At 44.0% G+C, this 144,179-nt stretch overlaps 2 protein-coding genes across 3 annotated transcripts; one reads left to right on the forward strand and one right to left on the reverse strand.

Moving 5' to 3' along the window:
- Positions 1 to 9,859: 9,859 nt before the first annotated feature.
- Positions 9,860 to 80,633, forward strand: LOC135260949 (serine/threonine-protein kinase OSR1-like). The gene is made up of 18 exons (XM_064346710.1): positions 9,860 to 10,115; positions 24,871 to 24,983; positions 41,459 to 41,567; positions 44,999 to 45,140; positions 59,220 to 59,275; positions 64,791 to 64,900; positions 65,210 to 65,311; positions 65,934 to 66,067; positions 67,266 to 67,314; positions 68,718 to 68,783; positions 70,115 to 70,237; positions 73,079 to 73,114; positions 73,469 to 73,660; positions 74,789 to 74,853; positions 75,636 to 75,688; positions 75,786 to 75,854; positions 76,253 to 76,317; positions 76,664 to 80,633. The coding sequence occupies exons 1-18, from the start codon at positions 10,046 to 10,048 to the stop codon at positions 76,736 to 76,738; spliced, it is 1,629 nt and encodes a 542-aa protein (XP_064202780.1). The 5' UTR covers positions 9,860 to 10,045; the 3' UTR covers positions 76,739 to 80,633.
- Positions 80,634 to 86,126: 5,493 nt separating this feature from the next.
- Positions 86,127 to 107,293, reverse strand: xirp1 (xin actin binding repeat containing 1). Of its 2 annotated transcripts, XM_064346709.1 has the most exons (9): positions 107,195 to 107,293; positions 105,884 to 106,085; positions 105,649 to 105,703; positions 104,881 to 105,231; positions 104,107 to 104,191; positions 96,951 to 97,093; positions 96,326 to 96,382; positions 89,657 to 94,564; positions 89,055 to 89,193 (listed from the first exon to the last, which is right to left on the reverse strand). In XM_064346709.1, the coding sequence occupies exons 2-9, from the start codon at positions 106,027 to 106,029 to the stop codon at positions 89,185 to 89,187; spliced, it is 5,754 nt and encodes a 1,917-aa protein (XP_064202779.1). In that variant the 5' UTR covers positions 106,030 to 106,085; positions 107,195 to 107,293; the 3' UTR covers positions 89,055 to 89,184. The 2 variants fall into 2 exon arrangements, with proteins under 2 accessions (XP_064202778.1, XP_064202779.1); XM_064346708.1 differs by having other exon boundaries at positions 86,127 to 94,564.
- Positions 107,294 to 144,179: the final 36,886 nt, after the last annotated feature.

Here is a 144,179-nt window from a genome sequence, read left to right on the forward strand (position 1 = left end):
TTGTTTGTTGGACTGAATACTTACTCATAATGAGATCAGGTCTGTGAAATTGGTTACATTGTTTTGGCACAATATTAAGTTTGTGGATGCGATGTTGCTTTAAAGTGGAGACCTGCCACCATCCTCACATAACCTTTTCCATAAGACTTTAGAAATAGACTGAAGCCACGGTCTAAATGTAATCTATGCCTAAATGCAGTGCCATTTGTGCTTAACATTGAATTAAAATGAGTTTTTTCTAGAAAGGTCTTACTCAAAGCTCACAATACAATATGTGAAGTCAAGCTGTGTAACTTCAGCTTGTTGTGTGTACTAGCTTCATCTTAGCTGTATTAATAGTGATAAGGAGAAACCGCTTTTACCAGAGTGCTGCTTTTATTGGTTCATATAAACGCATTACTTTTATATTAACCTTTTTGCTGACTTAAATTTGCTGACACCCTAGCAACAGAAAACAATGATCTGTTATTTTGTGACGGGGACTATGACGTGTCCGGTAACTATGGCAACATCTCTGCACTGCTGACAGAGGAAATGACCCCAGAGAGAACAGGAAGTACAAAATGATCAAACACGTTCAGGATTATGAAGGAAGTATTCCACCAGGTTCAATGTGATCATTTACATTTACATCTTCATGCGATTATAACATTTAAAAAGAAATGGAATTGATCATGTCGTATAATGGATAAAGAACTGAGGTTGTAACCTTAAGGTTGCAGCTTCAATTCCCGGGTAGGACACTGCTGTTGAACCCTTGAGCAAGATATTTAACCTTAATTCCTTCAGTATATATCCAGCTGTATATCAATTGATATAAAAATGCTACATATACATTACAGACGGTACGGGCCTGAATGCTTGATCCCTACAGTGAGGGGGGGTCCGGTGGCTCTTATGCTGTGGGGGGCATTTTCGTGGCATGGTTTGGGTCCACTTATCCCCTTAGGGAAGGGCCACTGCAAATCAATACAAAGTTATTGAGTGATCACCTTTATCCTATGATGAAACATTTCTATCCTGATGTGAGTAGTCTCTTCCTGGATGGCACGAGGCATCTTGGATGACAAAAATATGTTGCAGTGAAAACACTGTCATTATTGAATGTCCCTTGTAGCGTAGATTTCAGCATTGTAGAATATGTGGCTCTTGAGATGAAGTGACTCATGTCCCCTACAGGGGACAATAATTCATTGCTGGATCTTAGGGGGATATTGTACTAAAGAGGCCTATTGCAGAAGTACACAGCTGCCAAAGGTGAATCTTTCCCTAGGTACATTATCATATAAAACACAAATAAAAGACTGCTTATCTGCGGAATGCCACAATATTTTACAGAATGGTCTGTACATATCACAACAACTACTTTGGTGAGTCAGATAACCAACCTGGAAAAACACTACAGTCATAACTGAAATGCAATTATCATTTATTTCACTGAAAGGGAACATGACACGCAGCTACCGGCTCACTCAATAAACGGCTAAATTGAAGCCATACTGTGATAGAGAGGAATCATTATATTTTTCTGGCAGATTTGCGTCATGATTCTGTAAAAGGGATTCTAAAACGAGGGACAATTGACACTCCATTTACTGATATTCTACAGGAATATTGCACTTGTAGGTCATTTATTTATATTTCTGTGATAGTAATTTGCATAAGAGTGATTTAAACAACTGCAGAGCACATATGTTTATTCTAAACAAAGATCATTTTCATTTGTGCTATAGTATAGCATTCTACTGGTCCACTCTCTGATTTTAAGATAACTGGGTTGTGAACACTGGGAAAAAGGTCTTCTTTAAAATAACCAATATATCAGGCCTTAGAATAACTGCACATACATTTGACACTCAAAATGTGGTTCTTCAAATGCAGTATTTGCAGTAACATCCCCTCACCCAACTGGCGTTTTGAAATTTATGCTAAATTGTTGAAAGCCAGATACTGAATCAATATCACTAACAATTAAAACTAAACTATATTCATCTTCTACCTTCTGTCTTATCTGAAATTCTAAGTCATAACCCAAATTAAACGCTCCTGGTTCAATGTAGACATAATATATAGTGTACATTGGTTGAATTTTCTTTTAGCCAGAATTAAAGTCTGGAGCCTCAAAAAGCTTTTAATGTGTAAATTCAGTCATTTTGGTATTTCCAAAATTAGTAATTCATTAGTTAATTCATTAATTCTATTTTTGTTATGGATAGCATGCTACCTACAGTAATTAGTTAATTGTGGTACTACTACTATTACGCTGGCTACTGCTGCAATAACAAATACAACAACAGTAATGACGTCATAATCATAATCACGATCAAATCTCCAATGGTGTAGAAGACATATTCTACTGCTCTTTCCATCCAGAGCTAGCCATGCATTGTACAGTTCAAACCATGTTATTTCTTATTTTGTTTCTGACCAGCGTGCTTCCATTTTGTAGCAAAAGCACATTATAACAGGGATCCTCCTCAGTGATACATTCATTAGCTACCAATCGCCCGAAAGACACTGTGCCTGAACTTTCAATTCCCACATGGGACGCTGCCATAGTACCCTTGAGCAATTTACTTCAACTGAACCACTTCAGTAAATATCCAGCTGTGTAAGAGGAGTACGCGTAAAGACTGTAAGCTGTGCAACTCGCCCTGGATACGAGTTTCTGCTTAATGCCAGAAAGGTGAAATTTAAAGAATGCAGTCACTTTGAAAAATAGACTGTTGCACAGTTACTTATCAGAGAGCAAAATCAAGCCATGCAAAAGTTTAAAAATTCTTCCTTTAGGTAACATAATACATAGAAAAATACAATGATATTACTGTCACACTGAAATATTGTGTCATCAGCCTTCAGGAGTCTTTAGATGCTTTTATTTCATTTTGAAATACTGCGATCAAAAATGAAACATAACATGTGACAGGAGGTAGGTTTCTCTGATTTTTATGGTGAAAATTCTTCTCCCAGTCCATGTTAAATTAATTTCAAACTCTAAATATGTAATTGTTTGATAAATGTAGGGTATGGTAACTGCTGATATTTTTTGGAGAACACTGAAAAAGCATTTGATTAGCTGTAATACCACTACCTCCCACTGTGTGGCAGCACATGACAAACAGTTCAACAGCTAAAGTTCTGCCTCAAAATGAATCCGGGACAAGATCTTAAGTGGCTATGAATTGGACATCCATTGTTCCACTTATCCTCAAGTTACCTGAATCATGTTAAATTAACTGCTACCACACCAACCTGGTAGGGGCTCATTGGACTCAACACAAAAACAGCTACCTCTGTAAAATGGTAAAACATATACATAAATACCATGAAATAAAAGACTATAATTTTGTCCCATATTCAACTTTTGATCTCAAATCAAAATGCCAATGTACAAAAATCCAAATGTATATAGCAAAAATAACAAATTTGACTCTACCGTTAACATTCTTTTGGAGGGCACTGGAATTTTAGCCTATTAAACATTTGTCAGGTAGCGTTGTTTCTTTAAATGTATAGTTCAAACAAGGTTTATTTGTTTCTTTTAATATTTAGATAACTCACTGGGTGTTAAGTGTGCAGTTTTAACTGACCTAAGAGTAGACAGATAATGACTAAATTTTCATTTTTGAATGGAGAGTGCATATAAGCTTATTTAAAGTTATTTCCCTTTCCTGTAGCCCCCACCCCTGCTTCTTCCTGGTGCATGCTTGAGCTGGTCTGCGACAGCACTTCTGATGGATGTTTCACTGGCCAACTAATCCCATCTCATGACAGCAGCTATAATAGTGTCAAACAAAATAAAACATGATTAGCTCTTTGGTTAGTTTCAGAGCAGTGAACACATGTACAACAGATACACAGTAGAATGAGCCAACCCTGCTGATCAGCATCTTAACTCATCTAGATGCATTTCGAATACGCACATTTGGTTGTGCACAAATGTTGACTGTTAGAGAAATCATTTAAGTCATCCGTTTCTATGTATTAACAGTAGCTTTAAAACAGGTCATTAACATAAAAATAATAATAATCATTTGCCACATGGTGGCAAAAGGTGAAATTACACAGGAGGAGAAAATCCATTATTTGGGTTGTTTCAATTTATTTGGATTTTGTTGGAAATCTATGAGAAATAAAACTAAGTACTGCTTTTTTATTTCATAATTTAAGGGGCGCTAGGGAGCAATTTTGGCCTCAAAATTATAGTTAAAGGATTGCTATGCAGAATTGTTACGGTGGAAATCTCATCAAATAACCATGCTAATTCATATCTATTTTGCACTGGCAAATTCTGTCTTTAATGGAATATATAAGCTATATTCGAATCTGCCAAATTACTGTCCCTCAGGGTCACTCATTTCAACCTACTAACGTTACCAATGGCTATCCAAGTAGATACATTAGTAGCTAGATGACCGACGTCGGTAACACGGGGTGAGTGGGCGGGGTTAAAGACGGAGGAGGAGACTTTTAAAATTGCAAACACAGGATCACAGCCAGGATTTTAAAAAAACCTGCACAGTATGCCTTTAAACGAAGGAAGCATGGAGCCAGCTAACGCTAAAGCAGTTCTAGCTCTAGAAATGAAATAAGTACAAATTATATATATTTATTGACATATTCCACAGTAAACACTTAAAAATACCATAAAAAGACCGCTGTGTCTGTGAAATATTTGGATGACGTAACGTCACTAACGTTGATATCACGGTTAAAATGTATGGAAGGCCATTATTGTCCTCGCCGACGTGATTTAGCAACAATCAGTCCGCACGCGATGTTACCTCTGCGCTGGGATCTTCCTGTTCTTAGTTTATGGAGTGGAATCCGGTACGGCCTTGCTGTAGCCCATCCGCTTTAATGTTCGACGCGTTGTACGTTCAGAGATGCTCTTCTGCACAGTACTATTGTAGACAGCAGTTATTTGAGCATGTGTGGCCTTTCTGTTCGCTTTAACGATTGTGTCGATTATCCTCTCACCTGTCTCAGTAACAAGGTGTTTTCGCCCACAGAATTTTCGCTCGCTGGATGTTTTTTGTTTTTCGCACCATTCCCTGTACACTCTAGAGACTGTAGTGCGTGAAAATCCCAGAAGGGCAGCTGTTTCTGAAACGCTGGCACCTCCACGTCTGGCACCAACAATCATACCACGGTCAAAGTCGCTTAGATCACACGTCTTGCCCATTGTAATGTTCGGGCGAACAACTTCTGCATTTAATGGCGTATCGCAGAACAACTTTATCCTCTTCTTCGTTTAATGTAATGCCAGGATTTACATAATGTTTAAGGTGCATACCACCACCTACTGTACCGGAGTGTGTAGTACATTTCGCTGCATAAATTTCTTTCCCCATAATATTTTTAAATGCTATTTTCTAACTGTGTATAAGAAAACAAAATAGTACCCTACTTCCGACCCTCCATCTGCAATATCCCTTCTAAATCTAACCTCTCTCAGTAATACGTAATCTTTACCTCTCTTCATACAAACGTTGCTCTATTTTGCCTAAGCTTAACCAAATGGCGATTTCTGGCCTTGCCCCTTCCCCACACCATTTCAGTACCAGCCTGAACCATTGACACAAGGCAAGATGGATCCATGAATTCAAGCTGTTTATGCCAAATTCTGAACCGACCATCTCCATGTTGCAGCATAAATCAAGATTTGTCAGACCAGTCAAAGTTCTTCCAGTCTTCATTCATCTAGGTTTGGTGATCACATGCCCAACTGTATCCTCATACCAGCCAACAAAATTGCATACTCTGGAGAAGGGGATGTACGAGTTATGTGCCTCGATAGGCCAATCCAGTCCTGACATAGCTCGACCATTGTTACGTCAAATTACAATGTCCTGTGCACAGGCCTATATTATATTGATTGTTCATGTTCAACTGTATGACTGAAAGGCATTGATCACACTGACAAAATTATCAACCGTCATATTAAAACACATAGTTTAAATATGTTTTTATATGTCACTATAGCAAAATGACAAGACCGCATCTGTCACATACAGTGAGGAGGTCAAAAATCATGGTCACACAGTTTAAAAGGAGCCAGGCTGAAACAGTGAGTGCAATTACTCTTTAGAGGACAACAATAAGGCCTGAGGTCCTGTGGTCACAAGGTTGAATGGGATTTATAACAAAACTCAACATAATTATAAGTGCAATGGATGCATTTCAAAACTATGTCTAAAGAAATCCTGACAAAAGTCAATGCACTGCTTTGTATTTTGTCTGATAAAATGTAATCTGTCTGATGTTAATGAAATAAATCTATGAAAACATAAACAAAGTCTCCTTGATGTAAGCATTATTATTGAGGGGGAAAAGTCTAGGTAGTTTAGGCATAGGTCCCACATTACTTGATGTCCCAGAATACCTGAATTCACCCAGGAACTGAGCCTAAAATAGGCATATGTAAAACTTTCCCCACTCTCCCACTTCAAAATGGTTTTTGCTTCCCTGCACACAACCGACAGACAGATCTGACAGAGCAAATATGTTTATTTCCAATGTTAACTGATTAGGATAGTGAAACCACTCTCCAAAACAAACCATGCACTGGTCAGATTTGCCAACAACCTTTCCTTTTCATAGTTTAAGTTTCCATATATAGGTCATCATTAATCGCATATAGTTTTATAATTCATTGGTGTCAACTAATCTCCAGGCTTATACCACTGCACTTGACCCTGCATAAGAGCCTACCTACACAGGAATTCTTGGTTAAAGTTCCATTAGAATGAATAAGTGAAATCATTATGTAAAATCTAACACACTGACATAAAGCAGCTATTTAATAAACACATTTATTTACATGTAATGTATAGCAAACGTCTTTCTTCATTTCAACAATTTGATTTTTAAAGGCATCGGATTCACTCTCACGTTCCGTTGCTTGTTTCAAGCATGCACGGTCATGTGAAGCGTCACTGATCACTGTGCTTTCCAATAATCTCTTAAAAGTAGCCGGAAGTTGCTTTTGAACTCAGTCATATCTGTTTTGCCAAATGTAGGCCATTTAATTATTACCTATAGTGCACTCAGGCAGGGATAACTTGGAACAAGACGACGAAGAACCGGAATCGTTACGTTCAACAATTTTAAACTGGCTCGACGGTTCCGCGCTTGGAACCGGTTCCCTGGAATCGATTCCCGATTCCCGCCCATCACTAGACACAAGTGGAACTTGCCTTCGCCTTCTGCTGCTGTAGCCCATCCGCTTTAATGTTCGACGCGTTGTACGTTCAGAGATGCTCTTCTGCACACCACTGTTGTAGACAGCTGTTAATTGAGCATGTGTGGCCTTTCTGTTAGCTTGAATGAGACCGTCCATTCTTCTCTGACCTCTCTCATTAACAAGGTGTTTTCGCCCACATAACTGCCGCTCACTAGATGTTTTCTGTTTATCGCACCATTCTCTGTAAACTCTAGACACTGTAGTGCGTGAAAATCCCAGGAGGGCAGCCGTTTCTGAAATGCTGGAACCATAACATCGGGCACCAACAATCGTACCACGGTCAAAGTCACTTAGATCACGCGTTTTGCCCATTTTAATGTTTGGTCGAACAACAACTTCTACTTTTCGTTCTTTGCATTTAATGGCGGATCGCTGAACAACAACTAAACCTCTTCTTCTTTGCATTTAAAGACGAATGACCAACGTTACATGTGGATGCCGCCACCTACTGTACCGGAATGTGTAGTTCATTTCAATGCATGTTTATTTCCCCTTAATTTTTAAAATCCTATTTTCTAACCTCGTGCCTCGAAGAAAACTGCAGTGCCGTATTTACAGTCCACATTTCACCCCCAAGATCCCTCCCAAATTCCATCTCCGGCCAACCTCTCTCACCTTGTTATATAACCTTTCCTCTCTTCATTATACTTACTGCAGTACAATAATACATGTTAAACGTGTTCTTTTACATTACATTTCTCATAGACATCAAAATTCAGTTTATCCATTACAATGATTTGTGTTTATGGAAGTGTGATGAAATTTGAGCCTTGACATAATTACATCATCTATCCTACTGTTCCATGTAAACTGATTTATTCTGGGAGATTTTGTACATCATCATACGCCTGTGTGTTTGACACAGAAAATATAGGCTCAAGTCAGGGAGCAGTCATGGCAAAGTTGTTGAAAATCACAGAAGCCTGAAAAAAGCAAAGAAATCAGAGTTTAAAAACCCTATTTATTAAATTACTTAATAGATCTCATGAGCAGCAAAGGGAAACATTTGAAATAACATGCAACAGGAACAAGTGATTTAAGTAAAAAAAAAAAAAAACTGACAGTAAACGGCTGCTAGGAACAAGTAGCCTTGGAACAAATAGCCTACAAGTAATATACATTTTTAGGCTGTGCATTTAATTACTTAATTGGCCCATCACAGAAAGAAAGAGCATGCTGTTTTGCCTTTAACACTGTTAGCATGCTCAAATTGCATAAAATGCTCAAAATGCATCAGAGAACTTTTTTGAGGGTTGGTCTGAAGATGATCTGTGCCAAGTTTGGTGAAGATTGGACAAACTATGTTGGTGTTGAAATGCCTACTTGAGGGAGAAGGACTTGGGCAATTCCATGAGGGATGTGGAGGTGATCGAAGAGCACTTCATCAGTATTGGTGAAGTTGACGTGTCTGTGAACGCTGAGGGGCTGATTGTTTTAATTAAGGTGTATTCAGCGAACGAACAGGGTGGGCCAGGTTTGGAAGCGCAGTACTATGCAGAGGGATTAGACAAGTTGTTCTTAGAGGATGGCAGTGGTCAAAAGATGTTTAGATGCACATGTGCTTACTGCAGCATCCCTAGTGGCCAAATGGCTCAAGATTTGTTGGATATCCTAAAGGGAACTGGGTACCGAGTATGTCAATCAAGTCTAGTGTCAGCACATCAAAGCGTTGCTGAAATATGACCTCACATCCTGTTTGGTGGATTTTCCACCGATTTTGACGGTAACAGATGAATGCTTTCGAAAATCAAAAACCCATCTGATAACTTTAGTGAAACTTGGTCCAAAGATCATCTATACCCAATCTCATCTTTGGGGTCTCCCAAAGTATCACCTGACACAATAATCACTTTTGTTAAGGGAAACACATCAACACTTATGAGGCAAAAAGTTGTTTTTGCTTATTGCAGCGTCCCCCAGTGGTGAAATGACCGATTTCAATTGGCTGTGAAGGATGAACACTTTCAAAAATCAAAAATCCATCTGATAACTTGATCTGAACACCATCTGTGCCAAATTTGGTGACGATTGGACAAAATTTGTGGCCTGTGAAAATTTTTTAAACTTTTTCAGAAAATCCAATATGGCGGAATATCCAATATGGTGGGAATTGACGTCTATGGGTGCATTGAACATTGAACTCGGCTTGATCCAAGGAACCCAACGGTACCTTTTTTTTTTTTTTAAATCGGGCATACGGCTCAAAACTTACATGCATAAACTTTGACCCGTTAGTGGCGCTAGAGCGCTCGAGGTGCAGACATGAATCGTGGAGAAAAGAATCATGGGACTGTCCCTAATCAGTGTGCCAAATTTTAAAACGTTTTACCTTACGGTTCTAGGGGCTGCCATAGACACCCTAGCCAGAAGAAAAAGATGATGATGCATAATAATAAGGTAGAAACACAATGCAGCTTCGCTCCTTGGCCCCCAATAATAATTATGTGGGAATATTCACCAATTATCATTAATGGCGTTCATTGGACAAACATATGTAGGGATACAAAATTATCAGGACAGCATGATAACCGACCTGGGAACACATCTGCCACACACAAAATGGCCGCTTTCCGCGTCTGTATGGCTGTGTCAGGGACGTGGTGGGCGGGGAGTGCCGTGCTAGTGGCAAAGTTTGGGAATGATAGTAGGAGCTGTGAAAGATTGCAACTGAGGGGAAGAGTAGCGTTTATGATCCGTGTGGAATAATAACCATATTTCATTTTCAGGAGGAAAATACGCCGCTCTTTCGAGATCCAGTACTGCCTGCATTGTGCACCTTGAAAAAAGCAAACTAAAGCCATGTCGGAGGACCTGAGCTCCCAACCTTGGTCCATCAACAAAGATGATTATGAGCTACAGGAGGTGATTGGTGAGTGTTTAGTTTGCCAACCGCCTAATGTTCCTAAGATAAGCGATAAATTAGATGTATAGCAAGCAGATCGATAACTGGTCGTACAGATTTTACCGGCTAACGTTTGTTAAAACTTTCTTGAATATAATAACGGGTGCGTTCCGTTCCTGTCGGATAGCTGTGGCAAGATAGCTAGCAGCTAGTTGACAATTACCTTTCATGTGGAGTCATCGCAGACTGTAGACTATGTAGTGTATAGGTAGCTAGCAGCTAACTTAGTCAGCTAAATATTCAGGAGAACTGGATGTTTCTGTCAGGTTTCGTTTGCTAGTTTGCTGTAAAACGTTAGCCGGCTAACATGTTAACTAGCTAGGGGCTAATGTTAGCTGGCGATCTACCAAGCGAAATTATTTCTGAGCTGAAATACGTTAGCTACTGGCTAGCTGAGTGGCTTCGGCAATGGAACTTGCAATAGAAGCGCTAGCTAGCTAGTTGTGTATATTTGGTCAGCATAGGTGTGTAAAGTAAACTTGCTACAGCATGTCTTTTTCATGAGAGCTCTTGCTGTCAGCATACTACGGAGTTCGTTAGCGTTAGGTAGCCTCAATGAGCTGACTGCATTTCTGTTGGGATCACGAAGTTGGCTGAAATACTGGTCCTGAAGACCAGTTGGCGAGCCAGATAGACTAGATCGCTTACGCCAATGTTACTGACAAGCAAGGCTGTCATATCTTTGCTAACTTAACGTCTGCTAGCTTACTAATCGCCACACGTAGTAACAGGCTAGGTAGCTTGCTAAAAGCTAGCGTGGTGTCCATATGCCTGTCAAAGTGGGTGGTGCTCTATTGCAATATGTAAAGGCTTTGGGCCCAATATAACGCTACTTTTACGTTGTCCATGCGTTAATTGTCGCTATGCAGATTTTTTTGTTCTGATGGAAAGATTAGAATGAGTTACCTATCAAAAAATCATGAAGTGCTTTATTGCGTAAAAGAAACCATATCGTTTCATTTGCAAAGTTTACCTTGGTATGTATTTTCCTGGCTAGAGCACGATAGCTAGCCAACATGCGCTAAGTTGTAGCTACCAGCTATCGCTGCATAGTTTGATTCATAGTTGGCCAAGTATCTTTCTTGGTTTCAGCTACCGTTTAATGTACATCATACTGAGACGGTCATTTATTTTATGCAGTCTGCTGATATGGATCAATTGAGCGTTACTGTCCTAATCGGTTGGACTCGGCTCACAGATGCCATCATACTGTCATCATTCTGTCATCATTCCTCAAGTTTTGAATTTTGTACCAAAGTAAAAAAAAAAACCTTGTTTTAAATATGAAAACTTTGCCAGTCAGAAAAAAGTTAAACTGAGTTACTTTAAAATCTAAGAACGAAATGCCAATGCTTTTTACTTTCTAACTAGAAACACAATATACCGTACACTGGCTTGAAACCTTATAAGAGCTTTTAATATTGTAATGTGTGTGGCCTGGACCCTCATATTATGTACATCATCACGTTTCGCTGTGAAGTGTTATGGAACAGTAGTGAAAGACTGACATATTCAGACAAGGGATCGTCTCAATTTTCCTCAGTGAATGAGTAGGGTGGACTAAATACTTTGTGAATGAGTCTTATCTTTTATTCATGAACTATGAATGAATCATATTTACATATGATTGAGAAATGTTCTCCCTGTTCTTTTGAAAAGAAAAGTAGTAGATCCCATCAGTCTGTGAACCCACCAACCCCCCTCCCCCCTGCCTTCTACAGATGCTGAGATTTCTGCAGGTCCCTCTGCTCCCACGCAGACATTAATCCCTTAGCTTGGAGGGCAGCTGCAGTGTCCTGTGATTTTGATCTGCTAGTTAAACCAATTTCCTATTTGGAAACCTAATCACTGGTTGCTTAAAGGTCCTCTCTCTCAACATGATGCAGTCCATGTTCAGTAACTGTTTCAGTGCCTTTTGTTCTTTTAACACATGGCTAACAATGAATAGATGCACTTGTTGTCATTTAATTTGAGTTTACATTGTTGCCTTGCGATCTGTGATCTGTCATCTGTCACAGATTCTTTTTCCTTGTTAATCTGTGTCATATTAAGCATATTCCTTAGTGATGGATTATATTTTCGAACACTTCTGTGTTGTCCTTTCTGCCATTTGCAGATCTAAAATTTCATTTTGGCTAACACCTACTATGTGTTATGTGAGTAGATGTTGGCATGTACCCCACGCTTGGTTCACAGATGCGTACTTGCAGTTCTGTTCGAATGGTTTCAGGCTCTCACATGAGTCCCCGTGCCTATTGCTTGCTGTGGTTGGTAAATCATTAGTCCAGTTTAGTATGTTCTGGTAGTTTTGCTCTGACCCTAGGCTGAACCAAATAAAAGATCCCACTCTACTCATCCATTCATAAGAGGTTTATGTGGAATACTGGCTGAGTGACAGGTTGCTGGAGAGTGGAGAGCCAATTAAAATGTAGGAAGGGGCATTCTTTTTTCTGCTTGATAAGTCCTTCTTAATGATTAGTTATCAGATAATAACAGGGCTGCCATATGATATTAAGATACATACTTTCCTGATCAAATGATTCCGTAGGGTTCCCACATGTCCTGGGAAACCTGTAATTTTTTGATTCAGATTTCCAGTCATGGAAAATTTGTAGAAAATAACAAAATTACCAAAATGTCCTGGAAAACAATTAGTTTTCCTGGAAAGTATTTTTTGTATAGTATTTTAGAGGCCAAAGCCTAAGGTGCCATTTGTGATCTCATTCTCCCCCACCCCGGTCTGTGATGACAACCTCCTTGTTCGTAATCGCAACCTCAACCCCCCCCCCCCCCACTGGTCCTGAATCGCAATTGTCACCCCCCCTTCCCCTGTTCCGCTGTTGCAATGTTCCACTCTGTATAGGTGTTGGTGGTCACATAAAAACAAAATGTCCTGGAAAATTATATCTTGAAAAAGAGTGGGCACCCAGTTATTATGAACATTTAAAACATAAAGCAGGCTATTTGTTCCTCTATTATGACAGCATTTGTAGCAATTCCACATTTTATTTCCACATTTTATTTCTACCTCTGAAGTGAAATTATTCTCATATTCATATAATGGCATGGAGCTACTGTGACAGAAACATAATGTGCCACATTGATACTTTTGGTCATGTTGTATAACCTGCATTTTGTCTCTTAATATCTAAGGACCTGAAAGCACTTGCACACATCTAATTGTAACATTGTGAGGAAATGGCATCAGCGTTAATGTTGGAATCCGGTCTGTTGATTTACTTCCGGGGAAGAAGCTTCATCTGCTGTCGCCGTTGCCTTCACCCTCTCAGAAAGGCTAACTCCGGACGGCCCTGTAAAAAGTGCTTATTTGCAGAATTAATCAGCGCAGACCTCTGTGGATAAAGCTACCTTCATACACAGCACAAGCCATGACCTTCTGGTGTTGCAAGTGACAGCAGCTGAATTGGGTCGACCTGGACAGTTCAGGCAGGGTCGTGATCTGCATTGTATTGAAGTAGCTCCACAAGTCAGATGTATGCTATGTTTTTTCATGAATAATAGGCTACATCCTTTTTTACTTTTACTTGAGTCAGGTTCTGGTGGAGTGACTCTACCTTGAGAGGGTGCATTGTTTCTGTGTTAGCCCATATTTCTGTAATTGTCTTCTGTCAGAGGTCTGCCATCTTTATTCTTTAGTGTGCTGAGAAACTTCTGGAATGACAAAGTCTTGAAAACAAGTGTGTTTTCCCTATGCAGTAGCTTGAAAGGCACCAAGATTGGTGGTTCCATGATGATATAGATGTAAATTGAGAGTATGATTGGGTTTTTAAGATGTGAAAGACCACTTACCTGGTGTGTGCTTGGCTTGTTGATTGAACTTGGATTGCTTTTCCAAATAATCAGTTGCCCCACCCTGGAGACATAACGTTTTGGCTGTGTTCATCCCCTGTCAGAAGAACATGTTTGAAGTAATGTATAATTCATTGTAACTTTATAATTATGAAGTGAACTGCGGATAGCCTTTATCTTCTCAGAAAACGGCAAGGTACCCTTATAGTCTTCCAAAGTCCAGCACCGTTTTGGTTCCTTGCAGTTAAATTGTGTTTACCTTTTGTATGAGCACTAAGGTGACTCACTATTCTATAAATACCCAGATACTTTTGTCTTGACTGAAGAAGGAGACATTGTGCTCTCAAGACATTTGAGTGCCACTGAGCATGTTCAGCGTAGTCGCAGCATGCCGACCGTTCCTGTTTCAAACTTTTGGGTCATTTGCTCAGGTTCTAATTTACCATCCACTTTTCAAATCAGAGATGATTCCAGGCCAGATTTCATGTTTTTATGAAAAAAAAAATACCAAGGGGTTCTTTTGAAGTTATTGTATTGTAGTTGAATGAAATAGGTACACACTTTGACTCTTGGCTTGGTTTTGTACTGCGTTTGCACACTGATTTTAATAAATGCCTCATCTCTTCTTAGAGGGAACGGCAGTGACGTGGGTTGGAGCGATCTGCTCCTGCATGACTTGTGTCACTCTATTGTGTCCCATACTATTAACGGCATGCCAAACATTTGCTGTTACAGAACACAAGAATGGTTGATAACACAAGGCTCACATGGCTGGCTGATGCCGGATGGGACCATTAGCAAGAAGGAAGAATGGACCACTACTCAGAACTGCCTAATTACCAGCTTTGTGCGCTTTAGGGGAGGGGAGGAACTGCTGTCCATAAAGGCTGAAATAAATATATGAAGGGTGACATGCGGGTTAGGAGATTTGAGAGGGAGTGGAGTGGATCGTGAGCTTCTATCATGAAAGGAAGGAAAGGTGCAGACAGATGAGTAGAAATAGCTGGGCCCTAGCTCCCCCGATTGAACAACGAGCCAGAGATTGAGTAATGATTTGCCTTCCCTTTGTGGAATGTGGGGAAGGTCGTCGCTGTATTCATTAAGATGCGCTCTTGATCTCTGCATTGTTGAAACTACATGGAATGATGTGACTGGATGGTTGTCTTGCCTTAACGTACTGAAAGCACGCTTTACCTGTTTTGTTATATTGCTCTGCTGAAAAGCACAGTCCTGTACCAAAAGCAGAGGAGCTGGAGTAGGATGCTGCTCCAACAGTGTGCACAGGCAAATTCGTATTTACATCATGACTTGGTTACATCTAACTTGGTTTCCCCTTGATGTTCTGAATACTGTGGTTTACCACTTAGATGACTTAAAGTGAGCACTGCTTCCAGGTTTTGTGTAGATATTGGCCAAAGTTAATTGTAGCATTAGTTAGACACAGAGGTGCATGTCAAGTTGACCGTTACTTCAGGCTGTTGTGGTAATGAAAGCAGCGATTGATGTTGGAAACTGCTGTATTCCAACATTATTCAAGCCACAACAGTAATGTATGGGAATGAAGAAATAAATCCTACCTAAAAGACATTGAGCAGAGGCCTACACAGTAAAAACTAGTACGAAAACCTTTGATGTGCAACAGAGCAACATTCGACACTGATTAATTTACCGTATTAGTTAATTTAGCATTGTATTGCTCTAAGCCAAAAGCTAATGGACTCAGGATACCTGGCTGACGGCATGGCAGATGGGTTACTCTTTGGCACTGGGCTGTTTGTCTCCAGACTGGTGTTAACAGGGCCTCACAAGGTACTGATGCTAGGTCCCAGGGGGAAAACAAGTTTATCATATACTACCTCCCTTTGTCACAATCTCTAGACTAGTCAGTTGTGATGGAGTGTCAAGTTAGGAGACTGACAGAATAATGGGCTAAATTCTTTCCTGATACATGGCAGATTAAGCCTTTATCAAAAGGAAATGAGAAAATAACAAATAAAACAAACATTTTGGGGGAAAATGCATTGATACTTTTAATTCACAGTTTTTAGTAATGCATTTAATGCTTCAGAATATTGTATGAGGGCTGATCCAGACAGGCTTGTGTGCAACAATGACAAACACCATTCCTGTTCTGGGCAGTTTTTCAGTGACACCCCATCCCCCCCCTCCTTTTTTGTCTGTCTGTCTCCACATCTCCCAGTTCAGTTTAATTTCACAAAGCTTTACTGCCGTGGCATGCAATTAGCTGGCTACATATGGCCAAAGCACAATAATTATAATGCAGACTATGAAATGAGTCTTTCACATAAAAAGCTAAAACAATACTGGCAGAGTAACTTAACCATGACATTTGGTTGTAAACACATAACACATAAAGCAGCGCTCTTCTCTCAGTCGTGTTTGCAGCTTCTTTATCTTCCTCTGCGTGATTCATCCCCTCTCTCTCACACACACACACGCACGCAGACGCGCACACACACACTGTCTGGCACTCTCTCCTGAGGCGTAGGGATATTTTGCTGTGGTGCTGCTGAGTCATACACACTGTGGCCTCCTCTCACTAGCTGCACGCAGATCAATGCACAGGTTCTTTCTTGATGCTCCTCCGTATTCTTCTCTATCATTTCATTCAGATTTCACTGAATGAAAACCAGCTGCCCGACCCCAGCAGCCTTTCAGAATGTGATTTAGTCCAGTTTGATAACGCGTCTTTGCTAATTAATGTGGTCCCAGAACTCTTCCCTCATTCATTAGGCTTCTGGTTACTCATTTGTTTGGTGTTACTCTATCCGTCTGCTCAATCAAAGGACATTATGCGAGACATATCACCATCAGAGTAGCACATTTATTAATCCAGCTACTTCAAATGCCTCCACATCAGGACCAAATTAGCCTATATGCAGTTGCTTTGGAGCCTTACCATTACCCCAATAAGCTGCTCCCCATGGCTGATCCAAATAGTTTTTACTTCTGTCTGTGTCCAGACATCGCTCTTATTTCATTTTTCTGTTTTTAATTCTTGTTTTTGGGGCAAACTCCAGCCATTGTTATAAAATGACAAACAATAATTTTTAATGTTTTCTGTTTGCAGTCTGTTTTATAATATGTGAAAAAACCACTTTTTCATGTTGGGTGATTTAGTATTGGTTTAAATATGGGAAAAAAAAAAGATTCAGTCTGCCCCCTCTACCCAATATTGAATCCCCTTTTAGCTGGTAATTCATTTATATATTTTTTTCTGAGCATTGTCCAACCCAAATGAGAAATACCCCCCCCCCCCCAAAAACCTCCCTGTTCAATACGCTTCACACTGGGGGGAAAAAAAGGAAATTGTCGTCCTGCGGCAAAAAGCAAAGCTGGCAGCTGCCTTTCCTGGAGACTGCGTTTGGTAACCTGAGCAAGTGTGACGCTTAGCAGAAACACTCCTGTGCTGTAAGGGTGCCATTTTCTCCGTGCCGAGTCCTTTGCGAAATGATTTTGGGTTGCGCTCGTGGTCGGGAGCCCGGAGTGGGGCTCTTCTTCCTACGGACCGGGACTGCGGAGGAGTGTTGTGCTCGTCGCTGATTAGGGCCCTGGAGAATTCCGCTCTGCAGGACGTGCTAAATGCCATTCCCGCCTCTACGGTCCCGGCGCTCGCTCAGTTTACACCCCTGACATTTCGCTCAGGTCGCCCCGGCCGCGTCTTTCATGGGGCCCCCCTCCTGGGGCATTAGCAACTGGCCTCCGCGTCCGCCTTCTGATGGGCTGTCGTGTGCAGACTTCACGCGGAGCGCCAGAGCGCCTTGCGCCATTGAGGGGGAAGAGCCGGCCTACGCGTTGGTTCGCCAGCGACCGGTGAGCCTCCCCCCTCCCCCTTCTCTTCTGAGCAGGATCCCGTCGTCTTGATCACATGGCGGAGTGAGCGACTGGGTCCTTCCCCTGTTGCCAATTTATCAAAAACGGCAACGTGCGAGACGTATAGTTATCGATCCCTTTCATTACCACACACAGCGCGGGTCGTCCTCGTTCAGTCCTCGTAGATTAAACGTTCCGTTGTTTCACTCTCTTCGGAGATGCAAACTTGGCAGCGGTTTTAGGAAAAACCTGTCGTTTTGCAAATGTGTTTTTCCTGTAATTACAGGGTTGGCGGGAGTTCATAGGCCAGAATTGCATTATTCTGTAGGAAAAAAGCAGCAGAGCTTAGTGGCGGGTTTTTTCATATTGTGCAATTTGTGGCACCCATACAGACAGCAGAGAATTCCATCATCTCAACTTTGTCACAACCTATGTGGGGGGGGGGGGGGTTTGGGCGGAGGGGGCTTCTTTTCTGAGTGCGCTCCTTTGAACATGATTGCTGAAGGAGTTTCTCAGGGGAAGACATTTGTTTTCACACGTCTCATTCCGCTGTCTCGCCAAATGAAGTTTGGGAGTTGAGGGAAGAGCATTTCCTTCTCCTGCTGCAGTAAACATGTCTGCGTCCTGGCTCTGCTCACAGAATTAAACTCATGGCTGTTTCTCTTCTTTCTCGACCTGAATCATTTTTAGGGAGCTTGAAGGGTGCTTCCATATTTATGTCCAGAGCAGTTTATGGGAGTTAGTGAAGAAACTGCCTGTTTTTGACTGCTGGTAGGGCTGCATTTTCTTCTGCAGTGTGTGTATGTGAGGAGGGGAGAGAGCTGTTGGGCAGTTTGGGGCAGAAAAGGTGTTTGTATCTGAACCTGGTGCCCTGGAATGTGTGTGGTAGCATACTACTATGGCTCTGGGGAGGTGACCTCATGCAGTAATAACTCTAGACAAATATTATTGACTTGTAAAAAGTTGGACCGGGTACAGTTTCAGAGTCTGGGCCGATTTATCTTCAGGCCTTACTACAAATATATCCTGAATCCAGCACTCTGGTTTCTCTGCCCGGCCCAGTTGAGCCTTCACTCATTTCTGGCTGAAATTTCAGCCTTCAAAGTCATGGTCACCTCCCCAGCGATTGGCCTGCTCGGCTCTGAGCTCTGAGGAGAGCTCGGAGTTCTAGCCTCGAGTCCCTGACAGCTCTTGAGAGGCTTCTCTTAGTTTGTTTTTAGTTTGGTGTGTGTGGGTTTGTGTCCGTCTCATGTTTGTTTTCATTAGAGTGCTACTGACTCCCAAGGAGAAGTGTGGTGTTTGTGTGTGGTGTTTGACTTGTTCTGGATAGGAATGTACAAAATGTTTTGAATGACTTGGAGCAGTTTCCCCAAGATTTAGCCTACCCGTCATGAAGTCATTATTAATAGAAGTACATCAGTACACTGCTGTACTGTAAGAAGCAACTTCCCAGGGTTTAAATAGCATGATTTTCAAATGTAGCATAACCATCAGTGTTTAGTCAGAAAATTATTTGTTATAATACAGTACAGAAATATAATACAGCATAGTAGGCATGTCTGATGGGCCTCTATTGCTTTTAAGTTAATAAAAATGAAGTTACCAGTTCAATGTTATTCATAGTACAATCCAGCCAGATATATGAAATGCTAGAAGAATCGTGTGTGCAGCACACATATCTTTAAAGCAGCATTTGCCCATGCATTGGCCTTCTGTGTATTGGCCTCCACAACCCCCTGAGATGTGTCCTATCCTGTGTCCTGGTGCTCACGAGGTGATTCAAAAGAGTAGCACCAGAAATAGCGGGATGGTCCCCGGCCCCGGGCCCTTTCCTGCTCACAGCAATGCAGGCCGTGCCGAAAACGGCCACCTCTCCACGCTCCTGCCTGAAGCTGCCAGCGCTCAGCTTCTGCCTTCCTGCTTCTGTTCAGATCTGGTCCTTCTGCTGAGCTGATTACGTGACTCCTCCAACAAGTACTTTATGGATTCCCCGGTGCATCATTGACTGTTGCGGTGTTGTCGGCATTCTGTCCCCGTAAGAGACTAATAAACTGCCAGTTAGATGATGATCTTGCTTGAGAGAATGTTGTCCTGCAATATCCGCTGGAATTATTTATCATAAACTTGAGCCAGTGTATTAGTTTTCTCCTCGTATAATATTAAGGTAACATTCTCATCAAGGGGCAAAACACGATGTACACATATTGGATTGAAGATTACAACTGGTGATGGCCCAGACTTGAACCAGTACAGCAGTATAACAGCCCAACAACAATAACTGCTCCTGTTTCTTCGAGCTAATTGTCTTTTTGTAATGACATTTTTGTTGTTTATTGATCATAATATTTACACAGCTGTTGGTAGCATTACACGATTCAAAGACAAAGCACTTGATTTTAATGAAAAGTCAAAAAGGAGATGCCGCGCTCTAGCTGGCGTGCTCAACGTGAGGAAATTAAAACAGAAATTGCTCCTCTGGTTTTTTAATATTATTAGCTTGTATGCCAACAATTTGTTTCGATCAGAATGCCCAAGCATTATTTATTGCTTATTTCATTCCGCTAATCCCGGTGTTTTCATCCTGCTTCTGTTACAAGTGTCGTAATAAAATTATGAATGACATGGCTTAGGCTACATTTATTACATTATTGTTGTGAGTTGGCATATTAAGGCAAAAGTGGTTCTTTTGATCAGAACTCAGGTGGATTCCTGTAAAAAGCCTAATTTAAATGGAATGCTGCGTTCCAAAGACGCAGCATTCCATGTGCTAGCGTGACCACTGAGTGCCACTGACGTAGTTCGTTCCTGATGCTTGGTTCTGTTACTGTAACTGCTATCAGATCAAGGTTATAATTCCTTTCCCCCTCCCTGGGTGAGTACCCCAAGGCTCTAATTTGGGGCTACTGTTGTTTTGTCTTTAGGACCAATGCTTGCGTATTGCACTGGTATCCAATGGCTTTGCTTTATCTGATTTGTGGAGCTGCTCCTGAGCTTTCCCCATCTTTGCCCCCCAGCCGGGTCTCAGGTTTACATTTGGAGTCCAGTGTTCTTGTTGGCCATCTTCCCACGAAGCCATTCCATCCATCTTAAATGAACATTTCCCAATGTCGCTGACCCCTGCTTATTTCTTCCACTTCACCCATGTGGGCTGACCAATGACCTCTGTACCTCTCTGTGGAGTCATCAATCTCATCCCTCTCCTGCTCTAGGCTCCGCCTTTTCGCCATTCTCACTGTAATTCCCTCTGTACGTGCTACAAGAACATTCCTCAGCCAGGTTTCCTTGGTTACCGTAGCACTGTCCTTATTGGCTATAGCTGATTGCTATGTAAATATGCCTGGCCCATAGAGAAGTCCTGCATTTGGTCTCCTCTATCCGTGTGAGTAAGGTAATGACTGCAGTGCTGAGACCTGTGCTCCGCAGACCCTGCTGTGTCCTGTCTTCCCAGAAGCCTCTAGGAGCTTCATCCGGTAATTGCTGCATGGCCTCAAACTGTCACATCACGTGGCCACTGTGAATATTCCTCCCTGTTTGGCTTAACGAGTTCACAAAAAAAAGACCTGAATTACCTCTTTTTCATCCTTCTGCATCATGTGACCTGAGAGTGACCCCCCATTGGGCTATTTCCCTTCAGGGTTGACTGATCGGTGACATTTCAGTGTCTCCTTTGCATTCTTTGCTATATAGCCTACATCCCAGCAGAGGAACTCTTAAACGTGAGTCTCTGATGCCCGCGGGGTTTCTTCTGGAGTGGACATGCAAAGAATTTATAAAAGGCTATGCAGGCGTGCCTTTTACGTGCACACCAAGCCTTCCTTTTGCCTCATTTTCAAAACCTTTATGTCTAGGAACGTTGATATTTATGTCCGGGTCCAGTTGGATGTAGGCTACATGTAGGCTACAAACCGCTTGGAATCGTTCAGAGCGTGGCTTCGGGTGTTTCTCGTCGTGCTGTGAAGGCATGCGGGTTGCGTTCTTAACGCTGAGCTCGGTTTACTGAACAAAGCAATGCTCACGGCTCGCGTTCGGTTCCCTGCTGAACTGGAGGCTTTATTAAGCAGGGATTAGTTTCAGCGCCACATCACCTGCCGGATCCGTCACAAATGAAAACGTTTGTGAAATCCGCGTTGTGCTGACTGGCAGGTTGACATTTTTACGCCCACGTGCTGCGGTCTCCTCTGTGTACTTAAACAGTGAATTGAATATTTTGCTTGGAGAACATGAATGGTTTAAAATAAATGTGGTTGTATAAAAAAAAACCAGTGAGCCAAAATGTAGTTTGGTGTTTTCTTTGCTGTTTTTAGAATGAAAGTCTATTGTGTGGAACTGATTTGGGGAAAGCAGTACATTCCTGTGTTTCCTGCATGTGTAGATTGCATTCTAGACTTTGATTGCTTACAGATTACGTTACTTGTTACCCTTGGAAGGTTGTTTGAAATCAGCTGCGTGTTTATCTTTGTGGTTTCTCCAATCAAAATGGAGCTTATAATTTATACTCTCAATTTGTATTACAAGTTTTTTAAATTTGTTTTAAATTTTTTTTTTTGGAAATAACTAGCCTATGTTCTTCAATTTGGAAGAACAATAAACCGAGAGTTTTGACCCAAACTGGAGCGGTGGAAAACATTAATAATTGAGAACTGTTGTCAGATTTAGCCTAGTTTTTCCTTTTTTACAGCCATTATTCCTTGCTGACTCAATGAGGACAATGAGGACCTTGTTTAAATCTGGAGGTTGATGCAAGCTTGCCGTAAACAAATTGGCTGTGTGGGCTCGGAACCACAATGTGCTTTTGGCAAAACCTCTTTCCATTAAACAAAGTGGGGTGTAAATAACTCCGTAGCGTAAGGATCCGGTTCCAGTCGTTGGGCACGGAGATGGGCGTGAACTCAGTGGCCGGCCTCCCGTCAGGGGAACGGTTCTGCAGCTCACAGTGCGGAAGGGCGTAACCACCAGAGACGTTCAGGCTGCGCTCCTCCAGTAGTTTTTTGAACTGGCCAATCGGCTGCATGAGGTGAGTGGAACAGAGGTTATCCCCATAAGAGTGGAGTTCCATGCAGGAGGGATTTTGAAGGTGACTCTGGGGCAGGGCTATTCTATTTGCCAAATAAGAGCCTAACATGGAAGCTGCAGGTGTGACTCCGCAAAGAATAGCCTATATGTATAAAAACACCTCAAATCAAAATGGCGTCTGTGCTGCGGAACAAAGACTTTTTCTGCCTTTGCTCAGAGGTAGTTGTCGAAAATGCCGGCGCTTTCAACATGGCAGGGCGAATTCCAGTTGGGATCGCATTCCTGTGGTCGGTATGGTTGGCAGCACCACTGAGAGGACGAGTCTTCTCGACGCTGACAGCGCCAACGCCTCTGGCTGCTAATCTTGGCTCTGGATCTGGTGAAACGGACTGAGAACCAACCCTTGATGCGAGATTAAAAAATAATAAAACATTTAAAACATTTAAACGTTTAAATTGAAACACCACATTATTTCAGGTGAAAAATTGTATGTGAGGTGTCTGCTCCCATTGTCAGAGATCGCAGTCATCACAGAAACAGAGGGGAGGGTTTGCTTTTGTGAGCAGAGTGGTCCCTACCCATCAGGCTCGCTCTCTGAGGGTTGGGGGGTCATAGTGGTGGGCGGGCGATGGGGTTTGGAGTCAGGCAGCTCGCCCCCTCCCTCCCCGCGCATGGCTGTGTGTCAGTGCTGATCACGTCCCTCTGCGGACGCGGTTCGCTGACTCAGGACTCCAGCTGTTCGTTCCCTCGATGGGAGCAGGCGCTCGTACCGCGGCGGCGGCCCAGCCCTAGTGCCGCACGGGGACCCCCTCGCCGGCAGTGCGCTGGCTGAAACAACAAAGCCGCTGTAAAACCGTCTCTCCGCTGGGACCAGCGGTGGTTCTCCTGCTGCTCGAGCTCGGCCGGCTGGAAGGACCACGTCCTGGGACGGGGGGCGGCCCCTCTCCCTGTGTGACCACCCACTGCGGCTCGGCCAGAATACAGACACACCCCCTGCCCCGCCCACCCCCACCCTCGCCCTCCTGTTTTTCTGTTCGTTAGTTACGTTCTGAAGGTATGTCCGAGCAAACATCAGTTGTGACAAATCGCTGTGCAGTTCTGTTTTTCATGTCACTGAAGATTTATGGATCCAAATTACTTTTCTACTCCTGTGGTGGCAAGAGGCTAAAAATACAATGATGGTCCAACTCAGTTGTGTTTGTGTTGATGGCGTCATCTCCTTGAAATGAAATGTGAAAATAATTCCCCTGCTCTTACGACTTTAGCCACGGTGACGTTTTGGGTTTAATGTGCTTCAGCACTAGAGCTATAATTGTTGTTTCCAATTTATTACTGATAGGCTAATACTCAATTTGTGGCTTCAACACACTTTCACTCAGATTTCAAGGGTTGGGCAGCAGTGGTTTTAGGAGGGAAATGTGTGCCTTTAAATAATACATTTGTTTAGCATTTTTCATGGTTCGCAAAGCACTTTACATTGTAAAGGAATGATTACACTCAAACACTTCCAGTGTGTGTCGCTCACTGGGTGATCTATGGCAGTCATTTTGCAGGAAAACACTTAGTACATAAGTGAGGCGGAGAGAGAGGAAGTGTGATGGATGTAATGAAACTCCTACCCTTTACCTGTCAGAGGGTCTTTGGTGACCACAATTAGGGCCTCTGTTTAACCCATCCTTCACTACACAAGGTGCTTGGTTTTCTGTTTTAGTCCAGATGGAAGTGTGCCCACTGGCTGACTGACACTACCACTATCAGCTTCTTGGGTTTGTCAGTTGGTCTCATATTGATGTAGTAACTTACTTTGTCCCCATGTTACTGGGTGTTGTGGCTAGATATAGCACATTCCACCTTACTGGTGTTTCCACAGATTCGGTGTGTTTCAGGTAGCGAGCGAGTAGAGCCACAATGGTAGTTTCAGGTGGGCAGTCTCAGCAAGTTCAATGTTCCTGTATCTCATGTCTATCTCTGCCTGGTTTTAGGCAGCAGAGCCTTAATGGTGGTGGCAGTTGGGTGGTCTTGGGAAGTGCACCTGTGTCTCATGTCTGTCCCCGTCTGGTTTCAGGGAGTGGAGCCACTGCGGTGGTCCAGGCGGCCTACTGTGTGCCCAGGAAGGAGAAGGTGGCAATCAAGCGCATCAACCTGGAGAAGTGCCAGACCAGCATGGACGAGCTTTTGGTAAAGTCTTTCTTTTAAACTGGGCAGATTTTAGTCAGTTTTCACCTTCAGAGGCTATCGGTGATAGAAAATAGATTTCAGGTTTATGATGTCTGTGTCAAATCTGTGCCTTTTATATAAGATGAATAAAGGTCTTGATGGCACCTGCTCTCTCTGTCCAGGTGCTTTGGGATAGTAGTTCAGAATGGTCTCCAGGGAACTGAGGATTAAAGAATCTGATTTATTCCTGTTATGTTGCTTCCCTGCTGTTGAATCCTTTCTTGTACATTCCTTCACATTAGCTCCCTTTTAGTGTTAATTGCTTAACGTACACCAGTACTGTAGGGCTATCAATGGAGATCTCTTCATTGATAAATTACCTTCATTATAATTGGATTGGACTGTTGTTTCAAGATCATGATAAATTAGCCACTGTTAGTCCTTTCATACTGTTGCCTGTGTGGGTTCAGACAGATATTAATTTGTGAGTTTTAAGTGTAATTACCAATGAAATTGAGCCTATAAAAATGAATCGAACCAGCAACAAACTTAATTGAGACTGCTGGCAGTTTTCTAGGGGCAGATATTAACTGTAATATGTTGAGTGAATGCCTTTGCCTAAAAAAAACAATGGATGTAATTGGCACAGTTATTTTAAGGTATTTATGTCATATTTTGTGTAGAAATCCAAAGGCCAACAATTGGTATTCCATGAAAAACTCAATCAAAACTAATGAGGTGAATCTCTGCAGAATGAAAAGCAGCAGACTGTGTGCAGTACATATAGATGTGAACCAGCGATGGATGTTAAGGTCCCCCACGGCCCAGCGTTAAGGTCTCCTGTGGCCCTGCGTTAAGGTCTCCTGTGGCCCTGCGTTAAGGTCTCCCGTGGCCCTGCGTTAAGGTCTCCTGTGGCCCTGCGTTAAGGTCTCCCGTGGCCCTGCGTTAAGGTCTCCCGTGGCCCTGCGTTAAGGTCTCCCGTGGCCCTGCGTTAAGTTCTCCCACAGCCTTGCATTAAGGTCTCCCACAGCCCTGCGTTCAGGTCTTCCACAGCCCTGCGTTCAGGTCTTCCACAGCCCTGCGTTAAGGTCTCCTGCAGCCCAGCGTTAAGGTCTCCCGCAGCCCTGCGTTAAGCGCTCTGGTGGCCCAGCTTTCAGGTCATCCGTGGCCCAGCGTTAAGGTCTCCCGCGGCCCTGCGTTCAGGTCTCCTGCAGCCCAGCGTTAAGGTCTCCCGCAGCCCTGCATTAAGCACTCTGGTGGCCCAGCTTTCTGGTCATCCGTGGCCCAGCGTTAAGGTCTCCCGTGGCCCTGCGTTCAGGTCTCCCGCAGCTCTGCGTTAAGGTCTCCCACAGCCCTGCGTTAAGCTCCCCTGCAGCTCTGCGTTCAGGTCTCCCACAGCCCTGCGTTAAGCTCCCCTGCAGCTCTGCGTTAAGGTCTCCCACAGCCCTGCGTTAAGCTCCCCTGCAGCTCTGCGTTAAGGTCTCCCGCCCTGCTTAAGCTCCCCTGCAGCTCTGCGTTCAGGTCTCCCACAGCCCTGCGTTAAGCTCCCCTGCAGCTCTGCGTTAAGGTCTCCCACAGCCCTGCGTTAAGCTCCCCTGCAGCTCTGCGTTAAGGTCTCCCGCGGACCTGCGTTCAGGTCTCCCACAGCTCTGCGTTAAGCTCCCCTGCAGCTCTGCGTTAAGCTCCCCTGCAGCTCTGCGTTAAGGTCTCCCACAGCCCTGCGTTAAGCTCCCCTGCAGCTCTGCGTTAAGCTCTCTCGCGGCCCTGCGGTTCCTCAGGCACTGCGGCCTCATTCCTAGAAATGAAAGGTCAACAGGCAGGAATCTTGGAAAGTCACAATCCGGGCCATGTGCCGCTGCGATCGGAGGCGCTTGTTTTCATAGGGGATAGAGTCACCCTCTTATCAGGAGCCATCCAGGAGCCTACAGGCCCACAACCCAGGCTTACATTCCCCTGAGCTCACCAGCCAATGAACTCCCTCATTCAGCCCCATCCGCCAACCTCCGCCTTTACTTTATAATCCTGTCTGACTAGCTTTCAGCCCTTGGGATTGGCCACCACCTGTACAGCGGCCAAACTTTACCTTCAAATTCCACACAGCCAAGTCGCTCAGTTGTGTTTTTACCAAATGTACTGAACGTACTGTATGATGGTGTACTGAGTCTGAGATTTCCTGAAGGGTGTTCTGCAGTCAGCATGAGTTCAGGCTGTTTACATTATTTAACTGGTCTGTGCCCCATGTGTAGCAATGTGTCCAGCAGTCTACAGTATCCCAGCTTTGGCTCTCCAGTAGAGGGCAGACAAAAAATGTTACATTTTCTATAAATATAGATGCAAGAAATTCTCCCTCAATATCATCATCCCTAAACCCCTCTGGAAGGACATGCCAGGAAAATGCCGTAAGGGTCCACATTGTTCAGTCCAACTGTGGACCTGTCAGAACAACTGCAGATTCCTGTTTGGTGAAACAAGCATTGCGTGGACCGCGGTTCAGCCTTTGCCAGCGAAGGCAGTCTAAAATAGACGTGAAGTGTCGCGTTTGCATGTCCGGACCGGAACCCTATAGCCATACCGGGTGGGTCCGTGGTTACGTGTCTCTAGGATCTCGGTCCTAATAAAGTAAAAATTGGTGCCACTAACAAGGCGAACCAAACTGGGCAGCTGTGTTGGAGTGTGGACGTACCATTGGGTACAGGACAGCAATGGTAGCGTAATCATTAGGGAACGTGACATACAACTTTGTAGGTTGTAGTTTGAATCCCAGGTTGGGGCATTGCCATTGTACCCTCGAGCACTTAACCCTGAATCCCGTCAGTAAATATCCAGCTGTACAAATGGATTATACGTAACAGGATATAGTTTAAGTGTGTGTGGATAAGAGTATCTGCTAAATGGCTGAGATATAAAATATGAACTGCAGTGGCAATAATGCAGAGAGCGCCGTACAGTATGAGCTGCACATGGACCTCAGAGCATGCGCTGCCGTTACGATTCTTTCTGTAATTTCACTGATCAACGGCACTCCATTTTGGTCATACTCCGCCACCCTATTTTTCACAGGACGGCAGAGAACGAAGAGTGCGCGAGTGGAAATATAAAAGCTGGAATAATGGGGAGTGTGTGTTGGGGGGGGGGGGGGGTACGGACCCTTGATTTGTAACGGGACGGCGGCGGTGAGAGTCCAGAGCGAGGACAGGGAAAGTGACCCCGCCGGCCGCCAGAGTGAATTGCGCGCCCGCGATCGGGCGTCTGGACGTTTCGCTCTCTGCCAGTCGTGTAACAAAACGTCCTGGATTCAGGATGCCGCCTCTATTCAGGCTCTTTCCCTGGGTGCGTAATGCAGAGCAGTGATATAACCACCTGCACAATCACACAGACGGCACTGAATAAAAAGTGCTGAAAAACTTTTACAGGCACAAGGACAAATGTCTTCTTGGCTAGGCCTCCTTCAGCCATGGTGTCTGGCGTGATGTTTTTGGGCTAGGGAGGTGGGGGGTGTACTTAATCACACAATGATTGAAGTATTAAACATGCACATACTTTTTTTATTTATTCAATATTAATCTAAGCATTAACTCCCAAAAAAAAAAAAAATACACTTTACAAATGTCCAGTGCTTTGTCTGTGAAGATAATGCTTCAGTGAGTTAGATCGGCTTTCACTCAGACTTTCTGGTGGGACAGTCAGCTGATGATTAGTGAGCTCATTGGTTGTTATTTGAATAATCAGTGTGCTGTCTCTGACGTGACGTGACGTGACGTGAGATGAGATGACAGGACCTGAACGCAGAATGAATTGTGACTATCTGAGCTGCATGAGCTACAGCCTGTCTGATGCAAGAAAACCACAATGCTTGATGCCGGTATTATAAAAAACTGTGTTTTACTATTTTTGCAATGGATATAAATATTTAGCTATGTTCTCTTGACAGAATGGTGTTCGCTATTTAAAAAAGGAAAAAGTAAAACCCTTTCTACTCTGTTTCCTTTATAAAAAAATGTAGGCTACTTTTCATCATGAACAAATCTGCATTTTTTTTTCTCATTTGCCTTTAGCTTCCAGTATCACTGAAACCCTCTACGTTCCAGCTTTTATATTTGTGTGTAATTGAATGTGTTGATCAGGTTTTAGGAATAGCAGTGCTCTGTGAGTGTGTATTTTATTATTAAAGCTGTTCTGGTCTCTCCAGAGGTAGCATGCAGTACGTGTGTCTCCAGCGCAGAGCTGTGTGTGTGTGTGTGTATGTTAACACTGTCTCTCCAGGGGTAGCATGCAGTACGTGTGTCTCCAGCGCAGAGCAGTATGTGTGTGTGTGTGTGTGTGTGTATGTTAACACTGTCTCTCCGGAGGTAGCATGCAGTACGTGTGTCTCCAGCACAGAGCTGTATGTGTGTGTGTATGTTAACACTGTCTCTCTGGAGGTAGCATGCAGTACGTGTGTCTCCAGCGCAGAGCAGTATGTGTGTGTGTATGTTAAGACTGTCTCTCTGGAGGTAGCATGCAGTATGTGTGTCCCCAGCACAGAGCAGTATGTGTGTGTATGTTAACACTGTCTCTCCAGAGGTAGCATGCAGTACGTGTGTCCCCAGCACAGAGCTGTATGTGTGTGTATGTTAAGACTGTCTCTCTGGAGGTAGCATGCAGTACGTGTGTCCCCAGCACAGAGCAGTATGTGTGTGTGTATGTTAACACTGTCTCTCTGGAGGTAGCATGCAGTACGTGTGTCTCCAGCGCAGAGCTGTGTGTGTGTATGTTAACACTGTCTCTCCGGAGGTAGCATGCAGTATGTGTGTCTCCAGCGCAGAGCTGTGTCTGTGTGTGTGTGTGTGTATGTTAACGCTGTCTCTCTGGAGGTAGCATGCAGTACGTGTGTCTCCAGCGCAGAGCTGTGTGTGTGTGTGTGTATGTTAACACTGTCTCTCCGGAGGTAGCATGCAGTACGTGTGTCTCCAGCGCAGAGCCGTGTGTGTGTGTGTGTGTGTGTGTGTGTGTATGTTAACACTGTCTCTCCAGAGGTAGCATGCAGTACGTGTGTCTCCAGCACAGAGCTGTGTGTGTGTGTGTATGTTAACACTGTCTCTCCGGAGGTAGCATGCAGTACGTGTGTCTCCAGCACAGAGCTGTGTGTGTGTGTGTGTGTGTATGTTAACACTGTCTCTCCAGGGGTAGCATGCAGTACGTGTGTCTCCAGCGCAGAGCTGTGTGTGTGTGTGTGTATGTTAACACTGTCTCTCCGGAGGTAGCATGCAGTACGTGTGTCTCCAGCACAGAGCTGTGTGTGTGTGTGTGTATGTTAACACTGTCTCTCCAGGGGTAGCATGCAGTACGTGTGTCTCCAGCGTAGAGCTGTGTGTGTGTGTGTGTATGTTAACACTGTCTCTCCTGAGGTAGCATGCAGTACGTGTGTCTCCAGCGCAGAGCTGTGTGTGTGTGTGTGTATGTTAACACTGTCTCTCCGGAGGTAGCATGCAGTACGTGTGTCTCCAGCGCAGAGCTGTGTGTGTGTGTGTGTATGTTAACACTGTCTCTCCGGAGGTAGCATGCAGTACGTGTGTCTCCAGCGCAGAGCTGTGTGTGTGTGTGTGTGTGTGTGTATGTTAACACTGTCTCTCCAGGGGTAGCATGCAGTACGTGTGTACCCAGCACAGTCCTGCGGCGTCAGCAATGGTTTATGGCTGATGCCTGAAGAAGAACACCCCTTGAACTCTGTGCACATGACATGTGACAGATGATCCTGCTGACCTCAGCGCGAGGAAATGGCCCCTTGTTTACCGATGATGCTAATGAATGCCTCCTTTAGGGAATGGGGAGATCTGGAGAGCCACGTCCTTTAGCGATCTTACTCTTCACCAACCAGGAAGTGAAGTCGACTTGCTGTTAATGGGCTCCTCGGCACAGACTGAAATAGGCCCTTGTCTCCATAATGTGTCGTGTGGGTGCAGATTGTGGTCAGCACTTGGTGTGACAGGCTATTGCGGTCATGGGATTGACGCTTCCCCCGGGGTATTGTGGGATGCCACTTTTGGTGGGGGTGGGGGGGGGGGGTGTCATCCGTTAGAACTGAGAGCCACTCTTAGCCCTCCATCCTTCAAGACTGATGGAGTGACTCATCTCGGCTAAGTGGACTGTGTTCCGGTGGGCCGCGTTGACCTTAGCCTGAGTGTGTGGAAATTGAAATTGTGTTTGTGTTGTTTTTTGTTTTTTTTTTAAATCTCTAATTATACATTATGCCTTAATCACACTGGGGAAAATGACCAGACTGATGAAATTATGAATATCACAAAATTAATGGAACTTTATTGTAATGGGAATTTAATGGAGTTGGAACCAGAGGAGAAGAGGCTAATGGTTATCGCTTTCACAATGATTTCTGTTATTGAGGTGGAATTTGAGTATAAAATATGTAGAACTATTGAATTCTAGTTTAGTTATACATTCTATTAAATTCTGGAAGTAATACTCAATGTAGAGGAACTAGCCTACTTTATGCAGAGGATGTGGTATTTAGAGTGTGTGAAGCGGGTGTGCAAGCTCTCTAATGATTTATAAAAGATGTAATAAATAGCCTAGTTATTATTTTCACCGTGATCTAGCCTTAATTTAGCTATATCAGAAACCTTGCTACCCATCCATGGTCATGGCACTGCCAAGAGCATAGCAGGTTACCACTATGTAGAACAACTGGCAAAACGACATTTCCTTAAGGACAACACAAGCGCTAGCCTTCCGCTGCTTGCGTTGGTGATTGCCTGCGCGGTAGACCAGCGCGGTTTTAGCTAATGTTTTCAGGGGCAGGATGAGTTAATGGGGGTAATGATTGATTTCACGACGGATGGGATGTTGGTTAGTGCGCTTGGGGCCTTCCCTGCAGCAGGGCTGGAGGGAGGACAGGGTTATGTAGTGTTTTCGGAGTGGCCAGCGGTGACTGATTTAATGCCCGTAATGGATCTGTAGTTATACTGTGTGTCACGCGTCCGTCGGTTATATGGATTAATGGCCAGACTTTCCACCACTCTGGTGATGGACCTTAATGGAGGCTTCGGCTTCGCCGTAAAGCAGCTGCCAATGTGCCCGACACCCTTCCAGGTTACTCAAAAACGAGGGGATGTTATGTACATTAAAACATTTTTTGTAATTCATTTAGCCTATTTTTTGTAAGTTGCTTGGTCACTTTGTTCACAAATCTGAACAAATGCCAGAAGCAGAGGTGCCAGCCTCCTTGCAGGCAGAGAGGTTGGGGAGGGAGATGGATTTGGCGTATGATTTGGGCGCATGATTTGGGAGGATGAAGAACTGGAGAATGATGTGCTCTGAACTCCCAGGGGGTTCTAGGCAGGACAGGGGAGCTCCTCTTGCGTGTGACAGCGCAGATCCAATAGTGCTGATCTAGGACACTGCGGACCTGAATGATTGAGAAAAAACTGTCTTAAGAGAATTAAGAGGCTAGCTGTGGTGATGAGCCCCTGGCCACTGGCCGGCCACTTTGCAGTCGTCATTACGTTCTGCCACGTTGGGTCCTGCTCGATCCCTTTGCTCCAGATGTCTGTAGGACTGGCCCTGAAAGCTCTTTCATGCTTCCCATCTGCAGACCGGCAGTGTGAGTACTGTACGGGGAAAGTGCCATTTTGGTCACAGGCGTAAAAAGGTCGACTTAGGACTGCCTTGTCTTGTGGTCTAAAGGTGAGCAGGTGAACCGTGAGGTGTATTGTAAGATCATGTGTCAAAAAGTTCTCCACATGAATACGAGTTCCACTGTTTTGAAACCTAAACAGGAAAGGGGATGTGCTTCCCTTTGCGTTTGTTCTGAACTCTGTTACCGTGATTTCTCCCAGTGGGTCTAGTGGTAATGACAGGCTTGCTCTGCTGTTTACCTCATAGCCCGAGTTTTCCATTTGATCTAGCCTCGAGCCTGAGCGTTGCTGTCATGGACCCTTCCCTCAGTTCCGGTGTCCAGTTTCTAAATGTCAGTGGCGGTAATGAGGCGCTGCCCAGCAGCAGGCCCCTTCTCCTGCTCTCTGGGTTTCTCCCGCCAGGCCCGCGGTAGCGGCTCCTGGCCCGAGGGTCCGTTCCGTGTTTGGCCCGAGATCCTTTAATCTCATTACCTACGGAGCAGCCCTAGGGTCAGCTGCTCATTTCCACAGTCACCTGAGATAGTGAAGCAGGCGGGGGGGAGAGAAAGGGGTTTCTTTTCCATTTCTGAATATCTAGGCCTGTTCTCTGGGAACTGTTCTGAAATCCACTTGTAGATGCTGGCTCCCACATTTGGCTTTCCCTGAGAGCTGGACCATATTTCATGCTGCTTTGAGTTTTTTTCTTCTTTTTTGGTGTCCACTGTTTCTGTGTGTTATCTTGATGCACTTAAAGCACAAAAACATTGAACAAAAAGTGACCGGACACATGTGGATTGTGTGTAACATTCTGGTTTCCATTGTTAATAGTGCTCTCACCCATAAGGCAGTTATGAAATTTGAGTGCATGCACAACTGACTGTGCCAACAGGAGCTGTTTGTGTTCAGTTGTCAAGCCAACCAGAGTGTGTACATATCCATATTTATTGTAATGCTCTGTGGAGGGTCTTTTGAAATCTTTTGCAGCTGTTAGTGCTGCTCTTAAACCCATAAGCAAAGATTGTTCTTTAAACTTCGACAGTTAAATTCTGTGATGTAAATGGTTTGCATGGTGTGCTAAATGCTGTTAAATGTGCAGGATAACTGTCTCGTCAGCAACAATTAAGTGCACAATAACTGTTTTCTGGCAATTCGTGTGTTCATTAAGCCACAAGATAATGATGTAGACTTAAAAAATAAATAAAATAAAAATTTACAGATATATAATAGACATTTTTTTGGGTGTATATTTTATCATTTCTATCGTTGACATGATTGTGTGAGGACTGACATGACCTGTGCATAATGTGTGCATACGCACCTCTGATTGGTAGCCCACTGAACAGTGCACCTTAGATTGGCAGCCCACTGAACAGTGCATCTTTGATTGGTGGCCCACAAAATGGTGCATCTCTGACTGTTTAAATGTACGATTACAAATGCTCTGGTAGTGGGCACCATCAGAACTTTACTTTCAGGATCAAAAATGAATAAAACTAATTTAAAATCTCAACTAACTAAAATAGACTTGATATTATAAGTAGGCAAAATAAAGTAATGAGCAGTGTGACATTAAATTCCATTATTAATTAGGCTATATATCATTTTACATTTTCTCTGTGATATGCTGTTCTTGAACAAGGGTGTTTTATATTTTGATTTGTTCTCGCCCAGACACTGAATATAAAAAAAAGCAAAACAGAGGTTCATCACTGCATAGAGGGGCCAAGAGTTAATATGCAGAGAGAGTTTAAACATGAAATGAATTTCCTTTTTTCTTTTATTCGTTTAATCTTTCATCTTAAGGTCCCTCAGCACGCAGCAACAGTAGCGCAGGCTGGCATCCAATTTCCTGCACTCGATCCCGACATTCCTGTCAAACGCGGAGCTTCATCAGCGCTTCTCTGATTCAGTAGCTGACGGCAGTGATTCAGTATTCACAGCAGGATTATCGTCAGGCGACGGGACTGCAGTAGTAAATTTCCCGTCCTGAGTATGCGGTCTGAAATGCGTCACGGGTCGGACGTGTGGAGCATCAGATGGCGTGGTCGTCTCACTGTGGAGGCAGACCCATCTCCAGACAAAAGATGTATTGCTTTCCCCAAGATTAAAAAAAAATGTATTTTAAAAAAAGATAATATATAGTATATATGTATATGTGCGTTCTAAATATTTATTTACGTGGATGATATTAATTGCTCTAGTGAAAAAAATAATTTTAATGTTAAGGATTAATTTTATCTTTTACACCGCAGGTACTGAATGTACTTTTTACTGCACTCCAAAACCTTCTGCAGTCATGATGGAACCTGGAGCTGACCCATTCAGTCGTATATAACTGCTCCGGAGGTCGTGCGGCTGGGGGGGGCGGGGTGAGGGGGGGGGGCGGGGTGAGGGAGGGCGGGCGTTGAGCCGGCTGAATCTCTGCAGTCGTGTCCTCTGATTTATCCCAGTCACCTTTAAATGGGAAGTGACTTGATTAAGATGCACACTTCCTGTATGCGGCGGGTGACTGTGACTGTGGTAGGCTGAGCTTCGTCAGTCTACGGAAAAGTACTGCTATGACTGTCAGCGTGTTCATTTACATACAGCCCATTTTTATAACAGGATATATTCAAATACCTTACTCAAGGGTACAACGGCAGTGCCCCACCTGGGAATCAAACCCGCAACCTCAGAGTTTCCAAGCGCTATGCTGCAGTGCCTCCCGTGTATATGCCGGGTTAAGCTGAGGCACATTGCTGCACGGTTGCTGCTAGAGTAATGTCATGATCCCAATTGTGGAGGAGAGAAATCACTGATGTAAAGTGCTCTTAATTGGGTTTGTCTTACATGTGCAGTTGATTAATTGCACATATGCCATATGTATTTCAGAATTTAATGAGCAGTCACCTCACTGTATAATCGTTTGCATGCTATAAATAATCCATTTTTATACGTGCAGTAACCCAGGTATTATGCAGGACTGAGCCTGGTTAGTGCTTGAATGGTAGACTTAGGAAATCCAGGCTACTGCTGGAAGTAATGTTGGTGAGGCAATAGAAAGTAGGCTTCCCTCTGGATTAATCCAATGCCCATAATCCAATGCTTCAATAGAGACACTTTGTTGTAGGATGTGAAATCTGCTGGGTACGATGTTAAATAGACTCACTGTGGTAATTTAAAATCTCATGGCAATAGCTATAAGATTTGGAATTTCTGTCTGGCCATCTGTATTGCACTGTCAGCTGCTGAAACCTGGAGAAGTCCAGGTCTGGTTTTGGCAGGCGCATAACTGGTCTGCCTGGCCCTATAACAGTGAAATGAGGTATCAAACAACAGGTGAGACTTCATAAATCTTCGCTGAATTGAATTGATGATTGTGCAGTCATGCGACTTCCCTTTTTCCTCCAGTGCTTCTGTCAAAAGCTGCACGTATAAAAAGGTTAATTGGCTGTATAACGGCTTGCTGCCCTACCTGTGCAGAGCTGGTGCCCCTGGATAGAGTGCCGCTAAACCGCTCCATTGTTCTTAGTCTCGACATAGCGATAATAAAGAGCTCATCGAGAGCCATGGACCTGCCACAGTAGTGGAAATTCTCTAGGTCTCCAAGTTCGGTGAGAAGAGTCAAATAGACTTTCACACACCACCAGTCTCCAGACCGCACCAGCTGAATTTAATTTGCAAGTTATAGGCTATTTATAGTTGTAATTTTATTTTAATTGAACATTGAACTGTCATTTCTGATTGGATAATAGCTCTCCTCTAATGGAGATGAGATATGTTGATACCCGTGGAATGTACTAGAGAGCTTGTATAGAGACACTGTTGTTTGCTGGCCATTGTGTTTTAGTCAGTGTTGAGGGCAGATGTGGGGTTGTAGTTTCAGGGAGTAGCATTGCTGTTGTGGATCGTTGTCACCCATGAATTCTGAATGGAACTCATAAGGGTGTAAAAAAGGGTTTTTACAAATTAATTCAACATAGCCGAAACAAATAAGCATGAGTAATAAAGTGTATCCTCCTGTCATCATTTTTATGCTGTGCCCTTCAAATGCATTCCCTATGACACCTTTAACTAGTTAACTTTGTATTAAAGGCATGTCATTTTAAACAGACCATTTTTGATGGTCAGCATCAAATACCAATGAAAATCTTGAGTTGGATGTTCTACACTAAACATCTGTGCTCCTAGTTGTCAGTCTGAGGCCTTGGGTTGTCCAGCCACACACTTTCCCATGGGTTCAGGTTCTTATTGATGTATTCTAGGTGCCTTTGAAGTTGGTTCTGTTGATAATAGTTGGCTCCTCACAGTCAGCATTGATATGAATAAGGTGGTTCCTGTTGTGAGATCTTTGGTGTAAGTCTGTATCACACAGCCGGCCGGGTCACTAAAGTCTAGGCTGGGAGAGGGCAGGAGAAAAGCTGAAATCTGAATCCACAGGAGAGAGAGAGAGAGAGAGAGAGAGAGAGAGGAACCTCTTACCTCACCGAAGTGTTTGACTTGGCGAGACCTCTGAATTAGCACCACAAATACAGCTTTCGCGTTCATACCTTTACTACATTTCCTGGAAAAGACTTTGAGTGTTTGTGCGATTTCATGGAACTGGGGGCCGGCTGTACCCCGACAGCTCTGTCTGACACGCACGTTTCACTGTACCATGATGGACCACGTTTAAAGCCGTGGTGATCCAGATGATGTCAGAGGGTGATGTAGGCTAAACGGAGCATTTAGCATGCTGCGCAGAAGTGCTGAAGAGTCTGCTTATTGACAAAGGACATTTGGAAGTAAACCTGCCAGTGGTTTTTGAGTAGGCTTCCTGCTTATTTTAGAATCAGTCATTTAGAAAAATGTCCTATGATGGCAAATATTTATTTCGATGCAGGTCTAGGTAGATGAATAAGTATTTTCTCATAAATTTTAAATCAGATTTCATCATTGCACACCTTTTTGTCATAGTGTTGGTATTTCTGTGTCTGATATTCAGTGCTTGGAGTGTTATGAAATGAATAGCATGAAGTTGAGATGTTTTTAAAGGACTGTGGTTTCAAGACTGCTGATTTTATTTCCCCTGATTGCTTAGAACTAGGCCTAATTGTAATTTGTAATGGAGTTGCTACCGTTAGTTCTGCGTTTTAACTTGGTAAAATGTCTATGTGTTTCAGTCATGGCAGTGCATGCTGGGATACGTGTTGCCTATCAGAACTGAAGCCTGGTGTCGCAAGCTGGATGTGTCAAAGTTCTGGAATTAACTGAGCAGCTATCTATCGGCTGTGTCATCTGCCTGTCCTCTGAACCTTTCTGCCTCCTTCACATCCTCATAGTCCAGGGCTGACTCTTCCTCACCTCGCGCTTGGGTGTCGTAAAAACTGCCGCAGCGCCGCCACGCTCTCTCCGTACGGCGGGGTGTTTAAGGTTACTGAGTGCTTTAATGTGATCAGAGGTTTCAGCGGGCGGGGTTTTGGCTGCACAAATCAAAGGCGTGTGAAAGGAGGCTAGAAAATTAGCAATAAATTCCCATCTCGCCTCGCCAGGGAGACAAGTGAGCACAAGAAAGTTAGGCGCTTGCATCTCAGTACATCGAAACGCCAAAAATTAGACGCGCTGACTAAAAATACAGGTGCACACTCGATTTAGGAATTTGTGTTCAAGGAAATTGGCCCCTCACATGATTATAATCAAGATTGCTCTTTGTTGTGAGGAGGAGATTCCTTTCTGAGACTTCTTGCGTTGGTTTTTCAGCTGGTATCGGATATGTGGATGCAGTGGAACGATGGAACTGAATGAAGTCCTCTGCTGAAACTTTTCATATCCAAATTGTCTAGAGCAGCGAGGCAATTATTATTTCAATAGTAACAATGTGAAGTCAAATTTAGTCTGAGAATGGTTTCGTGTTGGCAAAATTCTAACATGAATCCAGGAATTATAACAGCAGTTTGGTGCGATTGCTAATGCCAAGGCTTCAGGTTATACATGAATGTCTGACATTCATATCCATTTAGACCTTAGAACCAAGTATCTGATAAGAGCTTTTCGGTGTAATAATGTGATTAAATGAAAGGTGCATTTACATCATTTTGTAGTCAGGCAGGTGTAGTTATCAGTACATGTATCCAAGGAATGAAGGCAGCCATCTGTCATCTGTCACTTCGACTTACAGCGTGAACAATCTGTAAATGGGACATTCCCATATAGTCTAATTGGACCGTTTTAGCCTCTCTGGAAGGGGCTAGCTTCTCATAAATCCGGTTTTACACCTTAGAGTGCACCACATTCCAAAACGAACTACGGTTGTAGGATTAGGGTTGGACAATTGTAATACTTTCCCCCCCACAGGTAGAGGTTGGCTAACACCCCAGAACAGGGGCACTGAGAGCATTTCTGGAAGTCAGTTGTCTCAGAATTGCGAACCAAAATGCAGTCGCGTGAGCCGTGAATGCAGGCCGGAGGGTGGGCTTGAAGTGGTGGTGCAGAATTGCTGGGGGTGCCTTGCCGATTGGGGGGAATAATAGCATTATACTTGAAGAAATTGAACAGTGTTAAATTTACTACCCCCGCCCCCCTTTTACTGTGCCCCCTCTAACCCTGTACCTCGCTCTCTCTTTGTCTAGGAACTTACATGGCAAATTAGAGTGTTATAGAAAGACTTGTTCTGCTGAAGAAGGCTCTTTGCTTTGTGTATTGAAACTGGATCTGCATACATTACATTCTGAAAGGGTGCAGTGGTCTTCAGAAGAGTAGGGTGTGTCATGGTATTCAGGCTTTCTTGGAGGCTTAATGTGGGACTCGAGCTCGGCTGTGTGTCAGTGCAGCTGTTCGATTATTGTATTGTTTTCCTGTTTTTTCCTTATTCTGATTGAGATTGTTCCCTCTGTTTTTGATCAGGAACAGCATGGCGTCATGGCGATGGCCACAGTTTTCTGTTGCAGGGGGTTCCTCAGGGGCCCCGTTTAATTTTGCGAGCACAGGAGAATGCTGGTGACCCCAGGGGACTGAAGGCCGTATTAATGGCTTGGTCTTAGCCCCTGTGGCTGAGTCAGGCCGACGGCCAACTCGCTTCTTGGGTCTGCAGGACTGGAACCCCTGCTCATGCTGGAACAGTCTCTGTTGTCCAACCGTTTCAGCGTGATTGCATTTTGGCAAAACTGAGACATTCTTGAGACACTATGCCACCAATAAGACTTTGAATGTTGAAAGAATTGTGCCGTGTTTTTTTTTTGCAAGGTCTTGCTTTGATTTTGTTTTAGTTTTGAAGAGCTGCAAGGTCGCCCCATGTCGTGATTTCTCTCTCTCTGCTGGGTGGTGGTGTGAAATATGTTAGATGCCCATGCTTGACCTCAGGACAGCAGACATAAAATTGATATGAACTGTCAGGTGTAAGGAGGTTTCAGTCTGTTTCAGCTATCGGCTGTTCAGGTCTGGAATGCCTGCAAATTTTTCTCTTCTGTTTTATTTCCCAGGATGGTGAGGGAAGGTGGTTCAGTTGTGGCAGGGCCTGGTTGGTTGGCTTGTAAAGACTAAGAGGTCCAGGACTGTGTTCGGGTGTGACTTTATGGCAGCGGGTAGCTTGTTTACCCTTGTGGGGTATTCTGAGAGTGCCAAGTCTAAGATTGAGTAAATCCTCCGGTGACCTGTTGTAAAAGAGAGGGCATTTTTCTGTGGGTCAGTGGCTTGAGGAATAGAGGGCCTCATTGTTAGTTCTCCCTTTCGTTGATCTCCAAACTTTATTGGCAGACTCTTTCTTTGGCACGTTTCTGGTTTCCAAAAAGAGCCATTCTTTCCTTCCTGCATGTGTTCTGTCCAGATCTCATCCCGTTCTTTTCAAATGTTTACCTGTGAGGACAGCCTGCACCACTTCCTCAGAAAACTGATTTATTTTCATCGTATCTTCACAGTGTCATAGGCGGAACAAAAGATTTCCTATGGCCTATCGCTGGACATGATCCAAAAGAAGTCTACCTTTCTTCTTGTTAGCTCAGGATGACTGTTATGAGTATGTGGATGTGCTGTTTTTTGCAGTGACTCAGTATACCCAATCATGGCCTTTTCTATTGGACAGGCAGTTCCTGATTACGTAAATCTTTGATCTCCTTGCGACTTCAATTAGAAAATGGAAAATTGGAAAAGCCTTCTTTTATTGAACTCTGGAGAACTGAAGGATTGCATTGGGTGTAGATAGATTGGGTAATTCTGCCTGGGTGACATCATCGCTCCACTGCAGGAGTCTGACGCACATGTTCTTCGCTGTGGCCCAGAAGAGTCTGCTTCAAAGGACAGAGGGAGGAAACGGTCCCATATTCCCGTTTGTTATGTGGGAGACGTTTCTCTTATAGCCCCATATCTCTGCTGAATGTTGAGGCCCTTCTTAGCTTCACCCTGCAATACAAGATAAGAAACAAGAATTTTGATTGGTGTTGGCCATTTATTTTACTCACTGCTGGTGTACAAAAGTCATTCATTTCAAATAGGCTAATGTCAAAAGCCGTTGATGAAGGAAAAGGATCAGGAAATCTGCACCAAGAATAGTAGCTGTGAAAGTTTATCATCATTGGTCAATTTTATTGCTCTCACAAAAACAATACTGGGCTGTCTATTCCAGTCTGTTGTGCTTTGTCCTTATCTCTGGGTGCAATATGTTTTTTTTGTTTTATAGAATTATAGCCTACCTTTAACGGTTACCTAATTTCAGGCTGTTGAGTAAAGAAAATCATTTGGCCTGCTTAAATTTGACTTCATGACAATTTGCATTTTGGATTTAGATCGGAGGCGTCAGATGATATTAACCATTAGGATACTAGCAGCTCATATTAACAAAGAGTACTGACTCATAATTACACATCATCATTTAAATATAATTTAACACAAATTGGCACAAAATGACACTCTCTCTCTCTCTCTCTCTCTCTACAGAAAGAAATCCAGGCCATGAGTCAGTGCCATCACCCCAACATAGTGTCCTACTACACCTCCTTTGTGGTGAAGGATGAGCTGTGGCTGGTGATGAAGCTGCTCAGTGGTGGTAAGTGACAGCCCCTCTCTCCCATCTCTCTCTCTCTCTCTCTCTCTATTGCTGTTCCCGCTATCCCTCAGGGCACTCCTGCCTGTTTTTTTGGAGTCTGGCGCCACCCCGGTGCTTCCCTGTCTGCACCCCAAACCCCGCTGGGACGGCTCTCTGCTCTGTGCTCCTGGCCGTCCTCTGAGAGACCTTAACGAATTCACTCATTATGCCGAGCTCTTTGATGGCACACCCTTATCGGTAACTGTTCATCTGCACCGTTGAAGCAAAGCAGGGCATAATCTTCCCTTAATTTCATGGCCTCTCTAGGGCTCCATGTAGTTATGTGTGACATCACCCACCCCAATATTGCACCAATTTAACTGACTAGTTAACTACTTTGCTTTGCATGAGAAGCCCTCTAGTCCATTTAACCGGGACAGTGGGCAGAGCTTCATAGCATGTTTTTGCTACCATTGCAGAGGAGGTTAGCCGAAGTGATGCTCATTCAAAAAGGTGCACACACAAAGAGCTTAATGAGCCTTCGTTTGCAGTGAGACCCAATAGAGGCAAACATGCAAATGGAGGACCTGAATTCCTACAGTCTATCAACGCGTCTGGTTTTCATATATTTAACTTTGTGTCATTTATGCAACGATTTTGTACATTAACAGAAATTTTCACCACCCTTATTTCAACTGGGTATCTCTCAATCCATTCTCTGTTCTCTTTGAGAGCGAATGATCGTAGGCGGTCTTAAATTTAGTGTGACCGAGGTCCCTGTTTCAGCCCTGTGGCCTTGGCGTGTGTGACGTGTGCTGACAGGAAGTTGCTGTGAGCGTAATGCAGAAGCCTGCTCTAAGCAGCATGGCTGTCCAGACAGCAGCAGCTGTGCATGGCTGGATTTGGACCCATCGCTTTTCCACCGGGCAGCTGTACTGGAATCCTATTTCCCAGAGGGGCGACCCATCCTTCCAGAGCTGGGACAGATACCAAAACTATGGAGAAACACCTCACCAGTACGCTGGTCCCCAAGGCCTGGGTTGAAATCTGTAGCATCGCAATATATGTATATGATTATGGCAGAAGTACAGCCATCATAAGCGCACCATAAGCACGTCGTAAGCCTGTTATAAACTGCCATATGCATACCTCGGTCCATGCCCCACGCAAGTGCTCCTTCCGCCGCTGTGGTCCAGGCCCCTGACCTGATCTCGGCCTGCGATAACATGCCAGCGGCAGGGTGAGGATTAGATTTCAGGCCTGCGTTATATTAGCCTTTATCGTATCGCACGCTAACCACGGATGAGTCCCCGGAGAAGCATGCCAGCACAGCAGCCTGCTAATGGGATTTCAAGGCCGGGTTTCAGAATGGTGAGATGGGGGGCTGTCTGACTGCGTCCTCTCTGCCCCTCGCGGTTTTGGGGTAATCTGCTTTCCCTTCACCAGGTGGAATGGACGCATGTGGTCAGCCACAGTCTTCTTCTAATACTCCACACCTGAAAGAAGGAAGTCTCTTTGTCAGAGAAATGTTCTGATAAGGAAGCGTGAGATAAAGCTCATGGTAACGCGTGCAAACTGGTGGCCATGAAGGATTACAGTGGTAGGATAAACGTCTTGTTTGTTATAAGCAGCAGATAAAAGTGTGTGTGTGTGTGTGTGTATATTTCTAGGAAGGATGTTCATAAATATGTATTCTGAATAAGTGGTATCACTAATAAAACAAATCACTTTTCAGAACACCATCTTGCTATTTGTACATTGGCTTTTTTTAAGGAAGAAAGACCATTTTCCCTGTTGCATGAAGTGCTCTACTTACACATTTATGACTCGTTACTCATTGCGTTTCAGAGGTATCGGGATTGATTGACATAGGAAAGGCCAGAATATAATACAAACCATCTAACAATTTGGTTTTTGTTTTTGCACTTTGTCTCTTTATCTGCTGCTAATCTCACCTTGTAACTTCTGTGAAGTGAACACAACACAGAGGAGGCATTTATAAAGCTGCATAAATCCCTGTTGGTTTAGATGAAAAATATTTTTTTTTCTTTGAACTTGGCTCTGGTTCTTAGTTTTCAGAACTATTGCCAGGTTGTATTTGCCTTATGTCCAATTTGTGTGCAGTAGTTTGCAGTTTAGTGTTAGCAATCTTTTTTAATGATAACGCTGGCTATGCCATTTCCTGCGGTCAAGAAAATGTGTAACTAGAAAAAGGTTTCAGGATTTTTTAAATACGTCTTATAGACGTTTGTCACTGCTTTTCAATGGCTCCTTTTGGGATTATAGCCTTAAAATAGCGATCGTGCTTCAACATAAATGTTTTGAGAATTTTGTGAGCACATTGTCATTGGGCCTCTGGGTCAGTGTTTGAGGGTGTGGTTGTACTGTAACACTACATTCAGGTAGCGTATTACTGCAACCCCCCCATCCAAACAGCAGCCCCCCAGTCAAACTGAAATGTCACACCTTCGCTGCAGTTGGCAGCTGAGAGAATGCCGTTAGATCTCACACTCACTTCATTCTGTGCGGAGCACCCTCTCAAATGAATGTTCTAAACTTTGGCGATGTCAGCAGCCCGTGGTGCAGTCACACCACTCGCCCCCCCCCCCACCACCTCCCCCAGTATTTGAGTCATAACCACAGCCTTGCGGTCACTTCGGCCTCCGTGGCTGCGGGGGGGTAGGGGAGGGGGTGGGGGATAGAGCTGCCGTATGAAACACCTCTATTATCTGCTGAAGGTGCACGTCTCCAAGTGCTGGTGCTGATAAGGAGTCCGTATCCCTGCCCTGGCTGGCACTGTGCCCTGTCTCTGCTGCCCAGAGCTGTGCCAGGCTGAAGCCAGAGACCTTGGAAAATTCCGCAGTGTGAAGATTGTTTTCATTCTTTAAGCAGTCCATTAATAATTTAAGAAGGACCAGCAGCCTTGATGAATATGTTATTATCATATGTTGTTATCTCCTGTTATTTTGGCTTTTAGAGTTTACAGTTGTTTCATTAAACATATTGTACTGGCTTAATACGCTTGGAGGTTGTATTTTTCATGAGATTCCTATAATGTCCACGACGTGATGATTGAACGTTTCTCTTAATTCTGGAATTCTAATGAACGTAATGCTACTGCCAAATTTTGACATGTCTGTTCAACATTTTTTGGGGAATTCCAGGATCCAGCACCTCCATAAATTATTGTAAATATTACATATATATATATATACCCGCCATTGTCCTGTAATTTATATTTATTTGCAGCCAGCTACTTGCGTTTTATATCTTGCCTAGAAAAAGAAGCAGCCTGATTTTATATGACCGCAATCATAAAGCATAAAACATCACCATCCAAATCATTGACAAATCCCTAACTGACTGGACCAAACCGTCAGCGTTAAGGATATTAGTTGTGTAAATGAAGCGGTTGAGATGCGTTATGTTTTGACCCCCCCCGCCTCTGTCAGGCTCTGTCCTGGACGTCATCAAGCACATCATCTCCCGGGGGGAGCACAAGACGGGGGTCCTGGATGAGGCCAGCATCGCCACCATGCTGAGGGAGGTCCTGGAGGGGCTGGAGTACCTGCACAAGAACGGACAGATTCACAGGTGAGCCGTTCTTCTGCAGGCTAGCACCCCAGCACCAGCGCTGTATGGTTCTAACCCCAGATCGGGCTAGCACCCCAGCACCAGCGCTGTATGGTTCTAACCCCAGATCGGGCTAGCACCCCAGCACCAGCGCTGTATGGTTCTAACCTCAGATCGGGCTAGCACCCCAGCACCAGCGCTGTATGGTTCTAACCCCAGAGCGGGCTAGCACCCCAGCACCAGCGCTGTATGGTTCTAACCCCAGATCGGGCTAGCACCCCAGCACCAGTGCTTTATGGTTCTAACCCCCGAGCGGGCTAGCACCCCAGCACCAGTGCTTTATGGTTCTAACCCCCGAGCGGGCTAGCACCCCAGCACCAGCGCTGTATGGTTCTAACCCCAGAGCTGGCTAGTACCCCAACGCCAGCATTTTATAGTTAGCTTGTAGATCTGATTCTTACTTTTCAGCATGTTTTGATGCCTGGTACTTTGTAACCTGTTGCCTTTTTTCTTTTTTAAAGTAGAGCAGACAGTCCACCCTCCTTATGTACCTTTTCACTTAATTCTGACTGGGGAACTGCAGAGGGATACAGATAGAAATGGGACCACTGGAAGGGCCGTGCAGGGGGGTCTAACCACTGGGCATGCAGGGGGGGATTCACATATGGGTTTGAGAGTCAGTTGCCATGTGGACAACACCACATGGTCTCTATCAAATGCCTATTTCCAAGTTGTTCCTGGGCGCAGTTCTCCAACACCGGTTAAATTGTTCCAGGGACTTTTCAGTAATAATTCTAAGCAAGAACAGTAAGGCGAACGAAAGAGTGATTTTTCTAGAGTTGCCTCTGCCGCATTTTCATTGCCACCCACATACAGTAAGAGAGTGTGAGGCAAGCCGTCTGTGCATAGACACTAAAGAAACCCTGATGACCCTCAGCTCTATGATCCCTGTGGCCAGCTGCTGAAGATTAATACATTATTCATCACCTTTGGGCGGTCCCTACTGTGCACGCTGGTGTGTGCTATTATGGCAGTATACCTATAGAAAGGACATAAAACCTTTGATTGCCTTTTAAGAGTTATCATGCAATTTCCTTATTAGCCTAAATAGTCTTCATTGGGGCCATAGTAATAAGTTGTGTAGTTGACTGTTTGAAATTTTAAGATGATTTTTTGGCTTGCATGCGACCTCAGAACAAATAGTATGTGTCTGGGGAGACGGGGTTGGCTATGTATTCGATTATTTTAATTGGTAGGCCCTTAAATATTCTCATGTAGCTTCTGTAGTCCTTATGAGAACCCTTTCATGCTTTGCAGGCTTGTGTTGTGAAACCGGGCAGGTGAGGCCCATTTTATCTGAAAACACAGCATTCCACAGATTCCTGAACTCAGCAGCAAAAGAGCAGACATATGTGTTCTTCTGAGCCAATTATTTTCAGTTGTCTTCTGCACCTGTAGTTTAAACACAGCACAAGAAGTTCTTTCGAAAAGGTCTTTTTTGTGCACTAATTCATTTTTGTAAGAAGCTGTTTCCCGTTGAGTGTCATGAGTGCAGGCATCTATCTGAATTCAAAAGCGATATTTGGGAAGGTGTACTGCTAAAAAAAAAAAAACAGTTTAAATATTAATAGAAACTTCAGGCTCTTTAAAATACAGAATTTTATTTATTTTTATTTCGAAATTGATTCACCTAGCCAATCTGTAGATAATGGAAAGGGCCTTCTGGACAGATTTTTTTTTTCTCTTTAGTCTAAGGCTATGGAGGGTCTCCCTCCCCCCCTCTTCCACGAGCCGAGCGCAAGGAGACATGAGGACGCAGGTAAATCTCTGCACCTCTGACAGGCGCTGGCTTGGCCTTACCATGGGGGGGGCAGACCCCCCTTTACAGAGGGGAGGGGGGTGTCGTTAGAGAGCCCTGTGCGAGATGTACAGTGGAGATAAATCACGGCTCAGAGAGGTTCTGATGCGGGAGGTACGACGGGTCTGGAGTCCGATAATTAAGCAGCGCTGATTACGGTGCGGTGCAGGAGAACCGTCCATCACGGCCTCGTCTGAGCCTGCCGCCTGATTGGCAGGCCCGCGTTCCCGACGCCGCGCGTCCTTACCCGCCGACCTCCGCCGTCCGGTTGTCACGGCACCCGGGCACGCCGGCGTACGAAATGAGACGAGCGCCTCGGAAGACGATTTACGGCCCCGATAAAACATCAGGTGGCGCGGCCGCACCGACGCCGCGCGAGTGCCAGGAGGCTCTGGCCTTCTACGAGCAGGAGACAGGAAGCAGAGGAGGTGGAGGAGGAGGAGGCGGCGACGTAATGCACTGAGGCTGCAGAACGCCAGAGCGATGGAGGAGCGGTAAAGCGATGAGGAGCGGAATACCAGGGTGAAGGAGGAGGAAGAAATGTTTGTCGATGAGTGCCATTGAGTGCCAGGGCGAAGGAGATGCAATGCGATGAGGCTACGGAACTCCAGGGCAGGGGAGGAGGAGGAGGAGGAGGAGGAGGTGTAAGATGATCAGGCCACGGAGCGCCAGGGCAAAGGACTGCCCTATTTATGATGACAATGCTGCTTGTGCCGTTTATTTCATTACCAGTTTTGTGGGCCTCGTGAATCTTCATTCAGAAGTAGAGCTAGTGACGCTGTCATGTCATAATACGCTGAATCCTGACAAGTCAGAGACACACCTGGCTGTTTCTGCATCATTAAGCATGCATGAGCACACACAACCTTTGCACAATCTGTAATAATCAAGTGGTGATTTTAGAGCCGGGAAGCAACAAGATAACTGGAACATTTGATTTGTTTTTCCAGGGAATCTGAGACCGGTTTCAGAGCTATAATGCATAATACACGTTTCCTCTTTCTTGTAATAAAATCGTACACCCCGGTGCTTAGAGCCAGGGCGTTATGCTAGGTGCTTAGAGTAGTGTTCCTGCTCTCTGAGGGGCCAGTATGCCGGCTGTAGGGCTGAAGTGGGGGCTGTGAATTTCGGTGTATGTGTGTGCCCTGCCTTGAGACAGGCAGACAATGGCCCGCACAGCTGACGGGACCCCAGGGCTTTCCCGACCGCGCCCGCGCCTCTTGGACCGCAGCAGACCGCGGAGGCTTGCGGTCGGATGCGGTCGGATGCGGTCGGAGCGTCTCCCGCTTTGGGAAGCGCTCATCACCACTGACTCCCCTCCCTGGGTGTGTCTGCAGACCCCGGGGAGAGGGCCGTGCGTGTCGTCCGCCAGCTCCCTGGTGACACGTCTCTCCTGCTCAGAAGTGAGTCAGAACCGCAGCCGAGAAGCCAGCGTCCGAGCACGTCAGATTGAGTTTAAGACACCCCGGGTTCCTCCTCACGGTCAGTCAGGAGGCCCCTGCTTTACCGTAACTGGCCTCTAAAGAGCTGCTGCATCGGAGGAATGTCTGTCTTCGTACGCATCCCAGCATGCAGTCCCGTTGATTTGCTGCATCAGCAGCTCTGTGTCAGTACTCGCCATGGGAGTATCCTTTATATGGAAAGAAGGATCGAGAGAGGGCAAGTTCAGAGATGATAGTGATACTGCCTAGACAGGCAGACAAAGGCATACGGATTCTGAGGGGCCACAAGATTGATAGGCATCTATTTTTATACATTTATTTTTTTTAAAATTTATATAAATAATATCAATACATATTGATAGAAACCTTTGTTTGAACTTGGATTTTGAATGCTCGATAGCTTTATTGCATGTGTATTGAAATCCGTGTAGGTGAAGGCCATATAGCAGAGAAAGGGGCATACTGTATTTCCCCAAGCTGTAACCTGTACAGGGTCTAATGGGGCCCTGCAGGTCTCCTGTGTGGTCACATGGTTAACCAGCCCCCTCCACCCTGGAAACAGCCTCTCCTTCCCATCAACCAAGGCTCCACTCTCTCTCCCACGATGATGTCAGCGCTGCAGAATTCTGCACGGATACCAGCTCTTTCCCGCAACAGGACCCAGGGGCAAGGATGACAGGCTTGGCTCACCACATTAATAACGCCCCAAGAGCCAATACAGCAAGTGTAAATGTTGTGCATAACCTGGATGAAATGTCAGAACCTAAACCAAGCTATAAAATTAGTCTCCAGCATGAAGTGAAGCGAGTGGGACAGGAATGAGTCTCGCTTTTCCGTTGTATTATGTACTCTCCAGTGCGCTATGGCGCGGTGGGTTGATATCAGCCCTGTTCCTTAAATTCAGCGCTGCGGCAGTCTCCTGCCTCATTGAGAGCAAAGGATCATGGGATCACAGATCATAGGATGTGGGATTTCATTAGAGGCTCCCTGAGGAAAGGGGTGGGGGATTGAAGTGGGGGGGAGGAACACCGACCCTCATGACCTGGGCTGCTCACAGGCCTGTCCCCAGCTCTGCTGTCTCAGGCGATGTGGGAGGCTTGGCGGTAAATAGGCTGTAGCGCTGGGGTTCTGCCGCCTTGGCGGTATTTCTGTCTTCGTCGTTCATAATTACATGCTTCGCCAGCTGAACCTGTTCTGTTGGTTAGTGCTGCGCACCACTTATCCTGGTGGAAAAAAATGCACGTGAGCTTTCTTTATTAGGGAAATAAAAAAGGGGGAAAAATCAGTAGCACGGTGTCAGAAAGCTGGTTACTCGCGGCTCGTTTCCATGCATTTGTTACGTCTAGGTTAGACTACTGTAACGCCCTGCTTTCTGGCTGCCCTAATAACTCGTTAAAGAGTCTCCAGCTTGTGCAGAATGCAGCTGCTCGTATCCTGAGCAGAACTAAGAAGTATGAGCACATTACACCAGTACTAGCGTCGCTTCACTGGCTACCCATTAAGTATAGGATAGACTTCAAGGTTTTGCTCCTGACTTTTAAAGCTCTGCATGGACGTGCACCTGTGTACATATCGAACCTGCTCCTACCTTATAAGCCCACAAGGTCACTCCGATCTCAAGACGCAGGCTACTTGGTAGTCCCAAGAATTTCCAAGAACCTTAAAGGTGGTAGGGCTTTCTCCTACAGGGCCCCACTACTGTGGAACCAGCTTCCATTATTTATAAAGGAGTCAGACACAGTCTCAATATTTAAATCTAGATTAAAAACGCACCTCTATGCTCAAGCTTACAATCAGTTATAGTCTGGAGACAGGGTGCGAGAAGCCTGTAGTCATAGAGCCTTCTAGGTGGCAATCCTTTCCTTACTGTCACCTGTCAATCAGCTGTGACCCGACTTTACATGGGCTGGCTCTTGATAGGCGGGTATGGTTGTCTACCCCTCATGACTGCATGGGCTCTCCATCCCTGTCCTAGTAGATATGCAGCCATATTCTACTCCTGGCGGCGTCCCACAATACATAGCACTGGCACTTACTCACTGTCTGGTATATTGCAAATCCCTTAACTGCTGTTTCCACCCTCTTCCCCACGCTGCCGGCGGGGCTCTTGCCCCAACCCTCGAGAGTGCTTCGAGAGTCGTCTGGTCTCCCCCACCTCTGCGGTCCAGCCCCTCCTTCGTCATTGCCTCCACCCTGCCCACATCTGCCGCCACCTGCTGTTCCCCATCACCGCCACCTGGCCCCACCCATCATCTGAGCCACATCACTTATCATATCTTCTGCATAAACTGGCTGACATGCTGGTCACCAGTCGGCACCCTGAGCCGACCAGAGGAGGATGGGTTTCCCCCTTGAGCCTGGTTCCTTCCAAGGTTTCTCCCCATCTGCCACAGGGAGTTTTTCCTTGCCACTGTTGCCTTAGGCTTGCTCCTGTGGGGGTTTAGGCTAGGGCTGTCTGTAAAGCGTATTGTGACAACTGTTGTAAAATACGCTATATAAATAAAATTTGATTGATTGATTGATGGTTTGAGGTCTCGCGGGAGCGCCCGCGAGTTCTGGGTATAAAAGTGCCTGCGTTAGCATCCCGTTGTGTCTCCTGAGGAAGCGCGCGTCTTGTTTCCGCCTCTTTCCGTGTGGAAGTTGCCCGAGGCTTTGAGAGATGATGCTGTCTTAAATGCGGCATGCTCGCACCCGGCACGAGGAAGCCCCCTCATTTCAATTATCATCTCAGCTGGGGCTAATGCCCGCTCCTGCCGTCTGATTGGCTGATTTGCTGCAGTGATTGCTTTAACCGAACACGTGACCGAAGATGTGATGGCATAAGACGGAGCGCTCCTGGTATGCGCATGTGACCAGCTGAAGCAGTGAAGCAGACGGGTCCCAGGAGAGGAGCGCGTGTTTTATTGCCACCGGCAGATTTAAAGGCATAACAGTACTGCAGCCGGGCGGTACGTGGCCATACCTCATGTTTTATCATTTCCTGTCTCATCGTGAGGAATTGTTAAATCATCCAGGCTTGTGCTTGTTTTGGGTGCCGAGTTTGCCACACACGGCATAACGACACCCTATATGGAGAGGCATGCTTTAAAATTCACAGGGGTGAATTTGTCATAAATTTATGAATGGAAATAAAATGAGACTTTTATATATATTTTTAAAACAAACCTAGAGAAAGTTTATATTGGCCATTCCAAGAACAACCTAGACAATGGCTCTTAACTGTTCTGGTGCGCGGTCCTTGGTAAGACTGTAATGGTTAGTGTTTGAGTTGGTATAAGCAGAATCACACTTAATGGCATTGGCCTCTTATGAGGCCATTCATTGACATGTGAGTTTTTAAACATTCTGAGCACAGTCTGTGACACACTGTCCTTTCCTAGGGGCTCTGAAATGCCCCCATCCTGCCGCCTGTCTGATCCCTGCTCCGGAGGCCATCTTGTCTGCAGGAGGAAGACTCTTTATCTGCAGCAGATAAAAGGCATCGAATTGAGCGCGAGCCAGCCCGTCTGCAGCAGAGTGCCTTTTATAGGACGCGCTGTCACTTTGCTAAATGTGGGAGGAGGAAGCTCCGTGACGGGGAGGGACGCGGTGCTGGCCGCTCGGTCGGGGCTGAGGAGGAAGCGGGACTGCGGCCTGCTCACTCAGAGGGGCGGGGCCAGCCGAGAGGCGGGGCGTCACAGGGCCGGTCCTGCCTCAGGGCCTCCGCCCACAGATCCTGCAGGGCTGCAGCGTCCGCAGGCTTTAGTTCAGGGCTGCCCAGCCCTGTTCCTGGAGGTCTGCCGTCCTCTAGGTTTTCATTTTAACCCTAATTTGGCACACCTGATTCCACTGGTCAGAAGTTCAAGCAGATCTCTAGCTTTTGAATGAGGTGTGCTTTGTCAGGGTTGGAGTGAGAGGCTACAGGCTTGGACAGCCCTGCTTTGGTTTCACAGAGACACCTTTCCTCATTCAGCTCTTTAGTGTCTGTTTGAGCCCATTTCGCTTCCCTCTCCAGCTTTGCATAATGGTTAGGGAGCGGGGCTTGCAGCTCCAAGATTGTGGGCTCGGTTCACGGGGTGGGGCACTGCCGTTGTGCCCTTCAGCAAGGCACTGAACCTGAGCCGCTCCAGTAATTATCCAGCTGCATAAATGGATTGTACGTAAAAAGAATGTTAAGCTGTTTAAGTCGCTCTGGATGAAAGCGTTTGCTAAATGCCAATAATGTAAATGTGAAATGATTATTGTGGACCTGCAGAACGGAGGTGCTGTCATGGACGGACGACAGTGGGAGAACTCCATTTGTCTGTGCCTTGGATGTAAAGGGCCCTGAAGCAGCCGTGTTCATTTTGTCTGATAACGTTATGAGCTCGGATGTGAAGAATGAAGCTCCTCCCAGAATGCATTGGGGCCTGTCAAGCTTGACTGAAACTGCGCATTAAAGGCCTTGACTGGATCCATCATACCACCATGTAATGCCTGGTGGTTAGATAACATGGATTAGGACAAGCTGATGTGTGTATGTGCATGCGTGCGTGTGCCTGCCTGTGTGGCTGTGTGTGTGTGTGTGAGCACGTGTGTTTGCGTGCAAGCGTGAGCATTTGAGAATATTGTGTGTTCACGAGTGTTTTTTCGGCTTAGCTAGGCTGCTATATTGAGTCCAGTGAATTATTCATTAGCTTGGGAGATGCCTGTGTTTGCTTGCGTTTTACCGCACAGCTGACCCCCGACCAACCTTTTCGTTGATGTTGCAGAACGCTGCAGATTGAGGCGTGCTGTTCTGCTGCTCTGCTTGCACCCCTCTGTCCAGAGCAGTAAAGGAAGAGCTTATCTGACACGTGCGTTTCAGTGTTCGTCCTGAGCCTGTGTCACATTTTAAAAAAGGACAAAGTCACATGACTGGTGCAGACCATGCCTTGTTGGACTGTAAGAAATGTACAGTGAGTCTACCTGGTATCGCTCATCTTTGATAACTGTGGTTAAGGGGTTTTGCCAGTCTGTATCGCTTCGTTTAATGTGTTTAATGTGATCATCTGTCCCAGTTTACTGAAGTGTGACTCATGTGTGTGCTGTGGGTTCTATGGTATCTCATTCAGTAAAATGAATGAGTGGATTTATTATTTTTAATGCTATCTCTGTGCAGTGCACAGTCGCTATGGTTCTGGCACCTCCTGATGGAGTGGTGATGTAATTAGCCTATTCCTGAAATTCAAAATGGATGGAATGTAAGCTCCTGGCCTTTACAGTTATCAAATATGCCTGCTTGTACGGAGTGGCAGTAATAGAATATCAGAAACCTAAGTAGTTATCGTCATACAGGTGTTGCCGGGAAAATTTCAGTTATTTCACTGCATAGGATTCTGTCAGACCCAGCTAATCGTGAAGGCACAGATCCTTGGAGTGGGTTGATCCTCAGGCTCAATCCTCAGTTTTAAAGCATGGGCTTTTTAAAATGTTTATATAATGATATCACTCCATTCGTTTAGATCACTGTATATATTAGGTAGTCACAGAGATAAAGCAGACTGAATCATAACTACTAGAATCGCAAGTCCTACAAAAATAATGGTTAAACTAATGTCCTTAAAGTTTTAGACCTGTTTTTTAAAATAAATCTTTTGGTTGATTGAGGTTGCTACAAATACGCATTTGAAAGCTAGCACAGGTGCATCTTTCACAGACTTGCATTAGCCTAGTTCTTTCTCCGATGGCTTCTTTTCCACCGGGAGGTGTTTCATTTCTGGAACGACAGTCTTTATGTTTACATTGTAATTCCGTCTGCCTGCAGGACTGTCGAACAAATCAATGGAGGAAAGCATAGCCTCTTTCTGAAAGCAGTTGGAGCGCATCGGAGAAAATAAAAGCCTGTTTTGCCTGATGACTAAGCTTGTTTAACAGTGAGTCCATTAATAAAAAGGAAGATTATTTCTGGGTTGGTCAGGCATCCATGTTTAAGAGAACACGGCCTCGGAGGGCTGCTCGCAGTAAGCGGGCGATTCGTTTCGACGCCGTTTAGCAGCTTGTTACTTTTGGGAAAGGTTCCTGGTGGGAATTACAGGCAGCGGGCGCAGGGAGGCCTCCCGCGGCCGAGAGCGGGACTCCCCGCCCCGGACAGGTTTCTCCCACCGCGTACCGCGCGCGAGCGGAGCGCGAACGACCGCAGCTGCGCCGCGTTGAGCCGCGCGACCGCAGCTGTGGCGCAGAAGGCCGCCCGCTCCCCTGCGGGGCCACCGCCGTGGAAACGAAACCCGACGCTTTCCAGGGAGGCGGCGGGCGGCTGCCTGAGCGCGCGGATCGGGCCAGGCTCCCCCGACGCCAGAGGTCAAAGGTCATTTCGGCTTAAAGCGCGATGTAGCCGCTGAAATATCATCACCGCATTTGGCAGAGTGAACAGCAGTGCTGAATCCTGGCACTGCGGTGTATGTTTCAAAGCACGGGCCTCGCCGCACGCTGACCAAGAGATACAATGGCAGTACCCCACCTGGGAATTGAACCCGCAGCCTTTTACTGTTAGCGCGCTCAGCTAAAGGCCGAGGTTTCCAGCCAGGGGAACCAAATTTACCCCTGCTGCTTTCCTCAGGGATGTGTGTTCCCATGCTAATCTGCTTTCTGCTACACTTGGGCATTTCATGCCTTTTGGTTTGCACTAAAGAGCCATTTTTTGGGCCTCAGAGTGCCCTGGTAAAGCTGGCACTCCCTCATTTACTTTGCTTTTACTACAAGGCCAAAACGCTCTGCCCCCATAGAAAAGAGCAACATCCCTGCGTAAACACAATTCAGAACGCTGTTTACTGACGCGCCCAAACTAAACTTCACGCTTCCTGGTTTTCTAAACAGCATAGTGTAAGGGTTGGCTGGCCATTATTGGTGTTCTTCAGTAGTGTATACAGTTTACTGTACAGCCTTAATATTGTATTTGACCAAAGGACCTTAGTTGTAATAATGCATTGTATTCTGAGCATGAATAAATCCTGTTCTCTTTTTTATTTTTATTTTAAATTTGTAATAATATATAACTGTGTGAACATTGATCCACTTAAACTGAGTATAAAATATACATTGACTGATGAAAAAAATGGTGTTCTTGGCTGGTCTCTCTTGCAAGTTAGGTTAATGGATAAATGAATGATTTCCTCTGAATGTTCTGTGGAGAGCACTTTGTGCTGCTACCTTAGTCCTAGTGGTAATTACCGCGCTCTTACATGGGATTAGCCGGGCTGTGATTGATAGCAGTGGGCGCAGGTCATTTGCGATAAGTGCTCTTTTAGGTTTCGGTAGGAGGTTGGAAGGTTGGAAGGTGGTTGGAAGGAGGTTGGAATGCGTGTCACTCCCCTTCTTGTCCCCCACGTTGGGGCAGTGGTCGGGGAGGTCGCCCACGTTGTGAGTCCTTGATCGGAATCTTATCTACGGTAACGTGTCTTGCTGTGGTCACTGGAAGCCGTATGAGTGGGTGTGGCCTCAGAACCACATGACACAAACTACCGAATCAAACCTTTTAATCTCCATTGGTCAGAGACCCTGGAGTGCGGCATTTGGGGCAGCAGTGGGTCAACAGTCGCTCCAGGAGACAATGTCACTTCCTGTCCCCGCAAAGAGTTTGTGTTGCTAATGCTCACGGCTAATGAAAGCACTGCTGGGGCCTTGAGTCCACTGAGAGGCATTAGTCTGGTGCATAAAGAGGCTCCTTACCTTTAGTGCCCTGTGTGGTCCCAGCAAGGCCACAGCAGTGCATTCCCTCTCTGCTGACACACTCTGCCCTCTTCCTGTGCAAGAGTCCCCCTTCAAGGTCCAATAAAATTATTAAATGAAGGCGTTTTTCTGCAGCACCTTCAATATTTCATAGTTTGGTCTATTATTGAAGATTGTTTTACATAACTGGTCTGCTCCTGGAACACTGTGACCTGCCTTGGCGTGAATGCAGGGTGGAGGGCGGGGGGTGGTGAAGTTAGGTGTTAAATCGTGCGGGTATTATCTAATGTATGTGACTTCTCGAATGTGTGCTTCTGTTTATTCGCCTAGCAACTGCTCTTAACTGGTTTGTCCACCTTAAGTTAACCCCTTCAGTGCCAGGTGTGAGAAGAACAGGCACTTTTCAGCACTTTTAACCTTAGCTCACCTTTTTGTTCTCTACTGTCATTCATTTTTCTGTCACTTATAAATCATGTCAGGTTATGTTAGGTCATAGCAAAGTGCCATTCACACAAACAATTTGTTGTGTGTAAAAGTGAACTTTTTAAAGATAATTGTAGATTTGTTGATGACATGTGATTTTAAGCATGATTGTGCTTGTGATTGTGAATTGATTGTTTCTGTCTGAATGAATATACTCAAGGTAAATGAACGCTGAGCCTGGCTGTAGTGGCATAGAATCGGGGGACCTGTGGGACAGGAAGTCCAGCGTGACTGTATGACGTCAGTCCGCGGCGGGAGGCTGACGGGCGTGGGTCAGAGACAAAGGGGTGATGTCACCAGACGCCGTGGGCGGGACTCGTCCCGGCTGGCCGCGCTCGTCGGGGATCAGCGGGGAGCTTTCGCCCCCCCTCCGAGCGTTCCCCAGTCTCGTCAGAACCCCAACAAAAGCCTCACACACAGGGCTCTTCTGGGGGATTACCAAGCGCTCTCTAAGGCCCTTTTAATTGTGTCGAGTCTCAAACACTCTTTGGGTGCAGCAAGTGGTGATTACATTTTTTTTTCCCTGAGCAAACCTCCTCCATAAAATAAGCTGGCGTTTCAAATATTTTAAGCCAGGCAAATGCGGCAAAGTAATTTGGCTCATGGCAGGAGGGCTTATTTCCACCTTTAAGCAAGCCCCTAAATGAAGATGTGTGTAGTACTGAGTGCCTCATTATGAGAGAAGGGCTAATCCTTTATTTGCTCGATGGACAGGGATTTTCTTTGCCTTTGTCCGGGCTTCTGAAACTGCCGGGAGGTTTTGATTGGTCGTGTTCTTTAACATTTTGTTCATTAACGAGGAAATCCACGTGCATCAGCTTCATGTATGTACACATGTACAGAGCATTAGATGCAACCGTTTCTTTGGCAAGAATATTTTCTGTGCTTCTCTCTTTCAGATGTACCCATAAATGAATATATTCTGTTCTGATTGATATGCTGAACAAAGCTGCTGTTGTTTTAGGGTGAATGAGATACATCATTGTTCTCATGTGAACCTATTTCTGTGGGGGATATATAAACACACACTAAAGAAGCGTAAGAAAATGCTATATTAATTTTTTTATCATTAATTTTTAAAATTTTATTTTCACATCAGTAAGCATAGAACTTTAAAAATCTAGAAACAAAGTAAATTTGTGCTAAAGTGACTCTTGAAAAGTGGTTCAATGTTCTGTGCTTTCACTGGATTTCCCTGATGCCCTTTAAATATGAATATTAACAGCGGGTTTGCTTTGTGTGAATGGCTCTGTCCCTGGTCGACTGTACCCGTTGATGAGAGACGTTTTTATGTGCGGTCGGGGAAGTCTTCTGCCTTTTTCGTGAGCTGGTGACCTCGCCCCACATCACCGCTGAGTCCATTATCGTAAAACTTCAGGTCTGCTCCCCCTGTACGTCCCCCTGCTGCCCCCCAGAGATGCTGCAGTTTAACCTCCCTGTTCCCAGCTGAGGGGAGGCTGCCAGTCCGCATTCTAGAGAACCTTCCGGAGAGAGATGAACTGAGGACAGGCCTGGGATGTTAAACAGGGTCAGGGGCTCCGCGAACAGGGATTAGGGCCTGACGGAAGGGGGCAGCCGCGAGAAGCATCCTCAGGCACGTCGATTTATTACCTGTCCAGAACGGACAGGCTGGCAGCGAACAGCAAGGCTGGCGCATATGTTAGTATGTTTGGGCACCTTTAACTCACTCCTGTAAAGCTATAAGAACTTTCAGGCATTTCATGCGTGTCATGTAAATTTCAGGCACGTCATGTAAAACAAGATCAGACGCTGCAGTATAATCGCTAGCAAAGCGACCGGCGTTTACTCTGTCTGAAGGTAGACCTCCTCAGGGCGGACAGTGCCTTTTTCTGTCCAGCCCTCGCCGTGATTGGTGGAAGGGTTCTCGGTCCCTTATGAGACCGCGAGGCTCCAAAAAGGCACGCCGCGCGGTGCTGAAAATCCACAGAGCAAACGATAGTGCTGCGCATGCATTCCAAAATGGCACCTGCGCGCGGTTAAAACATGAGTGGGCTGGAATCTTCCAGTCATAACACCGCCTGCGTCCCTCCTGCCAGTCCCTTTAGGGCGTCCGTCGCGTCGCCTGCTCTTTGCCGATTGGTGAGAGCCGGCTGTGCTTTCAAAGCGTTCCGCTGGTCGTGCTTGGAGTTAACCCCTCGGTGTTCACAGCAGTCCACTTTGGTGCAGTCACACCGGGTGCAACCTGGGATTCCATATTTCTGTGGGTGGCCTTGTGCATTGCAGTGATTTCTGTGGGTGGCCTGTGTACATTTTACACTGTATAACCAGGAATTTTATGAGAGAACTTAATTCTGAGCTGTGGCATGGACGGAAATGTTCTTTATTTTCCTGTGTGTGGGGTGTTGTCTGTTTTGGTCCCCCTTTACTGCTTCACCGTGCTGCTCTGATGCCTTATGGAAACAGAGCACACTGCAGAGTGTTTACACATGTGAGTTTTTCAGAATTAGTTCTGATAATGGTGTCTTTTTTTATTATAAATATATGGCAATATCTGAAAGCAGCAATAATGTGTGCATTTTGCCATATGTTATGAGGTTGTGTAGTATTATGTAATGTATTTTATTTCAGTGTATGTTAAGTGTGCTTTTCCATAAGCTGTGCGTTAAACTCTGTTTGTCTTTGCCTGGGCAGGGATGTGAAGGCTGGAAACATTCTTCTGGGAGAAGACGGCTCGGTACAAATTGCAGGTAAATACATTTTTTTATTTATTACATAACCAAGCCGCCGCCCCCAGCCCCCAGCCCCCACCCCTCCGAGGGAGCTGAGGAGGAGGAGGAGGAGGAGGAGGAGGAGGAGGAGGAGGAGGAGGAGGAGTGCCAGAGACACACCACACGTTTCTCACGCCCTCAGCGCAAGTGCCGAAAATATCCGAGCCCGAACGCTGCCTGCTGTTCAGATCTGCACGCAGGTCCCACGTGACTACTGCTCAGCATCGCTGTACATTTAGCCTGGCGCGTGTTCATACTGAGCTGTGTGTAACAAAAAACATGGCTCGGTTCTGATGCAGTACTAATAGATTTTTGTAGCAATTGTAAGTATGGTACTGCAAGATATGATATTGTGATTTTTTGATTTTTTGTTCTCAGGCGATTCAGAATTTACTATGCAATGACATACATTTAAATTGCGTCAAGAGAAGAAAATGTTACGTGCATTAATATCTGAGGAAATGACATGGGTGTCGCTTGGACTGTTTCATCATGGCTGTGTTTCTGAAGTTAGTTTGTTTCAGTGCAGGGCACGCACGTGCGTACATGCAGGCTGGCATCTCTGTGGGTTAGGCTGTACCCTGCAGGGGCAAGAGCTTGTTACAGGACGATCTGCTGCAGCATGAGGGGGCAGTCATCACTGACGGGGGGCACATTTAGTGTGAACCTCTCCCCAGCTGGTGCATCAGTGTCACCGCGGAGATGCAGCACATGGAGAGCCGTCCTGGGATTCGATCAAATCTGCCAATTCATCTTAATTTGTAATTCAGTCTGAAAAAGTGCTGTTTTTCTGTGGCAGTGGTTTTGATATAACTTATCGTCTTTATACTGTAGGAAAATTGAAGGTGTTTTTAATCTATCGCCACTATCCCTAAAGACAACTTTGTGATTTTGATTGAATCCAGCTGTAAGTTTCCAGAGTTATCACCTTTCTACCCTGTGCAATATCCTGAACTTGTAAAGGCTGGAGACACTGGCAGGACAGGCTCAGCTGGGACACATATCTCTGAATGAAGAGGCCTGCTCTACCGTGTTTCTCTAACCTCAGTCCTTTCCAGGCCAGAAGGCTTTCCGTTCAGCCCTGTGAGTGACCGCGGGACTGGTAATGGTATGGCTCAAACTGAGTCGTTTGGACTGCCCTTCCCAGGTCATGGAGGTGGTGGGGGCAAATATCAGGGGGGTTGGGGGGGACGGTGGCCATCCAGGCTACAAATACTAAAAGCCCTAAGAAGAAGGTTAGGTGAGGTCACTTGCTCAGCACACGCCAAAACTGAAGACATTTTTAAAATTCATCCCCCGCAGCTGTTTTAGGGCTTTTGCTTAATGCATCATTATTCATTTCAATCCTAAATGGTACATAAATTATTTCACTAAAAGCTTATGCGGTACTTTCCAGTGTATTCCCAGTTGTGGGGAAGGGGAGTGTGGTGAGCGGAAGGCCAGGAGTGTGAGGTTCCCAGCAGACGAGCGGAGCTTTGTGACGTGCGGTCGGGGGCTGGATGGGGGCTGGATGTGCGGCGGCTCACATGTGGTTTGGCGCACGCGGGGCTTGTGCTGGGATCCCCCGCACACCGCTGCTCACCGTACCGCTCCACAACAGGGCTCCTTTCTCCGGGCCGGTTCCTGGAAACGCGGCCTTTCCGCGAAAGCGGCCCCCGCCTCACTCCAGGTGCCTGTCAGCGGGGGGGAGGGGGGGCCTCCTCGTGCCAGAACCCAAACTTGCTTATCCCAAACAAAAGCCCAGAGGCGGGACCCGCCCCGAAAGTGCACCTCGCTGTTTAGTGAGCAGTCGGCCATACATCGAGCCTGCGGGTTTGAGGTTCAAATCCCAAACGAGGCGCTACCTTCACGGCCCGTGGTATGAGGCACTTGGCTTGACTTCCATCAGTGGCTATGAAGTTAAATTTATTTCAGATTTCAGCTGTGAGAGGCTAGCATACAGCAGGCGTCCATTACGCTGATGAGTAATAATATAGTACTGCTGGTATTGCTACTTTCAGGCCTGAGTGTGTGTGGAGGAGGGTCTGTGGTTTGAACAGATACACCTGAATCGTGCTGTGCGTGCCTGTGCATGTACACGTGTGTGTGTGTGTGTGTGTGTGTGAGAGAGTGAGAGAAAGACAGTTGGATGGTGAAGAATACTAGCTGTGCAGTCTTTTAATCCCCTTTCTTCAGCTGCTTAGACTCCTGAAAGTCAACTTTTCTTGCACCACACGGTCCATTTCAATAGCTTATAACCTTCAGCTCTGTCGTAAATTGCAGTTTAGAAGCCAGGGCTCTTGTAGGAAGATATTGAGCAGAACAGCCCTGCATCAGAATGGCATGCCATGCTCTCTCATTGCAAATGAAGATCCTCTGCTCTAAAATCACAGGTTTTATGAGTCTTTGAGCCCAAACCTAAAGAAGTCATGGTGGTTGGGTTTTTTAATGCTTATGACAGAAATGCAGGCAGTAAATGGGTTTCACAAAACTTTCAAGAGTGATTTCATTGGAAAAAAAAAAATTATTATATATACGTATACATATATAGTGTTTTAAGTATTAATTATTCGTTGAATTATTTCCGAAGCACTTTGGATGAACAAAGCTCGATTGTAATAGATTTCAAGGGAGCATACTAAACGACAATGGCAAAGATACTGTTGTCAGTTAAATTAGGCATTGTAGGGCTTTTTATCGTCAGCATGGATGGATGTTTGCTTCGTGCTTAAAGGAAAATTCCCTGCTGAGCTAAAAGACTAACTGAAATTCCCTTGTTAGCTTACATCTAATCAGGGCATTTTTATATTTGTAGTTAGGTGGTTAGGTTTGGTAGCCCAGCCGGCTGCTGTGATTTGATTTTCTTCATTGATTAAGGCACAACAGAAGAAACTGAAAACCACAGGCTAGGCCATTAGCATTAGCGGTGTTTGTAACAGTGCGCCGCTGCCTGTGGGGTAGGCGGCTCTGTGTCCAATCATCATTCATGTCTGCTCCCGTCCGCCTCAGACAGACCCGCCTTCCGGGTGAGGAAGTTTCCACAGACACACACGCCCAAACGCCTCCAGACCCAAACGCGACGCGTAAACGAACCTCCCGGTGCTCACTGTTCAGCCGTGTTCAGTGTGCCCTGGGATAGCGGGCATGCGGGACAGCGGGCATGCGAGATAGCGGGCATGCGGCCATGCGGTTCTTATCCACAGGGTCCTCTGCTCTGCAGGATTTCACTGCCCACTGATATTGTCTGTGAAATGTTTATTATGCAGTATGTTGTTCTCTCAGCCTTTAAAGCATTTCTTCTAAGTGCAGTTGGACCCCCCCCCCCCCCAGAGTTCTTCCCTTGGCGGTCCCAGCCCAAGGTTCGAGTACTGCATTTGCCTGTGGACTCGTACCTGACTGCCTTTTCACTCATATTCAACTTTCGGTCGCTGCCAAAAACACAGCCAGTCGTCCTCTGCTTGTGGCAGATTGCTTTCCTCTGTGGCCGAACATGAGCAGTTGGTTGTGAATGAGAAGGCGTGATGTATATTTCGTTTTGAAAGGAGGCTGGTCTTGGAAAGGCTGGTGCTGTGGGCTGATGAAGTCCTGAAAGGTCAAGGTCGGCTCTCTGATGGATGAGTCTCCCCAGCACTCGTTCACTCAGACGAAATTGAAAGTTTTGTATTTATATAGAGGTGATTTATAAGTCTCTGGGTCTAAGCCTGCTACAGCCTCACCCTGAGAACATTCTTTTTTAATTTTAAATTTTTTTTTAAACTGTGTTTCTTTCCAAAAGAGTTCAGACTCCTGGAAGAACAGTGTTCAGACCTACGCCACACACACGCCTCACAGGACACCCGTCAGTGTGGATAGGGTTAGGGTTTGTGTGCACTGCAGAGCCTTGGACTTCCATGCCTTTTCCTTGAAAGGTCAGGCTGTTCTGACTGTGAGGGCAGAAAGGTGCCTGGCACAGAGGCCGCCCCCCCCCCCCCCCCCCAGAGCATGTGACTGCTGCGGACGCCAGGACCTTGAACACAACCGACTCTGCACCTCCGCTCCCAGCTCCGCGCCCATGAAATCAGATTCCAGAGTGTTTATAACAGGCCGTTTAAAAGCAAAGCAAACAAGGAGTTTGTTTTCATGTTCAACCGACACCGCAACAGGAAGCTGTACCATCGAATTGAGGTCTTCCACAGCAGTGTAAAATCATGTGCTTTTAACGCCTGGCGGTTAGTAGGGGTAACGCTTTCTCCTGTGAGGGTCGAAGATCACAGTGTCATGGCAGGGAAACTGACCGGCCTCTATCAGAGGAGGAAAGCTTCCTGACCGCAGGAGATGGCGGCTGCGTTAGCCTGGCAGGCTAACGGAAAGCCAGAGCTCCAGGCCTGTGAGACTGCGGGTTACTTCCTTACTCCTGCTCTCGGTCCGTTCTCCGCGCAGAAGGCCAACGCTGAATCCTGGCCAGAGGAAACGGACCTAACAGGCCCCTCCCCTCTCGTACATTACGTCCGAGCGTGCTCCTCCGCTGCGTCGGGGCCCGTGCTGGAGCGGCCCCAGCCTGGCAGGAAGCTGCAGTGTAATTAAAACGTTGAGTAACGGCTCTTCCTCCCCAGCTGAGTAAGAGGAGAGTCCGCTCTGATTGCTCTGAAAGCTTATTAATGGCGCGCTGCTGCTGCTGTTAAGACCAGGCCGGTCCCCCTCTGTCTCCTCTCCGCCGGCTCGCGCGTGCCGCTAACAGGGCTGCCGGGGCAACCGTGTGGTGCTGTGTGGTTGGATGAATCGGATGAGCCCTGCCGTGTGTGATGTCACTAATATTCCGTGTTCATTTGTCTGTAATCGCTTCTGGTTTTGCCGATATGGAACAATGTGTCTACTCTCATATCGGCCACTAATGGTGCTGTATTGGGTAGTAGCTTTTATTGTAGAAGGTTGCCGGTTCAAATTTTTTGCTCAATGCTGGTGTACCCTGAAGCACAGTAATCAACCTGAAGTCCTTTGGTAAACTATCCTGTCGGATAAGGGATTAATATAAAAGGCAAGCTATTCGCAATGCCCTGATTAAGAGATCATTGAAATGAATGAAATGGATATTGTAAATCAGACATCATTATCCACACAGCCTAGCTTCTCATTGGCTTGGCAGTCATCTCATCAAAGCCATGTCAGGACTTTTCCCATGGAAGTTTCCTCTGATATTCATGCAGTTTTCACAAAGGGCACGTTGGATAAGCGTCCATCTCCTCTGTGGTTTGAGCTCTTCGGGTTAAACCTGCAGCTGATATTGAGTCAGTTAGCAGCGCATGGAAACCAGGGGGCTTAAAGCTGGGCCTTCCAAGAAGCGCATTTATCATGCTTGCGAGTGATTTAGTGTGGCTGTGTCTGTAATGACACCCCACAGAACTCTGCCCAACTCTGACCAACCCATTACATCACCACCATGTTTAGAATGCCGACAACATCTGTTGACTTGGCAACCAACTCTCCCTATCTATCCTCCCTCTCAACCCCTCCCCCCTCTCGGCCCTCTCCTTGCCAGACTTTGGTGTCAGTGCCTTTTTAGCCACCGGGGGCGACATCACCAGGAATAAGGTGCGGAAGACGTTTGTGGGGACCCCCTGCTGGATGGCCCCAGAGGTGATGGAGCAGGTGAGTGACATTGCAATTTCCCAGCATGCCCTTTGATGTGGCTACAGGAGGGCTACCTCATCTTTGAATCTCATATAGCGCTAGTACTGTGTTGGGAAGTTGATATAATGAAACAGGCCTTCCTTTGTCATGGTTGGAGGGCCAATATGTCCTACTTTACATTTTCATTTTTAAATAATTTCCAGCTTTCTTTAATGTTGAAAAGATAAAATTCACTACATGTATAATAAGCCCTATTATTGAACTCGCCATGTGCCAGCAGGTCATCTCAGCATAACTGGAATTAAATGATCTTTCTTTTCTCCTCAGGTCCGGGGTTATGACTTCAAAGCGGACATCTGGAGTTTTGGGATTACAGCCATCGAACTGGCGACAGGAGCCGCCCCCTATCACAAGTACCCCCCCATGAAGGTAAGCGAGACGATAGGAGTGAAAGGGAATGAGCAAGGCCTAGGAATTTAGTGTTGTAAAGACTTCTAGTTTATGCATGAGTGAAGTGTCCTCTCTTCAGAGGGAATGAGCCGACTGTAAGTGTTCTGCTCTGTATTTGACTGGGTCGCACACAGTCCTGCCCTATGCGTCTGTGTAGGGAGGCGGTGCAGTGTAACGGCTAAGGGAGCTGCGTTTGCAGCTCTGAGGCTGTAGCTCTGACTCCCAACTGGGGCTCTGCCGTTGTGGCCTTGAGCATGAATTACTGAATTACCTCACACAATGCCCAGCTGTATAAATAGATTGTTTATAATGATCTATTTTGTATAAGTTGCTGTGTCTGCTAAATGGCTAACAGGAAACAGGTAATGTAGAAATGGATTGTTAAAGATGGGCGTACATAATTGGAGGCTTTGAAGTTATTGAAATAATCAAGCTGTAACTTCTGGCTTGATCTGAATAGCATTAATTGTTGAATTAGCATTTATTTAGAATATGCGCTTTGGGGAGCTGTCCTCTTTCAGGATTAGAGCCCAAACCCCTCAGGGGCTGTGATCCCACCCCGTCCCCGCGCGGCGCTTTACGAGCCCTCGCCGCATTGCAGGTGCTGATGCTGACTCTGCAGAACGACCCGCCGGGGCTGGAGACGGGCGTCACCGACAAGGAGATGGTCAAGAAATACGGCAAGTCCTTCAGAAAGATGATCTCGTTGTGTTTGCAGAAGGACCCAGAGAAAAGGTGACCTTGCACACACGCACACAGTCACGCACACAGTCTCTCACACACAGATGCATCCACACACGCACATGCACACACACACACACACACACACACACACACACACAGTCTCTCACACACAGATGCATCCACACGCGCATGTGCACACACACACGCACACAGTCACACACACAGTCTCTCACACACAGATGCATCCACACACGCACATGCACACACACACACACACACACAGTCTCTCACATGCGTACACAACACACACACATACACACACACACAGTCTCTCACACACAGATGCATCCACACACGCACATGCACACACACACACACACACACACACACAGTCTCTCACACACAGATGCATCCACACACGCACATGCACACACACACACACACACAGTCTCTCACACACAGATGCATCCACACGCGCATGTGCACACACACACAGTCTCTCACATGCGTACACACATACACATACACACACATACACACACGCAGTCTCTCACATGCGTACACACACACATACACACACATAGAACATACACATTCTTCTGTCATTGTTGATCATTTAACCAGGGTTTTTTAGTCCCGGTGTAGTCAGTTATTTTATTTTTTTTCCTTTTTTTTAAGTGCTCGAGTATTAGTGTCTTCTTTTCTCGTGGCTGTAATATGAATGAAGGGAGTGCAGTTTAGCTGTGTGTGTGTGAGGAAAATGATTCAGTGGACATCACCTGCGAGCACAGACCTGGGTAGCCCTTTAATAGCGAGGCCAGTTTTTATGTGTCGTATGAGTCATTTTTATGTGTGTATGAAGTGTCTCCCCTCATGTTTAACTTTATTATAGGCTGCATTACAGGCCAGTTGCTGTGTGCTTGCTCCCTGATGATTTGCAGCTTGTATTCCTGCTGTGTTATAAACTAATTAAGGAAGCACTTTTTCTTTGGTTTGTAGCAAAAACTACTTAAATCCCTACTGATATATTTTCCAGTTGATGCGTTTCCTTTCTCCTTGTGGCACTAAGGGCTGCTTTGCTTGTTGGGTGTTACTTTTACTGAGCTGGTGTTGGAATCATTGATCATTAGCCAGTTGAATGCACATTAGTGAGGGCATTTTACTGATATTATGAGGCGTTTGCTCCTGTAAAGTGTAGTTTCTGTGTGCTCTGATGGTAAGATTGTTTTAAACTGCAACTCCATTTCAGACCCACAGCTGCTGAGCTTCTGAAGCACAAATTCTTCACAAAAGCCAAGGTGAGCCCCGCCTGAGCGCCCCGCCCGTTTCCAGGAGAAATCTGAGCGAGCGCCCCTCCCCCTCGCCCCCGATGCCCCGCCCAGAGGGCACCTGCAGGTCACGCTGCCGCCCAGACCCGGCCGCCCCAGAGCTGCTCAGAGCGGTCCGATCCGCCCGTGCTGAATGCGTGACCCAGGCGCTCGGGCCACCCGGAACATTCCGCACGCCGCTGCAGCCGGCCTCGCTATTGAAGGGCCGTGCACTGTAACAATGGGGGGGATTAGCTGCCTGGCTAACTGATACGGGCTCTGCCCTAACAACTGCTGTGCTGGATCAGCAGTTTGCTGTTTGGAAGAAGAGATCACACCCCCCACCCCCCACAGACTGTCAGTCGCACACATCCGCCTCCCCGTAGACACACAGACACACACCCCCCTCCCTGCCGAAACAGACACACCCCTTGTTAGTTTGCCCTGCATCACTGACCGTCAGTCTTGCTGCTGTGGTTCCCATGTTATCAGACCTCATGTTTGAAGGGTTAAACTGGATTGCATTTCTACATGTAGCCTGTAGGTGTCACTGCCGCGGCCATGTTCTAAATCGCAACATTTTAGAGGTGGTCAGCCTCTTCCAGCTACATGTTACACCTGCTAACATTAATGCTTAGTTAGCACTTGGGAAAATAACGTTCCTGCTTAACACTTGAATCGCAACCCATCAAATATTTCCCCTTAGCTTGCGCTTTCTCAGTTTCTCACTGAAGCGACTGGCTACTATTTCTGTTCTCAGGTGACTGTCTATCAACACAGTAGTTTTAACTGATAAATCCCAAGGTCTCTCAGCCATAGAAGTCCCCATGTATTGCACACAGAGGTCATTACCATGGGGCATGAGCGGCTGAATATCTCCCATAAAGCTGTGCGTTTAAACGCACGCGGGCGGCTGCTGTGTCTTATCAGGAGGACTCATTTAATCCATAAAACTGCTACTTAAGTGAATCACTGTGTATATCACTGACTCGTAGTGTTTGTGTGGACAGCTCCGGGGATTCATTTCCTTCCTGATGTGATTCCCTGCATATAACTCTGCAGAAATACTCTGTGACATCGTCCTTTACTTATGGTAGCGTTACCAAAGGCTTTCTTCCAGGAAAGTTTGTGACTTGCACTGAAGTGAAGTGTGATTTCACATTAATGGATGATTTTAAGGTGTAACTTAACTGAACCTTCTGGGGCCAATGTAACAATCAGTACTGGTAATTGAAAGCAATGGAGTTCTAGAACATTGACTGAGTTTTGAAAAACCTTTTGAAAAAAAACCTACTCTCCAAAGACTTAGTCACCGAGGTGTTTAATCACTGTCACAGTTTTATCGAATGCAATGCAGGATTTTTCAGCTTTTCGCATTTTGTTTTCCTCCTCAGAACAATGAATACTTGCAAGAAAGGCTAATACAGAGGGCCCCCACAATAGGAGAGCGATCCAGAAGGGTAAGAGAACCGAGCAGAACCTTAGGAGAAACGCCAGCTTGATTTCAGCCAGCTGCTCCTCAGATTTACTCCGACGCGGGAACCTCCCCACGGCGCTCAGCCTCGTGCGTCCCGCGGTGCCGCTCCTGCTGGCGGCAGACAGGAAACGAGCCTCTTCTGAAGCACTTAGTGTCACAGAGTTCCTCTTTTTGAAGTTCAGCTCGAGTTCTTAGGTGTGCTTTCAAAGAAAACACCGCAGCGGACTTTGGACAGGCACCTCTGCCTCGCTGCGTGGCCCGCGCTCCCCCAGAAACGGTCCAGAGGCCGCGGCCTGAAGACTCTCAGTGCCTCAGGGCTGTTTGTGAGGGGATTCTGTTTCAGCTGGAGCCTCTCGCCAGTTCTCCCCATCTGTGGTCTGGACAGGTTGCTTTTCTGTATTAATGTTCTGCAAAATGCGTTTTGCCACACTGTGTTTCGGGAAGGGAGCTGTTGTTTGCATGTGGGACAAATGTGGGTATTTTTTATTTAGATTTTTGTTCCATGTATATTTTTAACCGTAACTGGGTTAATTATTCAGCTTAATGAATGCATTTACTCCATTGCATTGTGGCTCTGACTCTTAGCAGAATTATCAGACTGTCCAGTGAAGCTCAGATGGAACAAAACCACACCTGTTGCTGGCACTCCAGGACCGAGGTCGCCCATGTCCGTGTTAGGGCGTGTCAGGACGTGCTGGGGGAGAGGGAGAGAGGCGTGAGCGCAGGGACAGATGAATATTTGAGCAGCGCAGATGTACATGAGGGAGCAACAGGGACGGCTGGACAGTGGAGTGGAAAATGGAGGAATACGATCTGCCGTTCCGAGGCTTTCCCCGTCAGAGAGAGCCAGGGTTCTGTTTCATGCCGCTGGAGTGTCACACGTAGAAGCAGTGCGATTGGGAGAGCATGATATAACAGCACCCGCTCTCTCAGTAATGGCAGATTGCTGATCGTGTTTGTTGTGTGTGCATTGGCTTTGCGTGTATGTGTGTGTGTGTGTGTGTGTGTGCTTTTTTTTGCGTGTGTGCGTATGTGTATGCATGTTTGCGTATGTATATGTGTGCGTGCGTGCGTGTGCGTGCACATGTGTGTGTGCGTGTGTGTGTGTGTTGTTTTTGCTTGTGTGCGTATGTGTATGCATGTTTGCGTATGTATATGTGTGTGTGCGTGTGTATATGTGTCTGCGTGTGCGTATGTGTATGCCTGTGTGCGTGCGCGTGCGTGTGTATATGTGTCTGTGTGTGCGTATGTGTATGCCTGTGTGCGTGCGTGCGTGCGCGTGCGTGTGTGTGTGTGCGTGCGTGTGCGGTGCAGGTGCGGAGAGTTCCAGGCTCCAGCGGCAGGCTGCATAAGACGGAGGACGGCGAGTGGGAGTGGAGCGACGATGAGCTGGACGAGGAGAGCGAGGAGGGAAGGGCTGCCGTGTTAGCGCTGCGGGTGAGGGGTCGCTTCGCATCACGCCCCATACGCATCACACCCCATACGCATCACGCCTGATACGCATCACACCCCATACGCATCACGCCCCATACGCATCACGCCCCATACGCATCACGCCCATACGCATCACGCCCCATACGCATCACGCCCATACGCATCACGCCCATACGCATCACACCCATACGCATCACACCCATACGCATCACACCCCATACGCATCACGCCCCATACGCATCACGCCCCATACGCATCACGCCCCATACGCATCACGCCCCATACGCATCACACCCCATACGCATCACGCCCCATACGCATCACGCCCCATACGCATCACGCCCCATACGCATCACACCCCAAACGCATCACACCCCATACGCATCACGCCCCATACGCATCACGCCCCATACGCATCACGCCCCATACGCATCACGCCCCATACGCATCACGCCCCATACGCATCACGCCCCATACGCATCACGCCCCATACGCATCACGCCCCATACGCATCACACCCCAAACGCATTACACCCCTTTCGCATCACTCCCCATTCACTCTTCACCCTGCCACACAGCACCTTTATTCACCCTTTCTATCAAAGTCCCAGTGACAGCAGAGCAGGGCACTTTCATCCTGCCCCCTTACAAGGAGGCCTGACTCCCGTCTCTTCATTCTGCTTTTTGCTCATCGTCTCCTGCACTGTAGCCCAGATGTGTTCCACAGTCTCAGTCCCGCAGCATTTGGTTATGGGGTTCCTTTGACATACACTATTTTCTCTTGCTTCAAATCATGGCTTCCAGAGTCGACTGAGAGCCGTGCTTGTGGTAAGAGACTGGCTGTATGTGTACACGCTGTGTTCATCCAGCGCTGAGCTTATTTAGGGGGTCAAGCCAAGGGTGTGTAGAGCCCCTGTAGTTCTGGCTAGGATTCTTCTTCTTCTACTGCTTCTACTTGCTAAGTTTTCAACCCTTCCCCATGCTCAAAGTCTCACGAAACTCGGCAGGCAGGTCTAGAATGGCTGCCAATTTATTACGCATGGCACCAAAGTAACTGACACTCTAGGTGGTGCTGCTGTGCCACCTGAAAAAATTATAACATTAAAAAAATTATTATACCCATCTTTATCATACATGCACCAAATTTCTTCCATGTGTCAATCTGAAGAAATAATATGCACTATATTGAATTTTCTGCCATTTAGAATTTTTTGGAATAACGAACTTTTTTCATACTTCTACAATTTTTGCCTGATTCTCATGGTATGTGTAATTTACGCCACGTCGCTGAAGGAAATTTTTATGTCGAAAGATGGCCACTGGACTGTAATTTAAATTTATCAAAAATGGCTGATCACACCCAGGATATGCTTATAGCCACAAATTTACGCCAATTGCATCCATGTAGGTCAATTTTACATCCAATACAAAATGGTAAAATTAGTTTTGCAGTCCTTTACAAAATGCCCACTAATGCACTACAGCTCACCCTTGTTGCTTGGCCCCCGACATTGCTGCCTGCAGCTATATTTACCCTTCCGCTTTTGTTTGGCTGTTGCTGTTGGCTCAAAGCAGTCATTCAGTCTGGCTAAGATCCATTCACAGATCACAGAAAGCCCAAGTAATGTGCTCAAGTGTGTTTTTCTTTCTTTTTTCTTTTCAATGGCTCTCATGCAAGAATTGGCCAGCTGCATTAAAAGAATTGTGTCGCAGAAGTGCGTGAAGTAACTTCTCTCTAAAGTAAACGGAATAACTGTCTTTAGAGGCACAGTGCTCACTCACTGTGAATTATAAAGTGGCAAATATGAACTCAAATCAAATCAGGGTCATACTGTAAAGGAGGAAGGGTTGATTAATGCGTAGTCTTCCTAAGGGGTTCTGGGAAAGGGAGTCACGGGGATGTCTGTTAGGCTTCTCTGCTCGGCCCTGTTCAGCCTGGAAAGCATCAGGATGTCCGTGCGCTCCGCCAGTCACCTCATAACTCAGGCCTCAGGGACTGATTTACCAGAAGCCCCATTCCACTCTGATAGGGCGAGGAGCACTGTGATGTCACTCACGGAAGTTTGGCTCACAGGTATTGGTTGAGAGAGTAGTAGGGTGCTGGTTAGAGGTTCATTGTATCTAATGGAGTAACGGCCTGCATTCGCTTCATAGTAGTTTTCTCAGGAAGACCTCAGTGATTGTGTCAGCAGTACAACTGCTGCTTAATAGTTTTCCAAGTGCAGAAGAACCACTGGTAAAAGTTAAGTTCAACATGCCAGACACACACTGTTGCTCACAAGATAGGTTGGAGTTCTATTTCAATTCGGTCATTTGAGGAAATTAATTCAACTTCAGTTCCTTTCACTGAAAAATCCTCATTTACAGGCTTTTTTCAATTCATGATTTTAATTTAATTTAATTTAATTTAATTTAATTTCCTCAATTTACTGACATGAAAAGGAATTGACCCCATACTGTCTGGCTTTTATTTTACAAATACAGAAATTAATCAATATCAATTATTTTTATATTTTCCTCCAGAAAATATGGTCATTTGTTCATATTTACATGGGAAGATCAGCAGGGTAGTTTAGAGAGCTGTAGCCAAGCAGAGCAGCTTGGAGGCTTCAAGGTTATCCTCATTTTGCTGAATAGCTGTGATTGTCTAATTGTAGGGCCATTACCCATAATCCTTCTCTTTTAGTGACTGTGGGTTCATTTTTAAATGTCATTTGTGTAGCCACTAGCCCGCTGATTCAGTTCTATATTGGCTTGTACTGCTTTTGGTGACAGCAAAAAATAATAATAATTTCTCTGTAATCCAGAAAAAACATTCTTACTGGCATTGTGTCTGTCTTTCAGTCTCCCCGAGTGAAGGAAGCGTCGCAGAATTCAGAGGTGGGTTCTCAATGCACTTGGGCTTGTCTTTGAAACTTAGCGTGTGTTTATATGGTAAATGTGTCTTTCCCCTGAAAATATAGCAATAAAATTTAAAATGTATCTTGATTTGTATCGCATTCTGTGGCGATGTACTTTGGGCTGTTTTTACTGAAAAGAATGCTAACGTGAAAGTAAAACACATCCGTGTACTTGTGTTGCCTTGCATTTTAAGTTGATCTTGAGAAGAGTGCCTGTTAAGTATATGTAATGTAATAATGTAAAATCTGCTAACCAGATATATCAAATTTACAGTACAATTTTTGTGTTTTGGGGGGGGGGGTTCATGATTAACGTCTGTTGTCCGTTTTCTAGATTTTTCCATCAACAGAACCTTCAGGTAGTCACCTCCAGCCTTCAGCCCCGGCCCCAGCCCCAGCCCCGGCCCAGGCCCAGGCCCAGCTACCTCAGCCTGCCGCCCCAGCCCCCACGCAGGCCCCACCAGCCAGCGCTCCACCCGCTGCCCAGGCCCCGGCCGTGGCACCAGGCCCGCCCGCCGCCGCGCAGGTACGGCCCGGGACCTCCCTTTCCTCCCTGTATGTCACATTGTTAGCGCTCAGCGTAGCAACCCCCCTCCGCACTTCACATTACCCATTCACCTGACTGGATGCTTACCAAAACAGTTCAGCTGCTGTGGTGTAGGCAGAGTAACAGCTCCCCACCTGCTGCTTTTTCATCATCCTTCCCCTCAGTCCCTACACCACACAGCCTCGTAGCCCATTTAACCAGCTTGCTGTATCTGTACTAGACTGGGGCCCTCAGTCCTTACCGTTCACTCTGGGGTTATGTGTCTGTACGTTTGCTCACAGCTACAGCTGATTTAAACAGCTCTTCTGAACCTGAGAGGAATAGTATGGTCGTTTGAGACCGTGTTAGTGATGCAGAATTTGAAGTAAATCTATTCTCTGCATTTTGACGCTGCCGGGGGTGCGTTTGGGACAGCTTGTGGCGCGTGGGAGACGAACGCGAGCCGGTGTGGCGGCGCAGGTGCGCTCCGAGCCTGGGGGGGGGGGGTATTTAGATCACTAATCCAGCCGCGAGCTCCATTCGCCAGGAGTAAGCCTCTCGCAGCACAAAGCCCATTTCCCCTCAGAATCCTCATTTCTGTTGAGCTGGCAGTTGGCAGTTGGCAGTTGATGGTTGGCAGTTGCAGTCGGCGCTGCTGGAGGGCTTTAGTCGTGCTAAACGCCCCTGTTTTCATGCACTTGTGAGTCCCAGCATCCCGTCTGATCTCCTGCTTTCCAGTGAAGCGGGCGAGAGGATAAATTATAGCAGGAAGTTGAGCTTGAAAGGGGCTAAGTATTTGTAAACGCACTCCAACAGCGACAAACACCAGGGTTTTTTTTTTTTTTTTTTAGATGAATTCCCCTTTACAATTTCCCATTCATGTGGGTTCCACGACTAGGATTGGTAAACACCGATGTATGGTGGTTTTGTTACTCTTAATAATTGTAAAAAAGATGTTTACATTTTGAGCAGCCAACTTACAGGTTGTGAGACTCCAAATGTGCCCAAAAGGCAAATTAATATTCATATTGATTAAATTGAGGATGATGAGGGAGCACTCCTCTTCATAAGCTCTGTGTACGCTCTTCTGCCATTTTCTCCTGTCCTAACCTCTGGTCTCCGTTACAGAACCCAGCTGCAGCTCTCTCGTACGACGCCACCAAGTCCCCCATTAGCTTGGTATTAAGGTTGAGGTGTGTGTCACGTGTAGTACATTTTTGTGCAAATGGCTTCATATACTCTGGACATAATTGAATACGGCCCTGTAGTGTGTGCTGTCCTATTTTGGTTCTCATTTGCTTGTGTTCATCCTGTCATACAGAGAAGAGATGATGGTTCTGTCATAGATGTTAATCAGATGCTGTTTCCCAACTCTTTAAGAGTCAGTTATTGTTTTCTGTACTGTAGAATGTAGGAAATTACCTGAAACTTTACCTGTTAGCAACTGTAATTCACTTATTCTACCTATTGTAATGTCCTGGATGGCCAGAAGAGGGCAGTATCACTCAGCTTTTTTTCCCTGTTCTAACATGCAATGCAGTAGCTTTTAGTGCAGTTCAAATATTGAACCAGTAAATTGAAAGCGAGAATAAATAAATGCTAATAATAGTGGCAGCAATAATTATAACTGTAAAAATATGTATTTATTAAATACAATGAATTGAACAATACAACATATTTTAATTGAATGTGTGCCATGAAATATAGTTGCAAATTACGCATCCATTTTGAAAATTGAATACGGTTAATTCCTTTATGGTTTGTCAACACTGTGTGACAGAACAGCCTGGGAGAAAGCATCGATCCAGGAAGTAGCCAACTAGCAATTATACATTCTCCAGTGTGAACTCAGTGCCTTTTCGATTTTAAATTTTGCTGTGTCAGCAGCTCATTTTAACCAATCAGCTTTTTGTGCTGAGGTTTCTCACGTGAGTGTGGATAGGCCATCCCTTCATTTATCTCTCCTCTCTTTCAGAAATTTAAAGAAGGAGCTGAACGACATCCGATTCGAGTTCATGCCCGGGAGGGGTGAGTAGAGTCATCCGAGGGTTTCAGCTGAAATAAAAACATAAAAATATAACTTAAATCCATAAAAAACACAACGCTCGCCTGTCGCCCTCCTCAGACACGGCGGACGGAGTGTCCCAGGAGCTGGTGTCTGCGGGCCTGGTGGACGGCCGGGACTTGGTAATAGGTGAGTGAGAGAGCCCCGCCCAGGAGGCTGGAGGGGCCCAATGGCTGGACACGGTGGTTGCCAGAGCAACGTAACAAAAAGTGTGGATGTTAGAGGTTTGGGAATGTGAGGGTAACCAGCCCGAAGCCTCCGCTTGAAATATTGTGGGTGCGAAGCAATCCTTCAAACATTTAAAAGCTTTATTTAATTCGAATAAGATGTGGTTAACATGTTAGGCATGTAAAAGTATAGGAGCCGCTCCTGTTTGCAGTAACCCAAACATGTATGTATGTACTGGATGCTGGTAAAGGACAGATTTTCGATGTGTGGTAAATGTGTGCGGGCGGGTCAGAGCTGAGTGCAGTCCTGCTCTCAGTGCAGTAGCAGTTCTCTTACACTGACCTCTCTGCTCCTTTTAGTTGCTGCTAACTTGCAGAAAATTGTCGATGAGCCTCAAACAAACAAAAATGTCACTTTCAAGTTGGTAAGTTATGAAATATTATTGCTGTATACCGTACATAGTGCATGCACAGCCATCTGCTTCCTGGTGTAATATGAGAACTGTATCCCCATAAATCCAAGTAATTTCAAAGGTTCCAGAACAGGATGTTCTGTATCTGTTGCCTGTTTTGATGGTTGTTGTGGTAGGTGGTCTACCACCACTGACTGTAATAATAGTTTGATGATGATGATGCTGATGATTATTTATTATTATTACTACTGGGTGTGGTAGTAGTGTTAGTAGTGGTAGTAGTCATAATAATAATAATAATAATAATAATAACATGAATAGTAAAGTTCTGATCTAACAAGATTGTTTCTCCTTCCAGGCTTCAGGAGTGGAAGGCTCTGAAATTCCTGACGATGTTAAACTTATGGGATTTGCACAACTCAGCATTAGTTAGACCATAGTACTGCTACCAGGGACACCACTTGCCTAAAGAAACAGAAACAGTATGGCACACCCGTGCATTCTAATGACTTTCATTGGCCTAAAGAAACCACTACTGCCAAAGAGAAAGACCTTGTCATCAGCCCATAGGAACCAGAACCATTTAATAGGATGTGCATTGAGGATGCATTGTACACTGTAGGAATCACAGTTAAAAGGTTTACATGTGTGTGTGTGTAGAAGGACGCAATCATCACAACTCACCAGTCTGCCATTTCCTCTGAGTTTTCTTTCTTTCTGTCTGTCTTTCTTTCCGTCTTTGTAATTTAAGATGTACGTTTGCACAATCTGAACCAACTCCTGCAAGTCCTGGTAATGTAAAATGCCTTATTTACAACAGTACTACTGAGAACATGATGGGGCTGTCCCCGGTTTAGTCGTGGAGCTTAACTGTAGATTGAATTTAATGTGGTTTCAGTTACTCATGTTAAACCTTCCCATTTTGGAGCTGTGAACACGTGCTGTCAGAATGCCAATACCGTACCATGTAAACCCACACACACGCACACACACACACACACACACACACATTTTTGAGCTGTGCATGGAGCTGCAGCCAGTATCTTCCCCAAAACGCCTGCGTCTGTCGCAGCTGTGTGAAACGCACTTATCAACTGATGAAACAGTTGCATTGAAGTGGCTTTGCTTGGCTCCAGCACAGTCCATTTGGAAGATTTTTGGGTTGAACATTGGCCAGAAATACCATTGTCCTAATCCGCCACATGGAGAGAGGAAAGTTAGGCTGTGGGAGTGGTTTAAGATAAATGGACAAACACTTTAACCAAGAAAATAAATGACTCCCATTGCGAAAAGGGTTCCAGGTTTTCCTAAATGCTCCTGGGCATCCCTTGTGTAATTCCCTTTCTTTATTCCAGCCTGCCCCTGGAACTGCTGTGGGTCCCTGCTTTAATCCATTTGATTTGATCCTATTTGTTCCCTCATCTGTCTTTCTACAGCAAAGGGCTTCAGATTCCTGTCCTGGAGGGCCGCAGTCTCAGCTGGTTTTTGTGATTTTTTTTTCAATCAGCAGCCAATTTAGGCCTTGGAAACAAGGTGTCTGTAGATTCTTTAGCCAATCACTGACTTTAATTTAGGACTTTAGTGCTGGAACCTATCAAAAACCAGCAGACACAGCAGCCCTCCTGGATTTGGAACAATAAATGATATCATTTCCATAAAGCCCTGAAGGAGGCTTCGCTTCCCACCAAAACCTCGTCAAAACCTTTGACTCTGGGATTTAGAATTTCACATCAAATTTTAAATGACATAAAATAGTGAAAGTTATGTTTTGAAAGCTAGAGGATAATGGTAAGACCCTCTTCAACTACTTTCCAGGGGCTGGTCCCAGAGGAACTGGGGTCAGTGTACCAGCTCTCGTGCCCCACTACAGTAAAAAAGAAAATGGTGCATTGTACTAATGCCCACTCACCCTCCACAATCCTGCCCACAGGAAACAGGTTAGGCACCCCGGCCCTGGCCAACCCTCTCCAGATTAAGGTGTGATGCTCAATGCCCAGAAACGTGGCGCATGCTCTCCTCTGGGCCCGACCGCTTCTGGTACCATGAAGAGACCGGGCCCAGCGAGTCACTGCTCACGGCAGCAGGAACCGGATTTTCAAACCCCGGTCCTCTATTGGCTGTTTCATACTATCTCAGACTCCTCAGATCTCATGTTCTGGCAAAAAAGGCACTGGAGAATTTCTGATAATTCCACTTTTTGAAAGAAGTTTAAACACAAACATATCTCACTAATTCACTAAGTATTCCACAGCTCTGTATCTGAAATCGGATCCTCACGACGATGTATTTAAGCGTGTACATATATATTATATATTAAAAAAAGCATTTTTAAGAAGTTTAACGGCGGAGTAACTGAAGCCACACGTTCTGCCTGTGGCGCATTGGGGTCTGTTCGCGGCTCAGACTCTGGATTCGGAAGACCGTAGCGCACATTAGCTTGGCGCGGATGGCAAGCGGCTGCAGAGTACTTGATCGACGACGTTAGCGTGTAAATAATGAAATTTGGTGTCGATTTGTTTTTATACTGGGTGTTTCACATTTGGCCTTTGTATCTTAAAAGAAGAGAGGAGGTGGAGGGGCGCGGAGTCCGGAGAAAGGAGGGCGCACGCGTTTCGTTTTCGTTCGCGTTTTCGCTTTTCGTTCGCTTTTCTTTCGGCGGCGGATATGGCGGCCGGGTTTGATCCAGAAACGGCCGTGTTCTCTCTCTCTCTCCCCCCGCTCACGGGGTTCCAGCGCTCTGCTTCCCTCGCGGCCTCCTGCTCGTCTCGCTGGAGGTGCTCTCTCTCATTAAGCCTTTAAGCCTTTTTCGATTGGACGGGTGAATAGAGTGCCAGATATCACTGACCCTTTCTCTCAATCTTTCTCAGCTTGACAAAACTGACCCACTGATGTATTTGACTGTGCACGCTTGAAAACTTGGGGTTATCTGTCTTTCTTATTGGTGTTTGTATTCCCTAGATTGCCATGTGTAAATCAAAAAAAAAATAACTATATGTATTTTGTGATTATTGGCTAGTCCTTTTTGAAACGCCACTCCTGATTTTAAGCAATATTGTGATGGTGGACTTGTATGTCAGCATGTTTTATCAAGCCTACTGACTGCTCTCAACTGCCTAGTGCTTCTCTGAAACTACAAAGGAAAAAATGGTATCATTAGCTTTTCATGAGTTACACTCGTGAATCGAGCTACAAGAATATGTACACACTCTAGTAGTGATGTCACCTGTAGTGTTTGAACTGTGCTTTTGTTCAGCAGCCTGTGTTCTCACAATGCTTTGTGATGTCACAATATAGTGTGTCAATGATTGTGTGACATCATTTGTCCTCATTAATTCACCATGGCGGGCAGTTTTTATTGGCTTAATGTTTTATTGGTCAAATATAAAGTTGGATGTAGTGGGCTGTCTGACATTTGACATGAGAAATGCATATAATCAATCTGATGTAAGTCGTGGTCTTTCTTGATTTATGTAGCACTGTATGTTAAATCCTGTGAATTGTAGAATAGTGTGACTTGAATGCTTGGATTGGGAGAAAGTTTAGTTATGTCAAGTTGATTTGATTTTGATTTTATGGGTCTCCTGACAGAAGATGCTTGTTTACCGGTAAATGTTTCCGTCAGAAGTACAGTTATCATTATGTCTGGCCTAACACTCCTCCACTGGACTTCCAAAAGCACCTTTCCCATTCTCTAGTCAATCGGTCACTTTGATACCCAAAGCCCCATTAGAACTTTACAAAACATTGCGCCGATGTTCTCGTAAGGTTGTCCGAATATCGTGGTGCACCGTTGTGGTTTAAAGTTTGGTGGGTGTTATGCAGGCTAGTGTTATTAATTGTCCAGCTGGTAAATAAATGTTTTCTGTAATGGTATTGATTTAACTGAGGAGTAATAATGAGATGTAGGTATTATCCCAACCTTGAAGTATTGAGTGCCATTTGCCTGTACTTGACTGCTGTGGCTGGTATGGCTATATGAGTATAATCGTTGTTCAATCAGTGGCACCCACTGGATTATACCCTGGATCAAACTGCATTCAAATCTTCATTTATTTGATTTTGCTCCACTTCTTTTATTTTTGTTTCCTTGTCTGTTTTCTTATCTGTAATAAATCGAACTTAATTAACAGCATTGTATCAGTGGGACAGAACACCTTTACACATGACTTTGTGTGTTGTAGACTTAAACACAAAGCTGTAAGATATTTCAGTTTCCCTTCCTGTTATTTTCAAGTTTTTTTTTTTTGTTTTTTGTTTTTTGTTTTTTTTGGATTTCAGTGCATGTTTCCATAATTATTATTTTTAATCAATAAAGAATGAACTTGTCAGATCCTTCTCCTGGTTGTTTTATTTAATGCTTCATCAAAAAGGCGGTAGATTTAATTGCTGAGGTTCAGTTTTCTCCCCTTTGAAGAAGGGTACGGGGTGCCTGATTCTCCCTGCATGTGTGATTACACATTGTGGCAATTGTGTAATGTCTTTGTGTATGCCTGTTTGTGTTGTGCTCTTGCAGTACGCAGAACCACTCCAAATCTTAAACGTGGACACACGGCACTGGGGACAGAGGCAATTTTACTGATATCTGGGATTATAGTTCTGAAAATGTATCTCCACCTCAACTGAATTTAAAATGAATTCCTCTTTTTTTCTGCACTGTTTTTTGTTTATTGTGAAGAAGCAGTAGCACTAGAATCAGTGTGGGTAGCTTCCTTTGCTAATGACACCACCTTCATATTAACAACCCTTTTTGGAAACTAACAAAGGGATCCAGCGGTGTCTCCATGACCTTTGCCATCTTTAACCAGGTTGTGGTGCAGAATGCGTTTGTTTACAGGGATGTATCTTGAAGCAAATCTTGATCTTTTGTATCTTCTCGCATGATCGCCGCTCAACATACATGTGACGTGTGTGAGCACACATGAAAGATTGATGTAATAACGTACAAACCACGTAATGCCACATAACATACTGTATGTTATTAAAAATGACAAATAGTTCAAACTTGAATCACACTTTTAATGTACAAATGTACTGTCAGTAATACAACATGTGATGTAATTCACATGCATCTAACAAAAAGAACTGAAATCAAGAATGATAAAAAGACATAATTATAAAAAACAAGTGTTTTTTAAAATAAAAAAATAATTAATGGTTTGACTGTTTCACTCTTTCTCCTTATTTACATGATTTACTTGCATTTCTTTATTGAAATATATTGTTTAATCAGTGAATTTGCAAAACTTTTTAAAAAATTTGAAAGTTTAAAATATAACAATGAAACTGTAAATAAATTCTCTGCTTACTGTATGTTAGGAATTCAATATGGTTTCATCTTTTAAAAGGCAAGTGTAAACTCTTAGTTTTAACACATTTTTTAAAGGTAGAGTTAAGACGGTAGTTTCATTTGTTTACATGGCTTTTTTCCTGCTGGTTTGCTATTAATACATGTGTACATCAGTCTATCTTAACCCATGGAATATGTGATCTGCCATTGACAGTGTCTTTGATTTCTTTCTACAATAATTTCTCCATTGGGATAATAGGAAATCAGGAGGAAGAGGATGGTTTAATTCCTATGCCTATCCACTAGATGTCAGTGTCTTGTTTTATACACTGATACTATATCCCAGGTTTGCAACAATTACAAAGTTTGCAAGGTAACAAAGGGCTGGAAAACTGTACGGCACAAGTAATTAATTTTTATTTTAACGTTTACATTCATTTTCATGTTGCAATCAATTTCAAATGTATATGTTAAAATTTGCAATCTTAAAATCATGGGTTTTTACTTGAGCTTAAATACCTGACAGGCATAGGAATTTAGGTTCCAAAGCTAATCCAGCGGTTATGAAACATTCTGTGCATATATATTTGAAAGTTTAGTCGTATGAGTCCAGGGAAATACACTCAGTATAATCAGTCTGTATTGGTCTACCTGTGCTTTCTTAGCTTTTATATGGATTTTTATAGGAAAAAATCAATAAATCGATCACCATATTTAAGAAAAGGCTTAGTGCAAACTTAATTTCAATTATTAAAACTTTTTTTTGTGTAGAATACTCCCTTAACTGGGGCCTTTATATATATATATATATATATATATATATATATATATATATATATATATTACTGCTCATATCTGATAATATGGCCATATGAGAGTTCATATATATGAACTCTCAAATGGCCATATTATCAGATAGGAGCAGGGCTGCAAACGTGCCGTTAACCCAGCAGATCCTCCATCCACTTGTCATTCATGCTTTCCATTGATGCTACTGTGTCTGTACTACCTGAACCCATTTGTGCCATCCCATCCAAATTTGGAGCTGCCACGCTTGGGATGGATAATGGGGTACCAATGGAATCAGATGCAAATATATCATCAGCAAACAGACTTTCATGATCGGACTTAATCGGACTAGCCACAGTTGATTGGCCCAACCCCAAGAAGTCATCAAAGATGTTGGAATGTCCAGGAGATGCTATCATAGCTGGGTTGTTTCCACTGTCTGAAAATTCATTTGTCCCAAATGGGTCTTTTAAAAGAGTCGAAGACAGTGGAGCTGAAAAGGCATCTAAACCATCTAAATCTTTATCAAACACATTGGTAGGGCTCGAAAGATCTTGGATTTCGCTGTCAGGACCAAATATGTCAAAGCTGACATGTTCTGCTTGTGATTCATTGACTGGTTGAACAGATGCTTGATTAGGAACCACAAATCCACTGTTGATACCAAATACATCAAGCTGATTTTCTCCAGGATTAATTGCAGAGTGACTGGTATCTAACTGTGACCTATCAAGCATACTTTCATTGACATCCGGTTTTGGTTCATTTGGACCAAATGGATTGAGGGTCTGACTGTTATCTACAGGGCTTAAGACAGTGCTACTGTTAATGAAGTCTGTGTCTGATGCCAGTAGCTCCACACCAGTTGGATTTACAATGGCATCTGTAGGTATATGGGGTGGTAAGTATCCTGATTGGTTAAGATCAAAGCTAATGGGTGTGCTGGGATCTGAAAATAGCAGATTTCCCTTCCCATCACCATTTTTGATTTGTGATTGGTAGACTGGCTCTTCACGTGAGGCAAACACATCCATGATCCCTGTTTCAAGAATGCCAGGACTGCCTTCATTAGTGATGTGAACACTAGGCTCACATTGGGGCAGAATAGGGTCAGAAATACTAATGTTTATTGGACTATGGCTGGTTTCATTCATGGCAATGGTGTTACTGGGGTGTACTTCACCAAATATAGTTATACCAGGGCCTGGAGGTTTGACATTACCTTCACTGCTGTCTTGTGCAGATGGAGCAGCTGAATCCATTGCTTCCCCTTGACTGTAGGCATCTGGATTTGGAGACTCTGCTATGTCCGTGGTGCTGGTTTCTTCAGCTTTGACTGGGAGTGATGGATCATGCATATCATCATTGCATTTTTTTCCACCTTTGATTAGCAGATTATCTTCATCCCTGAAAACCTCTGAAGCATTCTCATTGGTCACATCTGACTTCCTACCTGATGAGTCGGCATTAATTCCCTGAGCATTCTTTGGGTCTTTCCCTTTCTCTGGTGATGACTGGAAAAATTTGCCCAGGATGGATCTTGGCTTAGCCTCTGGTTTCTTGCCCTCCACAGGTTCCTTCTTGTCTGTTTTCCCACCAGAAGAAAAGAGCTTGGATATAGGGCTTTTACCTGACATTTTAGACCATGACTCCTTTCGAATATGTGTCTTTCCATTTGGTTTGTTAGAGGGACCTTGGGAATTTGGTTTCTCTGAGACCTTCAGGTTGTCCTCAGCCATTTTGGATACCTTCCCTTGATTAACATTGGCTTCTAGAGTGTCTGTGTCCCCTTCCTGTTTGTCACTTCCTGTCTCTATTGGATTCAACTGTGTGTCCTTTGAAGACGTGCTAGATTCAGGATCCAGCTTCTCCAAATCTACTTTTTTGCCATCTTGTTCCTCCACACATTGTTGCATATTAGTAATTTCTTTTCCTTCTTCGATCAATTTCTCATGTATTTGTGCACTATCAATACCATCACTACCCTTAGCCTGTTTCATCAGGCCTCCATGAACGCCAGCCACTACTGGGATGGAAGCCTCAGGCAGCTCTGAAATAACAGAGGTGGGTGGAATCTCTTTCTTTATGTTCATGCCTGTTTCTTCTGGTGCATCTGTTTGAGAAAAATCCAAATGTTCTTTGCTTCCAAAATTCACTTCTCTCCTGCCATTTTGTGACTTTGCATGAGGATTATGAAATTTGTCAGGGTCCCCTACCTTTGCCTTTAATGGAGAATCCTTAGTATCCTCTTCCAAGGTAAATTCTGTCAAATTATCCATCTCATCATGATTAAATTCAGCTTCAGGGTTGCCTCTGTTAGATGTGTTGTCATTATCTTTAGGTGCCATACCTGCACCAGTTGTCACTGTATGTTCCTTCTCAGCATCTATGCTTGATGTAAATCGAACAGATTTTTTAATTTTAGCAGAGGAAGTGCTTGCCTCATTAGAAATGGAGCCAGGAGTGACTGAATTTGTTCTTGCGGTGGAAGTGGTTTTTGGTGATTTTTCAGTGACTTTAGGAGGTGTATAAGGAGGTTTAAACTTCGTTGGTGTACCTTCTTGGAAAAGAGCAATCTTTGATGAGACCTTCCATGGTTGAGAAGCATCTGAAGATGTAGGAGCTGGACTTAATGATTCTATGTTGGCCTTTTCCCTTAATGCTACAAAAGGAGAGCGGGCCTTGTTTTTCACTTTCGAAGAGGAAGGACCTGTTGTGTCCACTTCAAGCTCTCTTGACTTTAAACTGTTTCTGCCTGGGCTTTTTAGATCCTTCTCTGAACCATGTTTGCTTTGTGAGAATTCAGTCTTTTTCTCTCTGATCAGATCATTCAGTCTCTTTGTCTCCTTACATTCCTGTGGCACTGAATGCATACCAGGGCCCTTCTTTTCTGGCGGCCAACTGATTCTCAATTTGTTCCAGGCATCTGAACCTTTCTCAGTTTTCGGTACTTGGAATTTTTTATCAGGTGATGGCATGAACATACCAGCAGGGGGTTCCAAAATGACCTCCCTGGCCTTGACATCCCTTTTGGGACCCTCATCCTTGCTTGTGTCATCAGCTTCTTTCTCTGTTGCCTTTGGAAGCCAGCGGTCCTTGTGCTGTTTGTGACCAAATCCCTCGTCATAATTCCCTTTTCTTTTGAAAAGCTGCTGATAATGAAACAGGCAGTAGAACTCCCCATAAAGTGCTGCATAGTTCTGAATTCTGTGATAAAGCAGAGACGAGAGAAAAAATATGAAACATATGGAAATTTGAACTCGTATGATTCATGATCATATTGTTGGAAGGTTGATTAAGGATTTGAAAGTCCATTAAAACTAATTTCATTGTTTAATATACTACAGTATGAAAGAAAGCAGAGTAAAAACTAACAGTTTCCCACAAACAACTAGGAGCTAGGAGCAAAAGCTAGGAGCAAATCAAGTCTTTGAGTTGGACTATGCATTTCATGATTTATTATAGTGTGATTTGTTCTTTGTGTGATTATTTTTTTGCCATCAGTGTGGGTGAAGAATTTGTATTTTTGATTATTATTACAGCACCACATATCTCACCTCAGCTTTTTATTGCAGTGTTTACAGCAAAAGCAGTTGTAGTGGAGGATTAATTTGTCAGCCACCATTTTCTCCATTGGGTAAACTGGCGCCAAACAAGCAGAGCACAGTTCCTTTGGAGGCAGCTGGAACTGTCATAATGACATCATCACTATTAGAAACTATTAAATGACATCAACAATCAAAATGACTTTATAATATTTATGTTAACACTTGTAATTGTAACCATTAATGCCTTTATAAGTCATTCGTGACAAAGGGTATCTTTTTTGGCAAAGTGTATCTTTACTGCTGAATTTCAGGAATAGATATTGAACCCATGATTCAACACTTGTTTCATTGTTTGAATATTCAGATATTGAATATGCTGCTTGGGACACTGAGACCTTGAAGCATATGCTATATAAGTGATTCTCAATGCCATGATAGTGACCTTTAATATTTTTACAGCATACACAATAACAAAATATGACAATTGAAGTGTGAACAGTAACATTGAGATGGGTGGGAGATTTTTTGTGGTGGAGGGGTACAACTGGATGAATTCTGAACACGATAATATTTTGTGTCATGAAACAGTCACTTTTTATTATTTGCACAAAGTCTTTATTTAATTTCTGGCTTACAACAATATACATTTCAAATTATTTTGTTTAGAAATTGTAATTAACTAACAATTTACCTCTGATATAGAAAACAAAAGAATCTAGTAAATTGCATGTGCAGTAATTATTAAAGAAAAAGTTATGAAATTGTACAAAGGCAATCGTAAATAAAATAGTTATACACAATACTATACTAACAACATAATAAAAACAAAAGAACAAATCACAGGTTGAAACATCTATATTACATGATAAGCACAACAGAAGATATATAGCATTAGATCTATGATTGAGGAAAACATAAAGGAATCACCCAGCAACTCCTGCAGCATTGAATGAGCATTACACTGAATATGATATTAATGCTTCCCTGTCTTTGGGTGGCCAAATGTGACAAAAACTCTTCCTTCCTCTTTGCCTGTGAATTGAGGATTTTCTGTGAAAGTGTGAACGGGTCTCCGGATAAGAGGTGATGTCATTACTTCATATCTGGTTGGGTTGGCAACTACTTCAAATGTAGAGGAAGTCTTTGTTTCAGATTGCTTAGTAACAATGGTTGAAGTCTTGGAGGAGACAAACTTGTTGCCAAAGCAATCGGTCTCTTCGTATTTTTCACTGACAGTCTTGGTGCCCACAATTCCAGTAGCCTCTGGCATTGTTTGTACCTCTAGCACGCTAACTTTACGCTTGGGACGAAGAGCATTGTTGACGTCAGCCTCTGATTCCTTATGAGCCGAAGGCTGGCCAAGGTTGCCATTAATTTCAAAAGTGCTGTGGCAATGTTGTGTCCTCTCAGCTGTCCCCTGATGAGTGGCAGTTGAATGAGACCACTGTGTTTTGGGAGATTCAACAGGTTTTCTGGCAGCAGATTGAATGGAGATGAAGCAAGGAGAAGAGGGAGAAACTGCTTGTGGTTTGGATGTGCATGCTTGTAGTCCTGGCTTTTGTACTTCCTCTGATTTTCCTGACAAGCCGGTTGTTTGCTTTGCATTTGTTCCTGATGCCTCCCTTCCTTGTTCCGTTTTGGTTCTGCTGGAAACTATACTGATCTTCCTTATGTTCTTTGGTGTGGCAGGACTTTGCTCACTTCTCAGTGATTCATTGAACAGTCCAGATAACCCAGCAATATCAGACTCTGATTTTAAATTTGAGACAGAATACAAGGCCTTTTTTATGGCTTCCTCTATATCCATAAGCCTAGCCAACGTTTGCTCTTTCAAATTCATTATTTCTACACTTGCTCTTTCAAGATCTCCAAATACAACCTCCATGGAGGAAGTATTTTCTGAATAATCTTTCATTGAGTCAGTCCTTTCAACATTCTTTTCCCCTTTGGGCTTCCCCCCATTTGCATTTTTGCCAGGAGCAACAATCCAAGCTGGCACATTCTCAAATAAATTTTTCAAAGATCGCACATCAACTTTGCTCGTCTCTCCTTCTATTTCCTCTACTTTTGAAAGAATTATCTTTAGCTCCTCTCTCTTCCTCAGATTTTCGAAAATCTCCATTGCCGCCTTCACGTTACCTCTCATAATTTCATCCTTATGGACTGATAGTCTTTGCCTACGTTCATCATCTGTCTCTCTTTTTGTTTTTTTCTCCCTGAGAATTACTTTATTCTCTTGTACCTCGTGGTTGTTATAATTACTATGACTGTTGTCTGTGGAAGGGGTATGTGTTTCAGAGTGAGAAGAAAGGATTTTTTGATCAGCACTGCTATTTTTTAGTCTGTCCAAGTGAAGGCTTTCTTGGTCTTTGACATATGTTTGCCTACTGCAGGTGTCTTTCTTAGCCATTTGCCTTCTTTCATTATTGTCCTCTGCATGAACCACACTAATTTTCTTGGGTAGGACCGGGTTAGTGACCACAACGCCTTTTTTCCTCCCTCCAAAATTCTGAAGAGCTGCCTGAAAATCTATATGGATCTCATTACTGCTTTCACCATTCTCAGAGTCCACGCATGCATGGATCTCTTCGGATCCATGTGTCTTCTGATGTTGCTTCAGTTTCTCCCTCTCCACTTCAGCACAAGTTGGAGTTGATGAGTAATTATTGATATACTCTTCCTGCCTGTCTGTTTTAGCCTCTGTACATTTAGCTTCTTTCTTAAGCTGTTTGGTACTTAGATTACTTGTCTCAGTGTTCTGAATTGTCTCTTTCTTGATGGGTTGATGCTCTTTTTTTCCAATGATATTTCCAAAATGATGCTTTTGTGCCTGGTCACAGTTTACTGGTATATGTTTAGATTCTGTAGCATCCTGCGGCAAGTCCTTGGACAGTTCTTGATTAGATGCAGGTTTTGCAGGCAGTGGTGGGGGAGATAGTGGTCTTCCCAGGCGTCTTGCCTTAGGGGGTATTACTGGAGTTTGTTGGCTTTCTCTGAGTTGCTCAGGCATATTTGGTGAAACAGGTGCACATCCTGTGACATCATCAGAGGTTGTCTTTGAGCGATGGGGTTTCGGTGGAAGGGCTGGCCTTTGAGCCACAGGCTTTTCACATGCTTTGGCAGGAAGTGGTGGTGGGCTCTTGGGTTTACTTGTCAAAGCAGAGGAAATGGGTAGTTTCTCTGAGATGTCATCTGGACAGGAATCTGCTACCGGTGTCAAATTCAGTGCTGGGGTGGCTGGCTGCTCTCCATAAGTCACTGAAACTGAAGGAGATAACTCAGTGTCACATGGACATACAGACTTTACATCAGCCTGCTTGCAAACATTGTCTGAACTTTTTTTCTTTTTCTGTCCTGCATTCCTGTATATCATTGCTGCTTTAAAGTCGCCCCTGGAAACATTAACACTCGACTTCTCCAGGGAATCAAGAGCTGCCTGCATGTTGCCTCTTACAATGTCTTCTTTTTCTACCAGTCTGTGTTCTGTGGAAGCACTTTGCAGAGATCTTATAGCAGCCTTGACATCTCCTCTCACAACAATCTCTGCTTCTGCCTGTGCTTCTGAACTCTGTGAATCACTCTCTGACTTTACAACAGGATTTACAAGAGAGAAGGCTGGCTGCATGTCGCCTGATTTAACATTTATATCTGCACCCCTTGCAACTTCACTTTTCTGGAAACCTTCACATTTCTCATCAGTTCCTTGAGTCTTCTCAGAATCACTGACCTTTTGATTAGCTGATGTGACCTGCTGGCTCCTTGAAGATGATGTAGACTGCTTTGATGTTGAGGCATGAGTGGTTGCTTTCTTTTGAGTGAACTGCACTGATGTTTGCTGGCTCCTCGCTTGCTGGGCTCCTGTAGTCTTCTGAGAAACTACCTGCTTCTTTTGCGTTGAGTGTTCCTGAGAAACAACTTGTTGCTTTCCTTGCACAACTATGTGTTGCTTCTCTTGTGTTTCCTGTCGAATTACCTTAACTCCTCTTGAGGTCTGACAGAGGTTCTGCGTAGCTGCTTGAAGGTTGGGTCTTTGTTCATTTGGTCTAACCTCAGTGGATTTCTCTTGGCATGATTTCCCCATTTCTAGTTTTTCACAAGAGGCCTCTTCTGTCTGGGTCCTCTGTTGCCCTTCTGTTAAGGAAGATTCTTCCTGGGATCGAACATTCAGATCGTAAATTTTTCCTGGAACTACAACTTCACGTTCCACATGGTTGCTGTATTTTCTTGCTCTCTCCAGAGACTTTTTTGCTGCCTTGACATCACCAGACACAATTTCTTCCTTTGTTACAGTGACATGCTGTTGGGCTTTGTTTGTTTCTTCTGCAGAGGTTTCGTGTGACGTAACGTCCAGGTCGTAGATGGTTCCCGGACTAATGACTTCACGCTCCACCCGCATACTTTGCTGTTTGGCTTTCTCCAGAGACTGCATAGTAGCCTTAACGTCCCCTGACACTATCTCCTCCTTTTCAACTACAAATGGTTGGTTGATGACTTGACCAAGAGACTGCTTTGCAGAGAAAACATCTCCAGGAACGATCTCCTCTTTCTGCACGCAAATAGACTGATCAATTGAGCCTTCAGAGAAGACCTTTTTGGCATTCTTCACGTCCCCAGGTACAACATCCAGGACTGTTCTCTCTACTTGATCCTTGAGCTGGTTAAGGTTTCTCTTTGCTTCCTTTACATCTCCCTGCACAATCTCAATCTGATCTTTTGGGGCAGAGTCAAGCTCATCCTCAGATGGTTCCACCTGAAGGCTTTTTAGATATTGTAGGTCACCTTTCTCAATGCAGCTCCTGTACAGGTTGACATTTCCTTTCTCACTTTGCTCTGGTTGAAATGATGCAAGGGTCCTCTGGTCTTGGGCAGTAGCTAATAGGGTGCCAATGGTGGACTTCACATCTCCTTTAATTACTTCAGAGCTCTCTTCTGTATTTTCAGTGTGAACATAAAGTGAGTAGATTGTCATCTCAGCATAACCACTTTCAGTTTCTTGTATCACAATTCCTTTTTTCAAAGACATATCTTGACTGAGAATACTCTCAATAACTTGAGCTACACTTTCCATTTTGCTTTCTTTGTCTTGCTTTGCACTAGATGCCGTTTGCTGGGTTGGCATCTCTAGTTTGGTGGCCTTCACATGTCCTTTTTCATCTTCTTTAAGGAGCATTACCTGTGGTGCCAGGTTTGTTCTGTATAATAACTGCAACATAATATTCTTGATATTCCCCTCAACTATCTCCTCCTTTTGGATTTGTGCTCCCTCACTGCTTGTATAATGGTATTTAGCCATTTTCACACTTCGGGACTCATTGGCTTCAATCACGATTCCATGTGAATGAATGGCATTGAAAGCAGAGAGGTGGCATAAAGTCTCCTTCACGCTTTCACAGATGACTGACTGTTCCTTGCATTGAAAACTTATTATGTCAAGGGGAGTTGATTCGAACAGCCAGGTTGTGCTCTTCACATCTGCCTGTGGAAGTTCCTCTTGAACAGTGCTGTCAACAGTGGGATCAGCATCCTTGATTGTGTCCAGTGGCTGCGTTTCAAATAGCCAGGTGCTTCTCTTCACATCCCCTTTTTGAACGTCCTCTCTGTGCACAGGGGTTGTCTCCAGAAGTTCCCCCTTGAGGGAGTCAATGGGTTGATTCTCAAATAGCCAAGTGGATGTTCTGACATCACCTTGCTGGACATCTGTGACGCTCACCATTCTCACATACTTATTTTTAGCAGTTGCTTGAGATTCAAAATGCTGTTTGTTCAGCTGGACGTCACCTTTTTGAATGTCCTCCACCGTTTTAACCACGGGTGTCTCTCGACTCATGAGGGAATCCAGCGGTTGCGTTTCAAACCTCCATCTGGCCGATTTCACATCACCCTTCAGAACGTCCTCTTGGGTCACTGCTCGTATAACAAAAATCTCCTCCTGTGGCTTGATGGTGTCAAGAGGTTTTGTTTCAAACATCCACCGAGCTCCTCTGACATCTCCACTCATGACCTCCTCTTTTTTGACAGTGGTAACTTCATGGAACTGCCCATCTTTGTCTCTGATGGCATACAGAGGCTGGGATTCAAACAGCATTGTACTGGATTTTACATTTCCGTTACTCGTACTCACAGGCTGTTCCACGCAGACAGAGGAGTGCTCGAGAAGCTTGTCCTTATCCTGGATCTTATCTAGAGAGAAAGTCTCAAATATAAACTTTTTACTGCCAACATCCCCACCTTCCACATCATCGACAGTGCATTTGCTTGTGGTGCCATCCTCCTGATCTTTCAGGCTGTCAATTGGATTGTTCTCAAAAAGCCAAGTAAATTTGTGAACAGAGCCTGCCTGGATGTTATCACCCTGATCCTCAGCCTCTGAAACATTCACAGATGACAGGCCTATTTCATCAAGTGACTTTGACTCAAAAATTTCTTTGACTCGAGAAACATCCCCGGACTGGACGTCAACTTTGCTGACATACAGGACATCTTGGTCTGCATCTGCTGTCATTGACAGGCTGTCCAAAGTCTCTGTCTCAAAAAGGTGCTTCACTGTTTTCACATTCACATCGCTCTTATTCTCATCCTGAAAGGTGCTGCACAGTTTCAAATGATGCTCCTCACCATCTTTTATGCTGTCTAGAGGTTGTGTCTCAAAAAGCCATGTGTGGGATTTCACATCAGATTTTGGTATTATTTCTTCTTCTGATTTCTTTTCAGATTTTTCATATAATATGTCCATAGGCTGCGTCTCAAATAACCACTTACATGTCTTTACATCCCCCCCTTGTGATTCTTTCCTCTGCACAGATGAATGCTGTTCTGCCTGGTCGACCTTGGAATGGATGCAGTCAAGAGGCTGAGTTTCAAAAAGCCATTTTGCTGTCTTGACATCACCAGCTTGTTCCTCCTGTCTGGTGATGCCTTTAATGACTTCCACATTTTCCTTTCCATCATCAAACTGGTCCAGAGGTCGGGTTTCAAACATCCATTTGTAGTTTTGGACATTTCCGTTGATTGATTCCTCTCTGCTCACGGTTGTGACCTTGTGAAAGTTCCCAGACCAGTCTTTGATAGCATACAGAGGTATGGCCTCAAATAAAGTTCTGTTGCCTTTTACATCCCCAGCTGTGATGTCATAAGGGTTTTCAACTTGCACATTCTCAGGGTGTGAAATAGTGCCAAGTGGAATTGTTTCAAAGAGGTTCTTGTAGACTTTAACATCACCCCTTAGTATCTCTTGGGTTTCACTTTTGGATTCTCCCTCAGCTTCTTCTTTGTTGATTGTATCTAAGGTACAGGTCTCAAATGTGTGCTTTTTGTTTTTCACCATTCCCTTTTCATCCTCAGAAACAGTAACTTTCTGCAGACGCCCAACCTCATAGTTTTCCTTCAGAGTCTCCATGGGCTGGGTTTCGAACAGCCAAAGGCTGGATCTTACGTTTCCTCCAATGATCTCCTCCTTGGATTGAGCCTCTCCTGAGGACTCCCCTTTTAGTGCATCCAAAGGCTGCGTTTCAAAAAGCTGTCGCTTGCTCCCAACGTCGGCTGCTTCAACAACCTCTACAGTCCCCTTGAATTGATCTTCCTGGATACTCTCATGAATGGCATCTAAGGTTTGTGTTTCAAACATCCATCTCTTGCAGTCAACCCCACCTTTCTGAGCCTCCTCCAATGAGATCCCGCGAATGATTTTCACCCCAGACATATCCTTATTTATGACATCCAGGGGTTGTGTCTCAAACAGCCAGCGGGCTGTTCTGACATTACTGGTCTGGATTTCTTCACGACAGATGGACTTAATCTCATGAATGTTTCCTCTGCTGTCCTGGAGGGCACAGCAGGGCTCCGCTTGGAAGAGCTTTACTGTCTTCTGAATGTCACCTTTCTGTTCCTGAATCTCTGACTTCAGCTTGAGGAAGCTGTGGTCCTCGATAGAGTTGCAGCGGCCGAGGGCGTCAAGGGGCTTCGACTCAAACAGAAGTCTTGCACCTCTAACGTCCCCTCTGGGGATAGGTTCCTTCAGCACAGCTTCCACCAGCTCTCCTTCCTCTGGGGTGATTTTGTTAAGAGAGTCTAAAGGCTGCGTTTCAAACAGCCACGTTGCCGTGTGGACATCTCCTTTGACTTGGCCTCTCCTTGAAGTGGAGGTGGAAAACTGAGCGCTGTCTAACTCACGGTGTTCAAACATGGACGAAGCACCTCTCACATCACCCACTTGGAGACCTTCTTCCTCCAGTAGTTTTTTAGTAGTGTGAGGATCCCCGATGTTGTCCAGGGTCCAATTCTCGAAGATCCACTTCATGGATTGGACCTCGCCCTGATACCCTGCATCTGCTGCCGACTGTGCATTTTCTGAATTCAGCACTTCCACCAGCTCCTCATCCACAACATTTTCCATCTTTTTCCCCAGCTCAGGGTGAATGTGTTTAAACAGCCTTTTCAGCTCGCTTTTCTGCCGCTGTTGGTAGAATGATGAGAATGTTTCCTTTGGTGGAGGGATAGGCAGTGATGATTGACCTTGGTCCCCTGTGGCAGGTGAGCCTTCCAGGTGAGGTCTGGACAGGGGAGGGGGGGGAGGTGGGAGCTCATCCTCCTCACCAGGTCCATGTGAAACCTTTATGTGTTGGGTTTTGTCAGCCATCTTAGGTGAAAACAGAAGGGATTCCTCGTATTATTTTTTCATCTTCCATTAAAATAACGAGTAAAATTAGTGCAATATTTGTTTTAAATATACAATGTTAGATAGACATGCACAAGACAATTGAGCCACTGTACCTTTGTGTGAGTTGCGAAGACATCACAGAGTATGAGCCACTGCAAACCATCTTCACTCCAAGCAAGGTTAGCTGAACTCCACACTGGTTAGTATCCCGTGTTTATGTGATTCAATTGCACTTTGATTCTGAGATTGAATTTATGCTCTTTTGTCATCTGTGATTTGATTTCTTATTCAGGTGAAGACTTAAGGGAAGATATGAAATATCTGAGACATAATAAGATTGAGACACGGAGGATCCTATTGCTACTTGTGTGTTCAGCTGCATCCATGTTTTTTACATGAGAAAAGGTATTTAATGGTACTGCATTTTAATGATATTGCAACCAATGGTATAATGGTAAACCAGATTATCTTATTCTTATTCTTATTCTAGTTCAGGATAATCTGATTTTGTTTTTGTAATGTAACACTGACATGCCAAAAGCTGGAATTCATTTTTGTTCCTGAAATCACAAAATTGTTCATTGGCCCATTACTTTTTATGTGTTGCTACCGCCTATCCTGGCCAACTCTTTAAAAATTTGTTTACAAGGTGCTAAAATTACCATCTGAAATTAATTTTGAACTACTGAAATTGGTTTAACTCTTTCTTGTTTTCTTTCTTTCTTTCTTTCCATAAATACTGTGTCTACATGGTTTCCCTGTTTTTCCAGTTCAGTAGACCGATGAATAGGACAGTGCCCTCAGTGCTGTAGGATATGCCGTCTTTCGGATGAGACGTTAAACCGAGGTCCTGACTCACTGTGGTCATTAAAGACCCCATGACACTTGTCGCAAAGAGTAGGGGGTTCCCCGGTGTCCTGGCTAAATTCCCAACCTGGCTCTCTCAAACTTGCCACCTAATCATCCCCTGATTTAATTGGCTAAAAAATGTTCTCTCCCTTTCAGACTTAGCTAATGTGTGGTGGGCGTTCTGGTGCAAATTGACTGCCGTGCATCACCCAGGTGGGTGCTACACATTGGTGGTGGGTGAGGTGAGTACCCAGTCATCACTGTAAAGCATTTTGAGCGTTCGGAAAAGTGCTATATAAATGTTTCATTAATTCATTCATTTTTTCCTCCATCATCCACCAAGACAAGTTTTCCACATTCAGTCTGATTTATTTACCTAAACTAAATGTGGTGTGGGGATGGCTGGTTTAAGCAGCCACACCTGCCCTGGGTCAAGCTAATTAGACCTGGCCAATTGGATAATTGGTGAAGAATTAGATAATTGGCCAGGCTAATTGGACCCAGGAACAGGAGTGGCTGCACCTGTGCGTAGTGAGGTAATCACTGCGCACAGGTTAAATCTGCCATCCCCACCCACACCAGGGAGCTCTCTGTCATGACAGGGTTTAACATCTGCTCATTTGGCTATACCATCTTGCCAAACCCTCGTAGAATAAATGTGGACTGTTTTAACATCATCTCCCTGTGTCTCTGTGCTGGAGGGCCCCAAAGAAAGCCACTTCGGTGGCCTGTGGCAGGCGTGTTTGTCACACTAAATACTTGTAAAAACCTTAAAGCACTAAAATGCATGCTCCAGATGCTTATCATCTTGGTGTTGTTATGTCCTGGTGGTGGTTAGTCAGTTGCACTGCACACAGAATTTATTTAACAATTCAACAACTCTGGTCATACCTTGCTTGGTTTTGCTTTCTTTCCAGAAGAAATGGGACTGTCCTGTATTACACCGCCCTGTTATAAAGAAGTGACATGAAAGTGAATTAAAAATTTAGATCTAACAGAAATCACTGGATAATTAATACATTCATTTTCAATTTTAAGATTGATGTGATTATCAAACATTTAATTAAGAGTTTAATTAAAGTGTGTAAATTTAATGATCAGTCACCCGCTGCCTTTAACATACAAACTGGTGCTATTTATGAACATGAACATTTCCTGCAGAAAAAAAACAGATAGCAGCTCATTATCCAGTGGTTGCTTTCAATTTTAAACATGTTTTCAAAGTGTTATGTTTCTCTGAAATGTAATCATTAATTTAATTAACTGAATAAAAAATAAGTGAATAAATAAACCAGAGAACCATGCCTCCATCCAAGTTAAGAAATGTCAGACTATGATAATTTAGGTGTAGAGGCCTCAATACCAGAATGCTGACTGTATATTTGACATTGCCCTTAACAATCTGTCCCCTTCAACCCCAAAAAGGCCATTTGAACACCAGGGTCCTCACAACCTGACCCCTGACACCAAGGTCAAAGGTTGCGCCGGAGGACTGGTTGGAATGACAGGTATTTACTTGTTTTATGGGACTGACTGTGGAGTCAGCAGCTGCCGCCTTTGAGAGAAAGAAAGCAGATCTGGCTTTCACCGAAGAGGATCTTTCTAGTTGTGTGATGGCAGATTTTTCCCTCAGGTCTGGCTGTGATGGTCTCTTCTTCCCTACAGTAGAGAATGAAAAAAGCAACTTAGTGTGTGTAATGTTATGAAAGCTTTTCTTTGATTCTGACCTGGACAATATCCTTTCATCCTTGTGCAAAGATTGGGCAGCTGATAAGCATTCACTAATAATGAAGAAAATACAATGTGAACATTGTGTATTCTGTTGCTACCTCATGCTATGAAGCATACCTCAGTTATCTGTTTAACTCCATGAAACCTGTCAGGGAGGACATGTTTAAAAATGATAAAATATACATGGTAAGGTATTGTTCTGCAGGACTTTGGCCTGTGTCTTTGGCCTCCCTTTATGAAGGAGCCTGAGATATCATGTCCTTTGGACTGGATGTTATTTAACCAGATGTAATTTTCTAAGCATTTAAAAAAATAACCGTTACATTCTGTCTGATTTTAAATGGATTATTGTATACCAGATAACAGGTCCCATTAAGCATTGATCATTAGAGAAATGATACGTAGTGCCTGAAAGGATTGTCTGTCCCTGTCACAAAAATGTTCTCTAGCACAGATATTTTGGGCAGTATCACGGCATGACACTGTGGGAATTTCTATACGTGCCTTTTGCTGAGAATTCCCTGACCCCGTTCGGAAGAGAGTGATAAGGCAGTAATGGTCCTTGCCCTGTGCCATGACTGGCCGTGGCATTCAGAAATGTGTGTCTGGTGTCTGTTAAGACAAGCCCAGATAGCGGTGTATAAATAGCAGCAGGGCACTTGTATGACCCTTATCTATTTACTGTTGTTGTACCTCAAATTCCTGTGGAAACTATGCTGTCTCAGTCATTGAAGGGTGTGACTGCAATCAAGTGTGAACCCTGAAATGCATGTATGACTGGCCTTTACTATCTGAAACACTGACTTTCCTTTAAGTCATTCTCAGGAAACAACTACATCTTTTGCATTTTTACTGAGGGTAGAATTCAGAAATAACACCCAGGAACATCTATCTTTGATTATACTACCATGATTGAAGCTAATTCATGCAAGCACAGTCATTCACTAACTGGCAAAGCAAAAAAAGTGAAACTAAACAAAAAAAATAATATCGAACACACTAACATAATTTCATATCAGGGAACAGATTCAATCTATCTCCAGCCTTGACTGGCAAAAACCAATGATAGTTCATATCCCGACATGGTATTTTTAGTGTATTTGTGCATAATTCTTTGGTAACCAGAGCTAAGGTTAGAGTGCATCATTTCCTCTTTGATCTCAGATCAGTGAAGCTGCTGTACACTGTAGCTCTGCGGGACCCTGAGCTAAACCAGCGGCTGATATCCCCCCTTCCGGCTGCGCAGCCATGCCAACAATCTGCCGGCTGGCCAAATAACACAGAAAAGAGCTGCAAGCTCAGCTGGAGCCCGCTCCGGATTGTCAGCCAACAATGTGCCTGTGGCTTACCTCTGAGGCCATCGGCACTGGAGCAGGCTCAATGGGCAGAGGGAGCGCCCTTTCCTGTCATTGTCAGTGGGGTGGGGTGGGGAGTGGAGGGGGGCTGCTGTATACGACTGTTTCTGATCCTCATTAGAAGCATTCACTTTCTTTTATACATTACATGTAGCCATTTTAGCAAATGCTTGACTTTTCTAAAGGAGGAACAACATTTCTACAGCATCTAGGTCAGCCCACCCCCCAAGTAGACGTCAGGTGTTTATGCCACATGATGCAGTTCATCCACGAAAATATGATAAATATTTATAAAACTTTTTAAAAATAAATTCAGTTCCATGTTACTTTATGTGTGCTTTATAATTAGGTGCAATGCATTTTAGAGTACAAAGTCTTTTTGAAAGATGGGGAAAGGGGGGGCAAAATTCTGACTCAAGTAACTTCATAATCGTCAAAGCAAAAATGTGTCTTTGTCCGAAAAATGTAATCATACAATTATGCACGTCTTAATTAATTGTCTATGAATTTTTAATATTTCAGTATTTCTGTCACAAAAATAACCATTTGACAGATTATATGTATATATATATAGTTCTGATGAAGTCTCTGTTGGTAAATTCTAAATGTCTCAATGCAGAAATCGAGCATTTGATGGAATGCAAGTGCCAAAAATGACAATGGCACAGATAAAGCCTTCAACAGCAAACGGGTGTATGTAATGATGTTTAAATATATTCCATGTGTCAAGCAAAAAAAATAAAAAAAATAAAAAATATATATATATAATAAATAAATAATATATATAAAGCTGTTTTATGAACATCAGCATTCTTTGCCCTCAGACCTTTAGAACTCCAGAGCTGACATAAACAACAAGCCTCCAGCCTTACGCAGGCCCGATGGCCCGGCTGGAGCTATGCTGTTTTTCACATCGTAAGCACTCGCTAGACAAAGGACCACCAGGAAGCTGGCGCCACGCGCACGTTTTCGGCATTAAAACGTTTTCACAGCTCGGTGACCGTGCAGAATGAGCACGCACAGCCCTGCTTAAGCCTGACAGAGCTTGGGATCTTGGTGGAGTGATTTCACCACATAGCTCTTTGGCGCACGCAGACATGTTTACCACACTGCGTATTCTTCACCGAAACTGGAGATACAGATCGCCTTTAACACTGCGTACCCATTCATGGTACTCATCAGTCTTGCCATTTTTACAACGCAAATACAAGAAATTAAAAACTTGTTCTTGCTCAGTAAAATGTAATTTTTGTTTAATATATGACATATTTTCAGCATAATACAGTATAGGACTTGAGTGAACTGTCAGCTTTTACTGCTGAGTATAAAGTTAATTGCATCCATAACACCATATCTCAGACTTTGTTCTTTGGCCGGTACCTCTTTCTAACACACATAAGCACATAATTGAATATCATAGCTTTTTTGCGCACAGCCACATAAAACACATAGAAACGTTGCTCGAAAGTGAAAAAAAAAGCAATCAAATCTATGTTTTTTTGTGAGATGAGAGTCAACAATTAGGTTTGGCCAAAAATACTCTTGCATGTAGCTTGATTCATAGAGGTTGCATCCAGACCAGTTTTCCAGTTTGTTAACGAGGCCAAACCATTCTTGAACTGTAAAATGCACATAAAGAGGGATCCGGTGGATTTTCAGCCTTGGCTATTGTCTGCCTTTGTCAGGCCTTGGGAATGAGGGGCAGAGCTATTAGAAGCTCAGAAATGCGAAGATCTTTAAGCTCGCCGACAGCTGCTCAAATGGCTGGGAGATGCAGTTGGTGTTTTAAAAAGCTTTCAGCTGTTTTGTCAGAATCCACATTACTGCAGTGTCTCAGTCTAGGTTAAATTTACGATCAATTACAAATGTTTGTCTCTTTGACTTCACAGGGGAAGACCTCGTATCAACTCAGTGATATTATAAAGGCACACTGCCAATAGCGGACGTGATCGGGTTCTTTGAACTGGCATAAGCAGGTAGATAATACAACCGCATGGCCTGATTTACAGACTGTTGCATTGCCAAACAATCTGTGAAAATAAATCTGTGTGAAAATCATATCCTCTCTCCAGAAAGGATCATTCTAATCAATTTGGTTTAAAACACCATTAACATCAATAGAAAAAAGTTAAAAAGAGTTGGAGAGCTGTCTTGAATGTGTGTCATCACCTCACTGAGAGAACAGTGATTGGGCAGGATTGACCTTTGACCTTGGACACTTTACAAGCTTGCAAGATTAAAAGATGAGAGGACCAAACTGATCCAGGCATTGAAAAGGGGGCCTGAAACAAGTACCTTCTCAAAGTCATGTAAGGGGTGTGTGGACATGTAAAAAATGAAGTCCTATAGATTTATAACGCATATAAACTAGAGTACGTATCACTAGAACAAGTGCTGTGTGAATGTACTTAAAAATGATATATCTGTGAGAACAAATAACAATTTTACTCAGTTCAGGTTGCGATATTTAAAGCATGTTGGTCTGTTTCTGATATTGTAAGCATTAGTTCAGTCAAAGACAAGTCTGTAGATTAACAAAGATTATTTAAAGCTAAAGGACATTATTATTTACATTTTGTTGTTGTATTTTCGTACCTTTATCAAGACTTCATATACAGTTCAGTTGAAACCACAAATGGTATGTTATAAGCTATTACTATGTGTGCTTTTTATATCGGACCTGAAAAATTGAAGCTACTGCACAACTGCAGCTTTATTATTATAAATGTACACAATCTTTCTTGTCTATATTCTTTTGCAAGATAACTAATATAACCTGAGAGATTCACATCCACCAATTGGTTGCTATACTGTATATCATACTGTTAAATGGCAGCGGATAGACTTTATCACTCATACTTTTCAAACACCGGCCATCTTACCGCATCACTATTCTGGAGCACCCTGCCTCATTCATAAGTGTCATTCATAATTGTCATTGCTTTTAACACTTTTATCATTTTTTAAAACAAGCCAGCCACTAGCGCAGAATACAAAATTTAAACACTCATTCACTGAAGATGATATGCATGCTGCAACATAATTCAATACTCACGCAGCAGGTTAAAGATATCTGAATCTCTTTCCCGGGGTCTTCTCCGCCCGTGTAAATTATAAAGCCTGGTTTGTGTGGCGGTGCACCGGTCCCGTTTCACGGCTGGGGTCTGTGTTGCTGCTCCGTAGGCTGGAACTTCTGCTCTGCACTGCTTTGCTCTGCTCTGCTCTGCTCTGCTCTCACTCTCTGTCAGTGTCACTGTGCTTCTCACTGGCCCTGCTCGAGTGACAGCTGATTTTTATCAGCCCCGGCCAGGCCGCGCGGATGAAGCCAGACCGCTATTTTTGGAATGGGCAACGACCAGTATTCCACCAGGCTGAGTCAATCACTACTTCTGGAAGTCACTGGAGAAGTATGGGGAAAGAGGCGGGGGGAATGCCCCCTTTCCTCATTTCCACCGCTATGTCACCACCTGTTTGTGTCAGCGGGACTGCCCACTTGATGACATCATCAGGTGTTTTGCAAGCGAAACGCCCCTACGTCACCCCTCTTGCTCTGCTCAGGTTCTCTTTTGGATTGCTTGTCAGTCAGAAAACGTTTAGTGAATCCTTAACGCGCCCAGTCTATTAATAATAATGCTCGCTCATATGAGCATACAAGTACTGGAAGAGACGGATGAGCAATGCCAAAGAGCAAGAGAGCTAAATACTGTAATAATAATAATGTAAAAATAATTTGACTTTGAGGTGTGTCATATCATAAGGTGAGACGTAATAGTAGCCCTACTGAAAAAGCCATAATCAAAATAAATAAAAAAACGAATTCAAATTTTATTCAAATTGTATTTCTACTCATTACTTTCAATAAAATCATTAAATTTCTTGTCCTTTTTTGATTGGCTACTCTTAAAAAGGTTAGCCCTTAAGGTCAAATTTACTTTAAATGAAATTTTACTTCAATGAATGTCCCGAAGGAATTTGAGATATATTTTTCATTTTGGAAATACTAGTTTTATTATATCTGGGTTACTGTTTTCAATGTATAACTGTAAGTCATGAACACAACATGTAATTACTTAAACAGGAAATGTGTTTGATATCATTTTTATTGGTGCTCCTGAATATTTCTTGTTGTTAATTTCGGTAAATATTATATTTGGAACCAAGTGTAAAGTTTTACTATGACATGTACTGTCACAGACCCCCCCGCCCCCCCACCCCCACCCCCAAATGGGCCTAAATGTGTGCAAGGTGATGAAGATGTTGAGCCTTCGGGGCCGAAGGTTAATCCTACTCCCATAAACCACTGAGCCGCAGCCACCTTGCTGACACTGCAGGTCAAAGAGTTGTGCATAATATGAACAGAATATGACAGTCTGTGGAGTTACCCCATCATATCCTCGGGCCTTGTGACTGTGTCACTTACCAAAACGGGACCAGCTGTGTGTCTTTTGGCATGAGAACTATACGCATAGAGGCTTGTTCGGCTGTGCGCTGTTGGACTAATTTTATCCTGGCAGTTTCCCTCGGTTCTAGGTCAGGAAACTGGAGCTACTGTTGGCTTAATGGGTTTCTGTCCTCTGACAGAATTCCAGAGTAACACAATGTTTGGATTACCTTGGGAATATTTTTAACGCCTTGGGAATGGTCAGCTATTGCGTTCTTTTGCCGTGGGCAAATGATGACCCGCCCATGAAAGCGTGCGGAAGGGGCTGGACGGTCCACTTCTCAGCCTCTTCAGGAGAACTTATTCTACAGTCCCCCAAGCTCACTGGTGGCCATAGCGAGATGAAGAAAGTGGTCGTTGATGGATGTGTCTGAACGTCGGGGGGGGAATGGGGGGTGTCTCAGATACCGCTCAGGAAGGGGAGGGGGTTGGGGGGTGCCTCAGATGCCAGCTAACAACTGTCCTGCCGTCTGAGTGCTGTGGCGAGGGGTGGCCGCGACGGTGTCATATTCGTGCGCTCTTTGATCTTCCAAAATTCCATTGCAGAGGCTGCATTCACTATCTGTGGCATACCATCTGAGCTTAATTGTAATTTGAGATAAAAGGGGAAAAACTTTTGACAAATTATCAATCTCCCCTCTTCAAAATGTAATGTGAAATTGAGCCGCAAGAAGTAATTAGGTGCGTACAAATAGGTTCCCATTAAATACTGCAGAAATACTTCTGTAGTTATACGTTTATTTAGAGTGTCTATATGTCGTAGCGACAGAAGGGCTTGGAAACATTCAAGCATGAAGCTGCGGCCCAGGATTTAGTGACCTTGCAAAGGTCACAGCCAAGGCAGCGTCTTATCAACTACACAAACAAACTCAATACATCGCCAGTGTTGAGAAATAATGTCTAGTTAAAAAAAAATCCAATTGCAAAAAAGGTGAAGTAGAAAATTATTTTCCGTTGCTTAGTGATTGATAAAGTTAATAATGTTCTGACCTGTACGATAGTGGATTTATAAGCAAATTTGCTAAATCTAATTTTACCGGGTTATGGTGAAATTGGCTAATAAGAGATACAGCTGAAATCATTTGTGTGCCGTAATGATAATGATAATATTTCATTCCATAATCTCAAAAAAGTAATAAACTCACCATTCGGTAGACTAGGTGTTTTGTCAGGGGTCACAGAGACACCGCTAATTGTCTTCCTTCGCTCTTGCTGAACGGTGTTCACCCGCTGGCAATCAAGATAACAGTTTCAGGCAGAGTAAGACGCTCAAAGCCACATGCTGTAATAAACTACCTATCTCACAGTGCCATGAATCACATGGATTTGACATATTACTGTCTAATGCTTCCTTTCTGTGGGATTATGGCATCTCTGCTTACTGAATTCCAATATCCACTACACAAGGTATGATCAATTGGCTTAGCTTACCGTCTCATAGCAACCATTTCTAGCTCTGGTGGAGGTGTGGACTTATGAATATTTATTATCGCTGAGATCTCGGTACATCTTGTGGTAATTCTGCTACATAGTGAATAAACTGTGCCACTCCCATTCATTCAGAACAAAAACATGTTCCAGGCCAGCCTGCTCATACATATTCATAAACACATACTGAATTTTCCTGGAGTTACTTATCGCAAACAGGAGAGAACAGCAAGCGCTGATTTTAATTAAAGGAAAGGGTCTTCTGCAAAATACATGAGCCATGCATTTTAAAAAATCAGTGCTTAGAGAGCTTACAATTATAGAAATTTAGCTGATATTTTTGTCAAGAATGACTTACCATGGAATTTTTTTGCACAATATATTAAACTCTTGATATTACTTACATCCCAAAACTAACAATTCTTGGCTCTCATGCATTCGTTCTACATGGAAGAGACACACAAGGGGAATATGTCTGCAAACCCCCTCACCTGGTGAGTGGTCTCCTTTCTGGCTGGAGTGGGAGGGGCGCTCTGTGTTTGTTTTTGTGTGCCCCTGGTGCCCCCCACAGTTAGCAGCCTGTTGTTGGTGTTGGGGTTGGGGTTGAGCCAGGGGGTGCTGGAGAAGTTGTGCTGCAGGGCGGCTTTGGACTCGAACAGCGCCCTCATGGCTTCAGTACCCGTGGGTTTGTGTGGAGGCAGGTAGTCCATAGAGCGACTTCGGGACAGAGCAGGACCCCCTCCATCACGGGCTGACTGCCTGGCCCACTCTCTGCTCTCATACCTCCTCAGGAGGGTGTCTACTTTGCTGCCTGTGGATTTTGGGTCTTTGGGAGGGGTGAACTACATTGGGAATGGAACAAAGGAATAAGCATTTCACAGTATTTTACGCAGTATTTTCCTAAAAGACCATCAGTTCCACTTTACATTATGTGGCCCTAATACCTGTGTACTTTGACCCTGTAATACTTACAGTGACAAAAACTGTATTGTATATTACATGTTCTGAAGTATTCAATTCTGTGAAAGAAAGTTAATTAATTGGCTAGCTAACGCATATGAATGGCCAATGAATTTCCAATTCAAAATGAAATACATAAAATACAGCCAGCAACAGAATCTTTGGTTGTAAATACTCTGTAGCAATGTGTACTGTATTTAAATATCAGCAATAGTATTAAATAGTCTTTTTATTAAACTGTAATAACATGGGAATTAAGGCTACTCAATGTAAAGTTTCAAGTAAGCGGTCAACTGAACCTTTTGCTTGTGTTCCTCTGTGCCAATGCTCCGGAGTTCTAGGGAACTCTGATACCTGCCAAAACATACACAAAATCATACACCATGTGAAGCTAATATAATTACATATGTACGCATAACTGATGTATAACTAACCTGGAAGTCGTACTTACATCTGGTGCAGATGTGCTTTATTTTCGGTTGATGATGTACTAGTAAAACGTTTTTGAATGAACAGCTCCATACTTGTACTCACTGGTCTACAAGCTGAGAGACAGACTTCCTCCGGTCCCACCGTCCTGTCCCGATTCCCGTCCCCCTGGCCCCCCACCACTCATTGTGACCCGTGGAGAGGTTCTTCAGGGACTGGGCTCTCCTCATTGTGGTCCTCATCTCCATCATGGTGATGGCACTCAGGTTGTCAGAAGCAACGCTGCTGGATGCAGATCAGACCTGGCCTGGGGGGGGGGGGGAGGGGGGGGGATGAAGAAACATTAAGACCCCAGGGGGAGGAGCCCTTTTGATGAAGACATTTTGTCCTCTTTCTGTGGGAGACACGGCAAGGGCTCATGTTTCCCTGATATTTTTATTCTCAGTTACTTAACTGCACAGGGAAAGTGTGAGAAGATGTTTATCAACAGGAAAAGCACACACTTTTCACAGATTTATAGCGCAGATACTGTATGCACGGAGGTCAGGCACTTTACTTTCTGTTTAGCCTGTAAACATTCTGTCACACAATAAGCAAGACTTTACTTCAATTTTCTAAGGAAAAAAAGAAACCCTATAATAAAACCTATGTAAATGACAGCAAAAGACAATTCAGAATATCAAAGGAACAGGTTGTTTCATTTTACTCCAACATTTTGCATTTTATTCAGCTCAGCTCTTTGTCTTAATTGGAGGACTTGAATGTCATGTGGAGGCAGACATAGGATCAGTGCTCAACCTATGTGCACCATCTCTCTCTCTCTCTCCCTCTCTCTCACATGATCCTGTTAATGTTTATCACTCCCGTGTGACCTTAACATTCACTCTTCCTAACATCAGCATCTTGGCTTTGTAATTAGATTTTTAGATTTAAGCAAAAGAGCAGGCAATTCAATAAGTACCAGCATTAGTGATGTGTGTAGCTGATACAGGAGAAGTATATGCAATTAATTGTCTTAAATTGAATTAGTGGGCTGATGAAATTAATCTGAACTCAAAGAATAATATAAATTATTTTAACACGGTCAAAGAATATCAAATAGATGGGAACAATGTTACTAATGAAGATTATAGAACAGATAGAAATACAGCAACTACAGTCATGCTATTGTAATTGTATGTGTACCCCTTATTGTACTATAAAGACAATGAAATTGCTCAGAAAATCTTCAAAAAACAGTATTAAATAAAACGTACATAGGCTCACAACCATCAAGACTTATTGGTAGGATAAGACACAAACCCTTCTGTGCATACATTTAAAACATAGATGAACATACCTGAAGCACTCAGGTGCATGAGTAGTTCTTAATATATGTAGTGTCAAAATGAGCCAACCAACAGATGAAACGCTCACCTTCAGAGAAGTCGACCGCTTCCCATATTCCTATTTGACACACGGAGCAGTTTTAGTAGACTTGCTTGCAGAAACCCCCTGACTGTGAGCAAAGTCCTCTCCTTCACGGACCTCATGCTGCGCACTGGGGAAACTGGGAAAGATTAACCAGCCTTTCACATTTGAATCCGCTGCCATCTCTATAAAAACATGTCATAAAACCATCACACTTTTCCCACTGCTGAAGCTTGATTAACTCTGTGTGTGTGCGTGGGTGTGCTTGCATGGATGCATGCATGTGTATTATAATGTATAAGTGATTGTGTGTAATCCTTTTCTGTCTTGTTAATGTAGGCCTTTGATTTTTTAAGTTTTTCTTAAACATTTATTAAGCAGTGTACAATATCACCAAGACAACTATAATAGTGTAAAATTGCTACTGTAAGCAGCGATAACGGAGTAGTCAACTATGGAATAATGTACTATCAATTTAGAAAATGGCTAACATGAAACTTTGAGAGAATGTTTCAAAAAAAAAAATATATATAGTCTTTATTCTCGGAGTGTTTTCTCCTTGTTAGGGTACAATGTCTCTTTGCAAGGCGATATCTCTTTATCTAATAATGCTATAATCCTATTTTTTCTGATACATTTAAATGTTGATGCGGATAGACACTTGACAGTATCGCTTTGCAAGGCACTATGGGAGACATGCTGGCACAGCTACTGTCTGGCGGTGAATAGCTGGGATGGCCGCCCCACCAGCTGGTTGAAGCAGATGCTGGGTGGCACAGAACAGGCTGAATGCCAGACATTGTCTGCTCAGAGGTTCATCCCGCTGTGCCGGAATCTGCAGTAGCAGTGGCAAATTTACAGAAAGCGCTTGACACATTAACCCTTTGGACCACAGCCGAAAATCACTTTAGACCCCTCCTTATCCTGGGGTGTGTTTGACACGTAGATCACATGGATGGTTAGCTCTAGACTGCCTGCACCTTTGGTGAATGCTATCGTGTTGTTCTCTGCCCATCAAACAGAAGGTTATTTATTAAGTGCCCTGTTATAAACTCCTGGCTGCTGGAGGAACTACAGCCTCTCTGTCCTCAGTTTTTATATCTAGTGTAAAGTGTGGAGAGGTGGTTTGGGTTTATATCCTAGGTGAGGCACAGCTGGAGTACCCTTGATGTACGTTCTACCCAAATGGATGTATAGTTAAAGGTGTTGATGAAGCAAAATGTAATAAATAAATATTTAATTATTTCCACAGATCTATATATTCTCAAAAAATTACTAAATAGTAATAGACATAATTTCATTTGCACAAAAGGTTGCCATCACTCTCATATGGGCTTGTTGCATAAGTCAAATCTTGGAGTATATAAACCAGCAGTATGTAAACTATGCATTGTCAGACACCATGGACAGGGATGCCTGGAAAACAGAACAAAAACTGTACTGTAAGGTAATCCTGCAGAGCTGTGTGTGACTCAAAAGACATTTATCAATAGCTGCACAGCAGAAATTATGTCAGTCATGGTTTGTATAATTGCATTGTAATGTCTTTGCTCCAACAATATTGGAAAGATTCTCCAAGAGTGCACAGCTATTGGTATACAGGTGGATAATGTATCTCTCTCAAGGCTATACTCTCAGTTTCTGATATGAAATTTCAACCTGCGTTCATTTCTCCTGGGTTCCTAGCACCCATAAACGACACAGACTATTGCTCCTTGACTATAGTTTTTGGAAACCACTTTCTGCTATTGCTTCTATGCCTGCATTGAAAAGAGTAATTTGTCTCCACATCATCAATGATTTACCTCACAGACTGCCATAGGCTTTTAGATTGCTATGCTTGCAATGCTACTGTACAACAATAAATCTTGCTCATTATGTAACCCGTTTACACAGCTGTGTTGCTGTGTTAGAGCAATGGTGAATCACATGTAATTGTGCCTACATTTGATCTCGCTTTAAGATATTAATGATCATCTTTGCCTTTTGAGAAATATGATAAAATGAAAATAATGCAATTGGCATTTTAACACCTCTTTACTATGATGTAATATAATATATATAATTTTTAAAATATATTTGACAATATTGGCTTGAAATTAATTTCTGTCATTTATATAATTTTGACTACAAGTATGTTTATGTTTCTATAGTTCAAATATTTTCTCAGATTTACTCCATACATGAATGCACACTACACTACTACATGAAAAGAAAGAATATACATCTTCCTTGAGTAGAACCTATTTCATCGTGTTTAACTAGGGCCCTCTTCTGGAAGCATCTAGAACTGCACAATCAGATAGAGAGGTACTGCAATATTGAGCATGCTGACCTCCACATTGTGACAGTAGACATTCGTAGCGGGTTTTGTGATCTACTACCCTCAGAGAGTAAGGTGTATTTGTGCTGCACTGTGTTGGAATCTTCAATTAAGTGTAATGCATTTTTAGTAGTGATGGTTTTGTTTGTTTTGTTGATTTGTTGTGGCTGTGATTATCAACTGGGCGTGGCTCCACAGCTACTTAGCAGAGGGAGCTGCGCAGCCCTCCTCGTGACTGCGGCAGCTGCAGAAACATCTTTCGGAGGGCGACTCAAAGTTGGGCCCTGTTCTTCCCGTGCTGCATGGCACAGATGGCTCAGGACATCTGCTCCTCCATCTCCTCTGAGCACCCTCAGGCCCCGACAGAGAGCACAGGGCACACGCTGACACACGCCCCCTCCAGGCTGCTCACAAATCACATTCAGCGAAAAGGTTGCTTCTTGCAGCAGAAGAGCTCAGAGCGGGCCCCCTGTGGAATGCACATTAAATGAGAGGTCTAACAGCGGTGACGTGTTAGAGGAGAAGTACAACATGGTTTCCGAGTCTGGCAGCGCCTTCCCCCTTTTATCATTTGGGAAATTTCAGCTTGGCATTCTGGGACATAAATTATTAAGTTGGAAAACCACTCTGCCCTATTTGTGTTAAGACTGCATGGTCATTAAAAAGTGAATTTCTTCAATTACTCATTTCTATGGACGGGAGCTGATAATTGATCACAAGAAAAAGCTTGCCCTGCAACTTTTCCACCGAGTCCACAGGGAAGGAAAATGTAATTCCAGTGTGGTAATCATAAAATATTCCCCATCTGCTCACCCAAATAATTACTCACCTTGAACTGTGCTGTCCCGCTGACCTCTGTGTCTCCTGCAAGCTATCTGCATAATAATATGCAGCATCACTTAAGCACCATAGGGGGAGCAGTTAGCCCAGCCAACCACCAGAACAGAACCCTCTTGTGTAATGGGGAAACCACAATCATAAGTTGATCGCTTATGGAAAAATCTTATCTCAATATCACAAAAGCCCCACTTTATTTTTAAAATAGCCTGTTTTAGAACACCTGGTACTTTCAGTGTACACTGTACACTGGGTGGCACTGTACTCCGTACTATAATGATTAAGGAAATGGGCTTCCAATCCAAAGTTTGCAGGTTTGATTTCCTGCTAGAATGCTATGGTTCTGCCTTAGAGAAAGGTACTTACCTTCATTGCTTCAGTACATATCCAGCAGTATAAATGGATGCTGTGTAAAAGTTACTCTGGATGATAGTGTCTGCTTAATGCCAGTAATGTAATGTGTGGCACTTCACATTTCATTCAAAGAAATATTGAAGGAATAACCAATATGTGTGTTTTTAACATCGCATCTCCAGGTAATAATATGTAAAACAAAATTTGGGTTTGTGCATAGTACAGTCGCTATGGGTAACAATGCAACACAAGTATGATATACCTACACTTTATGGAAAACAAGCAGAACCCTGTGTTCATTGTTAAAGAACTGGAACAAAATGGATTGCTTCACCTTGATAAAGAATAGGCTTAGAATTGTTCCAATCAGTGTTCCTTTGCCTCTGGCACACCTTTCATACAGACAATTAACTACAGTTTGTTTTTACAAAACCACAAAAATGCGGACCAGCTTGTGCTCTTGCGGGTCACTTCTGCTACTTAATGCACAATTTCCATCGCCGTTCAAGCCTTGTTTTAGTTTCGCTTGAAACAAAGGACTTTTTCCAGGCAAAACAAAATGGGGGCTGACATTTTAATGGGTACGCTGAATATCACCTCAAGCCCCTCTCTCTCTCTGTCTCTCTCGCTCAGGCTGCAGGAGCATGAAAGGGAACAGCTAAGCAGGGGCCCCTGACTGAACTCAGCGGCGTTGTGAGCCAGACGCAGCCATGGCCCCTGCGCCGGAATGCCGGCTTCTCTGATGCAGCTGCGTGGCTGTCAGCCGTGATTAAAGGGCCAGCGACGAGCAGCCCCGGCTCCTCGGAAAGGAATGCGCACGGGGCAGGAAGGTTTACACACTCGCACACACACACGCTCATTCTCTCTTTCTCTCTCTCTCTCCGTCTCTCGCTGCACAGGAGAGCCTTCTCCGTAAGCGAGCAGAAGAGAAGAAAGGAGAAGAGCGGCTCGTTGTGTGCAGCGCTCGTTCTGACAGCTGTATGCAAAGCGCCGCTCGTGTGCCAGGAGCGTTGCCGGCTGCCTTTTTACCCCACCGTGTTTTCCTCCAATCTGCCCACCCACCCCCCATCCCCCCATCCCCCATCCCCCCATCCAGGAGAGCGGGTTAAAAAGATCCGGAGGGTCGGAACGCCGCGGTGGCGGTCTGTGAGCCGCAGGGTTCTAATTTGGGGCTTTGACGTGCACGCCGGGATGGACGGGCTTCGCAGAAACGCAGCCGCATGGCTGACTCGCAGACAGGGACGTTCAGTTCTGATACACGCGCATTCAACATGATGGATTGCTGGGGAGAAAATCCCTTGGGCGTCTGGCCTCTCTTGGATTGCCCAGCAACCCTGATATTTCTGCTTTATTTATTTAACTTTTTGATTGATACTTGTTTCAGTGATTGATTATTGTACAGGAGGTTGTAACAGTGTTCAGCTGATGTTCTGGTCTGGGCAGATAACCTGTCTCTGTGGATGAAATGGTGAATCCCCTGAATGCAAGCTCGTCTGCATTTCTTGAATACAATAATTAATCATATTCTTTAAGATTAGGATAGAAACACTGACAAACAGAATGAATCCCAGTGATAATTGTCTATTAACAACCTTATATGGGATTAATGGCTTCTCCAGTCTAAATTCCATATGCTTTTGAACCTGACTTTTAGAAACACATTTTAATAAATAGGCTTGTTTTCATATCTTACTGAGTAGAAGATGAAATGCAGGGGGAAAATGTTGTTTGAGGACGAAATTACGTCTATATAAATTGTCCAAATGAAAATTGAAGGGTAATTTCAGCCAATGACCAGCAGAGGGACCAGTATTCACAGCATAGACCGACTACTCTTTTCCTTGGACAATGCGAGCCTGTAGTAGTTCTCTTTGTATGAATGTGGTAAAGTCAGCACTGTTGGTCTCAGCAAAAAGAGGGTGCTGTTTATTTATTCAGTGTCCAAAAGTGCTTCTGTTTCCACAGAGAGGCCACTCGTGTTTTTCCAAAAACCAAATAATACGAGCTCTTTCTCATGATCACCATACTTACTCATATTTTTAAAATACATCATTATTTTATATTTAGAAAATACAATGATATGATAGAATCTGGTGCAACAGGTAACCACTATATTACCAATATCACTTAGGAGAAACTGAAATACTTGAAAACTGCCAAAAAATCTAAAATAACTGATCGAGTGGTTTGGCAGAAAGAATAATCAATTCAACAGAACACATTTTTATTGGCTTAAGGTTGCTATTTTCTTCAATACAGGACTATCTCTGGCCAAGAAAAATATCAGGTCTCAGTGGAAGTATTGTTAAAACGCGAGACGAAGATTAATGAGCAGAACGGAAAGTGACAAAAAGAAAGAAGGAAAGAAAGAATTCGATAGGCAGCACAGTACTGTGATGTTGAATGAACTGAATTCATTTAAGTAGCTGTGATAGCTAGCAAGTTTACACAGATGTGAAGCTTTCATGTGGATGCTGTACACTTTGTCTTCTAGCCAACAGCGTTAAACAGTGCGCAGTCAAATATCCCGAAAGAAGCCTGGGAAGCAGCCTTCGCACAATGCAAATCGGCGAGGATTCTGTGACTCAGACCGGACTGTGTGCGTCGGTAATCTGAGCGCCCGCGCCTCCCCCGACCGGCAGCGGTCCCGCTGGGTGTCACCACGGTAACTCCTAGGACAGCTGTTAAAGGAAGAGTGAGTAATCCCAGACACACAAGACGATGGCTCACGCTCTGTAAAAATAGGACCAGCAGTGTGACGCCATTGCGCACGCATGGTTTTGGCCCCTGTTGCCATGAAAAGACAAACGATTGTTTGGCCGTGTTTTTTTCCTTTCTCCCTTTTTATCTGAATCATGCCGGCATCACAAAAACTGGTTACCATGGCAAAAAGCTCAACTAGTTCTTGAAAGCAAATAAGAAGTCATAAAACATCTAGCTTGTCTCCCTTTTCTTCCCATAGCTCAAAAACGGTTATGTCTTGCCCGAAGGATGTTGATCTTGTTTTTAGTAAATTTTGATGGGAGTTGGATATGCAAAATCTATCTCTCATTCTGGGAGCTTGGCATTACAGTACATGCCTACTACATGAAATTACGTAGCATTTTTGCACATAGTGTGCAAAGGTTCTGTGCCATTTTCCTTTCTCTAGGCTTTCCTCACCAATATAATAATAAATTGCCAATCAAGATAAGCATTTGTTTTTAAAGTGTAAAGCACATAGACTGTAGAAAAAAACGAACCAAGTCACTGTAACGTCTCCCATTGACTCCATGGGCTTGGTGAAAAGCGTTTTAACAAGAATTGTTGATCCAACTGTATCGTTTGCTGACATCTTCTAATTTGCTCCCCCGCTAAAGAACCACATCAACTAATTTATGATGGATGACCATAGAAAGTAGACTAACCCCAAGCTGAACGGTTTCAGTTCCAACACAAACTCATAGACCTGGTGTTCATAGGGATTATAAAATGGTCACAGACAGGAAAGCCCAGTACTTTGAAGAAAGTGTGACGAAATGATCTGACCAGCTGGACTGTTAATATGTTTCATCCTCTGAAGCTGATTGATATTACCCAACAAAGCTTATCATTCCCCCCCCCCCCCCCCACGAAGACTCCATATCTTGAGTATCAGTTAATGGGAAACAAAACATTAAACTGACATATTCATCTATCATGTGGATTTTTTTCCTTAAGACTAAGCCCTTAGTGAAGGTTTAATCTAAATGAAGAGGAAACCTTCACTTGTGATGCTAAACTATATAAAATCATCTTCCCGACCAACGTTGTTTTAAAAAAAGAAGCTTAATTGGGCATGCTTAGCATGTGCACCACAGGAGGTATAACCCTTTGACCTCTGACCTATAACATTCCAACCTTATTTTTTTAGTGTGTGAATGTGAATGTGAATTACTTTTTGAAAGAATCGCACAGCACATTAATCAGTTCTTGGTGCTGTGAAATGGATGCAGGTCCTCCGCTTCCACTGCCAGCAGGTGGACATCGCCTGAAGCTAGTGATTTACACCAGCTTTTGTTGTTCTGATGTCAGAGGTCTAGCGTTCACGCCATTGATGTGGTAATGAAATGCCTTCCAGATGCGAGAGACCAAAACACCGCTTTGGTCGACTCTTAAACGACCCAGGACACGGACGACTCAACACATCTCCTTTGTTTTCTCCCTCTCTGCATAATTGCTGTTTGCTGTGAGAGGGGACATAGCTTTCCTGTGATGTCACCGCTGAAATCGTGCAGAGAGAGGTGTGGAGGAAACGTGCCGGGGGCTGGCTACAGAAGACACATTCCGACCCTCCAACCGGCCCTTTAAGAGCAGAACGCGTGCGCTCTGTGGCTCCGCCCCTCCGTGCTGCTCAGCGAGTGGGAAATGTGCCTCTGGGCGTGTGCGTGCACGTTGAACACGTGTGGTCAGCCTGGCAGGAGCTCAGATGTTCGTTTGTCCTCAGCAGGGAGCCAGACAGAAGTTTCCTGGAGGCTCTCAGAGGCTCTTTCCAGAACCATTGCGTTCTGAGACCTGCCACAACATTTAGCGTGGAGCCCAGTGATTTCCCACTGCTTCTCGCTTGTAGCTATCGCAGCTGCGCCTTTGTTATTCCTGATGACAATACTAATGTTTCTGTGCATGAAGACTTTCACAGGCAACTGTAATATGAGTGAACTTTACATGTTCACGAGGCTGCTTGGAAAGACTTGAAGTGGTTAAGCTCTCTCACTCACAGGCTTTTTAAAGGAGAGTGAGCCAAAAAATGATACTGTCCTGTTAGCAATTAACCAAAATACAAAAATAAAATAAAAAATCACAACCATGTTGCTAGCTCAGAAGCTTTTTTCTGTGTGTGCCCCTAGCCTACAGACAGTACGTCTTGTACAGTAGGCATAAGTCTGGTTCTGCCTCTGACCCTGAACGCTCTTCAGTTCTTGGGCCACCTTTCAGGTTGAGTCTTTGCAGTTCCTTTTGTCTGTCGCGCTGGGCTGAAGCCGCCCGTCGTTCCCCCGTGCCTCTCCTGAGGTGACGGCAGTGATCGAGGCCGCGGTGGGCGGCTCAGGTGGATGCCAGGCACCTGTTCACGCCAGCCGATCGGGCCGTGTTTGCGGAGAGATTCACCCCTGACTGGCAGGCCTTCGCTTCTGTTTCAGGAATTGGTGATGCAATTTGAAGGATTAAATAGGACTTAGACACCCCTTGATTTTGATGGTTCCGTTATAGCTGTAACCCCTGCCAGGGAGTGGGCTTCCCTCTGCCTTTCCAGGGCAGCTATGCTAATCATCGTATGAGGTCCAAGTAAAATGTGTGTTTGTGTGTGTGTGTGTGTGTGCATCCGTGCCATGTGAGCGTTTGTGTCTGCAGACTCTGCACGTGTGTGTACACCTGCATTTATGCACGGAGTCCCTCACCAGCTGTTTGGCCAATTTGTGGCTGTAGGTGGCAGCATTCTGACAAGGATTCATCTCAGTGCTCACAGAAGCCGCACGTCTGTGTTCCACAAGAATGCTAATCATGCAGGCCTTATGAGCTATCCTAATGTGCACTAGTGTCATCAATCACTCATTTCAGTCTCCATTTTCCAGTAAGCTTGATACAATCTCACTGCAAACTTCCATTTTCGATTTGGTAATGACTGTTCTTAAATGTTTTCATGTTGTAGGAAGGACAGCGCAAATATGGAGGTAAACCTGAATAGTGAATCATTAAACATGTAGAGTAGCACTGCGGTCACAGTCCAGAGAATCAGATTTACAATGTTGCTTAAATGTGTCAGCCCAGGCAAATGTGTCGTAACTAATTTCACAACTGGCCGACGCGTCGGACTCGGTGTGCTTAAATCTGTTCACGCTGATACTCCTGTGTTTAGAGGCCTCCATAACAAAATGCCTGCTAATGTGGGATATGCATCCTGATCTTTACTCACATTAGCGATGATATAAACAAAATAAAATGTAAATTGTAAAGGCTAATGGATTTAGCAATGATGTGCAAACATTCAGAACTCAGCAGTAATAGTCCTGATGGCGATGTTTCTGCTGATTTAATGTTTCTGAAATGTGTTGAGTCAAAAAAAATCACTCATCTGATTTCCAGTATTAGCGTGAATGGCATGCAATAAATATTTTATCATATTTAATATTTGTGGATTTTTATTCAATGAAAGGAATTTTCCCCCGGTTCATCCAAATGGACAATCTGATAGCATTTGTAATGTTGGACTAATGCTTCTGGTGATCTAATTTTACTTCTCCTCACAGGATATACCGGGCAGAAGTTTCACTTATATCATAGATGTTGACAACACAAGTGGCTACTGTTTGTTATGTAATTGTTTAGACATATTTAAATTCCAGTTTTCACGTATCAAATGTTCTGATGTATTTTATTTGCAATAAGTGCATTTGAATGCAAATGGAAGGGAACTGGGAACTTCAAGGGCATGTATTGCACATGCAAATGAAAGCCTTCCAATCCCAAACCCACCATACAAATGAAAATGAATATCTGAGCATATTTAATGATATAGCTTTGCACAGCCTTACTCTGCTGGAGAGATGTGCATCAATCTCCCCTTTTCCCCAGCACGTGTGTGTGTGCATGCGTGTGTGTGTGTGTGTGTGTGTGTGTGCTTCAAAGGGCAGAACGGTGCTGCATTTGAAGTCCAAGTGCAGTAGTACTTTAGCCCTAACATTGAGAAAATGTGTCCATTAATCTGTAATTAGACACATAATTTAGTATTAAAAATCTGTCAATGTTTTCCTGATTCTCTATATATATAAACATTTCCTTTCATCTGAGTCTTTCTCATCGGAGTATTTTCAGTATATCATGAATAATTTGCGTAAATAACATTAATTAATCGACTCCTGCAATGCCCATACACACACACACACACACACACACACACAAACAAGTCACATATAAAATATATAAATAATGAATAAAATAATAAATAGAATATATATTTATATACATTTTATTTGATTTGTTATAGTGCATGTGTGTGTGTGTGTGCACTTTAAAGACATGCAAGCAATCAATGGGAGTCTTGGGTGGCAGTGGGGGGTGGAGGGGTAGAGGGAAGTGCTCAATGGGGCGCTTGACATTATAGATGAATGAATGTATGCTGTCACACTGTGCTGCACCGTATCTTCTGTAAGCATGCACGAATTGTGTTACTACTGTACTCGTTACTGCTGTCTTTTAAACAAAGTACATTTATTAGTTTACTTTTGAATACATGGATTCATCTCGGTCTTCAGCAAGGATAGGGACATCAGCCCTAATAATAATACTAATAATAAATAAAACAATAATAATAAAAATTATTATTTCTATGATTATTATTATTATTATTATTATTGTTGTTGTTGTTGCTTTTTTATTGTTTTTTAATTTTTTAATTAAAAAAATATATTATTATTCACAGGTGCAAGCAGTTTTAATGTTTTGGCATTCTTACTGGGAAGTGCAGTGAGAGTACACTGTGTATTTTGGGGGTTTAAGACTATTGAACGTAAAGCACACCATGTTCAGACATGAAACCAAACCACAGCTTCAGACTGAAGAGACGGATTCAGAGCAGCGGCATACGCACCTGATCGGGAGCCAGATAAGCAGGGTGTTTGCCCTGACCTACGGCGTTTCCATTTTACGCTGATTTAAAAACTCCCCCACGCCGCAAATGACTTCATAAAATATAATTGCTTTGAAATGGCTGCAGTCATGCAGTGATTTAATTAAAGTATTTCACTAATGTTATTCACAGTATACATGTTTAATAAGCCACTGTGGGAGCTCCATTGTCGGTGCAACAGAGGGAAAATAAGGATTTCATTGTTTCATGCACCGCTAGTTTGCACAGATAGGCCTTTTAGCCTGGCTTCCGTTGCAAAAAGCGCCAATAAAAGAAGGCACTAGTTGCTCGCCCCGTTTTTTTGGAAAGGATAGTGGCGCGTCGCTATTTGTCGCACGAGGTGCTAAATAGCTAACTTTTGTTCTTAATGGGCGCGTAATTCAATACAGAGCGCATTGTGTCTGGTGAAAGGCAAGCCGGCTGCCGCTTTGCAGTATTAATTCTGCTGTAGTCTCTGTCCTTCGGAACACCCCAACTGCTGCTCTCACCTTATATTCTACTTGATTGAACAAATCAAGTGACTCTCAAGTGACTCTCACACTTGATTGACTGCCTGCTCTCGCTCGCACGGCACAAACAGAAGGTCACACTTCCTGTTTAGTAGGCAATAAACCGATGTAATTGTATGTAAATATATGCAATCAAACTATGTACTCTGGAAATATGTGATGCTGGGTATTTGTGCAGTTAGCAGTTTTTATTTGTATAATGGATGGGTGTGGGATTTGTTTATAGTTGTAAAGGTTAACATAGGATTAGAGTGAGGACTAGGGTGTAGATATTAGGTTATTGCTTTGGTGGGAATATTTCACAAGCATCATACACTGCACAATAACCTTTGCATATACATTTATACATTTCTTATTAGGCGTTACATAATGCAGCAACTAAGGATTAGATAAACTCCTATATTAGCAAATATGGAACATGTACATAATATTTTTATGTTACATAAATGCATAAAATTGTTTTTCATGAACTCCCAAACTTGCATCCAAATTTGAGATTCGACCCCCCCTCCCCAGTCTGATTCAGTCTGGGTCTACGCTGGACTGATTCGCTGGCTGGAGAAGAGAGAGTATTATGCAAATGTTCGGTTCACAACAAAAACTAACTAAATGGTTTGTTCCGGCAAAAAAAGGCCTATCTGCGGAAGCGATTATCACCGACCAGCATATTCTCAGATGACCTCAGCCCACTTATCTCATTAGAGTCAGTAACAGAGTACATGTACTACAGAGTAAATGTTTTACGTGTAGAGTATCCTGTCCTGTGTTAGCACAGTGGTGAAAACAAGCACATCGGCACTTAATTGCAGGACTGTAAACTAAAGCCTTTGGTCCAGGAAATGTTTGAATGACGTTGCACACTTCTTGGTATTTTGATCTTGGTTGAATCACTGCAGGGGTCTTAATTGAGTGAGCTATTATCAGGTGCTTTGCAATGCAATACAAGTTCTGATATGGGGGTTTCTTTACAATATATATCCCAATATGTGTAGCACAATGCAATACAATTTGTGATACCAGGGGTAAGAGCGGGATGATTCAAAGGGCCCTGACTGACAGGGGACCTCAAAAATTGTGCTGTAATTGTGCAAGGGTGGGGTGCTGGGCCTCTTCTCATGGGGCCAAAAATCCCTGGTCGTGACCCTCCGATACACATGAGGATGTGAATTTAACAATTTTTTTTTTAAACAAATCGGATATGACAGAAAAATGTCATTGAGTTAAAGTTACATTTTACACAAAAAGAATTAGTATTAATGCTTATGAAGGCTAGAGTTTCTTTTTCTCAAACATTTACACTTAAAACAGCACCTCATTGGCAATACAAATGCAACATTTTATGGATATGAATTTGAAAAAAACTATAAACGTATCAATGCGGCAATCACTGTCAATATGAGGATTATCAAGAGGCATGTCACGATGTATTGCCATATTGATATTTTCATCACAGCCTTGTTCTTGCACTGTAGAACCCAAAAACACCTACTCTCGCCTGTCACAAAGAGATGTGCTCCTCTTTGGATGGAATCATGGGTAATTGGCCTGTAATGCATTCAGTAGATAGATGATCAAAGCAGTTTTCAGCAGGAGGTACTTTACGTGCAAAATGAGAGGTACTAGGGAGCTTTCTTTGTAATTTCCTGAGTCCAGGTCATGGCACTGGGAGCAGCAGTGATTACAGTGGTGAAAGGACTTCCCAAGGCTTTGTTGGCTACATCAGTAGGAGAGAGCGGACTGAGATTATACCTTTCTGTTTACCTGGAAACAGTACCATGTCCTACTAATGCTGTTAGCTTGTGACATTGGCAGGCAATGGTGCTGGGTGCTGAAATTCTGAATAAATGGTGGTTTGCTCTGGAAGCTTGTGATCCAGTGGGCCCATATTGTCATGACACGAGGGCACGAGAAGAATGGAAACCATGGCTCTGTCTTCCCTCGATGGAGGTGCGTTTGGCAGTTCTGTGCAGAGGAATAAAATGAACCTCCGAACTTCACCCAGGGGCTTCCATCTAGTTTTTTTTTAACACCACGGCAGCACCGATATTAATATCCTGCATCACTGAGCCCACTCGGTGGAGAGTCAGGAATATCTGACTGAAGCTATTTATAGCGCTCCAGACAGACAGGAGCACCTATGCTATTTTTCCCTCCGCTCGCTGGAATAACAGAGGCTCACAAAACCCAGCCAAGTAACAACAACAACAAAAAACTGCATGCAAATTAGATTCTTTTTATAGATCTTTAATGAAATTAAGAGCGGTGCAGAAATCAGCCATCCGCTAGCCTGCGTAGGCACCACCGCGCACCGCTAGCCCGCATTTCTGGCTGGTCAGGTATCCGATTTAGCCCCAGGGTCATGATCAGGCACACATTAATCATGTCTGAAGGGGGTGGGGGAGGCTGTGTCTCGTTCACCTTCACCTATTGGACAAACAACAGAAACCGGAAAGAGTGTGGGTCAGCTTGACCTTGGATAGGATGAGACTGGACTATCTTTCCACAAGGTGGACGTGAGAATGCAATACAGTATATGTTGCAAAATAAACAGACATGTGTAAATAACTGATCATTTAATAGCCTACTGTATTTCGAAACATATAACATTTAAATACATCACAATTTTTTTTTACAAATTGTAGAAACTATTTTACATTTGTTATTTAATAAAGCAGTGTATTACTGTACATCAGTGGCCACTTTAGGTACACCTGCTAGTAAACTCAAATAACCTTTTCCTTGAAACAACAAATCGTGGCTGCAACTCAATATATAAAGCATTCAGGCATGGTTTAGTCGTTGTTCAGCCAAACAGTAGAATGGCCAAGACGCATTATATAAGAGACTTTGACCCTTGTCTGATTGTTAGAGCCAGACGTAGAGGTTCCAGCATCTCAGAAATAGCTGCCCTTCTGTGATTTTCATGCACAACAGTCTCTACAGTTTACAGGGAGTGGTGTAATAAACAGAAAATACCCAGTGAGTGGAAGTTCTGTGGGTGAGAAACACCCAGACAGGTGAGAGGATAATCAACACAATCATTCGAGTGAACAGAAAGGCCACACATGCTCAAATAACAGCTGTTTACAACAGTAGTGTGTAGCATAAGAGCATCTCTAAATGCACAACACATCGAACCTCAAAGTGGATGTGCTGCAGTAGCAGAAGACCATGTTGGGTCTCATTCCTGCCAGCTAAGTGCAGGAAGATGAGGCTACAGTGGGCACATGATCACCAAAACAGGACGTCTGAAAATTGGAGACACATTACCTTGTCTGACAAAGCTCAATTTCTGCATAAATCCATGCATCTACCCTGCCTTGTGTCAATGCTGCAGGCTGGTGTTAGTGGTGTACTGGTGTGGGGAATGTTTTCCTGGCCACATTAGGCCCCTTAATACCAACTGAGCATCATTTGAATGCCATGGCCTACCTAAGCACGGTTGCAGACCATGCACTTTATTGCCACAGTCTACCATTTTTCAAATGGATACTTCTAGCAGGATATTGCACCATGTCGGAAAGCACGTTTCATCTCAGGCTGGTTCCATGAACATGACAGTGACTTCAGTTTATTCCAATAACCTCCCCAGATCTCAATCCAGCAGTACACCATTGGGGTGAGGTGGAATGAGAGGTTTGCAGCATGAATATGTGGCCAAAGATTCTGCAGAAACTGTATAGTCAGCACAGATCAAAATCCCAAAGGAATGTTTCCAGCACCTTGATGATTCCATGCTGTGGAGAATTCAGCCTGTTGTGTGGGCAAAGAGGGGGTCCTACCTGGTACTAGATAAGTGTACCTAATAATGAGTCTATGTTGTGAAATGGATACACATATAAATAGCTATAAATAACAGGTCATTTGAGAGCCTACTGTATTTGTAAAGACTGTATATAGCATATTTAAATGCTTCACATAATTCTATTTACAAATAGTCAAAACATTTTCCCATTTTATGAAGCAGTTTTACTGTATATGCACATTATATAAGCAAGCATAAATGTGTCAATAGCCAACATATTTTGAACATTTAAGAAAAAAAAATTACTCATTACTGAATTGTAAAACTATATATCCATCGCATTACCAACCACTTCCGTAATTGCAGTCTTGGTGAATTGCAGCCAAGTACAGATTTTTTAATCCTATTGACGTCATTAAAGATTAGAGTGCTTGACCCGTCGATCCTGTTATCTTGGTCCAAAGTGGAGACTTCAGCAGTGGATCAAGTCTCACATTTTAATACTGAACGTTGTAATTTTCACTCCTGGAATTTCGTTCTGATCTTTTATCGAGTCCATAGATCGTGTATTTTCTGTGGTGAAATTAATTTTTGGAACTTTTTGTAAATACAACCGAGCCTAAATTATTCACAGGATGCGGATGTTAACGCGTTTGAAATGTATAGATCACATATGAGTACATATGTACATGTCTATATGGGTGTATGTGATTGTTTGGTAATTGGAATAGCAAGACTGCAAATGATTCAGCAAGCACATGCATGCTGACATAAATATAAAGTGTTTCCTGTTGATGACATAATGGAATGCGTTAGGAATCGAAGCTACACGTGCACGTCTCGGTTTAATTATAGGTCCTCCGATTTAGGAGAACTGACAGTGCAATGCAGCACCAACACAGGAGCGCAATTCTCTGGTGACCGCTACAACCGATCCACAGGCGTTTCCAGAATTCGCGACTTTGAAATGCAAGCTCGTATTGTATTTAATTATAAGCGTGTCCCGAAGCCTGGCGTCTGCACTGGCTGGTCTTGTGTGACCTGTGATTGAGTGGGAGATGTTTTTGGTGCGGTGATGTGGTTAAGGCCAAAGCACCAGTTATCAGCACGTTGCATATTTGCGTCCTAGATGGCATCCCGCTGTGATGTCCTTGAGCATGATTACTACACTAAATTGCATTGATAAACATCCGGCTGCATAAACGAAAAATGTCTAGCCTGCAATAAATGTGGTGTGTAAGCCACCCTAGATAGAGGTCTCAACAATTAAAAAAAGAAAAGAAAACATATCTCATATATATTTTTAAATACATCACTTTAATTAAAAACAACTGCCAATGATTATAATCTTGCTATGAGTAGATGTGTGAATGTATTTCACATTTTCACAATGTAAGTAATTTTTACAGCATATGTGCAGACTGGTTATAGGAAAGTGGTGTGGTGCCTTGGAAAAATGCATGTATAATATTATAAATGCAGTATAATATTTTTTTATAAATATATTTCTTTGTTTCTGGTAAGTAGTATTTGTACATGTGGTTTCTTTTGGTGGTGATTGCGAATGTATTATTTATGGTAAAAATAAATAAGTAAAAAAAAACGCCTTCATTTCGAAAAAATACACGAGTACTCGCGTCTGATAGTGACATTGAATGTTGACGTTACTAAATTTACGATTTATGTCTTTATGTCTTTATCTTTTGCTTGTTTCAGATGAACATTGTACAACATGCAGGAGTTCACTATTTCCAGCTTGGGTTTGCCAAATTGAAAGCATCCTCTGGTTTTATAATGTAAGTATAGCACATACTGTATAGTAGCCTAATTAGGGATGGTTTTAAGGCCTAATAATGAGAAAGCCAAGTAGTGTTTCAATCCATTTTGTTTCTGCTATTAGCGAATAATTATAAATAATTAAAATGGTTTTTCCATGCAGCATTTCCGGGGGATGTTTCAGTGGCCTTGGGACCCAACATATCCTAAAGCCATGGGATCATTCCGTCTTTAAAGAAAACGACAACTGAAAAACGAATCAGATCACCAGGCAAGTCACAGACAGGCTGAATTTTTAACCGGCATGAGAAATTAGGACAGGTCTGTATTATCATATTTGTGGAAGAGCCCAATCAATCAAATGCCGAGAATCAGACCATTAGCCATAATTTATTAATTGCCCTGTTAATTGCTTGGGCCCTAATCTCCCCCTAAGCTCCCATCTTCTTCCCATCCCCCCCTACTCCTCTAATTATTCAAATTCTCACTGGGCCATAGAAAAACCTCGACTGTGAGGATCTGAAAAATGAAAGCGAGTATCGAAACGCTGAATTTGTTTGCCTGTGGTCCGTTGTTTTAGAGATTGGTTCAAATTATTGTTTCTGCTATTTGTGGTTGTTCTTTTTGTTTTTTAATCTGTAATCTAAGGTCATTAATTTGATCCGCTGTGTTCCTGGTGTTCAGAAATCAGTCATTAAATGAGGTTGGGGGGGGAACTAAATGTTCGTGCCTGTCCCGGAAGGGGAGCTGATCTCGTGGGGGCACTTGAAGGAACAGCTGTCAGCGTTGTGTCTGTACGTTTTGTTCCTGCTGATAGTGTTCCAGCCTCCCTGGCACCCCCACTCCCCCTCCCCCCCCCCCCCCCCGCCCCTCCCCACCCGCCAACCCCATGTTACCGCCAGCAGTCCTCGGGCCCATCCGCTCACCTGTTTGTCGCCATGGGAACAGGCAGGGAGCAGAGCCCCGGGGAGGGTGCTGCTCAGTCTGGGCTTGTGGGTTACTGCCGATCTCCGTGCTCCTCCTCCTCCTCTCCCGCTCCCGCCACCTCCCTCTCCCGTCCCTGCTCCCGCCCGGCGGCGCTTTGAGCGCGCCGGGGAGCGAGGACGCGCCGGAGAGCAAGGACGCTGCCTCGCTCTGCGAATAAAGGCAGTAATGGCGGCCTGGTTCTGCCTGCTGGAGTCGGGTCTGGTCAAAGTTAATCAGTGTGATTTATGAACTCTCCTTTGGACGTATAGGTGTACAGCAACTGCAGTCCGCAAAAAAATAACATGCTTGGTCGATGGAAGAGGGGGTTTACTAATCATTCTGGCTGTAAAAATGTAATAGTTTAATTGCTTGGTTCATCAAAGCAATTTTTTGAACAATTGGAATATATTCCAATGGCAGATTTGTATTGAATTAAATTGACTGGCAACATACAGTCATGCACCAAAATTTGTACAGAGCATATTTAATTTAATTTCACGATCTCTGCTCGGCAGGCTTTGTATTAATCTTGCAAATGAAGTATTTGGACCTCTTAACCTTTCGAAGATGAGGTTTTTGGAATGTTATTTCAACATTTTAAGTCAGTGCTCTGGAACTCAAATGCTTTCAGTTACCAGCAGCGATTGTCACATCAGCGTTAGAATGTTCAGTTAAGAACATTCTAATCACTCGTGATCTTACACCTTAAAGGGTTAATCGTCAGCGCTGGCTGCTGGATTAAAGGCTCTGCCTTTTGTGTTTGCCGCTGTCCATCCGTGCCTGATCATTTGCATTCCTTTGTCGGTTAAAAAACCAGTTCTGTGCGTCTCTCTGAAAGCAGTCACATGCCCGCACAGGAACTGCGGAAGGTTCTTCGGCGAGCAGCAAAGCGACGCTTAATCGAATGCACGTTTTCAACCCAAAAAAAAAAACATAAAACAAAACAGAAACGGGGTGAACTTGTCACGCCGGGCGCGGCTGCAGTGGCAAGATGTTCCCGACTCTGTCCCACCAGTTGCAGGCCTCTTGCTTTTTTTGTTTTGCCAGCTGTCCTGCAAGAGGGAGGGGGATGGGGAAGGGGGGGGGGGTTGTGTTTAGTTGTCCGGGCATCCTGCCAGAGAACTGAGGGGTCAATTCCTGGGGTCCCCCTATCGGACCCCCTCCCCACCCCCCCGCCCAGCTGCGAGCAGCGGGTGTTGCGGTCAAAGCGGAGAACACGGACGCTCGGGAGGTGGGGGGGGGGGAGCCTGTGCGGGCGGCTCACAGTACAGTGAGAGTCTCCTCCTCACATGCAGTCACATGTGACTCCCTCCTCAGGGCCCACAGACAGGGCCTCGTGCTCTGGGGTCATCCGTGCTGCCTGTGCTTCTGTCTTTACTCGCTGCCTCAGAAATGGATCAAAGCCAGCAACGTAACTCTCCCCCCCCCATACCCCATCCCAGCCTACTATACCCCAGCCTAGTCCTCAGGTTGCAGGAATGAATAATGGGCAGAAACGTATGGGCGTTTGTGTATACTGTCTACGTGCATGTATGTATATGTGTGTATGTGTATGTATTAGTGTATGTGTGTGTATGCATGTATGTATGTGTGTATGCATATATATGTGTGTGTGTGCGCCTATATTTATGTGGCTGTGTGTGGGTGTAAGCGATGCATGTGCTTATTTTAGAGCGCATTTGTATGTGTTAGCGTGTGTGTGTGTGTTTGTGTGTGTGTGTGTGTGTGTGTGTGCCTATATTTATGTGACTGTGTATGGGTGTAAGCGATGCATGTGCTTATTTTAGAGCACATTTGTATGTGTTAACGTGTGTGTGTGTGTTTGTGTGTGTGTGTGTGTGTGTGTGTGTGCCTATATTTATGTGACTGTGTATGGGTGTAAGCGATGCATGTGCTTATTTTAGAGCACATTTGTATGTGTTAACGTGTGTGTGTGTGTTTGTGTGTGTGTGTGTGTGTGTGTGTGTGTGTGCCTATATTTATATGACTGTATGTGGGTGTAAGCGATGCATGTGCTTATTTTAGAGCACATTTGTATGTGTTAGCGTGTTTGCGTGTGTGTGTGCGCGCCTGCGCGAGTGCGCGTGCGTGTACGCTCTGCGTGAAAGTGCTGACTCCTCACACCGCCCGGCTCGCTCAGTGCGCTCCGGAAGCCGCAGTGTCTGCGCTCTGCGCTGGCGCGCTCAAAGCCTCCCAGCGCGTCACGCTCCAGCGGCGTCACGCGCCCTGCGTCTGCTGACGAGGGACACCTGGGCGGAGTGGCGCTCTAACTGCACCCCTGCGCCTTTAAACATCGCCCTAAGATGCTTGTGTTCGTCTTGCCGTTTTATTGGCTATTTCTCTCCTGTGTTTACAAACATATGGAGTGCAGCAGACTGGCCGAAGATAAGACTGCAAAGGGACACGGGGACAGGTGTGTAATGCACCACTGGATATTAGTGTGGCTACTGTGTGGCATGGTATAATCAGGGCTCTACGGTGCTCCCATTTTTAGGATCGTTTGCACCCTGAAAATTGATGTGCGCTAACTGGAAAAATAATTTAGGCGCACATCTATCCATTGGGATGCATTGGTGTGCTCCTAAATGTGTCAGCTTCTGCCCCTTGGAAAAAAAATGTTAGCGTAGAGGCCCAGTATATGAAGAGGCCCAGTGTCTACTTGGTCAAAATGCTCTTACCACAGACAGTTGTGCTGTATGAATCACATTGTACCTTATCCATGTTAAACAAAACAAAATGTATTTAAGTATTTAATAGAATTATTTATGGCAAAGTAGTCTCTCATTATATTGGATTTAACAAAAAAAACATAATTATATTGGCATTTCCAGCACGGTAGAATAATCTGCTACAATGAATAATATTGAATAGTCATTATTTTGGCTTTCTTCATCATTTGAGTTATGTTTGAGCGCATATTTGATTGCTCCATCCATATCTGTATAGCACAACAGTCTGTAAAATGAGTTATTTCCTTGTCAGTGTATTTATTTTGGCAGTCAGTCAAAATAGATTCAGACCGTTTGCACGAAACAGCACAGCTCTGAATTGTGACCTGCCAGGTGCACTACCGTTGTCTACCTATAGGGGCTCTGCAGCCTTACCAGTGGTAATATCAAAGATAGCTGTGTTTATTTGTCCACGATAACAGATTTCCTGGTGTTTTCCACCCCGCAAGCGCTTTACCTACTTTGTACTAGCCATGCTTCAGTATGGCTCCAGACGGTCTTGGTGTATGGAATGTTGTGTACAGGATGGATTATCACTGTCAGTGTCTGTGATCTAGACAGATTATCCGTCTCTTGGCGGAAGTGTGCACCAGCCTTCACTGTCATTGATTTATCCCCTGAATGGGGGAAAAAAAAACAAACAAGAAAGGGAGTGGAACTGCCCTGACAGCATAGTACTGCTTGCTGGTTATAAATGTTGTTTGCCTGTGGTTAGATTTTGTTCATGCTGTTTTGTCAGTGCAGAAGCATTCAGTCTGAAGAACTGGAGTGGAAGTGACACGTGCCAGGAGCCCCAGTCATGTGACCTTGGCATGCGCTTCAAGGAGTAGATGAGACCTATGGATTCATCTGAGAAAGGGTATCAGATACACTCCTTGTGACTCCTGGTTTATGAGAAGTAATAGGTTTCAAAAATCCTTAAGTATGTCTCTGTGTCTTCCAGTGGCTGAATATGTTGGATGAATGTCAATTTGACAAGTGTGGTCTTCCTACTAGTCCACTTGGTGAACGATTTTTGGGAAACTCTGTTCAGGATCACAGGCTTCTGAGAATTCAGACTTTGGAGACACCTCAAAATTTCAGAGATGCTGCTTAAACTAATATAATTAGATTCTAGACCTTACATCCTTTTCATTTTATCATACTAATTAACGGTACCTAACCGATTCAAGCTCTTAGACTGTGTAACAGATAGACTCTATATAAAAACTGGAATATATTCCAATATATGAAAAGTTATTATTATTAAAAAATTCAAAATATACTGCTTATATCTCAAAGTAGGTTCACGATATGTCGTCTAGCAGTACAGTATAGTGATTAGGGAGCTGGTCTTATAACCAAAGGTAGGTTGGATTCCTAGCTGGGGCTCAACTGTTATTCAGTTGTATAAAAAGGATTGTGTGTAAAAGAATGTAAACTGTATGAATCACTCTTAAGCATCTACTAAATGCCTACAATGTGCATGTAGTATGTGTGTACGCACAAGTATCACATGAAAGTGGTAGCTGGTTATACTGTATATTGCACACTCTGCAATAAAATGTAATACATTCAAAATAGACTCTTTAGATTGTATATCACATATTCATATTTATACTGCATGATTTATTGGTATAGATTGCTTTTCCTTCATTTGAATTGGGAGACGGATGCTTTCCATTTCAGCTGCAATCGCTGAGAGGAAAGCACTTGTCAGTTTTGTATACAAAAAACGTTCTTTTCCTTGTTTTTTAGTCTTGTGCACCTCAAGGAATTAAGGGCTCTGATGGGATTACTCACTACTGGGACAGCGATGACACATAGTTAGAATAGGAGACTGGAGATTACTCTGGAATAACAGATTATACTGATAAATGCTTTTGCCTTATCCACAGACATTCTCAGTGGAAACATGTTGTTTGTGCTTTATTGCTGTTTTTTTCCATGTCTTAATCTAGACGGGTAAACATCTGTGTTCGTCTCGCTAGTCAGGCAGCTCCAAAGCAGATTTTCAGAGCATCGCTGGGCCAGAGGACGGCGTGCCACACACATGGATGTTTCTGTCAGGCCAGCCCATTAATAATAACCGCAAAAAAAAAAAAGGGAAGTAAAGCATTAGGTGTATGTGCCGAACGGAAACGGCCTCTTTGTGCTAAAAAGGGCTTCTTGAAGACGGCTAATGTTTTGCTACTTCTGTTACGCCTTTAATACAGTACCATAGACACTGCAAGCTTTCTCACCAGCTCTGGTGAGTATGAAGAGGAACGATCACCTCAGAAATACATAGTGAAACCAGTAATGCACTTTTCTCACAGTGCATGTTCACCGCAAAAGATCGTGTTTTTATGATTCCTCCCGCAGCAGTCAATCTCATCCTCTCTGAAACCAGATCAAGTCCTCTGCAACTGTGTGTAAATGTGTTCTTACTCCGCGATTTCGAAAAAGAGAAAGATTACACCTACAGACGTGTGCCCACGGAGTGCGGTCACAGATAACTGTTCTGAGCCTCGCTCTCCTTCCTCGCTATGTTTTTTTTTTTGACTGCTGTGCCAGTAAAACTGGCGTGAAGTGTTTGTCTCAGTGCGGGTACTATGCTCTCATAAACATGCTAAACGCACTGATGTTTCATTCAGGTCATTGATTCGCTCGGTTCATGTCGAGTTCACGGCAGCAGGCCTTTGGGGCATGCTATGTACAAGTTGTGCAAGTCGCTCTGGATAAGCGCGAAATGGGCCACAAGAGTGCATGCAGAAAGCTAAAAAAAAAGTTCACTTTTGCCCCTTCAACTTTGTTGGAGTTTACCGTTTTCATGACTAATGGAGTGGCTGATATATGTGAAACAAATTGTGTCTGCGAAGACAACGTGACTGACCCCACAACCTGTGTGTTTTTAGGGGCCCACCGGGTGTGAGGTACAGTAAGAATCTCCAGAAAGTTTCACTCTCTCCTCCCTCTTCAGTGTAGGGGACAGAGAGTGGGCCAAGGACAGACTGGGAGATCTGGAGAAGTTCCCAAAGAGAGTGGGAGGTAGGGTGGGGGTTGGGGAATGCTCAGCATGTCTTCTCAATGGGGACTCGGAGAATCCCCTGACACGAGACCAGGCACGCTTCATGTGCGCAGTGTTCTGTTCTTCTAGAGCTGACATCTGAACTCTGCGTCACAGCAAAGACCACTAGCTGCGCGTACTTCACGCACGAGAGTGAGGAAGGGAGGGAGCCTCGTTTCGCGACTGCGCGGGTTGGAGTCCCTCTCGGGATGGGAGGACATGAGTGTTTACGCAAAGAGCCGTTATCAGGGAGTCCCAGGAGGAGGTGGAAGGACCTCTTTCCTTCAGGGGGAGTGGCCGAAGGAACTCGGTTTGACCCAATCAGACCTGTGCAGACCGTGGTGTGTGTCAGGCTTTCTGAGGCCGATCGCAAGGCGCTGATAAGAGCGGCAGTGCAGAAGTGCGTGTGATTGCGTAACTGCCCGCTAGCACTGTGCGTCCATGCGACGGCCAGCCGAGGTGAAATGAGCCCGTCTTCAAAGCAGGCCCAGGGCAGAAACGGGGCTGGACCCGGGCAAGCGGGAGTCCCCTCCCCCGCCCCATGCCGTCAATGTTGCTGCTCTCCTGGAAAACAGCTGGGGGCATTTACTGCAAGGAAATCACTGAACAATCAGCTCAAACATGAAAAGACAGAAGCACTTCAAATGGAACTTGGACCCATTCCCGCTTAAAAGGAACGGCTAATTGGAACTCGATTGAAATGTTGTGTTCCGTAAAAGTGAAGTACCAAAGACCCACGTCCACTTAGATTTACATATGTATTTGCATATGTATTCAGGTTTGTTCAAACCAGATGCTTTCCCTGTGTTTACTCATGGGGCCACCCTATAGCCTGGGAGCCAGACCGTGTGTTATGTTAGCATGGCTAATTAACTGCTAAGGCTGGCGCAGCCCTTTTTTGCTGTCATCGCAATATGAAACAGTGATATCCAAAAACATTAGAGGCCGTAAAAGTGGCCTGGCACTTTCCCATGTAAGAGGGACCTCCCTTGTCTTCTTTGAAATCATATAAATTCAGCAGTGGATGTTTGATTGAAAACAAACTGCATACATAAGTAGGTTTCATCTTTTGAATAACCACTAGAATTGTACATATATTATTCATTTGATCAACATACACTTTTATCTAGACTTATGAAACATATTTTATTAATTTTATACATGCAGTAAAACATGCTGTTGCAATTCTGTTCAATTTTAGTCAGGCACTCAACAGAGTGACATCACGCCTCTGATGTGTACCCACAATCCTCTTCTCTCAAGCCCAGGTCCAAAATCACACTGCCACTAGAAGATTTGTGACAATCTTTAAATATTGGGTACGGTGCGAGGGGCATGTTCACTAAGCCTGTAAGGCCAGTGGCGCTGGCCTCAGACAGACCCACAGCTTCTGCACATCTTTCCACACGGCTAATAACTCTCCCTGCCCTTGTGCTCCCCTTCCCCCTGTCACCGCCTCACCTCCCCCCCCTGTACCTCCAGACACCCCCCCCCTCTTTCCCCGGCCCTGCAGTCCACCTCACAGAGGAAACCCCACAGAGTGGAACTTCTAAACAGAACAGTGTGTGCTGGGGGGAGAGAGAGAGAGAGAGAGAGAGAAGAGAGGGGGGAGAGAGAGGGAGATGTAGGGAGAGAGACCGAGAAAGACAGTGCATAAAAATAAAACTTCATAACAGAAAGGAAGCACACACATGTACATATCCACAGATGCACACACACACACACACACACACACACACCGCACACACGCACGCATTTCAAGTGCTGTGTTAAACATGAAGCACTGAAAGGGGAACTTGTTTTTTGTTTTTTTTAATAAAGCAGCTTATTTGCCCCTTTCCTCCTGAATGGATGCCTATTTTTGAACACACCATGTGCTGTTTACTGCATGTGTGGAGAAAGAGCCGCTTGTAGCGAGTGTCTGTTCTCTCCTTCAGCCTACACTGAATGAGCCCCACATCAGACGACTGCTGTCTGCTCCCAGAAAACAGCAAAATAGGTCTGCAGACATGTCATGAATATTTACCACCGTTACAAAAATGGGAAGTTTTTGGGGACTACCTTGAATACAGATGGTATTTTTAATATTGTGCCCTTGTATCTTTTTATCCAGCGAGCTGTATATGAAATTGGAAAATATTTTAATGTAAGAAAAAGAAAACGTAGCCACCTGCTTTGTGAGTGATCATTTTCCTCTCTATGGAGAATATAACAACACAATATATTTCCTTCCCCACAGTGGGGGAATATTTCCAGAATGTTCATTAATTTTATCAGATGGGTAGAACGGAGAAGTGGTTATGGATTAGGGAATGAAATCTTGCGGTTTAAATTGGCGCACAGCTGCAGGGGTGCACTGTGTCTTGCTGTGGTACCTCTAGGGGTGAATTCCCTCAATTTCAGAAATGCGGAAAGCCCACGTTATGTCTAGTGTGTTCAACACCACAGTCAGCTCCACAAAATCACAATTAAACAGCAAGCATATAAGTGATTGCAAATTGAGCGCTTCCATTTTGCGTTGAATTGAAAGTGAAACAGATGGTTTGATATTCAGTACCTGTATAGTGTGCATGAAGTGTTTATTTTACAAATACGTACATTTTCCTTAAGCGCATGCCAAACATTTGTATGTAGTTGAATTGTATGGTCACAGAAAGGGTGTACTGCAGTGATCTCTAAATGGTTCATTACACATTGTTCATATATCTCTGCTATTTAAATCCTTTATGCTTCTGTCGGTAGTGAACAAGTCCACTGTAGCCAGGACCTGGGCTTTTAAAGAACCTAAAAGTGCAATAGGGACCTATGTACACTGTATTAAGAAAAGAAGAAAAAAAACACAGGGAAAGTGTCCAGTTGGACATATTAAGCACACATGTTAGGTGCACATTTTTGCTTGGTGTTTTGTATGTGTGTGTGTGTGTGTGTGTGTGTGTGTGTGTGTGGGAAATAAACTCAACTGCTGTGCAACAACATTTCATGCAGGTGTCAGGATCCAGTCCTGGAGGGCCGCAGTGTCTGCTGGTTTGTGACATGTTTCAGTACCAGTGATGCAGTTGAGTTGTTGACTGGCCAGAGAATCCACATACCATGTCCACAAGGCCATGCTTGGCTGCTGACTGAAAGGAAACCACAAAAATCTGTGGACGCTGCAGTTTGACACCTCTGATGTAAACACACTGTGGCTGAACACCCATCTTAGGCACTGTTAACGGCGGGTATCTGGGCCGTAAAAATGCCAGACTTGTTCCATAACCAAACTTGTATTGCAAAGTGTAGCTTTTTCTCAACTGAACAGTGACATTTCCATCAAAAGAAACCAACAACAGCAGAGTACAAAAGGTAAAGCGGTAGATTTGTATGAAAGTAAAAGTTTTTTTTAATCTAACAGCTGATGTCAGTTGAAGTTGTGTAAATGAACCTTTAAAAGAGCAACACCTGAAACCTCAGTTCCGAGGAAATGGCCTGGTTTCAATCAACATTTTAAATGTTGGCAAAAATAAATAAGTGCAAGTATTCATTTTGCTCAGAAACACCACTTTAACGATATAGATTTGGGGGAACAGACAGAGTCCAAGCCCAAGGAAGCAGAAATTATGATCTTGTGCATGTTGATGGTGATACATACTCTAGTAATGTGTAGTGGTCATACAATGACCAGATTTGCATACATTTATTTACATCTGTGGAGAATATGTATAAGGCATTAATAAGTACATACATGAATGAATATATACTTGACTTTAATAAGGAAGGTTTTCCAAGCGGTAATGAAGTTTTTTGCATTATTATGTCAATTATTAGCATTTATTTTATCATTGGATTCCACCTTCTTTGTTCTATGCCTCTACTCACACAGCGGGAGTTTAGCTGCAGCAGGACTTAAGTGTATCTGTCCAAGCACGCTGATAAATTTCCAGAGTGCCGTAGCCAAAATAAGCGTTTTAATGTCTTGGATCATGACCATTGGACGATTCCAGATTCAACAAAATTTAACGGTTACTCTGTGCCAAATCTAATGTTGTTCTGAGGCAAGCTGTCTCCCTTCAAAGAATACCAATTAGGATTTTTTATTTTATGTTAATAAATCAGCTTCAGTTGTGGTGTTTTAAACCTGAACTCAACTGAAGGAAAAACATTTAAAACTGTTTTCTAAAATTTGTTTATCCTCTTCAAATATACATTTTTTTGGATATAAGGAAAAAATGTATATTTTACAGACTTTGGTACTTCCTGCAAAATCAGCACTATCTTAGCACAGTACTGTCACAGGAGATACATAAATGTAGTTTATCTTCTGTTTTACATTTTATGTTACATTTAGGCATTCAGCAGATGCTCTGAACCAGACGGACTTATGCAGATTTTACATACAGTCCATTTATACAGCTGGATATTTACTGAAGCAATTCAGGATAAGTACCTTGCTCAAGGGTACAACAGCAGCACCCCACCTAGGAATTGGACCTGAAACCGCACAGTAGCAAACCCAGTTCCCTAACCATTATTCAACATCATGCATTATTAGTTTCTGTGCATTTTCATTTCGTGGCATCCAGCTGCAGGTGATGTGAAATGTGAGGATTCAAAAACATGTATCTTAACACGAGAAGTGACAACAGGAAATACAAGCCACTTAATAATTTATCTTCTGTTCAATACAGTAGCTGTTAGCTGTCTGCTGTCTATTTTCAACTCTTAATTAACCTGTCAAGCCTTTCATGTTCAGTTGTTAAATAAGGTGTTGGGTCAGGAATACCCCAATTCTTTTCTGTGAACTGAAACTCTTGAACGTGTGCGCGCGCGTGTGTGTGTCATTGACTTCACTGCTTGAGCCTTTTTTTAATGAGCTATAGGCTTCCCCCTCATAATTTTAGCCTGGCTAAACAAACAGATGTGCACAACACGCATGCAGTTAAAGTGTCTCCCATGCAGTGGCTCTTCAAAGAAAATCACAGGAATCCATGAACTTAACTCAATCTCGCAAGTCTGCATCCTGCATCCTGCAGTATAAATGTCCTTTCCTTCTGTTTATATTGCTCATTGACACGGTGTCAACCCCCCCTCCCCCCCCGCTCTGTACAGACCGGGGGCTTGTTTTCTACGAAGCCCAGCAGAAACTGACACAAATAATCCGCTGTAGAGCAGCCTGTTCTGGTAGGGCTTTACCCCGGGAGCGCGCAAATCGGAGGCTGCCGACACCGCCAGACAGATAAGCTCAGAGAGTGATGAAAAGAGCACAGCTTCCTCGCTCAAGATGCAGCCTTCCTGCAGAACTCAGGCAGCGATCCTCTCCGCCACACAAGCGTTTAGCAGCACACAGCTAAATGTCCAGTGTTAATTCTAATCTAACATGTGAGTGCACGTGAGTCCAATACAGACCATAAGTGCTCTGTAAGAGCTGATTCAACACTGAACATTTTACAAAGCACCGCTTGCTTTTTTTAGGCCAGAGTTGTGAGGATATGTACTGGCTGGGCCTCTCCTCAGACACGCCACCCGCCCCCGATTTCCCCACTCGATGAGAAGCGAGAGCCGACATTTAGCGCTGGTAGCAGGGCGGCTTCTTGACTGCTTCAGTTGCAGAATGCGCCGGTTGTGGCTTCGGCTCTCGGTGGTGTCAGCCCGTGACCTGTTTTCCATAATGGAACGGCAGCGCAGTGGTTTTTAAAAAAGCAGCTGTGTTCTCACAGGGGCACCGGTTCACTCGAGTTCGTTTTTTGGGCCGGTCGGAAAAGCTCTCTCCTAGGCTGGCTAATGCTGATGCTAAATTGCAGCCAGGTGGAGTCCCAGTAAAATAATCAGAAAGCAATCTGAATGAATCCTGCTGCAGTTTGGCAGCATTCATTTACAGTCGATTGATAGGTGATTGAGATACATAAAGACGCAATGGCTGGAGATAAGCCCTGACCTACTTTATTATTGGAGATGGCTCCATAAAAATTTTTTTAATGAGGTTATTATTCAGGATAAAAATAAAGATATTTAGCGTGAGCAAACTCGATACTAGAACTGGCAAAAGGGATTCTGGTAAAATAATAAAATGCTTGTGTTACCTTCACCATTTCCTTGTTCTGAGATTTCCTTGTTCTGAGCATGCACATTTCATTTTGAGTAAAAGTAAAGGAGAAAGCTGTGTTTAAAACAGAATGGGTAACATGCCTACATCTGCCACTTTGTTAGAATGACTGAAGCTTTAAAGCCAGTCCAGTATGAGCCCCACTGCAGGAAATTAATACAGTGTATCATGAGTATAGTGTTGCTTCAAAGGTCTAATGTTTTTATGGAACAATGCCATTATGGATGAAAATGGCTAAAAATGAATGAGGATGAGACCAAGTGCTGCCTCTTAAAACATTTATTTAAACAAGCAAATGTGAATCCGGATTTTGAGAATTTTAACAAGAACTCTTGGATTAAACTGACCTTTATCCTGGGTAAAAAGATGAGAATAGTTTTACCACTGCTGCCTCTTTGTGCTACTGATACTACCATATGGAATGCATAGTGTAGTATTAACATAGCATATAATAGCATAGCACAGCATGAGGTAGCATAGCAAAGCATAATATCACGTAGTGGGAGAAAGCTGCTTCTGAAGGCTTTAAACCATCACAAAGTCCAAAGTGCTGTGCCAGTTCAGCATCTGTGTGATAGCACACGCACTGCGCCGTTCTGGAGGTGTGGGTAGGTTTCTATGATTGAACTGAGATTCAAATAAATCTCAGTCACAAAAGACAAATAACCACGTGCCAGTCTTTCCTGTGGCATTTGCATTAAGCGCAGAACATATTGCCTTGAGTACATCCTGTCTGTTCTCTTGTGGTCAGAACACCACGGGCAAGTTTTCATAACATAATTCTTAGTGAAATAACAATTCTATTATCACAGCAATTACACAGTACTAACATTGTCCCCATGTGGATTGCAGGGAGTTTGTGTATCTCTGATATTGAGTGGTGTGTGTTATGCTGGGATTGCAAATCACCTGCCAAGACACGTTTGTGGTTAGTGATGACTTGAATAAGTCATCTATATATAAGAAAGCAGTCCATTTTTTAAGGTAGACAAGACACTGGATGGTGTGCACACCTGTTTCCAATGCATGTTTACTTGCGTTGTTTTACATTTTAATGAACTCTTGACTAAAAGCACTCAGGTCTGTTTTAACTTTACATGCCTAATGTCTGTTCCCATTAGGAGCATTGCACAAAATTGCGAATCACACAAATGAACACTAATGGAAGCGCGGATGGTAAAGTGCTCTGCTGTTCCAACACATCGCCTTATTTCTACTTTTACTTAAAAAAAAACCTTGCATAACAAACCAGTTTTGTCCATTATTTTTATTGGATTAATAGTGATTTTGCGATGAATGCATATCTGAGATAACTAAAAATGGAAAAATATGAATTTTCTGATTTAAGGACCAGTTTTGAGAAATCAGATTAGCGGGCGTTACAGAAAACCAGGGTGATCACAGTGCCTGCTTAGGGCTGTGCTCAGGGCAGACTTCATCGTTCACCTAATGGAAATGTGCTCATCAGACACAGGCCTCAGATCTCCAGCATGGGTTCCCTCTGAAGGAACAGAGGCAGGATGGATCCCTCCAAGGGTTTGAAACAAGGTGTCGGATCAAGATGCAGGAGTCAGTTCCAAGAAACACTACTCGACTGGCTGTACTGCGAGTATATTGCTTAAGATCCCTGTAGACGGAAACCATTGTTTAATTGCGGTTACTGAGTGTGACTCATGCCTGACGCCGTGGGTCCGGGGGACGTAATTAACACAGTCCCAAACTTTAGTCCTGCTATATTAAAGAAATTTGAGAAGTATGGAGAAGTTGGAATTTTAAAAAAAGAAGATGATTAACACTGTCATGGTTACCTTGTATGATAGTAACTATAGCAACTGTGACATCATTTTGGACATAGTGATGCATAAAAATTCTAATGGCTAGGGACTGGTAGCTAGGCAACCAGAACTCAGGGAAGTGATTAGGCAGCAGGGAAAGGAACTGATATCATATGAACATAAGCACAGGGCAGTGTGGAGGTAATATATCTGTCTTTTTAAGACGGCTGGTCTGAAGAGACAGGGAGCATGTAAGAGGCTGAAGAGGCTGCTAATTTGGGGTGTAGAAATAATATACCGAGGGCTGTTTTGTCCTCAATTCATTGTATTCAAGGGCCTCACGTTTCGCAGATGTGTGTTCTCCAAAAACACACAATATTTTATACAAGATTCTGTTTGTGAACCTCTTAAATATTATGAGAGCCCTCATGATTCCGTTTTAACATGGAACCCTACTATGTATGTGTATCATTCCAGCTGAATGATTCAAACTGGCTCTATGAAGATGAAATGTTTTGAAATGTGTGTTGCACACAATTCTTACAATTCGTGCTTGAGGAGTTTCTAAACTAACCTTTCGCCTTACTGAGGCAGATAAACATTAATGTTCAGCATCAAGTAAGATGGCTAAACAGCCAATCAAACGTGAGAGTGCAGGTGTTTTAACAGGAACATCTTGGGTTGAATTCCTAGTAATGCAGCTGTGAATCTCCAGCAACAAGCTCATTTGCTAATAAAGAATGATTCAGGCTAAGGAGCAGTTCAAGTGGTGAATGACTCACACCCCCCACCCACCCAGGGAGGGTGACAGATCTGGTGCTCCTCCACGGAGGACATGGAGCTGCGTGACGTCATCTGAGCACGGGAAGAGTGTGTGACACTGTGAGTCACAGCTAAACATTAATGTCGAGCGTCATATAAGACGGCTAAGCAGTTAATCAAATATGAGAGCGCAGGTGATCCCTCTGCACGGCGGATGAGTGGGACTCTAATTCTGTCCCCCTCCTCTTGTGTGGTCAATGACTCGTAGCTGGAGGTGTACAAGTTTATGAATGGACACCGTTTTCCCCCTTATTACTGTTATGACTGAAGTCATTCCCCTTTCCATACGACATGATTTTTTTTTTTCCTATCCTTCATTAGTCATGCAGTATAAAATCATGCACAACTGTTGACCTATTACATCACATTGTAAAATGTGTCATCTAATTTTCTTATTGATGGGGACAGAGCCAGAATGCTCTGGAAGTTCCAGGGAAAGGGTTATAAGGAAATTAGAATCTAGTGCTCACCTGCTGTTCTGGCTCCCAGCTGAAGGACTTGCTGGATTGCACAGGTACTCTGCTTTAACCCACAATATAAAATGCACCAATTTGCACAGGACCCAAAACACACTTTCTGTTGTCTCTACATAACTCCTCTCGCCATACACACACACACACACACGTACACACTTGCAGGAGCACACACACACATACACACACACACATGCACACACACACGCACACACATTTACACACACACACACACACACACACTGTGCACCCTTGGAAATCTTACATGCAGTTCTCCAGGAATAGGAGAACTACTGCTGTGCCTCTGGCACTGGTTCTGTTCTCCAGCTCTTGGCAGTGTGAGACACCATTAGCGCCTCCCAGCAGCCTCAGCTTCTCAGGATTCTTCCCAACACGAAGCGTGGCTTGGCATCGGGAAGGAGACGCGCCGACTGGATGTACATAATCTGCCACTCATGTCACACAGCAAGAGCACTTCACAGTGCTGCAGAGGAATTCGGTATTTCCCATGCAACATTTGTCCCTTGTCTGTTAATGTTTGTTGTGTAGCTGGGGAAAAATAGACTTTCAAAAATGTGGAACCTTGAGCGCTTTGGAGCAGCCCACCAGGACGTGAACGTTTCCCACCGGAAACCTTTCCAGGTCGCACTGCATATTCCATATGTTTCCATGGAATTGCGGGACTATTCAATCTTGAGAGAGAGATGGAAAATACTCAGACAGTGTTAAGGTGATTTCTGAGGAGGGTTTTTTTGTTTTTTCAGTGGATGGAAGCTAAGTCCCAGCACACACAGTCTACATGCACAGTTTAAATCGAGCTACATTAATAGCTTGATTTGGCCAAAGATGAGATTTAATTGGATTATTGTCGTTGTCCCAATATACATGACTCGGAAAGAATCAAATTATTTCCCGAGGTGTGTCTGATGAAGGCTTCTTATAAATCCTGCTTCCTCCAATTTCGTCGCAACTTTTTTGAATAGTTTGCCATTCCGCGTTTTTATTCCATTCATTTTTTTAAGGATATTTAACTCCTTTAGTTGCGATAGCATGAAGTTGGTCTCCTCGTCCGTCCAGAAATGTGTTTTTTTTCGCCATGATACTAGGGAGGGTGAAACGGAGCTTTAGAATGTCACCAGCAATGTATGCGCGTGAGCTCGACAATGCATTTCTCACAGAAAAGGTCCTTTGTCGCCTTTTTTTTAGTTCATTACAGTGGTGATAGTTGTAACTAGGTAGCTGTTTTGTAGGTGACTTAGTTAATGCACCTGTCTTAACTACTGCTTGTATTTTTGCATAGACTGCGTTGTTGCTGTTCTCGTTTGTGTTAGTGTTAAACAGTTTAACCTTCAGGGTCCAAGTTGAACTATGCGGTTGTTCCCTGCACTTGGACCGGTACTTCTCTCTAGGGTTTTCGTCATACTTGTTCCTGGTTATGGTTATACACTTTGTTGTACGTCACTCTGGATAAGAGCGTCTGCCAAATGCCTGTAATGTAATGTAATGTGATAGAAGTGATAATAATTAAGTGGTACTGTGCTGTTAGCCTTTATTGATCACCGTACAAGGTTAATGTGAAGTACAATCGCACAGCACTAACCCATAAAAATGTACTTTGAATGGTACTTGCTCAATCGAATGGAAAATGTGAAAAACATTCGATTATAGTCAGCGACACCAAAATTTTCTGTCACACCCTCAATGAACGGCAAAAGTCCCAGTAGAAGATTGAATTAAATCTTTTAATTTATATATTTTCTGCCACGTTATCGATTCCGCTTGGCCACCATGAGCGTAAAGTTGCTACGTAAATTACGGAACATGCGCAGAATGCCTAGGCCAATTGTAGTCCGATTGAAGCATATACATGCCGTAGTAAATCGACCCCGAACCGCATTATCTAGGTATGTTAGTCCGACTTAAAAAAAATTGACTTTGTACGATTTCAATCGGACTACGATGTTTACATTATTTTTAAAAGTCCAGTTTTAGCCGGACTAATACAATAAATCGACTTTTTCAAACATCATGTAAACCCACTGACTGTGAGGAACTGTTAGCCTAAGGCATGCTGTGTTCCTGTTACTCTGTCTAGCACGAAACCCCGCGTGACTCTAACGCTCCTACGCTAATTTCAGCTCTCCAGAAGCAGCTCGCCAAAACTTAAGCATTAAGGCCCGTGAAAAGCTTCTGGAAAGCACTGGCATTAAATGCCAAAGCCAAAAGAGGCCAGGATACCACGAATCTCCTCCCAGATAATTTATTTAGCGGGAAGTAAATCTCTTCCCTGGAACTTCCCGTTTGTTTTTGCCGAAATAGGATTGGCTCTTGGGAATCGCAGCTTGCTTCCCGAGGGAGTCTGTGAACAGAGGACGAATGAGACGAACAAACAGCACAGTGATAACAAGGGCCGTAGAACTGCCGCTTAATTGGTTTAGTGGTTCTCAAGAAAGCCTGAGAAATTCTCATGCTTTCAGTCTCCCTTCTCATTTTTTTTTTTGGCTTTTATAACTAAATCATTTTTATTTTTCAAAATGTACTACTCTACTTCGAATACCAATGATGTTTACTTCCTTAAAGTCTGCAGAACATGTACATACCGTGCATTGTACTAATAGTTTACACTACTATTTGTGTTATAAAGAGTAATATTATATGCTTTGTTTTCATCTGCGACCGGGCTCACTTACTATACAGAGCTGCTGCATTTTTAACAGCATTGTTTGCAAACCAGATGTACATTTCCCCAATAAGGTTGATTTATGGTGCTTTTAAATAGCATTTCTCTTTGGTAGTTAAGGTTAGGGTATGTGTGCGTACTCTGTGCTTTCTGATTGTAAAATGCAGCTGACCTCAAAAAAAATTCTCAGATAAATGTATCTAAGTGGTGAACTGAGAGATGTTGCAGCAGCTACTGTACCACAGAACAGTCCAGCAGCCAGAATCTAGTCAGATGAATGGTGAGGAGACCTTTTCAGGAGGCGGAGTGAAGGGGGTCTGGCTGAAACGGGGTTTACTGGTCTCGAGAGCACCAGGTGGTCACCATAAGGTAGGGTGCATTAACCTATTAAAGTGCACAAAAGGTACAGCTGGTCTGGAGCAATTGTGGCCCGTTTTCTCCCACCGATGGCTCCCCTCAAAACAATGCATTGCATCTGCCTGCACCTGTCACTCCATATCGCCATGACTACACTACTCACACAGATAAAAGTAAAGCACAAGGTTCCAAGTTCAAAGTCCCAGCATGCCGCTGGGAGCTAGTACAGTATATATTAGAACAGGAGACCCATCAAAAGAAATGATCAAAATAACTCGGGTCTTTCAGGTCCAAAGCAAACAAGGCCAATAGCTGGGTGATCTGACGTAGTTGTTTAGTTATGGGTTTTGGAGTTGAGCAGTAAGTGACGTTTACTCACATTTAAGGATCTGGGAAGGGTTGTAAAATGTCTAGCATGATTTAGAGGCTTGATCCAGGCAAGACTGGGGTGGTATAAATCACTTTTAATTCTGGAGATCAGTGTAGATACTGTACAAACTGCCTAGAAGTCATTGTAATGGAGAGGAAGAGGAAGAGAGGAAAAAAGAGAAAGAGAGAGAGAGAGAGATTGCAAATATGTTTCACACTGATCCTACTTCTGCCTAAAGTAAATACAACTCATACAGAAACAAGTGCACACACACACAGACACACACAAACAGAGAATACACATTTCTCTCAGACATAAACAGCACTCTGTTATTGGCTCCAGTTGGATCCTTGCTAATTTCAGCTCTGCTGAGGCCACAAACTCTGCCTGCAGTCAAAAGTGCAGAAAGCAATCTTAGCAAACAGACCTGTAGTAGTGTTATTACCATTATGGTGGTGGGGGGGAGAGAGACTTTGCTTTTGTTACTAAGCACCCTCAAGTGAGTCATGCAGGCTGTGTATACTTG

The sequence above is a fragment of the Anguilla rostrata genome, chromosome 8 (assembly GCF_018555375.3).
Source record: "Anguilla rostrata isolate EN2019 chromosome 8, ASM1855537v3, whole genome shotgun sequence".
Lineage (NCBI taxonomy): Eukaryota > Metazoa > Chordata > Actinopteri > Anguilliformes > Anguillidae > Anguilla > Anguilla rostrata.

Bases quoted from the DNA above. Each gene is read 5' to 3' on its own strand.
- LOC135260949 (XM_064346710.1), top strand. From the start codon at position 10,046: ATGTCGGAGGACCTGAGCTCCCAACCTTGGTCCATCAACAAAGATGAT. The intron at 64,901-65,209 runs GTGAGTGACATT...TTTTCTCCTCAG, and splicing joins CCCCAGAGGTGATGGAGCAG to GTCCGGGGTTATGACTTCAA. The intron at 73,115-73,468 runs GTGGGTTCTCAA...TCCGTTTTCTAG, and splicing joins AAGCGTCGCAGAATTCAGAG to ATTTTTCCATCAACAGAACC.
- xirp1 (XM_064346708.1), bottom strand. From the start codon at position 106,029: ATGATGGAGATGAGGACCACAATGAGGAGAGCCCAGTCCCTGAAGAAC. The intron at 105,704-105,883 runs GTGAGTACAAGT...ATGTTTTGGCAG, and splicing joins GTCTCTCAGCTTGTAGACCA to GTATCAGAGTTCCCTAGAAC. The intron at 96,383-96,950 runs GTAAATACCTGT...TCTTTATAACAG, and splicing joins CAGTCAGTCCCATAAAACAA to GGCGGTGTAATACAGGACAG.